Here is a 141162-nt window from a genome sequence, read left to right on the forward strand (position 1 = left end):
AGAGTCGGACACGACTGAAGCAACTTAGCATGCACGCACACAGGATAGCATCACCAACTCAGTGGACAGGAATTTGAGCAAACTCCAGGGGACAATGGAGGACAGAGGAGCCTGGCATGCTTTAGTCCATGAGGTCGCAAAGAGTCGGATGTGACTTAGTAACTGAACAATAAAGGCTAAGCTACGATGTTTCCCTTGTGGCTCAGCTGATAAAGAATCCACCTGCAATGCGGGAGACCTGGATTCCATCCCTGGGTTGGAAAAATCCCCTGGAGAAGGAAAAGGCTACCTACTCCAGTATTCTTGCCTGGAGAATTCCATGGACTATAACGTCCACGGGGTTGCAAAGAGTCGGACAAGACCGAGTGACTTTCACTTGGTAGGTTAGGTGAATTAAATACATTTTCAACGTTAATTATTTTCAACTTATGATGGATTTATTGGGACATAGCCTGATTGTAGGTCAAGAAAGATGTGTATGTACAATCACTATGTGTATGTGCACACCCTCCCTTCTCCTCACACTAATCATGTGCATGTATTTTCAGAAGGGTCACCTTAAAATGAAGGAATGCAGAGCTGACAGCCACTTTTCAGACAATGGCCAAGCAGTATGAACACTAGTTGTGTGTCTTGTGTGACTTTGTCTAGTTCAAGACACTTAACCTCTTTGTGCCTCAGCTTCCTCTTCTGTAAATGGGGAAAATTGGATCAGTTTCATAAGATGTCATGCTGCTGCTGCTGCTAAGTTGCGTCAGTCGTGTCAGACTCTGTGTGACCCCATAGACGGCAGCCCACGAGGCTCCCCCGTCGCTGGGATTCTCCAGGCAAGAACACTGGAGTGGGTTGCCATTTCCTTCTCCAATGCATGAAAGTGAAGTCGCCCAGTCGTGTCCGACTCTTCGTGACCCCATGGACTGCAGCCCACCAGGCTCCTCCATCCATGGGATTTTCCAGGCAAGAGTACTGGAGTGGGGTGCCATTGCCCTCTCCAAAGATGTCATGAGAAATAAGATAACATGGAACACACTTTCAGCAGTGGCCCAAAGTGAACCAGTTTATATGGACTAGTCGTTGCTATTGTTATTTCAGAAGCACATTTAAAAATTTTTTAATATTTATTTTTGTCGGTATAGGTTCTTATTTGCAGCATGCCGGAGCTTTTGTTGCGGCATGTGGGATCTAGTTCCCAGACCAGGAATCGAAACTGGGCTCCCTGCCTTGGGAACATGGAGTTTTAGCCACTGGACCTCCAGGGAATTCCCCAGAAGCACTTTTAGAGACGATCCAAACACTGCAGGCCTCTTCCAATGTACAGATGAGGAATTTGATGGTCCAGAGGAGGTAAGTGAGAGGGGCTTCCCTGGTGGCTCAGAGAGTAAAGAATCTTCCTGCAGTGCAGGAGACCCGGGTTCGATCCTTGGGTTGGGAAGATTCCTGGAGAAGAGAATGGCTACCCACTCCAGTGTTCTAGCCTGGATAACAGAGGAGGTAAGCGAACTTCCTGTATTTGTTTTCTCTGTTACATAACTGATTACCACAAACATAGCAGGCTGTAACCACACTCTTAATTGTCCCACGGTTTCCATGGGTCAGGAGTCCAGGCACAGCTTGGCTGGGTCGTCTACTGAAGGGCTCCCAAGGCTGTCATCAAGGTGTCAGTCAGGGCTGCAGTCTCTCGGAGGCACATGGTTGCTGGAAAAATTCATGTCCTTGAAGCTGTAGAACTCACGGCAGCTTGCTTGTTCAGGGTCAACAAGAAAGCACCACTCTCTTCAGGAAGGTTCCAGACCCTCTTTTACATAACTTCAACTGTTTTCCTTTAGCCATGGGCTTTATTGTCTGAATATTTGCAACGATTATTCTATACAAAAATTTAATTTCTTGCAAAGCTCTGTATTGCACATTGGTAGGTCACTTTGCTCTGCATTTTATGCCACATTTCCATCAAGAAGTTTTTCCCCAAATCACAATCTGCCTGATTGTGGTTCAGGTGCTACGTTGTGTCTGGCTCTTTGTGATGCCATGAACTGTAGCCTGCCAGGCTCCTCTGTCCATGAGATTTCCCAGGCAAGAATACCGGAATGGGTTGCCATTTCCTTTCCCAGGGTAATCTCCCTTTTTACCAACTCAAAAACTAATTTCGAACCTTTATTACATCTGCAGAACCCCTTCACCTGTGCTGCCCAGTGTGACCTTCCCATCCATCATTTTTGGAGATCATGCCCACACTCAAGGGGAGGGAACAGACGGGTCATATTCACTAGGGAGGTAGAAATATTGGGGGCCATCTTGGGATCCTGACCATCTCACTCTCCCAAACCATATAACAGATTATTGGCGAGGAGAAATCTGTTTGGCCTGAAGGCCTCCCTACACCCCAGAAAGGAACTTCTCCGTTTCCATCAAGAAGTATTTCCCCAAGCCACAATGTGCCTCGGAAGACTGGATCATGAACAAAACTGGCCCAATGTTGTCCAACAAGGCTTTGAATCTCCAGCCCAATTCTCAGAAATAATATACCAGTGTCTACTCGGGGTTAGCATTCCAGGTAAATTACCCGCTGTGGAGCTGACCAGCAGTGGGACTGTAAGAACCAGCCTTTCAGATGGTGTCTGAGTGGTCTTGCCTCCTGGCATTCCTACCCTCCTGCAGTCCCCTCACAGTGAACAGGGCGGACTCCTGTGGCCAATGAGATTTAGTAGAAATGACAGTGAGCTTCCGCCTGGCTCTCTTAGATGACTCTCTGGGAAAAGCCACCTGCTTTGACATGGGGATGCTCAAATCAGCCCTCTGGGGGTCATCATGGCAAGGGACTCTTATCAACAGCCAATGCCAACTTGCCAGACGTGCACGTGCACCCCCATCTTGGAAATGGATCCTCCAGCCCAGTCAAGCTTTCAGAAGACCGCCACTCTGGCCAACAATTTGACTACAATCCCACGAGACCCCAGAGCCACTTAGCTTACTCCTGATCCACGGGAACTACTTTTTGTTGTTTACTCACTCAGTTGTGTCCAACTCTTTGTGACCCCATGGACTGTAGCCTGCCAGGCTCCTCTGTCCATGGGATTTTTCAGGCAAGCATACTGGAGTGGGCTTCCATTTCCTTCTCCAGGGGCTCTTTCCCACCCAGGGCTGGGATCCACATCTCCTACATTGGCAGGCGGATTCTTTAGCACTGAGCCACCAAGGAAGCCCAATGTGGGAACTTTGTGGGATATTTATGTTGCCATAAACTCCTAAGTTTGGGGTAATTTAACACAGTGATAAAAGATACAGGGTCTCTGGAACCCATATCTAACCCAAAAGAAGTGCTGGTGATGAGAATACAGTACCACTTATAGAGCACTTCCTAGGGACCAGGTTCTGACTTACCACCCTGGAGGATGCTGGAGACCAAGGCAAAGGCTGCTGCTGCTGCTGCTGCTAAGTCGCTTCAGTCGTGTCCGACTCTGTGCGACTCCAGAGATGGCAGCCCACCAGGCTCCCCGGTCCCTGGAATTCTCCAGGCAAGAACACTGGAGTGGGTTGCCATTTCCTTCTCCAATGCATGAAAGTGAAAAGTGAAACTGAAGTTGCTCAGTCGTGTCCGACTCCTAGCGACTCCATGGACTGCAGCCTACCAGGCTCCTCCGTCCATGGGATTTTCCAGGCAAGAGTACTGGAGTGGGTTGCCATTGCCTTCTCTAAGGCAATTGCTAATGAAGCTGAAATCCAAATCCCGGGGTTCTGACCCAATCTCACACTGTCCAGCCTAGCACTGCCACACTCGACATGTTCCATATCTACTCTATCTGATAGAGTAGCTACCGCCACATGTGGCTCTTGAGCACTTGAAATGTGGCTGGTGCCACTGAGGAACTGAATTTTAATTAATTTTAACTTAAATAGTCGCATGTGACAAACGACCACTGGATTGGATAATGCAGATAAAACAGATGGGAGAGCCTTCTGCAAGATTCCAGTGGTTACGACTCTGAGCTTCCACTGCAGGAGGCATGGATTTGATCCCTGGTCAGGGAAGGTCAGCATACCATGCAGTGCAGTCAAAAAACAAATAACAGATTCCAGTTGCAAGTGCAGAGACACGCTCAAGCTTCATGGGCCTCAGGAGGGATCTGAAACCAGGCTCCCTACTTCAAAGGGAGTGTGGCTTGAAGGGGCCCTGGGTAGCATAAACTCTCAGATGGGCAGTGATGAGAAACTCCAGATCTTGACCGCAAGGGTTCAAATCCCACCTCTACTGTTGGTAAGCAGTGTCTCTTTGGGCATGTTATTTAACTTCTTAGCTACAGTTTCCCCATCTATAAGATGGGACTACTAATAGTACCTACTTTGTTGAATTATTTTGACGATTCAACGGGTACAGGGGTAAAGGACAGAATGGGTTCCCGCATGCACGTTTGTGATGTGAGGGTTTGCTTCTACTACCAATTTTTCTTTGCATCCTTTCCTTGACCCCAACGAACCAGTGGGCCATGAAGCACCAAAGGAACACCACCGAAGTTCAAGCATGACATGGACTTGGACTCGAAGTCAAGTCCCGGCATGAAGGTTTAGCTCTGCACAGGCAAGCAAAGTTTGGGTTGCCCTCTCGGTAAAAAGGATCTTACCCACCTCAGAAGGGGCTTCCCTGGTGACTCAGATGGTAAAGAATCTGCCTGCAATGCAGGAGACCTGCGTTCGACCCCTGGGTTGGGAAGATCCCCTGGAGAAGGGGATGGTAACCCACTCCAGTATTCTTGACTGGGGTTCCATGGGCAGAGGAGCCTGGCAGGCTACAGTCCATGGGGTCACAAAGAGTAGGACACAACTTAGTGACTAACACTGTAACTGTCACCCACCTCAGGGGGTTGTTATGAGGATCAAGAGAGGTGTCAATGCTATCTGTCCAGAGACCACCAGCTATGATGCCCAGAGGCCAAAGAGGTGACGTGAGTGAAGCAGATGGACAGACTGGCAAAGGAGAGAGCCTGCATTAAAGTGGGGACCCGCCTATATGCAACTCCCTATGGTTACCTGAGTTGCCAATTCTTGATTTCTTCCCCTCTCCCCGCAAAACAGGGAATCTGGATTTTTATGTGAAACATCCTCACTTCCATAGTTGGCAAGGAATCCAAGGATTTCTGTGTTTGTTTTTTAAACACGGGGCCGCCTAAACAAATCTCCGAGGTAGGCAGGCTATGGCCGCAGGCCACGGTGTGCAGGTTCTGACTTTCTTCCCTCCTTTCTGGGCCCTTTCTTGGCTTCTTATGTATCTCTGCCTTCCGGTGTCTGGCAGCAATTATCTCAGGATCCACTGAGATCAAGGGAAAGGATGACGTCTGATGAGCTTTGAAATGATGAAGGCAGGCAATCTAGAAAGTACCAGGTTTTATTATCTTTTTATCAAAAAAATCAGTAACAGACAACAATGTGAGGTGCTCACTCCCAACATGGCCAGAGGAAAAGGGACATGGGGGGAGGAAGAGGACCCAGCCAGCTGGGACCCTGGGGTCACAGAAGGGGAGGGAAGCAAGGGTAACTCCCCCCAGTACCCCCATGGGGTCAGGAGATGTGGTCTGGCCAGCCTGAGCCACTAGGCCTCTCCTCTCTGCATAGGATAAGCCCCAGAGCCAGGCCCTGATCAGCCCTCCCAGTCCCCCTTTGTCTAGAGGGACAAAGGTCATCCTAACCAGGCTGAGCCTGTGACTTATTAAACCAGTTTAGTTCTCAAGCTGTGCAGGCAACAGATGCCAGTGGGCTCTACTGGTCTGTCTAGTACACCAGCCACCGGCCCCACGTGGCCGCTGAGCACTTGAAATGTGGATTAGTATAATTGAGGAATGAACTTTAACTTCCTGTCATTTTAATTGATTTCAGAGTGGCCGGCACTTGCCATGTTAGATAGCACAGCTCTCCGATCTTCTCTTAAATTTGGAGATCGCAAATGAAGGTACCCCAGCTGGGCTCAAAGCAGAAGCTAGAGAGAAGGTTTCTAGCCCAGTCGGGAGAAGGCACCAAGAAACAGGACCAGAAAAAGGCAAAAATCCACTCAGCCCCACAAACATTCACTCACTCAACCACCCAGCCAACTTCACACAGGAATACATCACACTATTTGCTGAAAAAATATATTTATCTATTTTTCTAGAACCAAGGAAGAATAATAATATATTACATGAAACAGACACAAATATCCCACCATCCCCTACGTTATAGTTTGGGATCTGCTAAAAAAAAAACAAACAAAAAAACCCCCTATATTTCAGCAAAAGCTTCTTAGAGGAAGCAGCTTCAGAAAGGGCCAAGGTCATGAGCGGGGAAGTAGGAAGAATTAAAAAAACAAAAGCATGGGGGAAAAAAAAAAGAAAAAAGGCAAAAGAGGGAAAGAAAGGCCCTGTCTGAAGCTATAAATAGTAGTAAAAAAAATTAATAAAAATTATATCTCCAACTCTTGTCTCATTTTCGAGTAACAAAACAAAAACACCATTAAATACAAACTTAGCAGGTACTGTGGAAAGGTGCAGGAGGGCAGAGAAAGCCTTGGTTTCTGTGTACTCTTGCCCAAAGAGAGAGGCTCTGTACAAAGGAATGAACCATTAAAAAAAAAATACCCCACTAAAAATAGACTTAAGAATATTCTACAAGTCTGATTCAGGATGAACTTTCAGCTCCTCTCCCCAAATAAAAAAGGATGACTTCCAAAAGTCACTTGGAAGAGCCTAGAATGGCCCAAGGTGTACCACAGACTCCCGTAGTGTGGCTGCAGATGCCTCTGATGGACACATCTCAAGGTGCAGACAGATGGTTCTGGTTCCTTCTCCCAGCTCCTGGCCAGGGGCCAGGCTGTGGAAGCGGGGCAGGGGGGAAGGCTGGCAGGTGGGGGGCTGACCTCCAGCAGGACTCGTACAATGGCTTAGAAAGACTCTGGATCAGACCTGTTCATACAGGCTCTAAGCTGGGCCTAGATTCTAAATGGGAAGATGAAGAAACAGATCCAACCCCAGACTTGCCTTGAGAAAGGCCAAGTTTAACCCTGTTTTTCTGCTGGGACAGTGGAGGCCCAGAGAATCAAGAGGCAAGCAGGAACAGTAGAAGGTGATGTCTCTTCTGACACTGAAACTGTAATCAGAGCGGGAGATGCTGATAGATCAGGACTGGGTTGCCCTCCCCCTCCCCGAACATCCACCCTTCAAAATCCTTCAGCGTCCCTTCCCCCTAAAGTCCAAGTAGGTGCTCTGGGGGAAGCTTCAGGCGTAGAACTCATTGGTGGGGGCTTTTTTGTAGATGGGTTTCTTGCCCAGGTCGTAGCTGCCCTCATCCTTCTTCTTCATGCGGTACACCAGCAGCAGCACGAGGAAGACGGCGAACAGGATGCCCACGACACCGCCCACGACCAGAGCTGGAGAGGAGAGAGGGGGCAGCGAGGTGAGGGCTGGCGGCCCGTCAGGACCTCGGGGCGCACGGGCCGCTTCTGCTCGGTTGGTTCTCTGGCCCCCGGACACCCTCACCATCACGCCCAGGGGCATACTCTGCTGATGCCTTACTGAATTTGATCCTCACCATCTCATTCATGAGAAGGGAGTCACTCTAAAGGACTAAAAAAACCACAGAACCAGAGTGACAAAGGCATCCTTCCAACCCACATTGCTGGAGTCCAAAGCCAGGTTCTTTCCCAACACGAGGCCAACTCCCCAGCAACAGCTCAGCCCTGAGCCAGGAAGCAGAAAAATCGCAGGCTGTGGAAATCCCCCTTAGACCTACTTACCCCACAGTCCTTAGCACAGGGAGCTCTCTAGTTGACCTTGCGTGCACACATCCCTATGCAGACCTACACTTATACCCGATCGGGTGTACACACTCTGTACACATGCAGGTATATGCTACTATACACAGTTACAACATGTGTGTGTGTCCACACTCCTATGTTATAAAGAATTACACATGTGGTTTGGGACTTTCTGGTGGTCCTGTGGTTAAGACTCCGTGCTTCCAATGCAAGGGGTACAGGTTTGATCCCTGGTCAGAGAACTAAGATCCCACATGCCAGCTGGTGTGGCAAAAAAAAAAACCAAATTATATACGTGATATATGTCTGCACATATGAAGCTCAGTGCTTAAGGCTTACATTCTATTCCTGTCTCTGCCACTTACTGGCAATGGAATCTAAATAATCAAGTTTCTTCATTTCTCTCATTGTAAAATGGAAACAATAGTACCTTTCTTATAGGTTTGTCCCTAGGTTGAAATAAATCAATCCCCTTAAGAGAGCTCAGAATAATGCATAGCATATACTCAATATTCATTAATTGTGACTTTTTGTGGTTTGTATCTGTGTCCCTGCCACCCTGAATTGTTCTGGCACAACAGTGGGTGTTTAATAAATTATTCCATTGGGCTCACAGAGGAGCAATGGCCAAGAGCAGACGCGAGTTTCTCACATCGGGTAAACGTATATTCTCTGTATGACCCCAGGCACCTTGGAGGGCTCACTCCTGTTTGTTGAGGGGGCTGGGATGTCTCCTAGAATCCTTCCTGTGACAGATTGAGTTCCCTAATTCGGTCTTAGTCTAAGAAGATTAATTTTCCGCCCCTGCACACACTCCAAATCTATGCACAGAATGGGGACGCAGTGGCAGGGGAGCCAAGGAAGGTTCTCTCTTGGCTAAAACGACGAAAAAGCAGCAACACAGTGCCCCCAAGAAATACCAGAGAAAAGACACGGACCATCAGGTATCAACCCCCTTCCCATTTCTTATCGCCTCTCCCTCTGATATCTATTCTGTTAGACCGTTGGTCTGTGCTGGGAGTCCCCAGAAGATCAAGGCCCAAGGACAGTCTCAGAAGTGACTGTGGTCCTGGGTTCCAATGCCAGGTTCACCACTTGTCTGGTCTTGTGCCTTTGGATAAGAGATAAGACTTCTTGGAGCCTCATTTTCCTTATTTGTAAGAGTATAGATAACCATACGTGTCAGATTGGGGTGTTGTGGAGACTCAATGAGGGGGCGTGTGAGTCATATGGCACATGGCAAGCACTTGATAAACTCCCAGGGTCCAGGGTGGTTTTTTTTTGGGCTGTGCTGTGCAGCTTATAGGATCTTAGATCTCCCACCAAGGATAGCACCCATGCCCCCTACAGGGGAAATGCTGAGTCTTAACCGCTGGACCACCAGGGAATTCCACATTCCTGGCGCCCCCAGGTACTGTTTAAAAGCTACCGGAATTGAGGATCTCACCCCAGCTATCTCAACAATATAACTTTTTACATGGAGATCTTGCACAAGTGTCATTCTCCATTGGAAGTATTAAGAGATGACTGGTTCTCACTTGTTATGTGACCTAAAGCAAGTGGCTTGCTTTCTCTAGGCCTGAGTCTCCCATGTTTTAAGAAACAGTTACTTGGACTAGATCAGTGGTTTTTACATTTTTCTTTAAAAGCAGTAGAACCACTGTTTGGTGAAAGCAAAACCTTATGCTAATCTCACATCCACCAACTAAAAGTGAAACTCTGTGGGTGAAGAAAGATGGGCCGGGTTTTACCTCGAAAAGACTTCTACCAAATAGTTTGAAATTTATAAGACTAAAAAATCTCCAAGGGCCCTCTAGTTTCCCCACCCCACTCACATCACACAGAAAGTTCAAAGAACACTGACTCAGGGACCTGGAAGCCAGAGTCAGGGCTGAGCTGGGCCTACTGGGGGTTATACCCTGCAAGATGCAGGCAAGATCCTTTATCTGTCCCGGAGGGAGGCAGGACACAGGGCTCTTTCCTTGCACTTCCAGCCTCCTCAGAGCTGCTGGCCCAGCTGGTTGCCAGGAGACAGGAGTAAGCCAGCCTGGACCCATGGTGCCCTCCTCACTAGGCTGGTTCATCCAGACTGGCCCTTGGCCTGTAAAAACCTGGCTAGAGAGGGAGTCCCCTCTGAGAAAGTCCCCAACCCAGTTTTGGAGACCCCCAAAGCTGCTGGGGAAGAAGAGAAAGAGCCAGTTACCACCCCAGCCAAAGGCCCCATAGTCAGGCTAGACAGAGCCATCCTTGAAGTCTCACCCTGGGACACGTCTTTCTCCACATAGAACATTAGTCAGGAAGCCTGTGGCTCCCACTTGAGGCCAAATGTACTCTCTCTAAGTGTTAGTTTCTTAATCTGGCACAGGAAGTTTCCCTGCGGGCCACCTACTACTTGCTATGCTATGCTATGCCATATACTATACTATACGATATACTATGGGGCTTCCCTGATAGCTCAGTTGTTAAAGAATCCGCCTGCAATTCAGGAGACCCCAGTTTGATTCTGGGTCGAGCAGATCCACTGAAGAAGGCATAGGCTACCCACTCCAGTATTCTTGGGCTTCCTTTGTGGCTCAACTGGTAAAGAATCCGCTTGCAATGCAGAAGACCCGGATTCGATCCCTGGGTGAGGAAGGTCCCCTGGAGAAAGGAATGGCTACCCACTCCAGTATTCTGGCCTGAGAAATCCCATGAACAGAGGAGACTGGCTGGTTACGGTCCATGGGGTTGCAAAGGGTTGGATGCGACTGAAGGGCTAACACACACACCATCTACCACTGGGAACAGTGCAAACAAACGTTACAGTCCGCCAAGTTATTTTAGATTCTATTTTTCACAAAGTTATTACACCAACCCAAGGAGGTAGCATGGTGGCCGTTTGCTGACATGAAAACTGAGGCTGGAAAGCGTCTCAGCCAAGGTCACCAGGCTGCCAGGTGACAGTAGGGGGAGGGGAAGCCAGCCCAACTCAAAGGAGCCTCTGGGCTTCAAGGGGAAGTTTTCACGGGAAGTTTAACTTTTAATAATTAACATCCCAGGTGCCAAACCCAGGCTGGGAAAGTGCTTTGTAAATAGAAAAGGATTTACAGCAAGTGAACGACGCAACATCTATTATTTTTTTAGCCTCTGATATGCAGTTCTTGCTCTCGGTCTGCCAGGCTACACACATAGTCAGAGCCACTTCTAAGAGGAAGGGTCATCCTTCAAGGCCCCAGGACACCTAGTGGCTGCAAGGAAGGGGTACCAAATCGCCTAACAGGCTAGAGCAGAGGTTCCCAACCCCTGGGCTGTTACTGGTCAGTGGCCTACTAGGAACCCAGCTGCAGAGCAGGAGGCGAGCAGCAGATGAGCAAGCGAAGTTTCATCTGCTCCCATCACTCACATTACCATCTGAACCATCTCACACCCCTACCCCATCCCGTCTGTGGAGAAACCATCTTCCATGAAACTGGTCCCTGGTGCCAAAAAGGTCGGGGACCACTGGGCCAGAGGCATCCTTGCCTGCAGCACTATCCCTGCCCAAGCCCTCTCCCCTTCCGAGGTATCTTGCGGGAAGCCCGGGACTTTACCTGCCAGCACCTCTGTCCTCTCAAAGATGTTGCTGCCCTGGGCTGTGCTAGACATGGACACCTTGTTGGACACATCTTCGTCCCCATCAAAAGGGGACGACCTCTTGGGGATAACTTCATTCTCTTCTAGTTCCTTGGGTTCGGTGGGAACTCCGCTCCCTGTCTTCTCAGGGATGTGGTTATCTATCGGGACCTGGATGGTGGAAAGGAGAAGAGACCAACACTCAGTGTGGTTTGTGGGGAGGAGGATCCAAGGCAGGGGCTAGGGACATTCAGCCAGGCGGGGAATGGTTCTGCCTCTTGCCGGCCAAACCACATGGTCCCAGAGCAGACGTGAGCAACCACCCCTCAACAATCACGCTGTCAAATCCTTACCCTCAACTTTTCTTATGTGTGTTAGTTGCTCAGTTGTGTCCGACTGTTTGCGACTCCATGGACTGCAGCCCACCAGGCTCTTCTGTCCATGGAATTCTCCAGGCAAGAACACTGGAGTGGGTTGCCATTCCCTTCTCCAGGGGATCTTCCCAACCCAGGGATTGAACCTAGGTTTCCTGCATTGCAGGCAGATGCTTTACAATCTGAATCACCAGAGAAGCCCAACGTTTCCAGTAAATCTATCCCCAGTGGGGAATGAATAATGTGACCAAGGGCACAGGGAAGCAGGTGTTCTAGAGTAATATCCTGGAGGGTGGTTTGGCAAAACTGTAGAAACAGTTTGCCCTTCAACGCAGCAGTTTGCCTCTGGGACTCTGTCCTAAGGAGCTAATCAGAGATTTGTGTAAAAGATGCTTGTTAGACTGTTGTTATAGGATGTCAAAAAAATCATAAACCACTTTCCCATAGGTAAGGGCAACTGGGTGAACTCTGATTATGAAGGTTATAAAAATGAATAGGAAAAACAGTGAGTTACATGGGGAAATACTCATGATCACTGTAAGTGAAAAATGCAGTACATAGAACGGTATGTGTAACTTGATATTAATGTTGGGAAATACCTAGAAATGCACACAAAAATGAGGCTGGAAGGGCTTCCTTGGGGGTCCAGTGGTTAAGATTCCGAGCTCCCAAGGCAGGGGGCCCCGAGTGTGATCCCTGGTCAGGGAGCTAGATCCTACCTACTGCAACTAAAGATCCCGCGTGATCCCAAGTGCCACAACCGGGATCCAGCACAGTCAGATAAATAAATGAAATAACAATTAAAAAAGCAAAAGAGAGTGGAAACACATGCAAGTGTTTATCACTTAGTGATTATCCCTACAGAGAAAAAGGTCTACCTGTGACCCTTAGCTGTGCCTGTCCCAAGAGTTCAGGGCCACAGATAAAAGCCTTTTTACAGAATGAGGTCAGACTCGAATTTATTCTGCTTGTCTCAACACGTGCTGAGAAAAGGAGAGGCCAAAGTGAGGAGCTACTTACCAAGGGGTGCATTACTTCTGGGAAGATCCGGATGTCCTCTGAGTCATCTGTAAGGTCAGAAAGGCTGTGTGAATGTAAAGTCAGTCACCCCCAGGTTGATGACCCCTACAGCCATGGCTGGTGGGAGTTCTAATTCACAATTGGCCCTCAAGTGCTCAACAGGTAACAAGCATATGTCCGGCATATGTCCGGCAAGTTATCATTCCCACCCCAGCCTCAGTCATCTCCTCTGTAAAATGGAGCTCCTGAGACCTGCCTCCCTGGTTCTTTCATGTGAATGTTGAGCCGGTCACTGGGCAGGTGCTCTGTCAGCTCTAAACCCTTGCTCATTATAGATCCCAGAACCAAGAACATCACCCAGGAGGGGTTAGAAATGTAGAATTTCAGGGGCCACTAAATCAAAATCTGGATTTTAACAAGATTCCCAGGAGATTCATTTGAGAAGACTCTAGATTGCAACAGTAAATGTTAGAAATTCCAATATGAATGTATTTACTGAGAACGCGTTAAGTGCCCAGGGCTTTTAACTCAGTCTAATCACCACCACACGTACAGTCGCTTCTATTCCCACATTACAGATTAGGACACGGAGGCTCAGAGGTCCCAGAGCGGCAGTCTGAACTCAGGATTATGTGGCTCCAGAACTCAAACTTCAGATAGTTACACCACCCCACACAGAGGAGGGAGGCTTTTCAGCAGCTGGCTAGCCTGGCAGCCAGGGCCAGGAAGTGACCAAGAAAGACGTGGGCCCCTGGGCCTGCCCCAGAAGGCCCCTTCACGATTCCCAGTCCCAACCTTGCAGAAGCAGGGGTTGGTTCTCGGTTCCCACCCACAGCTCTCCCCACCCCGCCCCCAGGCTCCTGAGAGCTCCCTTTACTTTTCAAAGGAAGGAAAACAGGCCACAGTTCAGTTCTCTTCCCAACGCCCACTCCCACCCAATCCTGTCCAAAGGCGGACAGGTTTGGGCTGGTTTTCCACTACAAATGGACTCGGAGCAACAATCAGCTTGCCTGGAAAGGGTCTCAGGGGTGGGTTGATCCGGTGACTTTTGTTTCCCCCACCTTTTTTTAACGGGGAGGGACACAATAGGAAAATTCAAACCCCAAAGTGGGGTCACCCTTGTAAAAGACAAGTTCTCTGCAGCCTTGAGCCCCAGGCCGGCCCCCTACTTCCTCTGTACCTAGATCTCCAGAGCCAGACAGCTCAAAGTCATCGGATTCCTGCCCGGGCCCCCCGATGTCCTCGTCATCTGGTAAGTCTCCGGAAAAGTATCGGCTTTCTAGGAGGTCTTGAGGGTCGATGACCTCAGTTTCTCGGATCTAGGATGAAAACAGGAGACACATCAACCGGTAGCTCCCCCGCCAATGCTCTTTAGCAGCCCCCGAACTCTGCAAGGCAGTGAAGCGAGTGTTTAGAAAGGGAGTTGGGGTGCTGGAAGGGGTCAGGCTAGTGCCAAACTTGCTGTGTGACCTTAGACAAAACCCTTTCCCATTCTGGGCTAATAAAAATAATGAAGGTAGCATCATCAGAATATAAATATGCTAGGTACCCTATACTGAGCACTTGCTATAGGCCAGGACCTGCTCTTAATAACTCTAAAGAGGACCTGCTCTTAATAACTCTAAAGACCAGTCTTCACCTCTGTTTTACAACCGAGGAAACTGGGCCCTGAAGACATTAAGTCATTTTCTTTGGGTGACTCGTGGGAGCAGACGGAGTGAAGACTGACTTCAGAGCCAGCGTTCCCAGTCCACGCTCCGGGGTGCTCTGATGCTGTCACTGATGATTCACCCACGGCAGGGAGAGGGCTGCTGGCTCTGGTTTTGCCCTGACCCGGACATCTTTCCCAGCTGAGTCAGACCAGGCTGGGACAGGCAGGGCTGGCTCACTCACGTCCCAGGACAGCCTCGGGTCAGGGCGCTGCCCGGAACCCGGTGAGTCACGTGTACGTGAGCACACTCGTGTCTTCAGCCTTCCAGACATCTCCCACGGAGCCATGCTGCAGCCGTGTGGTGTGGAGCCCCGTCCCTGCTCTCATGAACTATCCACTCCAGCACTCCTAAGTACCCCTCTGCTGCCACGTATGGGGGCCCCAGCCGTCCCCAGCTAGAATCTCAGGTCCACCGCCGCTGAGAAGCTTTCACAAGGAAAGTATGAAAGATCCAGGAAGGCAGAGCTGGCCCCAGGACCTGCAGAACATCAGCCACCAAGCTCCTAGAGAGTCAAAAATACTTGGGATTCACACCACCCTCCCAGCTAGCTTCTGGGCTGAGGCTCTGTCTGCCCACAAGAACAGCAGCCCCAGGGCAAAGTTCATTCTTTCACTAATGAACTCAAACATTCAAGTGCCTACCATTTCCCAGAAAAGTCAGGGTGGCAAATTAGGTCAATACAAACCCTCTGCCCCAAACATTCTTCTTCCCCCCAACCCCCTAATTGCAGGAGGTGTGGAGGGGGGCGGGGTCTGCTCAGAACCACGGAACACCAGCTGGAGGCCAGGGAGGTCCTGCCCTCCCATTTCACAGAAAGGGAAAGAATCTAAGCCCTCCTACAGCGACTTGCCTAAGGTCACACGGTGAGTCAGCTACACACTCAGAGAAAAGAGGCCAGGCTCTGTTTCTGACTGCCCCACACTGTCCTCCACCCAGCGGAGACCTACCAGTGACACAGAGCCAGCCTGGAAAGGAACATCCGTCCCTAAGACAAGGTTACCCTCTGTGGGAGAGGCCCAGGCTTCCGGGGAGAGGTGGGTGGAAGCAGACTTTTGGGTCTCCTTCCACTCTTGTCTGTCTGTCTGTGTGGGGCAGCTGGATTCCCGGGAGGGAGGTCAGGCTGGGAGGGAGATTTCTCCCCTCCCACCACGGAAGGGAGAATCTCCGCTGAACGCCTGGTACACATGGGGGTGGGGAGCGAGAAAGGGTTAAGCCCTGGTGAGGGATGACTTCATGACTCGGGAATCAGGAGCTGGGGAGCTGCTGGCGCTGGAATTCCAGCCCCCACACAGCCCCGTGCCTGTGGCTTTAGTTTGGCAGCTCCAGAAAATGGCTCCTCTGTGGTTGCGCAAGCTGCCTGCACCTAGGGCGGGGTCCCTGGGCTCCCATCCGCACCTCCTGCTGCAAATTCCCCCAGGGGAGGCGGGAGGGGTGGGGGGCAGAATCGGAAACATCAGGATCTAGGCAGCTTACCAAACTAAGCACTTAGCTTGAAGCAGGTCCTCCTCATAGCTCTTATTTGCTGAAACACTGGGCAGGGAGAGGGTTGAAGGGATGCTCAGAAAATTGAAGTCGCTCGCTCAAGATCACCCAGGCAGAAAGTGGCCACTCTGGACCAGAACCCAGGCATAGGTCACCCGAGCTTTTAGCCACATATATATCAACACACCCATAAACACACGGGCACACGGAGTGTCCGCCTACCTCCGCCAGGACGGAGCCTTGTCAGGTGGAGGTCAAACTCAGCCCAGGAGGGAAAGAAGGTAGTTTGGCCACTTGCATATGGAGCCTAGAGACCAGTCAGAGCTCCAAGTACTCAAGACAGGGGCTGGGGTCCTGACACTGGGCTGTTTTAGGCTGGGCCCTTCCCCTACCTCCGCATCCCCAAGAGCCACGGCTGTTTATTTATGGATCCTGCCTTTCTCTTAGTGGGTGAAAGTACTGAGGGTGAAAACCACCCCTGGGATTAGCACGTTGATTGGCTGTGATTGGTAGTGGCTATCTCTGTTTTACATCAGGAAATAAAGACCAAGTCAGAACAAAACTCGGACTGAAATCTAGATCGATTCCCAGTTCAGCCACCTTGACGGTCACCGGGTCATCCCTAACTCTTCATTATTTTAAATCTATTTTTTAATCGGGGGAAAATTACTTCACAATGTTGTGCTGGTTTCTGCCATCCAACAATGCGAATCAGCCATAATTATACATATATCTCCTCCCTCTGAGGCTCCCTCCCCTCCCCAATTACAACGCTTCATTTTTATACCAGGTTCCTGGAGAGCATAAATGACTTTACTTAAGGTCATGCCAAGAATGGTTCAGATCCCGTCAGATCTCATCACACAAGGATTAGATCCCATCGGGTACCCATCCTGGCTCTGAAAGCACAGGGCTTGGGACCTCCCTGGTGGTCCAGTGCTTCCATTGCAGGGGGCAGTGGTTTGATCCTTGGTCAGGAAGAAAGATCCTGCATGCCTCGCGGCTCGCGAATAAATAAAATCAATCCTTCTCCAACTCCAGAAGTGGTCCTACTCTGCCCAAGACGCCTGACAAGAGAGAAATTCCCTAGAGTGCAGGAGCCCTAAGACTACGCCAGCAAGGTGAAACCATGCTCCCTGGGATTGTGGGCAAGCGTCCCTTTACATGTGTGTGGGTGGAGGCTATGTACCAACAGCCCTCCCTTCCCCCACCCTCTTTTCAGACTAGGCCCATTCAGTCTGGGGTGACTTTGAAGAACCAGGCCACCCAGCAGCCAGGCCCCACCCTGACCAGAGAGGGACCCCACCCTGCTCTTGGCTCACCCCATCATTACCTGGGGAGCGGGTATCCACACGTGTGTGCACGCACAGGCACCCTCTCTGGGCCCTCAGGTCTCTCTGTATCTTTGTCTTACTCGTGCACACACAACAGCAATCAAGAACTGAATAAGCAGACCCTGGCGGGCACCTGGACGCTTCCTTAGACTCTCCATAGAAAAGAGGAAGGGTAGGATTTCCCCGGTGGTCCAGTGGCTAAGACTCCGAGCTCCCAATGCAGGGGGCTCAGGTTCAACCCCTGGTCAGGGAACTTTATGTCACAACTCAGAGCTGGCATGCCACAACTAAAGATCCTGCAGGACACAGCAAAGATTGAAGATCCCACATGCCACAACTAAGAGCAGATGCAGCCAAATAAACAAAAAAAGGGTAGGTGTATTTTGTGCTATTGAGACTAACGCCTACCAACAGAAGGTAGCTGAGGCCCTAGCCCAACCATCTCATTTTATTACCCAGCAAACAGATGAAAAGATAAGCACCCTCGCCAAGGTCACTGAAGCAGAACTGGACTTAGAACCTAGGTCTCTTAAAAACAACAACATTAAAAGAACCTAGGTCTCTGGGCTCCTAGGCTAGACTTGTCTTCCTTTCCCACTTCTAGGTCTTCTCTAGAAGTCCTACTCATAGACACACAACAGAAATCAACATCTGAACAAGCAGGCCCTGGTGGGCAACTGGGGTTGGGGCTGGATGCTTTCCTGTAGAGGTTTCAGGGCATGGCAAACCACTCCAGTATTCTTGCCTGGAGAATCCCATGGACAGAGGAGCCTGGTGGGCTATAGTCCATGGGGTTGCAGAGTCTGACACAACTGAAGTGACTGATCACGCGTGCAGAGGTCTCAACAAATCCACGGGCAGCTGCGGCCACTCCAGTTGTAACCCCCATCCAGTCCTGAGGTGATGGGCATGAAGCTAGGAAAGTCACCAACCCTATTGCAAAGTCTTACAGCTTCAGTCACCCAGGAGAAGCACAGGGGCTGGGGTCCTCGACACGCTGGGCACCACGCTTGGTTTCCTCCATCAGAGCTCATTTGATTGGCACAACAGCCTGGTGAGGTGCTCTACGTGTGGCCGGAAAGTGACTTTCCCTTGAGTCACTTGTGTGAAGTCACTCAGCTAGAAAGCAACAGACCTGGGATTCAAACTGAGATCTTTCTCGAGACTGAGTCTTCGCCAGAGCCAGACTTCTCACTGCCACCCACGCTACCCCTCTCCACCTCATCGCCACCATCCACAGCACCAGCTGCCAGGCCAGGGCTCCAGGGCACCCCTTCCCTTGGCCAGGGAGTCAACAGAGGTAAAAGTGATATTGCTCAAACAAAAGAAGAGAAACTTTGGCTGGGGCATTGGGGAGAAGTTCAGGGTCAGAGCTTGCTTAACTGTGAACTGGTGGGAGGCAAAGAGAGGGGAGTCTCCCCTGCCTGTCTCTTCCCCAGAGGAGGAAGTAACCCCCAGGGGTCAGGGACACGCTTCTTCTGGGGCAGGGGGTGAGATGAGAAGGACAACTGGGCAAGTTAAATTCTGGAAGAAGTAGGAATGCTGAGGACCCTGGGCCCTAACTGCTGAACGCAGCAGAGGGGTCCTGGCAGGAGATCTCCAGAAGGGGCCACTGATAAGGCACGATGGTCCTCCCCCACCGTCCTTCAGAAAGGTTTGATGTCCCCCGGAATGAGCAAAACCTGGCTGCCTCAATCTGGACTCAGCATCCTGGCAGAAATGGAAAGATCTACCACCAGCCTGGGGACCTGTAAAAGCAGCTCCAATAGCAAACCACAGCCCTGCTGCTCCCTCACGATACGAGCCTGGGCGTTTATTTCACATCTTGAAGCCTCAGTTTCCTCTTTTTGTCAGCAAGGCTAGTAAGTACCACCTTGCAGGAGGATGAGATGAAGTGAAATGCATTAGGGGTATGCAAGGGACACGGCACATGGCCTGGTACACAGCAGGTGCTCAAGGAGTAGCAGCTATTATTAACCCCCATCTGCGTTCCTTCCAGCTCAGGGGATTAGTGCTCAAAGGGTCAGAGACTTGAGAAAAGTCATACAAGTAGTTGCATTGCTGGAAAGAGGGTGCTGCGTGGACGGGGAGGTGCTTTGCAAACTGTGAAGGGTCATGCCCTATAAAACGTATTTCTTGTGCTTCTGAGACCAGAGACTTAATCAACAGCCAATCAGGCCCCTTGAGAATGTGGAAGAGAGAAAGGTCCAGAGATGAGCAGAGATCTGTGCAAGCTCCCACAGCTTGGAGCACCTGTTCTAAGCAGAGAGGCAGAGGAGAAACCACTGTACTTTTCCAAAAGAGAAAATGGCAGTGACCAGAGACACTTGAAACTCAACTGAGCCCCTGAGTCCCCAGAGTATTTCCTGACCTGCCTTGAGGATGAACAAAGTATCTGGGAGACCAGAAGATACCACCCACCACCAATACAGGATCTGGTGTACTGGTCCAGGAAGGGTTAAAGCCAGGTCTGGGGATGGGAGTCGGGGTGGGGCGGGGTTCAAATGTCCGCCCTGCCCACTCCAAGGTTGGGTTACTCCAAACACAATCGCTCAGGAGAGAAGCCAGGCCTGGCACTGCCAGTGGCTTTTTCACCAATCCCCCCTCCCCCAACCCAGGGCAGCCCATTCCCAGAGCCAGGGCTCCAGGACGGAGGGACACCAGCTGCTGGTGGGAAGGGTTAGGGTCAGGGAAACTTCTAGAGCCTTTGGACATCTCCCTGCCAGAGGCTGATGCCGTGGCATCCTTGTCACTAACAGCCTGATGATCTTGGGAGATTCCTTCTCGGGGCCTCGGTTTCCCCACCTATACAAGACGGTTCTCAAACAGACAAGCCTTCCTCTGTCTGCAGGCCTGGTAACCAAGCTGGGCACTGTTCCGATTACCGGTGGAGACGGCCGGGGAGGGGGCTGGCTCCCTCAGGGGCCGAAGAGACAGAGGTGCATTGAAGCCGGGCTTGTAATCTAGCAGCGGATCCCAGGTCCCCGCTGGATCTGAGGCGGCCCGTAAACAAGCCTCCCGTGTTCTCTAGAGCCAAGCCGATATCTCCTGTCTCGGCCAATTAGGTCCGCCCTGGGTGCTGGCTTCCTGCCCCTTCCCAGCCTCCCCACCGCCTCTCAGGGAAGCCACTGCTCCCGATCGGGTCAGCTTGTCCCACAGACATCTCCTGGCCAGGCTTCCCCAGGGCCAGGAGTGTCCCAGCCGTTGGTCACCCCTGCCCCCACGCCCCGAGGTGGACTAGTACAGCCAGTCCCCACAGGCCAGGCTCCACCGAGTCACTCTTTCCACACATACCAGCCGATCCCTGCCTCCCCTTTCCATTACCCCAGGTGTCACCTGACTAGCAGCCCCTGCCACTGTGCCAGACAAAACTGGGGCAGCCGAGCTCTGGGCCCGAAGGAGGGGGAGGGGAGGCGCAGAGTAAGGCAGCGGGGAGGGGGCGCTGACTGCCAGGGCCTGACCCGGGGCGGGCCCACGGAAGGCTGAAGCTGGAAAGAGCTGATCAGATCGCAGAGTGATCTTCTGGGGACGCCTGGAGCCCTACGAGAGGCAGGAAAAGTTCTGAACCCTAAGAACCACAACCACTGGTTCTTATTTTTCAACCTGCACCCAGACACTGCCTCCTCAAGCCACCCAGGTTAAGAACTCTTGTCTAGCCGCTAATAATAAACTAAACTTAAGCCAGACCTTTACTCAGAAGTTTGCCAAACGCCCGTGATGGCCCGGGAGTGACACACGTGTTTGCTAAAGGACGCTGGGGCTCACACCGGCCCAGTGACTTATTAACTAACTTGTGTGTCCCGGACTGAGCCGCAGAGCTGGGTTTCTCTGACTGTGAAACGTACCCATTTTCCAGTCATCTCGCCTCCCAGGGACAGGGCCGGAGGGGATGTGCCCAAAGGTCACCCATGAGTTAATAACAAACCCGACCAAGAAGTCAGGTGTATTGAACTCAGGGTTAAATTAGGCTCCAACTGTTGACACATGCCTTCCCCAAACTCCCTAGGCATCAGGAGGTGAAAACATCTGAAAACTGGCTTTCCAGAACACTGTATCTTTTCTATCCACCATCGCACCCCCTCCCCCGCCAAACACTGGGTTTTTTTTTTTTGCAATTCCCTTGGTCTCCGGACTGGAAACAACTCCAGCCCTCCTCTTACAGGACAACGCTCAGCCAGGACCGAGCACGTCCCAAGAGGTTCCCAGCCCCCTGTCCCTTCTCCCTCCTGGCTGAAAATTGCTCAATAGGGGGGTTCCCACTGATCCCTGCAGGAGGGGTGGGGCAGTCAGGAACTGGTTCTTGTTTAAATATCAACCCATCCAGTAATTAGCAAAGGGCCCACTTCTAAGACAAACAAATAGGAGATTTGGGTTCCATCAGCCAGCCCCACCCTAGACTCCTCCCCACCCACCTTGCAGCTGTTGGGAGGAGGGGAGAGAGCTTTCCAAGGGGCCTCTGGGGGTGGGATCCTCAAAAGGAAAGGACCATCTGGCATCAGGGCGGCCTGGGCAAAGCTGGGAACCGTGGCTAAGAACGCCTCCCGTTTACCAGGCCAGATTCTAAGAGCTTCAGTTGCAGCCTTGTTATCTCCAACAAGGCTCTCTACAATCCCGTTCTTACAGACCAGAGAGCTGAGGTCCCAAGCCATGGAGCTAGTAAGAGGGGGCCTTCACAGCTCTGGAGTCAGGTCTACTTAACTCCAAATCAGTGTTCCAAAGCCCTCCGGCCAACAGCCAATCCCAAGAAGAGGGCGTCAGAGAATTCTGGGGTCAGGTCAAGTCTGGACTATACTATGCTCCATAAACTCAGACCAATTGCAACCTCAGTTTTGCTTTAAGGCTAGGGGCAGAGCACTACACTCTCTGCAGAGGTCTCTCTCTATATATATATTGTTTTAAGTAACTTTTTAAAAATTGAAGTATAGTTGATTTACAATGTATTAATTTCTGCTGTACAGAAAAGTGATTCAGTTAAACATATATATATATTTTAATATTCTTTTCCATTATGATTTATCACAGGATGTTGAATATAGTTCCCTGTGCTATACAGGAGGCTTTTATTGGTTATCCATTCTATGTATCATAGTTTGCACCTGCTAACCCCAAATTCCCAATCCATCCCTTCCCCCGCTCCCTCTTCCCACCTTGGCAACCACAAGTCTTGCAGAGGACAATTTGGAGAACTGGCTGAACTCTACCCTGTCAGAGTCCACAGCTGGGCAAGGGCCTGTGAGGGTCCGGGGCCTAGGGCTCGTATTTTCTGTGTGTCTCTTCAAGGCCCTGGACACTGGCTTGACTATCCTTAACAGCCCCTAAAGGGGGTGCCAATTCCAACATCCCCAGGAGGCTGAAAGGAAATGGGGGTGACTCAGGCAGGCCAGCTACGGCTCTCCTCCAGTGACTCACAGAGCCCTGTCCAGCCCCTTCCCCCAATTTTAAGTAGTCACTTGAAAATCACACCCACCAGTCTGGGAGGCCTCGGAGAGCTAGCAGCCAACTCCTCCCTAGAAGGAACTGGGGCGCGAAGCCCAGCCTGGCTCCCCCAGTCCCTCATTCAGGCCGGGTCAGCACTCCTAGTCCTTGGAAAAGCCTTCTGTTTCCAGGAGCTGGCGATGGCAGGAGCTGAATGTCTCCACCACCCACCTCCCCAATGTCGCTTCTCCTGTAGGCTCTTTACCAAGGAGGCTGAGAAAGCGCTCCCTGTTCCCCACTAGAAAGGACCTACAAGAGGGTTTTGGAGGCTTCTAGACTTGGGGACACTGAGACCCAGAGGGCATGGGTGCTTAAGGTCAACTAGCGATTCAGAAGGAGGGACCCAAGGCATCTGCCTTCAAAGCCAGCCAACTGCCTCATGTGCAATGTTCTCTGAGGACCTGCAAATCAGACAGCCTGTGTGACCTGTCAGACCTGGTTCAGACCTTGGCAGGCCCCTCCATTCCTCTGAGCATCACTTTCCTGTAAAAGTGAAGCTAGTAATACCTACGATACCTACCTCACAGTATCACGGGAAGCATCTGTATCAGTAATAAACAACCTCAGTGCGCCTTTTAGCGTGAAGTTACAAGAACACATTTATTTGTTCATTCATACAGACATTTCCGGGCCAAGTATTTCACTGAAAATCCACAGAGCAGAGTTCCTGTGTGCATGGGTGGAAGGGGGGTAGGGGATGAGGGCTCAGAATTTGATGGAAGATGTTAATGCTCCTTGTGAATCATAAGCCTCTTCAAGGGAGTGAATGCCTTAGATGTCTTTATGGTTCCCACTGCCCTTTCAAAGAATAGGTACTTAATTATTAATAGACTATCCAAGCTGGAAAGGGCTGTCTATTCAGTTCAAATTCCATTTTACAGATGGGGGATGTCAACCCAGAGAGAGAAAGAGACCCAATCTCACACCCTCCAAAGTAAAGCTCAAATATTTTCCTATCACAGCTCTCTGAGCTTCTAAGAATTCCAAAGGGCTCTCTTTGGCCACTTAAGGGTCCTAGGCCCCCCTGGGCTTCCGTTCCTAACCCTACTTCTGTGCAATCAAGGAGAAACCTTTCAAGAAGACCAGAAAGGTCTCTTAGCTGAAGTACACGGGGTGGTGGGGGACACTTCCAGAAGTGACTGGGCCAGGTGCCATGTCTATGCCCCTGGGCAGCAACACCGCTGGAGGGGGCGGGTGGTGGGGGTCCCGTGGCAGCTCCCAAAACAAGGCTGTCTTTAAAATTGGCCAAGGAGGGAGTGGTAGGAAGGTAGATCAGGGGAATGCTTCCAGCTGGACAGGAAGAACTGGTTTAGGCCCGCAAGCCCCGCCAAACACAGAAGAGGCTGTGGCTCAGGCTGGGTTCCCTTCCCAAAACCTGTGGCACCGAGGGGGACATGGTGGGTGGCAGGGGGCAGACCCAAAATTTGCAAAGTGGTCCCAACAGCACTATTGGAGGGGGACGACAGGACAGATTCTCACGGCCTGGGAGCTCTCTGCTACCCAAAGATGGTACCACGTTACCACCTGTAAAGTGGGCATGATATAATCCCCACATGCTAGGCCTTTCATGAGACTAAAACACACCAGGACTTGGTCTACGGAGAGCACTCCATAAATGACAGCTGTTAGCAGCCCCACCCTTCTCCCTGGCCCTCAGTTTTCTCTGCAAAAAAAGGAAAGGGCTGACCACCAGATCATCTCTGTGGTCTAATCCAACCGTGACTAGGTCTGATTTTTCCATCTACAGCCCTGGGAGGAAAGGCACTGAGAGGGGAGATAAAAGGGGAAGCCCTGTGACCCAGTTCGAGGTGGAAGACCTTGTAACATTAGCCAAGAAGGGAGTGCTGAGGTCAGGGTGGGAGAGACGGACACCTCTCTCAGGAAGCAGCTGCCCAGGGCTCACTTCTCCTGCAGCTCAGGGGTCACCACCTGCCCTCCCCCAAACCACATCCTTCTGACGGCCCCCAGGGCACAGCTGCCTGCCTCTCTCGCCACACGCCACCCCCGCCCCCCACCTGCAGGCTCGGCAACCCCTGAGCCAAGACTGACATGTGACTGCCCATGCAGTGACCTTTCAACCTCCAGGGTCTTTTCCCTTTTCCCCAGTCCACACAGGCCGGTGGGACGCGCCACGCTGTTTCTTTGGAAACCTCCATCACTGTGACACCAACACATCCTTCAGGGCCTAGGTTAGAGCGCTGCATTGGGGAGCAGCAGGCTTGGGTTCGAGTCCTGATTCAGCCATTCATCTTTTGACAAGCTTGTGCCTCTTAGTTTGGTGAGGTCATCACCTTACTTGGGGCCTCGGTTTCCTTCTCCCTCGAATTCTCGGTGGCTGGCCGGCCCCAAATCTTTATCTACTCTTTATCTACTCTAAACTAGTTTTGAGGATGGCACACAACTGCAGCCACTCAGAGTGGCATCAGACTACACATCAGGATAGGAGCAAAAGATTAAAAAAGGGATGTGGAGGCCTGGCTGCCTCATTTGCATCTGACTCAGCCCCTTATCAGCTGTGTGACCTTGGGCAGGTTGGTTAACCTCTCTAGCCTCAGGACGAGTTTAAAACAGTAAACACAAGGGCTGAACTAAACTAGTTGATAGAGCCATTACAACAGCTATCAGAAAGCTATTAGAACAGTTCCATAAGCACTGAAGGCTTGCTGTCATCACTCAGGGCTGCAACTGTTATCTGGGGGCTGGCGAGGAAGGGGGTCCTGGGGAGGGGAGGGGGAGTATAGCTCAGGGTCTCAAATGAAGCCTGCCAGGCAGAAAGGACTTATTCTAAGTCATCCCAGAGAAATGGGAGCCCGACTGAGAACTGATATTAAGATTAAATGCCACTTGCTCTTCCCAAAACAGAGGTTTAAGGGTACCAAAGAGACCAGGCTTGTTGGGAGGCAGGGTCAGACAGCCTCTCTCAGAAATTTCTGTGGCCCAGTTTCCCAGAGGAGATGGCCTCCCTCCTTCCCAACTGACCGTTGGGATGAATGGAGCTTCTGGTGGGCCCAGGGCTTTGGACACTATGACAGGGACCTGTTAAGTGGGGAGACCAGTAAAGAACCAGTAAGGAGGTTATTCAAGGCTAACAGAGACCTTCTCTTCCCCCAGTCCCCCTTCACCCCATCCAAAGGTGAGTGCTTTGGGTTTTCCCAGCAGTCAGATCAGTGGAAATAAACGCTCTTCTGGCAGAAAGCAGAGGCTCAACTCTGGCGAAGTTCTGAGCCTACACAGTCCCTCCAGTCTGCCCGGAAAGATCAGAGTCCCAACTTTGTGCTGACCCTATAGAAGCACTGCTCACCTCCCATCCCAGTCCCCCAGACGCTTTGGGACTCAGAAGAGGGCAGGGCCTTGCCCAAAGTCATAGGCCACTGGCAGGGCTGAGGCCAAACCCGAGGTCAGGGCTCAGTCCTCTATCCCTGTGCGTGAAACAAGGCCCCTCAGAATCCTGCACCCCTCCCCCTTCCGAGTACACGCAGCCCCCCTTCATGTCGAGGCCATCTCGGATTCTGGAGGGCGCGGAGGGGATCAGGGCGCGAGCCTGCCCTGGGATCACCGGGGAAGGGGCGAGACGGTGAGGGGAGGCGAGGTGACACCAGCTTAGTCACGTCCGAGCCTGGAGCCCGCGGCGGGGCTGAGGCCAGGGGGGAGGCGAGAAGCGCAACAGGCTGGGGGCGCACCGTGCGCGGAGGGGTCACCCCACTCCTCGCCCCGGAGCCTCCCTGGGACCCCAGGGCAAAGTTTCCAACAAAGTTTCCCTGGTCTAGTTGGGGACGGCACACTCCCCCGATTGCCCGCCCCTGGACCCCTCCGTAGGATCCCAGAACAAAGACGATACCGGTCCGCCACCCCGCCCCCCGACCCCTACTCGGGGATCTTCAAACACCTACCGACTCGGCGGCGGCGGCGGGGACGCCCACGAGGAGCAGCAGCAGCGCGAGCAGGCGGGCGGGGGCCATCGTACCACGGTCCGCAGAGGGCGCGCAGGCGGGTGGCCAGGGCTGGCGCGCGTCCCTTCTTATAGGCGGTGATCGGCCCCGCCCCCGGCCCCGCCCCGGCCCGCCCCCGCTGCCCGCACCCCGCCCGGAATTCCCCTGCGAAAGCTGAGCCTCCGGGGTGCTGCTCCTACCCGCCCCGTTGGAAACCCGAGGGACCCGTCCCGTGGGCGCGGGCCGCTCAGTCCATCCAGTCTCTGGCCTCCAGCAGCCCCGATCCCCGATCCCCTGCTAAGCAGGTGACCCGAGAAAGCTGTGCATAAACCCATTTTATAGTTGGGGAAACTGAGGCCCATAGACCGGAAGGACTTGCCCAGAGCCGTGAATTTAGATCAGCGCCCTTCCAGATGGGTACATTCCCCTCCGAAAATGGGCAACAGTCGCCGGCTGTTTTCAGACTGGAGTCAGCAGGCACTTTTCTGTAAAGAGCTAAATGTTTTAGGCCTGGATGGTCTCTGTCACAATTACTCAAACTCTAGCTTTGCAGCACAAAGACAACCTTAAATACTTAAAGGAAAGAGAGTGGCTGTATCCTGATTAAACTGGACTCTGAAATTTGAATTTCATATAATTTTCACGTGTCATGAGATAGGATTCTTTTGATTTTTTTTCCTTTCCTTTAAATATGTAAAAGCATTCTTAAAAAAAAAATAAAGGTTCATTTTTATTTACTTATTTGCACACGCTGGGTTTTGGTTGCAGCTCACAGGATCTTTAGTTCTGGCAAGCAAACTCTTGCCTGCACCATGTGGAATCTAGTTCTCTGACCAGGGATGGAACCCAGGCCCCCTGCATTGGGAGTTCAGAGTCTTAGTGGCTGGACCATCAGGCAGGTCCCTGTAAAAGCATTCTTAGTGGCTGAGCATAAACAAGCTAGGGGTGGGCTTGTTGGTCTTAGGGTGGCTGACCTCTGTTTTAAGGGATTTGTTTTCTTGATATTGAACTTCCTAAAAAGTTTGATCTCTTTGAGAGCTGTTTGGCAAGTTCATCTTTTTAAAAAAATATTTATTCACTTGGCTGTGCAAGGTCTTGGTTGTAGCATGCAGAATCTTTAGTTGTGGCATGTGAGCTCTTGTGTGTTACCTGCTCAGTTGTGTCCGACTCTTTGGGCTGCTATGGCCTTCATTGAGGCGTATGGGATCTGGTTCCTGACGAGGGATCAAATCCAGCATCCCTGCATTGGGAGCTTGGAGTCTTAGCCACTGGACCACCAGGAAAGTCTCTGGCAAGTTTATCCTAATTCCCAGATCCCACCTTTTGTATAAGACAGTTTCATGCTCACATTACCCTCTGCATATCCTCCTTACTTTCTGTGTGTGTGTGTGTGTGTGTGTGTGTGTGTGTGTGAGGAAGGGTTTGGTAAAATCCTCTGAGGTCCCAAGTACAAGTACTATTGGAATTATTAGGGGGAAGTATCATATGACAATCAAAGTGCCAGGGGATGTATACATACATACATATTTGTATACATACACACACACACACACACACACACATATATATATATATATGGCATATGGGACTTCCCAGGTGACGCTAGTGGTAAAGAACCTACCTGCCAATGCAGGAGACAAAAGAGACATGGATTGGATCCCTGGGTGGGGAAGAGCCCCTGGAGGAGGGCATGGCAACCCATTCCATTATTCTTGCCTGGAGAATCCCACAGGGTCGCAAAGAGTAGGACACGACTAAAGCAGCTTGGCACGCACACCAATGGCACATATTTATATCTTTACGGCATATATACATATATATATATATCCCATAAAGATATACGTACATATAAATCTATCTTTCCAAGACTGAAGCATGGCTTCAGAAGCAGAGTATTTGGCCCCTGTTGGCATATAATGAATTGATATACTTTGTGGAGAGTTGGGAATAACTTCCTCTTTTCCATCCCTTGCTGCTGCTGCTGCTAAGTTGCTTCAGTCGTGTCCGACTCTGTGCGACCCCATAGACGGCAGCCCACCAGGCTCCCCCGTCCCTGGGATTCTCCAGGCAAGAACACTGGAGTGGGTTGCCATTTCCTTCTCCAATGCATGAAAGTGAAAAATGAAAGTGAAGTCGCTCAGTGGTGTCCGAGTCTTCGCGACCCCATGGACTGCAGCCTACCAGGCTCCTCCATCCATGGGATTTTCCAGGCAAGAGTACTGGAGTGGGGTGCCATTGCCTTCTCCATCCCTTAATTATTATCAAAGGATGAAAAATCTTTTTGAAGCAGAGTCTTGACAGTAAAGTAAGCTTCCAACGGAGACCATGTTTTTCTCTACGTATTTAAAGGCCAGCAATTATTTTCAGCTCTTCTCAATATTCTTCCTTAGGATTTGGAAATAAACCAGGAAAATAAATGACTTTTATGTCAGAATAAGAAATCCTTTTGCAAGTCAGATGGGTTTTGCAATTCTTGATTTCCACAGAATGGAAGGATAAGGTCTAATCTAGTTGTCAGTAGCTAGATCATTAAAAATAATTTTTTCACTATGCAATTTCAGTTACCTGTCATCACATCGCTCTAACAAGACTCCTTTTGTTCCCACCATCTTCATTAAGTTGAAGGCTTCTCAGCACTGACTGCCAGCCCCGTGCTGGTAAACGTGTAACAATACGTCCGGGAGGGTGGGAAGTGCTAACTTGCACCATTTGCCAATTTCTATGGTGTAAATACTACTACTCCTGGGCTGATTTCAAGCAACCAAGGTGATATCACTGAGTTGGTGACAGATAAGCAGTATTTCCACCACACAAATACAATAGAGGCAGATAATATCAAGAGTGTAGATAACAGTAAAATGTAGGGAAATAATTAGTAAGTGATGAGTGTGCTGAGTACTTATTTCCTTTGTCTTTAACACAGACAATTTAATTGCAAGTTCATATAATTTAGTTTTCAGGAGTCATTTTGTGAAACAACTATTCACAAATTCCCGCAAACTGAATTAGTACAAGCTGGCTTCAGTACACCACTTTGACAAAAAAAAAAAAACAACAACCAAACATGGGAATAAAATTATTGCAAAAAATCTACCTCATTCTAGCGCAAGCAACATTCATCCAGGAAAATGTGACTCATTGGTGGGGGTGGGGGGAAGCTTCCTTTTTTATTTTTTCTGTTAAATAATTATTTGTCTAAGTTTGTAGGAGTGGTTTCATGAGTGTATACATGTGTCCAAATGTATGTTTTAAATATGTCATTTATTTTATGTCAATTATAGCACAATTAAGGGTTAAATTTTCTCCTCTGAGTTTTAAAAATGGAAATATGTGTACTTTTTTATTTCTTTTTTTTGGCTGTGCCAAGCGGCATGTGGGATCTTAGTTCCCTGTGTGTGTATACTCAGTCACTTCAGTTGTATCTGACCCTATGGATTGGAGCCCACCAGGCTCCTCTTCCCATGGGATTCTCCAGGCAAGAATACTGGAGCAGGTTGCTATGCCACCTCCAGGGGATCTTCCCAACCCAGGGATCAAACCCACATCTGGCTGCATCTCCTGCATTGCAGGTGGATTTCTTTACCCTCTGGGCCACCTGGGAAGCCCTTAGTTTCCTATCCAGAGATCAAACCCATGTCCCCAGCACCAAGTGTTAACCACTGGACTACCAGTGAAGTCATTATATTGTTTTGATCAATTACATTTATATGATAACTGTAATAATAGAAAAATTAGTGCCTAGTGTTAAAGTCACAGAAAGTAAATAATGATCCAATTTACATATAAGTAAATAAATATGTGCAGAGAGTTATGATAAAATTATCCATATGTCATTTAAACATTAAAAATACACTGTTGTAAAATATTGTGGGGGAACATGGAATAGAAATTTGAGTTCAAGTAGAAAAAGGAATGATGTAAAATTGCACTGTTAAAACAGCTTGTTCAATTTTGTTTTTAATTTGCCTGTGCTGTATCTTAGTTGTGGCACTCCGGATCTTAGATCTTTGTCGTGGCATGCAGGAGTTTTAGTTGCATCACGTGGGATCTAGTTCCTTGACAGGGATCAAACCAAGACCCCCTGCATTGGGAGCATGGAGTCTTGGCCACTGGACCACCTGGGAAGTCCCCACATATATATATAAAAACATATGTATATTTTTTTAAATATAATATTTTTAAAATATATTTAAAATATATAATATTAAAAATAATATATATATAAATATATATATATTTTTAATAGATAGTTGTGGCTATCAAATTGCTAGGGTACTTAACTCAACTGGATACATACATTTAAGAATGATATAACCATTTCTTTTTAAGGTATGAATTTACAACATGTTGGAAATTACAACCTTTTAACTATGCAAACTTTTGATGAACAAGGTTAGCTGTCAACTGAAAAATATGCCAGGAAGTACATAGCTTTTCCATTAGAAAGTAACTAGCAGAAGAGACTGAGGCATGCTAAGTTGAGACAATTAATAGAAGCTCTTCTATAAATCTATCCTAACCTTCTGAAATTAAGAAATTAATCTCTGCTTGCCGAAGTTCTGAGAATCTCTCTGAAGGCATCCAACATGTGTGAATGTAGTAATTTGTGAATTTTAAAACAGGATTTTAACTTGTGTTTCTTGGATTGGGGCTAAAAGTTTATGGATGGTCCCTACTTCTGTTGAGTATATGTCTCCGTGTAAAGTTTTCTGGGGCATGTAATTTCAGAGTTTCTCTTCAGATCCACAAAGAAGTCCTGACCCTCAAAGAGTTAAAAGCAACTTGCTCTAAGCCCCTTTAAAAAGCTCTAACAGGTTTTTTTTTTTTTCCTTGGCTCCTATAAAACCAAATGCAGTAGTTTAAAGTTTGTAGAACCAAAGTTCCCAGTTCCCTCCTCTAGACTGAGACATCAAGCCCAAGAAACTACAACCAATCTGATCCTTAATGGCCCACCTCAAATGCCTTCTCCTCCAGGAAGCCTTCTCAGATCCCTCACTCTTTTCCTTATAGCTCTCATCTCTCTTTCCCCTAAGACATCTTATACCACGTCTGTCTCTCTCCTTGAGCAGTCATCATTTTCTTGCTCATGTTATTGTTAGAAATTAAGAGTCCAGGCTTCAGGCTCAGAAAGATCTGGGCTATAATCCTGGCTGTGTGGGGTGGGGCCTTTTACCTCTCTGTGTCCCAGTTTCCTCATTTGTAACCTGGGAGTCCTTATGGTTCTTATATCATGAGTGTTGAGAGTATAGTTCTTAGCACATACCCTACACAGAGATGTTACCTGTTGTTATGATCACAGAGGTCTCCCTCTGAGAATCTCGAGTTGGAAAGTTCCCTCCCCAACAGCTCTTCACACACAGTAAATAACAGGGAGTCATGTCACTATTTTCAGACCATCTGAGAGAGTGAGCCCTGGGGCCTTCTCTCACCCAGAATGGCACCAACCTTCCCTGGTCCTCTTTGCTCCATGCAAATCTCTCTTTAGCTCCAGATAATGACGGCCTGGGGTTTCCAGAGGCTGTATGGAATGTCCAGCCACTGCCTTGCATAACCACAGAAACTGGGAACACTGGGTTCAGAAGGACCCTCCCAGTCCGTTCTATCCAACAGCATCCCCATTGTGAGACAGGTGAACCAAGGCCGGAACAGTGAGTCGGCTTCCACAGGTATTTTAAAGACTTCTCAAAACAGCCCTCCCCTCTTTCAGTCCCTCTTTCTCCTTGCCTTCCTTTATTTTTTGTCATAACACTTCCCTTACCGGACATCATACATTGATCCTTTTTCTTGTTTGTCATCCACTTCAACACCAGACATAACCTTCACGAGAGCAGGGAAGTTGTCTTGTCCACAGAGAGATCCTGAGCCCCTGTGTGGATAAAATGATGAATGCCATTTGGCTGTTTCTCTGTAGGGGCTCAGGCATAGAAATTCACTCATTTGGTCATTTATCCAATAAACATCTTCTATGTGAAAGGCCTTTTGAAAAATCAAGAGATCCCATCCCTGCTCTTAAGCAGCTCCCTGATTAATGGACAGTAGCCACCAGGTGCTAAGAACCTATTGTATGCCAAGTTCAAGGCTGGCAACTTTATATGCACCTTCTTCACGTTAGCACAATGCTTCTAAGTGCAAAGCGCAATGCTTTACTTATGACTCCTTAAGAAAAAAAAGGGCTTGGGGGTTGTCTGAAGGATATAGGTGGGCTAAAGACTAAAACCGAAAGGAAGATATCAATAGCTGAGATGACTCCAAGAGCTGGCAGACATCTCCAGCTCTTGAAACCTGCCCAGTATTTATTTGAGGGTATCTCTTCTTCCTGGAGGTATGCCGCTGTCTCTTTTACAGACTTACTGGCTCTGTCTTCTGCGCTGCATTTGGGGGACAGCCAGTCTGATTGGCTTGGCCAGTAGCTTTCATTGTCTCCTTCAGGTCAGACCACTTCTTGGATTACTAACTGGCCTAGAGGGTGAACACCATCTAGCGTCTATCATATCCTAAGCAAAGGGTATGTTTAGTTAAAAGGGAGGGTGGAACATCATCCTCACTCTGACTCTGTAAAGTAATATTACTTCTATTTTACAGAAAACAGGCCTAGAGAGGAGAAATGACAACAAAGCTGTCGCAAAGCTGCTCTGGCTGACCTGCAAATCCAGCATTGAGAAATACATGGTATCGTGGATAGCCCCTGAGATTTGGTGGTTGTTTGTTATGCAGTAACAGCTAACTAATACAGGATTGAGGTCAGGTTTCTTTGATTCCGTCTCACTGTGTTGTCCCATTGAGTTTTCAGCACTCATTTCTGTTCTCCCCATAAAATCATCTTTGAAGTATCTTGTCCTCAAAGGAGCAGAGGGGAAGACGCTGGGAAAGAGATTGGTCCCTGAGAACTTCCTGCATAATCAATTTGTGCTTTCCTTGCAGTTTCCCACTCTGACGGCTGAAGAAAAGGACAGATATTAACAATTCCAACATTCACAGAAAGCTGTGTAGTTCTTCAATGAGATCTATGGGCTTCCCTGGTAGCTCAGCTGGTAAAGAATTCACCTACAATGCAGGAGACCCTGGTTGGGAATTTCTCCTGGAGAAGGGATAGGCTACCCACTCAGCATTCTTGGGCTTCCTTGGTGGCTCAGATGATAAAGAATCCACCTGCAATGCAGGAGACCTGCGCTCGATTCCTGGGTTGGAAAGATCCCCCAGAGGAGGGTCTGGCAACCCATTGCAGTATTCTTGCCTGGAGAATTCCACGGACAGAGGACCGTGGTGGGCTATAGTCCATGGGGTCGAAAAGAGTCAGACACGGCTGAGCAGGCAAGCACAGCACAGGACAGCACAATGCATCTATAGGCTTTCCCTGGTGGCTTGGACAGTAGAGAATCTGCCTGCATTGCAGGAGACACGGGTTCAATCCCTGGGTGGGGAAGATCTACTGGAGAAGGAAATGGCAACACACTCTAGTATTCTTGCCTGAAAAACTCCATGGACAGAGGAGCCTGGTGGGCTACAGTCCATGGAGTCTCAAAGAGTTGCACACAACTGACAGCATCTGTACACCCAAACAGTCCTAGAGGGTACCCATGGCTGGTGTTATTACAATCATTTAAAATAAGAACAAAAACTCAAAGAGATGAGTTGCCCAGGTTGCAGAGCTTCATCTAAACCCAGATCCTTTGGTTTCTAGCCCTGGGCTCTTTTCCATCACACCCTATTGCTTCTGAGTCCTTGGTAGAGAGCATCCTCTGGGCACTTAGATGTAGTCGGCACAGTGCCATGTGATTCACACCCCACAGCGCCAAGGGCTGGAGTGCAGTGGAGCAGGGCACTTCCAAACTTTAGCCCATCACTTCCCTTCACCTATCATTCAGCTCAGCTTGTTCAGCTTTCCTTGTTCCCATGCAATCCTTTTCCCCAGCCTCTAGCCACATCTGGTCAAGGCAGAGATAGCACAATTATTTCCTAGATGCCACAGCAGTCAGAATCTGCTCTTTGCAAACAGCCAAAGCTGTTGGTGCGACAGAAGGTAACAGGGCAGTGAGGTAAAGAACCTCCAGTTGAAACCTGGCTTGGCCATTTGATTTATTACGTGGGCGATTTTTACATCCCATGTCTCAGGTCTGCTTTCTCCTTCAGTGAATGAGAACGAGCGTGTGATGACACGGGGTTGTAATAAATGTGCTGATGCATCCTTGTCCTGGCTGGCACCACTCATCTTTCAGGGCCACTCCTTCCATGCTACTTCCTCAAACAGACATTCCCCCCGAGGCCAAATTATGTTCCTGTCCAAATTCTTTAAGTGGCTTCCTTCATTGCATTCACTGCAGTTTATATTTATTCAATTATATCTTTTTAAAATAATTTTATTTGTGGCTGTGCTGGGTCTTGGTTGCTGTGTGGGCTTCTCTCTAGTTTCAGAGAGCAGGGGGCCTACTCTCTGATTGTTCAGTTCAGTTCAGACGCTCAGTCGTGTCCGACTCTCTGCGACTCCACGGACTGCAGCACGCCAGGCCTCCCTGTCCATCACCAACTCCCGGAGCCTACTCAGACTCATGTCCACCGAGTCGGTGATGCCAACTCTCTAGTTGTGCTGCGTGTGCTTCTTATTGCCGCAGCTTCTCTTGTTTCGGAGAATGGGCTCTAGAGCACTTGGACTTCAGTAGCTGTGGCTCCCAGGCTCTAGAACTCAATAGTTGTGGCACACAGGCTTGGTTTGCTCTGCAGCAGGCATGTGGGATCTTCCTTGATCAGGGATGGAACTCTGTTCTCCTGCACTGGCAGGCAGATTCTTTACCAACGAGCCACCAGGAAAGCCCTATTCAATTATTTCTCGATTTTCCTGCTTCATTGTGTATCTCTCCTGCTAGAAGCTCCCTGAAGAAAGGGACTGTCTATTTTAACCACTTGACCACCAGGGAAGACCCAGCTATGTCTGTTTTAAATACCTAGATACTGGGACTTCCTTGGTGGTCCAGTGGTCAAGAATTTGCACTTCCACAGCAGAAGGATGCAAGTTTAATCCCTGGTTGGGGAACTAAGATCCCACATGCCACAGCCAAAAAAAAAAACAAAACAAAAACCCAGAGGCTAGCACAGTGCCTGAAACATAGCAAGCACTCAATATTTGTGAATCTGCCCCCTGTCCCCCTTCTTCCCACCTACTTCCACCAAGCAAACCTGTTTGCCTCCTGGAGGGTTGTAAAGTGAAAATAAACTGTAAGCCGGCAATCCTTGGGTGAGGCTGATAGTGTCACCTCTGTCCCTCCCTTTGTCCACTCCAGTCCTGCTACACTGGTTTCTCTGCTCTCCTGTGAATATGCCAGTCTCATTCCTGCTTCACTGCTTTGCGCTTGAGTTCCCTCTATCTGGAATATTCTCCCCAGTTGGCTTCCTCCTTCGCTTCCATCAGATCTCTGCTTAAACGGCACCTCTTTGGAGCTGGCAGGAGCCTGGTGCGCACCACGCCAGTCGAGTTCAGCAACAGGTTCAAAGGAGTTCCTCTGTGACCAGAAGTACAGTGATCAAGACAACCTGCCAGAAAAACTTGCAGCCTTTAAAGAGAAGTACATGGAGCCTGACCTCAACAATGAGGGCGAGACTGATCATCTGATGTCTTTAAAGAGGATGGAAGCTTGGGGTCCCCAAGACCCACCTGGAAATGAAGACTATGATCTCAGAGGTGACAGGCAGGGTCGGCCACACCATCTCTTGCCGAGACTTTATGAACATGAGACTGTCATGATGTTTGAAGGAAAAGCCAATGAGAGAAGCCCCAAGCCCGCTGGCACCTCCAGAGAGAGACGTTTCCAGTCTGCCTTGAGGACCCGCCTGGACCTGCCTCCCCCTTCTTCCTCCCCTCCCCATCTCATTGCCATTCTTGACTCATTGTGATGTCTTATTCAATTTTCTTTTATTTTAAAAATAAATGCCACCTCTTCCAGGAGGGCTTTGCTGACGGCCATTTCTGAAGTGATTGTTCTCACCCTCCATCCTCGACTATCTGTCCCCTGACCCCCGTTTTTCTACTAAGTGCTTCTCACCGCTTGATGTTAAATTTTATATTGCTGGTTGATTTGCTTATTGTCTGTCTCCTCCATGAGAAAATAAAGTCTGGGAGGTCACAGATCTCTCTTTTTTTAAACGAGTAATTTAATTATTTCTTTTCACCTGTGCTGGGACTTTGTTGCTGGGTGGGCTTTTTGCGGTGCTTGGGAGCTACTCTTCAATTGCAGTGCAAGGGCTTCTCACTGCGGTGGCTTCTTTTGCAGGGCACGGGCTCTAGGGCACACGGGCTGCGGGAGTTGCAGCATGTGGGCTCAATGGCTGTGGCTCCCATGCTCTAGAGCACAGGCTCAATAGCTGTGGTGCTGCTCAGGTTTAGTCTCTCCGCAGCATGTGGGATCTTCCCGGATCAGGGATCGAACCCGTGTCTCCTGCATTGGGAGGAGAATTCTTTACCACTGGGGCACCCAGAAGCCCCCAGATCTTCTCCTTACTCATTTTGATCATTTCTATCTGTATACTCCGAGGTTTTTTTTTTTTTTTTTTGCACATAGTAAATGCTGAATGAAATTTTAATGAATAAAAACATCTTTCCTCCCTAAAGCCCTGAATCCTTCAAGGTCAGAGCAAGGAGCAATTTCTAGGGAGGGGCAGGGAATATAGTACAGGGTGGGGTCAGAAAACCTGAAGGGCTGGGGCGACTGTTTCAGAAAATTTCAATTCTCTGCAGGGTGTCTTTGACCTGGGTAATCAATCCCTGGAAAAGAGTTCTTTTAAAAAAAATTATTGATGGATTGATTTTTGGCTGTACTGGGTCTTCATTGTTGCACAGGCTTTTCTCTAGTTGTGGTGAGCGTGGGCTACTCTCTAGTTTCTCTGTATGCACTAGCTTCTCACTGTGGTAGCTTCTCCTGTTATGGCTCCAGGCCACAGTAATGGCAGCATATGGACTTAGTTGCTCTGTGGCGCGTGGGATCTTCCTGGACCAGGGATGGAAACCACGTCTCCCGCATCGGCAGGCTGATTCTTTAACACTGAGCCACCAGGGAAAGCCCTGGAGAAGAGTTCTTGATTCAAGAGAAACAACACCTTCTCTGCTTGGAGGCCCAGCTGGAATGCTTGACATGGTCCATCCTTCACAGAGATGTGATCTGTACAAAGCACTGATCGCGGAGCACAAAACACAGAAAACCAGCTCCTTGACTGCCTCTGAAGTACAGAAGTGGGAGGCTGGAGAGGAAAGATGAGCACTCCAGAGGGTTCTTTACTCTGATCATTCCAACTGACAAGACCGACCACCTCCCAGCTGTGTATACAGTTGTGTCACTTCCTTCTCCGAGCCTTGGTTTCCTCATCTGTAAAATGGAGAAAATGTGTATACCTACCTCCCCATGGCTGTTGGGATAATGAGATCAAGTAAGTGAAAGCTCTATTGGTCCAGTAGTTAAGACTCATGGTCTTTAGTGGTAAGGACTACGCACTTCCAGTGCAGGGGGCCCAGGTTCGATCCCTGGTCAGGGAACTAAGATCCCACGTGCCGTGTGGTGCGGCCATAAATACATAAATAAAAATGAAAGCTTGGTGTAAACTGCAACATTCAGTGCACTTTCTATCGTACACTGGGAACAGGTGTGCGTGGAGTCAGGCTGGCTGGGTTGGAGTTCGTGCTCTACTGTCACTGGCAGTGTGGTCTTGGGTAAACAGGGTCCTTTTTCTCAGCCTCAGGCTCTTCGTCTGTTAAGCGGGACTATTCATTGTCTCTACAGTTCACAGGCCAGTTTTGGAAATCAAATAAAGATTAAATGAGATAATATAAGTGTCTGGCACACAGTAGGTGCTCAGCAAACATCCTTCCCCAGCAACAGAGGAACACACAGCCCTTAAAACCCTGGAGGTAACAAGGGGTTCTCAATCCAGAAGAAAAAACAAGCAGGTGGTGAACGAGCCCTCTCCGGTTTCTCTCCTAAGAGAGTGACTCACTGGCCAGAGTCCAGGTTGATCACCGAGGCAGAGGACAGACAGCCAAACACTAGCCTCCCACATGGAGTTTCCAAAATATGCAAGCGCAGAGTTGCAAAACCTGAGACACTTGTCTCCCTGAAGTGTTTTCCCGCAAATCTTCCCTGAAAAAGATCACATGCTCGGGGGGCTGTAGGGCAACCTTGGGGAGGAAGAAGGGAGAAAGGGAGGGGCTTGGAGACCTCTGGGGTGGGATGGGATTAGAAAGAGAAGGTATCACATTTACTGAGCTCCTGTTGTATACCAGGCACTGGGGCTCCCTCAGGGCTCACTCTGTCTGTTATCTACTTAGATCTTTGCCATAAATCTGGGAGAACAGCTTTTACCACTCCCACATTCCAAGGGAAGAAATAATAACAATAATTAATATCGCTGATGTTTACATAACACTGACTACGTATCCGGCAGTGGGACACTGCCTGGCACACATCTGATTCTCAGGACGGCCCAGCACGTGAGCGCTATTCGGACTCCCATTTCACAGAGGAGGACGCTGAGACTCAGAGAGATAAAGTAACTTCCCCAAGGCCACCCAGCTAGACAGCAGGAGACCTAGTATTCAAAGACTACCAGAGTTCCAAGGTCCACAGACCTCTAGGAGGGCATTTCCCAAAGGATTGACAGAGGTGGAGCTGGAAAGTGGATCCCAGCAGGAGTTGTGCTTGGGTGCCCACAGTGGGAGCCCAGTGTGGGAGTGACATCAATGACCAAGTGACCAGAGGCTCTCTCTTCCTCTGGGCGCAGAGGACAGTTTGTTCCAGCATGGCTATTTGTCATTCTGCCTCTGACCTAAAAGTTTAACATTTCATTCATAAGTCTGGAAACTACAAACTTGGCACTGTGGGAAAGGTCCTTGGAGATGAGCTATTTTAGTCCATATTACAGACTCAGGGGAGGGAGGGGGGTACAAAACCTCCCCCATTGAGGCCCAAAGGGAGCCGTGGATAAGGCAAGGTCACAGCGTAATTTTCTACTAGCAGGAGAATTAGTTTGAGGTCAATGACAGATCATCTCATTGTGTAATGATCGAATGTGGGTGTACCTCTGAATCATCTGGGGAGCTCTTAGAAGTTTCTACACTCCTGGAGATTCAGACTTCAGTTGGCAACAAGGCTTGGGGATCTGACTGTATGTGTCCCTCAGGTGACTCAAATGGCACAGGGCCATTGGCTGTGTTTGGAAGTTGGAGTCCAATGCCCCACTTTGATTGGACAGTTTGCGATACTAAGACTCAACATGGGACTTGCCCAACGTCACGTGGCAAGTGAGTGGGGCCTTTGCACCGGCTTTGTGGTCTGAACCCAAAGCTCATTCTCCTTTTCCAAGCCACCTATAGTCAAATTCTCAAAATGGGCCAGGAAGCCTGGCCAAGAGTATGACTGTGGTTTTCCCCAGCACTTGGTTTCCTTCTCATACTCAAATTATGACTTGGAATGGTGCCCGTTTCCGGGGCCTTGGAGAGGGAGGGATTCAAGAGCTGAGATTCTACAGGGAAAAGAAAACTGCAAGAGGCTGTTCAGCAGGTCCACGGGGGTTTCCCAGTGGCGAGCTCCAGGATCCAGATGACTCAGACACCAACTTCATTTTCCATTTCAGGAGAAAGGGGAGGGAACGCCTTCCCTCCAAGGGAGGAGACAGAGTGGAGAAGGGCCAGTTGTCAGTTGAGGGGGCCCGACTCAGGAAGAGCCACACCATCCAGCACTCGGAAGAAAGAGGAAGCTGCCTACCAAAACCAAGTTGAATCTCTCAAGCATTTTTCTGGAAACTCTGCCTCAATCTCTTCTTAACCCCACACCCCCAGAACCACTTAAGCCTAGGGATTCACTTCTCCTTTTCCTCCTTCCCACCATCCCATCACATATTTCACTGTCTCTTTCCTTCCTCTCTTTTTATCTATTCATTTGTTTGATTTTATTTTTGTTTGCACTGGGTCTTTGGTGCTGTGCATGGGCTTTCTCTCCTTGCAGTGAGTGCGGGTTACTCTTCGTTGAGGCGCGCAAGCTTCTTTTTATGGTGGCTTCTCTTGTGAAGGCTCTAGGGCTAGCGGGCTTCAGTCTTGCGGCTCACAGGCTCACTAGTCGTGGCCAGTATTTGTGGTTCACAGGCTTAGTTGCTCTGAGAGACGGGGAATCTTCCCTGACCAGGTATCAAACCCGGGTCCCCTGCATTGGCAGGCAGTTCTTATCCACTGTGCCAATAAAAAGGAAGTCCCTTTTCTTTCTCTTTTTTAAAAGTCTGGAATGGTATCTTGGTATTCAGAGTCTGATGTCCTGGATTTGAATCCCAGCTCAACCTCTTATGAGCTCTGACCTGAGTAGAGTCATGCCCCATCTTGGAACCTCAGTTTCCTCACCTTTAAAGTGGGGGATAATATTACCTTCTCTGATTATATTATTATTGTTATTATTATTCTAGCCATTGTGGGATCTGAGTTCCCCAACTGGGATTGAGCTCAGGCCCTTGGCAGTCAAAGTGCAGAGTCGTAACCATTGGACTGCCAGGGAATTCCCATATCTTCTCTAATTATGAGGATGAAACAAGATCACATAGATACTTAATAAACAGAAGATATTTTCTCAGAAGCACTAGATCATGTGAGTCATTAATAGACCAGAGAGATTTGTTGAGCTGAAACAAGGTGCTTAAAAGAACTGTTGAGCTGGAAAGCACCTCAGAAATCTTTGAGCCTTAATGACTTCCAAACCGGAGTCCAAGGGAACTGTTTACAATATTTCCAAATGATAAGGGAAGTCACACATCTACTTTTGATATAATCTCAAGTTTCTTTACCTTTGTCTGGAATTGGATCAACTCAAGGTGATAACATGGTTATCACATGCTGTTCAGAAGTTCTGGTTGGCAAGTTATATGGGTCTTTGAAAAGTTTTTTTTTTAATGTGAAAATAATTAGCAGAGGGTAGATTAAATGATGGAAAACATTAATCTTGTCCAACTCCTCATTTCATAAACAGGGAAGCTGAGGTTTAAAGAAGGAAGTGACTTGCTAGTCACCCAGCTAGTATGGCAAGCTGTCAAAAACTTGAATTCTTTTCCTGGAACCAGTTACTTCCCTTCTTTCCATTCCAGAGGAGAACCTACGATCAAGAAAATCAAGGGGGTTTGGCTGGCTGAGGCAGGAGTAAAATGACTCATCAACTTGCTGTTGCCCTTTCTCTATTCTTGACTTATTCAGCAAATATTTACTGAATGTCCACACTGTTTGGACTCAGAAGAGGTTAGAGAGGAAAGAGTTATGGCGGCCAACAGCGTCAGGATCTGCTTCCAGGTATGACTTCAGAGCCTGGGCCTCCCCGCTACCCTCACCCATTATAAATATAAATGGATATACAGCTATAACTGAATATCTACATTATAAAACACCCACTACCGTGTCTTCTAATATAGCTAAGTTGTGTCTGAGGACAAGGACGGTCTCATTTTAACATGTACACATCTTCCTGACACTCAGTAGGGCATAAAATCAGTGCTGCGGTATTGGAAGCACCTGAATTTTAAAACAGGCTTTTTGTTTGTTTATTTTGGCCGTTTCATGTTGCATATGGGATCTTAGCTTCTGGACCAGTGACAGAACTCCTGCCCCCTGCATTGGAGGCCGGGAGTTTTAACCACTGGATGACCAGGGAAATCCCCACCTGAATTCTGTCACTAACCCTATATCTTTGAGACAGTGATGTTGCTTTCCTTCTCTGGCCCTTAGTTTTAATTATCTATAAACCAGAAACAGTGGCAAAATCAGGTGTGGACTTGCTGGCTGGTTCATTTCAAGCTATCCTAGCCTATAACTAGGAGAAAGATGTTGGGAGTTTAGGCTGAAAACGGAATGGACGTTATCATTTCGTTAACTCCCAAACATCTTTCCCTCGCCCTTTGCCACTCGTCAACCGTCTGCTCTCGCCGCCCCCCTTTTTTTTTTTCCTCAACATTCTCCTCTAGAGGGCAAGCAAGCTCTACGTTCTGTTGCCATACTTCCGTTCGCCTTCATTTTTTCTTGTGCGCATGTGCACATCTCATTTCCGGGCTGCCCTACTTTGTTTGGCACCACGCCTGCGCAATCTCAGCCCCGCCCCCTCCACCCCGGAAACGCTTCCTTCCTACGCAGCCGCTACACCCGCTGCAGCCGGTGGACCTTTGCCTCTCTAGGCCAGTAGGGCCTCTCCTCCATGGTCCTGACTGTCAGCACCGTTTCGGTAGCTAGTCGGTGCGGCTGGGCCGCGCTCGGACGCTTCGGATCCTCGAGACCGTAACCGGTGAGTGAACCCCACAGGAGCTCGAGGACGAGCGGGGCCCGAGCAAGCTGGAACGGGCAGGGTTTCCCCTCACGCTGGGAATGGGTCTGTCCGCCTCGTCCTCCCTCCCTCTCCCGGAATGGGCTCGCCGCCTCCATCCCAGTCCCTCCTCCCGGGCGGGGCGACGTTGTCATGGTGACGGCGGGCTGTCTGAGGGCAGGCGTGTGTCCTCGCAGGTGCAGGGGCGGCCCCGGGCCCATGGCGCGGCGGCGGCGCTGACCCGGGCCCGGGCGGCGACCAGGCCCCAGGGGCCGGCATGGCGGGCCAGTTCCGCAGCTACGTGTGGGACCCGTTGCTGATCCTGTCTCAGATCGTCCTGATGCAGACCGTCTATTACGGCTCGCTGGGCCTGTGGCTGGCGCTGGTGGACGGGCTGGTGCACAGCAGCCCCTCGCTGGACCAGGTGTTCGACGCCGAGGTAGGATCCCGGGCTGGCGCGGGCGGCGTTTCGGCCTCACCTGGTGGTCTGACACTACCAGGCTCCAGACCTGGCTGGACCACCTGACACTGAGGAAGTGACTTCACTTCTCTAAGCCCAAGGATGTCGGGTGCCAAATTGCGGCGGGGGGAATGGGTAAAAGAGCGTTCTTGGAGGTATAGTGGGAACTGCCTAGACTTTGGAGTCAGGCCTCTGTTTAAGTTATACGTACTAGCTGTGTAACCTGGGGCAAGTGTTGTCCTCTCTCTGAACCATCATTTTTCCTGTCTGCAAAATCTTGAGACCGCTAGCGCGGAGGCCGTGGACTGCAGTACACAGAGCCTGGCTTTGGATTCAGAATGCTTAGTGTCCAGCCCAGGCTGAAACATACCAGCTGTGGGACTTTGGGCAAGTTGCTTCATCTTTCTGAGCCTGTTTCCTCTTCCGGAATAAAATAATCGTCAGCAAATGTTATGAGACCCAGAGGGGCCTGGGAATAAGAAAGTGCTTTGTAAAAGTGTAACGGAGGGCAGAGAAGTGTTAGCTTCACAGAGGCAGATGTGGTATGTAATAATAATAACAGTTCTTGGAGCCAGGAGATTTGGGATGGAATCTTTTCTCCTGCTTATCTTCTGTGTAGCCATTGGGCAAGTTACTATCCCAAAAGAGATAATAGTAAGCAAGTTATTATCCAAAAAAGGTAACGACAACACTAAAAATAATATTATGAGGTTATTGTGAGGATACTATGGAGTAATGAATGTTAGTGTTGCATGCTGAAAGAGTGTAGGTGTTCAGTATTGATAGTACTGTAACAATAGTGATGGAAGCTGCATACCTACCAGGTGCCTAGTAGTATCCTCTTAGGAGGCTCTGTCCTCCTGAGAAGGACATGTGGAAATCTGAGGGTTTGTTGAAGAGCTATCTCATGCACACCACCTGAATTCTAGACCAGTAGTTGACAGACCTTTTTGTAAAGGGCAAGATTTTAGGTCACAGCTACTCAATTCTGCCATCATAGCACAAAAGCAGCCATGGACAATACTAAGTGAATAGGTGTGACTGTGTTTCAATAAAACTTTATTTACAAAAACAAGTGCCTGGCCCCTGGGGCCATAGTTTGCTGAATACTGTTCCAATTTTTATGCTGCTTACTTACTGTATCACTTTGGGCAAGTTACTTAACTTCTTTGGGTTTTTATTCCTTCTTTGTAAAATGAGGATAGTGATCCTTTCCTGGCTACTCTGAGGGGTCGGGTGAGATACAGTGTTGGATGTCTGTAAAAGCAGCTTAGAAATAGGCTAAGAAATAGGCCGCCATACAGACGAAGGGGCGTATTGGCTTCTTGTGGTCCCAGCAGGATGTTTGTTCCTTGGAGGGGGGTCCTGGAGCCTAGGGGCTCTGCCAATTTTCTCCTCCAACGTATTTCCATTTGTGATTTCCCCCTCAGATCCTGGGCTTTTCCACCCCTCCAGGCCGGCTCTCCACGATGTCCTTCGTCCTCAACGCCCTCACCTGGTGAGTATCACCAGTTTTCCTGTCCAGCTTTTGGGGTCTTAGCGCTGGAACTAACTTTCTGATTTGGACCTGACACAGGCTGGCACTTGTTCCTGGGTAGAGGTGGACTAACGTGGGTGGCGGAGACCAGTTCTGGGACTGGCTCCGTCTTAGGATTTCTTCCACCACTGTTTTGACTTGGCTGGAAAGCTCTTATGTCACTCTGAGCATGCTGCCCGGGGACCGCTTCCCTCTCAGATCACTTCCCTGATGTGGAATGAGGTGAGGGAAGGATTGGACTGGGAGTCAGGAGAACTGGATTCTATTCTTGGCCCATGTGCCATCAGCCAAGTTCCTTCCCTTCTCTCTGGGCGTCAGGTCCTCACTTGTACGCTGAGGACTTGGACTGAGAGGCAGTTTAAGTGAAGTGATTAAGAGCTTAGGCTCTAGAGGCTGACTCACTTGGCTTTGACTCTCAGCTCTACCACTAGTCTAGTGACTGTGGACAAGTTAATCTGTCTAAGCCCCAGTTTCTTCACCAGTAAAATGAGGCTAATAATATTACCCACCTCATAATGGTAAGGGTTTCACGAGTTCATTCACAGGAGGTACTTTGAACAGTGCCTTGCACGTTGCTATTCTTGACCTTTCACTGGAGGTTGAACATTGGTGGGGTGACTGTAACCTGGATTTGGCTCCCAGATAGGTTCTGTTTGACTTACCCAGTTGTCAACCCATGCAGGGGGTTTAAGATTTTTTTTTCCCACTTAATTGAAAATCAGGATATTTTATATTAAAAATCTAGATTTCAGGCGTCTCTTAAGAAAATGGGATGATCATCCGATTCCAGGCCAGCCTTCTAGCCTGGTGGTTTGTCTCGCTTTAGGCCCCACTTTAAATGGAACATGTCTGCTTCGTGGTGCCACAGTCCTCCCCAGTCTCTCGGAGCCCCTTGAGTGGCAGCTGCCCTGATCGTCATGCTCATACATTTTCCTCCTTACCCGCCTGACTTACTCTCAGCACTACCCGCCGGGCTCCTCTGGGCATCTGACATGTAACCCCTGCCTCCCACTTCTCTCGCTTGCTTCTGACCCCTGTGCTGTCATCCTGTGTCCCCACACTCCCCCAGATATGCTAATCGAAGGCCAGGACAACCCAGTGACAGCTCACTGCCGTCCTCTCCCCACAGTGCCCTGGGCTTGCTGTACTTCATCCGGCGAGGGAAGCAGTGTCTGGATTTCACGGTCACTGTCCATTTCTTTCACCTCCTGGGCTGCTGGCTCTACAGCTCCCGTTTCCCCTCGGCGCTGACCTGGTGGCTGGTCCAGGCCGTGTGCATTGCACTCATGGCTGTCATCGGGGAGTACCTATGCATGCGGTCGGAGCTCAAGGAGATCCCCCTCAACTCAGCCCCGAAGTCCAGTGTGTAGTGTTGGGTCCTTTGGATACCCTGCTGGGCACTTGACCACCCCTCCAACCCCTTGGGCTGCTCGGACCGCCAGATGAGGTCCAGCCCAGGCCTGAGAGGAACCCGGGAAATGTGAAGTCTTGGTTGGTGTCGGGGAGACAGTGAGGTCCCCGTCAAGAAGGTGGGTAGCGGGGCAGGATCAGAGCTGCAAGAACCACCTCTGTCCGCGGAAGCCTTGGTGTCTGGGAGGTCGGCGTGGGCACCTCTTTCAGGGTCATAGCAGAATCGGAACCATGTCACTCTTGAGCCACCATACCTGTCACCAGCCTGTTATTTTAAAAAAAAAAAAAAAAATCAAAGATACCTGATCGGAGTGAACCACTCTTCTAGCCATCTGTCTTACCTCCTGGGACAGCAGTTACATACCGTTTCCACGTTGGCCTGACTGCGGCTGTTCAGTTGGAACAACCCTTGGTTTCTGGATCCAAAGCCACAGAAAGAGATCTAGGTGCCCAGTAAGTAGCAGGCTGCTGTCAGGCAGAGAATGGCAGGTGGAGGCATCAAGCAAAAAAAAGAAAACCCAAAAAACGCACAACCTGTGTTCTGCTGCACGCATGCGCACACACCCCCCTGAACCCCGTGACTGTCTTCCGGTTCTCTCTACTGGGTCCCCACCCTGCTGCCAGCTTTCCACATAGCGGGCCAGAGGACCCAGAGAAGAATCCCAGCATTGCTGCCCATCTCGTGTTTGACCTGGAGTCACGACCTGTTCTCTAGGAATGACCAGGCACTCCAGCTCCCACAGGACCTCCGTTCTGGTGGTAGTTCCCTTTTCCTGCCTTATTTGGAATCCCACAGTGGGAGGGAACTGTGAGCGCCCCAGACCCAGGGAGCCCAGCCTTCCAGCTTGAGGTGTACTTGATTGTACCGAAGGAGATAGGAATTTGCTACCAAGGTTTTTCTTTGAGGTGGAGTGTCCTCTGTGAGGGGGCTTGCAGTTGCCCTTCCTGTGTACATAAATACAGTATTTTCCACGGTTCTGCCTGCGCTTTATTTTATAATGCCATGCTTGGGACTGGGAGGGGTCAGCACAGTCAGACATTCATTAGAGCCAGGAGCTATAAAGAATTATTAGGCCACCTTTTTTTTTTTTCCTCTTCTTGAGCCCAGGTGTTCCTCCAGTTGGTTAAAACATGGAGTGCAGGGAACTCCTGTGTCCCACCCCGACCTGCAGCCTTCTCCGCTTTGCCTTGGGCAAACTACCATGACTCAGGATGCCTTTCCCACTTGCCAGTGATTTCTGACTGTGCCCAGTGAAACACACCGGTCTAGACCCACTTCCTCATAGAAACCACTGCTGCTCCCCTCGGGCCCTCCGCAGCCTCCCTGAGCGAGTTGACGGAGTTCCTCTTTCAGAGTTAGGGCTACGCAGATGGGAACTTGTGCCGTCTCCCCTGGAAGCCTTTCCAGCCTCCTGGCTCCCAGCCCCGCGGGATAGGTAGTGGAGGCTGACAGGATGAAAGCTGAAGAGTGAACGTGCCCGGGCAGAAGCTGGGAAAAGGCTCGGGTGAGGCGCCTCAGAAACAGGGCACCCTGGCCAAGCAGGGAGGGAGCGGGTTGTTAATGGGCCGCTAATCCTGGCTGCAGAGTCCAGGAGGTGAGACCGGGCTGAGATGGCTTCCCCTGTGTCAGTGGGTTTCCTCCAGACACCAGAGACACCACAGGCAGGTGACTCCCTTTATTTTGAGGAAAGCCTCAGAGCCCTCCCGTCACGTGGCCAGCTGTGGTGGTTGCTCCAGCTGTGGTGGCGCACCTCTTTGGGACTTTCCCACAAGGGCTCGTGACACCCTGCTGCATGTCTTCTCTGATGACGGGCCTCTGCCCCCAGAGTGTCAGTTGGATCTTTTTTGGAAACTGCCAAAAGTCAGGGGAGCCAACGTGTTTTTTTTTTTTTTTTTTTTTTTAATAATATAATGACTAAGCTGCTACTTTACTGAGATGTTGGTGAATTCTAAAGTGACAAAGCAGTGTCTAGAGGCAAATTCCAGAGAGGAAGAAATAGCATCCACTGAGTACAAGAGATGTCCAACAGTAGACTAAGTGCTGTACGTCTCCTTGCTCACTTAATCTTCCCAACAGTCTTCACAAGCAGGAAGTATTGGGACTTTCCCTGGTGGTCCAGTGGTTAAGACTCCACAGTCTCAGTGCAGAGGGCACGGGTTTGATCCCTGGTTGGGGAACTAGGGTCCCATATGCTGCTTGGTGCAACCGAAAAAAAGAAGTAGGAAAACCATCTGTGTCTTACAGGTGAGGAAACTGTAAGGAACTTGCCCAAGGTTACATTAGGAGCTGGCAGGCCAGGATTTGGGTTTCAGTAATGAAATTAGTAAACTCATTTTGAAGACATTAATAGTCAAGAATGGTTACATTCTTATTGGTTAAACCATCTGTACTTTGTAATCGTACTTTCTCATCCTACTGTATTGTTGTAAATACTAAGGATGTAAAAAGCATTGTAAATATTACTTGTTTTCCAAGAAAAACTAATAGGCAGTACATTAAACATGGCCACAGATTTTCAAGTGAACATGAGGATGTCTGCAATGATTTTATTTCCAAAGGATAAAGAAGAATACCGAGATCAGAAAGTTACCTCCACCCCCGCACTGAGTTGGTGTAGCTCTTGACTTTGTAGGAGTGTGATGGCTAGACACCCTATTCTTCCCGTTCACTACTCAACTCCAGCTATTTGGAGAGAGAAGTGGGAACTAGGACATAGCTGGTACTCAGACTAATTTATGACCTGAAGGGAGGATGGTAAGGGAGAAAGGGATGTCTAACTCAGAGAATGCCTCTAACCCCTAGTTCTAGGCGGGCCTGTCCAAATCAGAGCCAAACGGGGGCCAGAATGGCACCGGGCGTGGGGGTGGTGGGAAGCTCCAGGTCCCCTTGAGTCTTATGGGAGGGACAATTAAAGCAGGTTAACTTCCCCTGGAAGGTGAGTCTTAACACTCTCTTCAGTGACTCCCCAGATCAGGGTAGCTTCCTCCTGGCATTCCCAGAGGGCAGTTAGCACTTAGCCCAGGGACCACAGAGCCTTAGGGGCCAATTTTGGGCCCGAAAGAGAGTGGCCTTGTGGAGGGGGAATTAAACGCTGCTGCCTTGGAGGACTTTCCTGGTGGTTCAGTGGCTAAGACTCCATGCTGCAAAGGCAGGGGGCACAGGTTTGGTCCTCGGTGGAGGAACTAGATCCCACATGCTGTAACAGCCCTGGCTCAGCCAAATTAAAAGCACATATGTAGTTTTTTAAAAAAGCTGCTGTCTTGTTTGAGGTTTTCTGTAGGAAAGTAGCAAAGGGTGATGAAACAGTACTGAGACAAGGGGGTATAGAGAGCTGAGAGCTTTAATCCTCATCCTGCCTACCTGGCCAAGCCAGGGACAATTCTAGGGGGCCCGATGTTAGAAGGCTCTAGAGAGCGGCCATGGAATGCCCAGTTAAGTCCTGGAGTTCCATTGCTAGCTGTGAGACCTTGGACAAGCTACTTAACCTTCCCTGGGTTGAACTTCCCTGGCTTTTTGTGAGGGTTCAGTGAGATGTCATATGTAAAGCACTGTGTCTGATATGTAAGAAGTGATTCATGAATCTAAGCAGTTAGGATTAAGACACCACGACCCCATCCCCATTTTACAGAGGAGACCCCTTTATTTGGAGCCTTGGCTGTAGACGGGGGACAGGCCTGTGCCCATAACGTAAGTACAGCAACAAAGTATTGAGCTCCTATGTGCCACGTGCTATAAAGTGACACGTTTCTAACTTAATCCAGTGACGTCGGCACCATTGTTTTCCCCATTATGCAGACAATGAAACTGAGGTTTAGGAATAAACAGCTTTCCTCAGCATCAAACAGCTGATAGGAAGCCAGGCCTGTCTGCCTCAGCAACCTCGTCCGCATTTCATATTCCAATTATGTTTAAATAGTTCATGGCCCACACTGGGAGAGGGGCAGCCTCCAGGATCCAGATGCTATTTTAGCAAAAGGTTGTGAACTTGAACATAAGGTTGGCTTTTTAAACAAGCAGCTGGTTCCCTAAAGGTGGGCAGTTAGCCAACTGCCCATAAGTGAGAAACAGGGCCAGTACTGGCCTTGGGGCTTTATTATGGAAGGAGGCATGGAAAAAAAGGCCAAACGTTCAACATCCCGCAAGCTAATTTCAGCTACATCAATCCTGATTTGCTCAGAGCCCTCTGGAATGGCTCTTAGTATCCCTCTTTTTATAAACAGATGAAATAGGCTCTGAGAGATCATGTGACTTGTTAAAAATTCAAACACTTAACATTTTCCCCTAGTTAACTGTTGGTTGGCCATTTCTCCTATAGTCAGTTTCTTTATCTTGGAGATCATCTGCAGCATCCTGCCCAAATCAGGATCTAACTGAACCCTGAAGAGGAGTCTCAGGTTGAGGTCGTTAAACAAAGGGAGAGTGGTAGTGGAGAGACCCTGGTTCTGGGATCATGGGAGGCAGATTGCCTGAGCCTAAATACCAGCAGGTAGAAGGGATAAGGCTCCAAGGAGTGAACTGCTAGGAGTTATTCACATGCACGAGCCCTGCATCCTGCCTCCCCCTGTAGCACACTGGCCACGCTGGGTCCCAACCAGCCTAGGCACATAGGCTCCTGTCTGCTCACTCGATGGCCTCCCCATGGGCTGCTCAGGCCCAGCTCTGGTTCCCAGTTGGGCAAAGCAGAAGTTGCCAATCTCCCCTAGGCTCAGGGCTTTTCATCCCCTATTTGGGGCTCCCCGGAGGAGGGTTCAAATGAAGATTAGTGCATCCCCCCTTGCCCCTGGGGTTGGCTGTATGATTTGGGAGCGAGTTGCACTGATTGCTCGCTGATAGCTCACTGGACAGAAGGTTACTTGAAGTTTGACAGAATGAAGGCACTTGGGAGGAAAGGTTGAGTAGGAGGTTGATGGGATTGATGATGCTGGGCAAGGGAGTCAAAATGGGGAGTACCCAGGAGTCAGGCTGGAGCAGGCATATAGCTTGAGGTGGGGGTTGCAGGAATGGAAGTTGTGTGGAGGGATAGGGGCGGGATGCCCGGGACGGGAACTCTGCACCTGTGACCACAGGTGGGGAACAGTGAGGTACAGAGTGGTCCCATGCCAGGCTGTCTGTGGCAGCCTGGTTTCCGCTGATGCCCACCCCAGGGATACTCAGTCACAGTGCTGGGCCCCAGTGGGGAGGAGGGATGTAAACCTGTGGATTCAGCGGGAGCCTCTCCTGTCCTTCCTCCTCCCTCCCAATCTGAGGGTCTCCATCACTGCCCTGACTCCCTGGGGGTGGGGTTGGAGGCTCTGTGCCCCTCCGTGGCCCTGCTGCTTCCCAGAGGGTGCCTGCTTGCATCCAGGGGAAGATAGAGGATGACAGTCTTCGTTCAGAGAAAGCCTGGGCCCCCTTGGTTTTCCTCTCCCTAACGGCCCTGTGGCTCCTACCAACAGCGGGGGTGACCCGACCGGATGTGGGGTTGGAGGATGGACGTTCTGTGTCTGTCACATGTGAGCAGTGAGACAAAAAACCAATTCCCGGCCTCCTGGGTCACGGTTCACATTTCCAGCTGACATCGACTGACATCAGGCGCCGTGCACGTGTTTGATGGGCTGGAGGCGGTATTGCACCTTTTCCCCTTCGGGAGGTGGAATGAGGAACAGCCAGGAGACCTGGTTTAGAGCTCTTACCGTGCCACTTCCCAGGACCATCCCATCTCGGAGCCGCAGTGGTTTCCTCCTCTCCTAGCCTCACAGGGCCATTGTGAGGCACCCGGCAGCCAGGAAGCACACAACAAACGTTCCCCTTCTGTGACTTCATGAAGTGCCCCTCTCAGGAGGCCAGCTTGCAGAGTGGGGGAGGGGAACAGCCCACTGGCTTCTTTGTTCCGGGTTCTACACTGACGTCAGGGACCTGGGGACAGACTGAAATGACCCTGAAGTAGTGATTCACGCCCCCACCCCCAGTCCTTACCTTGTTGGAGAGACTCTTTCCTCCATCCTGTCCAGCCCCAGGAAGACAGGCAGAGCCAGTGGCATATGGGAGATTTTATTTGTAGACTTAGGAATTCTCCCGCCCTTCCCTCCCGGTCCATGATCGTGCCATCTCCCGCTCGCGCTCTGCACACCTCGGGCTCCCATCCAAGGTCACACCTGCGAACGGAGACCTCAGCATCAGTCGGCAGTTAAGACCACCCCCAGGGGGCGCTGCAGGCCAGGGAGAGGGCTCGGGGACCCGGGGCGCTGTGCCACCCGGCCCATTGGAGATGCCGGCTTTGCTGATGGGGCAGCCTCGTTTCAGCTGGACCCCCAGGCCCCTCACCCTCTTCCTTTCTTGGAAACTCAGCAAAGGGGCTGAAGTATTTCTTTTGTTAAGGAACTTTTTGTTCAGAGTAAATCCTCTTTGTGGCTGGTGGTGGTGCTGGTGGTAGTTTAGTCCCTACGTGGTGTCTGACTCTTTACGACCTCATGGACCATAGCCCACCAGGCTCCTCTGTCTATGTGTGTTTCCCAGGCAAGAATACTGGAGTGGGTTGCCATTTCCTCCTCCAGGGGATCCTCCCGACCCAGGGATCGAACCCAGGTCTCCTGCATTGGCAGGGGATTCTTTACTGTCGAGCCACCAGGGAAGTCCAAGTCTTACTCAAGGCATGAGTAAATAAAATAGAGTGTAGATCGAAGAGGGGATGGGATTCAGCAGAGCCCTACTTGACCTCTCCCCTCTTCCCCCGACATTTGGAAATCCCAGGACTCATTTCCCAATGAGATTCTGAACCGCAGCAGTTTGGTCCCTCCTAGGCCTCTAGGCAATGGATGCCCTGCCTCAGGACCACGTTTCCCAGTGTCCTCATTCCCCAGAGCCCCTACTTGGGTCCTGAGAGGTCCACTGACCTGCTGCATGGCCTTGGTCAATGGCTTCTGCCTCTCTGGGCTTCCCTCTCTGGGCGGAAGGTCGGGCCTCCCAGCACCGCCAGCCATAGCCCCCAAGACTCTGGACCCTACGTCCCCTGGCTCTGGGCCCAGCTCGGGGCCCGCGTCTCACCCTGGCCTGGTGGCGGTGGTGTCACACCTTGTACAGATGGACCATCGGCGTCTCCAGGGACGCCGAGCAGAAGCGGGTGCAGCAGCGCTTGACCCAGCGCAAGGCGGAGGATCTGCACATCACCCGGGGCCCTGGGAGGTGGACTCGTGTGGGCAGCCCTTCAAACCAGACCCGCTGGTTCGCTCTTTCCGGCTGCTTCACATCCTTCATGGGAGTTCTGTCCTGGTGGGTCTTCCGGAAGACGACTCGGGGGTCCCCAGTGGGTGGCTCCTGTGCTTGGGCTCTGGGACTGGTGGTCAGGCTGTGAACCCTCGATGTCGTCGGGGCCTCAGGCTCCATCTGCTCCTCTTTCAGTGGCATAGCCTCCTGTGCCCTGGGCCCCGACTCCTCACACTCCTCAGGCTCCCCTGTGGGCTTTAATTTCTCGGAGTCCAGTTTCTGGTAGGAACACCCAGCCTCCTCCTGGAGCTCTTTGTTATTTTGTTCCACTTCATCCCAGACGTTATCGTGCCTGGCAGGGAGACGAACAGTGGTCAGCAGCATAGGACCGAGGCTCTGATCCTCCACTAGTCCCGAGACAGCTGCGCTGCCACTGGCTCAGGGGGCCAGTCAGGAAAGCCACAGAGAGCCCGGAAAGAAGCTTCTCCACCACTCAGAGACCTTGCGCCTGGGGGCAGGGGATGCGGTGACAAGCACTGGCAAAAGGGATGTGAGAGGCTAGAAAAGCTATGGCAATGGCTAGTAGTTAGGACACTAGAAACGTGTATTACCTGCATCGGCCACTAGGTTAGGGCTCTGTCTCTCTGGATTTCAGTTGACAGAGTGGACTGGTCCAGTTTTTTTTTTTCTTTTTAATTGTTTTCTTGTTCCAAGACATCTTAGAAAGTAGCTCCAATGACCCCCCTCCGCCCCGATCCCACCTCACTTCTGAAGGGGCAGCATGGCTTCCTCTCAACAACACAGTTGGGGCTTGGGGCCAGTTAGGGCTGGCTGCTTTAAAAAGGATTGGAAAACTCTGGGACTAGATGGTCCTGACCCTTTGGGCTCAGTGTTTCCTGATCTCCTGTATCGAGGAGGTCAACTTAGAGGGAGGGAACCAGAGGGGTGGAGTTTGCCAGAGGTGTTAGATTTTCCAAAAGGGTATCTGTCACAGACTGAAGTCCCCTGCAACGTGGCCACCCCGTCCTAGCTGAGCACGTGTGGGGAGGGAGAGGCCTCACGCTCAGGGTTAGACAACACTGAAGATAGTCACGGCTCCCGCTGGCCGGGGGCCACCAGGTGTCAGGCCCAGGACCCTCAGCACAGTCCTGCAAGGCCGAAGGCGGCTTGGAGAACACAGGCTTTGGGGAGACACTGGGGTTCAGGCTTGCTTCTGCCTCTTACCGTCTGTGTCATTTGGGGCAAGAAAGGTGTCCTGTCAGAGCCTTAGTTCCCTCATCTGAAAACTGAGATAATTCTGTCTACCTAATAGGGTTTTTATGGGGAAGATTAGGTGGGAAAATGCTCGGCAGGGTACCTGGCCCTTGAAGAGTGAAAGTGAAAGTCGCTCAGTCATGTCCGACTCTTTGTGACCCCATGGTCTATTCAGTCCATGGAATTCTCCAGGCCAGAATACTGGAGTGAGTAGCCTTTCCCTTCTCCAGGGGATCTTCCCAACCCAGGGATTGAACCCAGGTCTCCTGCTTGCAGGCAGATTCTTTACCAACTGAGCTATCAGGGGAGCCCTTAGCAGGTGCCTTAAAAATGTCAGCTTTCTTAGCATCGCTGTCAAGTGGGAGAGAGCTTGGCCTCAGCAGGATGACTAGTCTGTGGGTGAATCTGTGGGTGGTGATGAATTGGGAGGGGCGGGAAGGGGGCCCGCTTGCTCAGAGCCCCAGATGGTAGTTAGTCCCATGACTGGATGATTATGACCATGCTTATGACAACAGCTCTGATTTCAGCTGGGAACAGCTTCAAATCCTAGCTCTGCCACTTAGCAGTTCAGTTAATGGAACAAGTTACAGCATATCTTGAGCCCCAACTCTCCATCACTAAAATAGGGCTACTAAATGGCTCCCTTTCTCCCAGAGCCTTGTCAAAATGCGGGTTTCTAAACTCTTTAGCACAGCGCCTGTTCCTAGTAAAGACAGCTATTGGGCCCATGATGGGGGCCATGGGTGGGCCAAGCTCACCCAGAGGAGATCCCCAGGATCTTTGGAACCCTGAGCAGTGAATTCCAACACCTTCTGGCCAGGTTATACAGTTCTTGGATCCGAGGGTTTGAGCTTTTGAGCAGCTTCAAGAGTGACAAGTGTTTTAATACCTGCCAGGGATGAAGAGACAGGAAAAAAAAAAAAGGAAGCTTCAGCTTTCTTGGGATAGCCTCCCAACCCCCACCTGGAGTTTGGCTCAGCTCAGCTCATGGTGAGGCCGGTTGACTCCTTCCGGGTCACCCGTGACAGCCCCGAGCAGCACAGTGTGGGGGCTCAGGCTCTCTTTAGTGGGCACCCAAATGTGGCATCTCACCATTTTAAGTCGGTTCCGCGCGATTACTTTGCTGACAGGCTGATGTATCTTGTCCTCTGGTTCCTTAGCTTGCATCTGACAGAGAGAGGGAAGGAGCAGGGTGGGGGGAAATGCTAACACAGGATGAGCCCCCTGAACGCCCGGTAATGCCTCTCCACTGGGCTTGGGTTGATAAACCCCAGACTGTGATTTTTGTCACCTTGGTTTGGGGGTGGAAATGGGGAGTCTGTTCTAACTCTCTTGACCCCCCTTTACCTCTCTCCCTCCCCCTAGATGGAAAGACCCCCACCCTGGGCGTGGTTGGATGCTTTGTTGAGACCTCCACTAGATCCAGTCCTAAATCCAACCTTGGAAACCACCTTATTCTTGGGCCTCTTCTTTGTCGGTGGACGCACGCTGGAGCTGTGGCACATATTGGACAGATGGCGCAAGACTGGTACCTGGCCCTGCCTGCGCCCTGTCCGCCCCCACACTCAGGCTGGGCATCAGGATGCTTGTGCTGGTGCTCCCAGGGAGGGGGGCTGTGACATCACTGAAATGTGTGACAGTGGCAGGTCTCCAAGGAGTGTGCGTGTGGCAGGGGTGGAGGGTGAGAAGGTGACTCCTGCTGTGCAGGTGCCTAGGAGGCGCCAGGCAGAGACTACACTGTCACTATTTCCCTGCAAGGTAGGAAGAGTCCCCCACACACATTTTTTAATGAAAAAACCAGGGTTCAAATAAATAATTTACTCAAGGCCAACATAGCTGGAGAATGGTAGAGCTGGAAACATAAGGTCTGACAATCAGCCCATGAAACCTGGTTCCCAACTGTGCTCATCTGTTCATTCACGTCATACATGTTTGTTCGTGTGCATCTGCTGTGTGTCTGGTGTGTTCTAAGTGCTGGAATAAAAAAAAAAAATTCTGCCATCAAGGAACTTACATTCTAGTGGAGAAGAGACAGTATGTGTTCTTGTAAAGATTCAGTAATGGGCTGTCTGAAACAAAGTATGTATATGTGTGTGTGAATGTGTGTTTATCATGAATTTTACTGAAAGAAATCTAAAATAATAAAATTCTACAAATACTCTGTTGTGAATCCCGTAGGGCCGGTTTGCTCTTGCAGTATACTTTTCTCAAATTTTGCCTAACTCTTGCATCCATAGTCAACCTATGGTTGTAATTGATGAACAGGTGTCATTCCAACATGAATGTTGATGTTTTCATTCATATTAAAGAGTAAGAAGAAAGTGAAAAAGTGGGGAACAAAGATGTTGGAATTCATTTCTCAGTGATCTGATCGACTTACTTACTGTCACTGTTTTCAAATACTGGGAGTATATTTGTTCAGCATTTTTTGGGTGTGTGTGGCTATTTACAATGTATAGGCGTACCTCAGAGATACGGAGGGTTCAATTCCAGACCACTGCAATAAAGTGAATTACCAGAGTCTTTTGGTTTCCCAGTGTATATAAAAGTTACACTATACTGTAGTCTATTAAATGTGCAATAATAGCATTATGTCTAAAAAATGTGCATACCTTAATTTAAAAATACTTAATTCATAAAAAACCCTTATCATCATCTGAGCCTTCAGTGAGTTGTAAGAGTAACATCAAAGATCGCAAGTCATCATAACAAGTAGGGTAGTGAAAAGGTTTGGAATATTGCAAAAATTACCAAAATGAGACACAGAGACATGAAGTGAGCAAATGCCGTTGGAAAAATGGCGCTGACAGACTTGCTGAACACAGGGTTTCCACAAACCTTCAGTTTGTAAAAACCTCACTCTCTGTGAAGTGCAGTAAAGTGAAATAACATGAGATCTGTCTGTAACAGCTATAGACAGGACACATTTACATTATTAACATTTCCTCCATGTGCTTTGGCCACCTGATGTACAAAGTCAACTCATTGGAAATGACCCTGATGCTGGGAAAAGATTGAAGGCAGGAGGAGAAGGAGGTGACAGAGAAAGAGATGGTTGGGTGGCATCACCAACTCAGTGGACATGAGTTTGAGCAAACTCAGGGAGATAGCGAAGGACAGGGAAGCCTGGCGTGCTGCAGTCCATGGGGTCGCAAAGAGTCGGACATAACTTAGTGACTGAATGCCACCAATGAACATTTCCTTGATGGTGTTGTTAAGGCTAGACCAGAGGTTGGCAATTTCTTCTTTAAGAAGCAAGATAGTGAATACGTTAAATTTTGCAGGCCATGTAGTTGCAAGTGCTCAACTGCTCTTGGAATGTGAAAGCAGCCACAGATAAGGAAAAGAGTGGGCCTGACTGTGTTGCAGTAAAATTTATTTACAACAATAGTGGGCTGGATTTGGTCCAGGACCATCTCCTGGCCTAGACAATCAGCAGGACAATAAACCAAAGCCTGACTTGTCACATTTCCTTATTTCTGTGGTGTAAATACTTCAGCCTGCCAGCATGATGTCACTGAATGCAGATTTGAACAGAAAGGCAGTCACCTCTGTTATATATTACATATTTCTACCGTATTTCTACAGTTGTAAAGATTCCCAAGATCATAGATAGTAGCAAAAGGTAGTAAGAAATTAGGAAGTGTTGAGTTTGAGCACTTTCCACCTTTGTTTTTAATATCATTAACTCAATGAAGTTGGTATGGTTTAAGTTTTAATGATCATGTTGCATAACGACCAGCCAGTTGAGTTCCTCAAAATGTCATATGCCTCTGTTAACAGCCTGCTCCTGTTAACGTTAGATGGAAAGAAGTGTGTGGAGAGAAGTAAACAAGGTGGACGGGAAATGGAGAACAAAGGTGGAAAGTTTGCTGTATTAAAAGGGATGGGGCTTCGCTGGTGGCTCAGTGGTGAAGCATCTGCCAGCCAATGCAGGCGACATGGGTTCGATCCCTGACCTGGGAAGATCCCACGTGCCTCAGAGTATTTAAGCCCATGCAGCGCAACTACTTTGCCTGTGCTCTAGAGCCTGTGAGCCACAACTACTGAAGCCTGCGTGCCCTGGAGCCCATGCTTCCCAAGAGAAGCCACTGCAATGAGAAGCTTGCGCACCGCAAGTAGAAAACTCACCGCCACTAGAGAAATGCCGGTGCAGCAACGAAGACCCAAAGCAACGGAAAGGATGAACACTGCTGTATTTGAAATGGATGACCAACAGTGCTGCACAGCCCAGGGAACTCTGCTCAGTGTTCCGTGGCAGCCTGGATGGGAGGAAGTTCGGAGGAGAATGGGTACATGTGTATGTATGGCTGAGTCCCTTCGCTGTCCACCTGAAACTATCACAGCATTGTTAATCGTCTATACTGCAATATAAAATAAAAAGCCTTTTAAAGAAGAATGGAATAGGACCCTTTCACTGACAAGATGAGATGTGAGGAGAGACCCGGAGGAGGTGAGGGAAGTGGGGAGAGGTAGTGGCAGAAGGTGAGGACAGAGAAAGTCCTGGTGAGGGGCTGGGCCAGATCGTGGGAGATTGGAACAACTCAGGCTGCTCTGAGTAATCTGCCCACCTGGCTGTGTCTGAATAATCGGAAAAGCTTGTGACGTACAGCTTCTCCCTCACCACCCACTTAGTCGGCCAGTTTGATACCCAGCAAGTGTGGGAACCAAATCCACACCACACCCAGATGGAGGGGTGTGCATTCATGTGGGGTGCTCACCTCTGCCTTTTAGGGGAGGTGGATCAAGACCACACTACTGCACAGCTTCTTGTTTTTTTTTTTTTTGGTTGTCAAATAATCTTTTATTTTTCTTTTTCTTTGCAGTTCTTAACTAGCTGGGCACTCCACAGCACCACTGTTGATGCCATCTATGATGTCATGAGGGTGGCGGCCATCAACATTGCAGCCCACAGGCTGGGTGATCTCTTTAATGGTTCCAGAGAGTTCTCTAGCTAGAGACTGATGCTGCATCTGCTGGGCAGTGTTGACGATCTCATCAAAAGTGATGGTTCCACTGTGCTTAATGTTTTGCTGCTTCTTTCTGTCTCTTGGTGGTTCCTTGAGGGCTTTGATGATCAGGACAGAAGCAGAAGGTACCACCTTAATCTGGGCCTGTCTGTTCTGAATGGTCAGTTTCACTGTAATACTCGGACCCTTCCAATCACCAGTTGCCTTGGTGATGACATCACCGTTTTTGGAGACAGACCCAGGGAGCCAATCTTGGGGGCCAGGGCAGACACGGCACTGACTTTCCCACTGGTGCACCAGTGCAAAAGGTACACGACTTTGATCTCGTTGAGGTCAAACGTTGGCGGCATGGTGAAGGCAGCTGGTGAACCCGGATTTGGGACGATTGAAGAAAGTTGCGCCTTTGCCTCCTCTGAGCTGAAAGCTGCACAGCTTCGTATATGTCCATGCCCTTTCTCATTAGAGCGGAGATGAGTGGGTGGTAAAAACAAAAAAGGGTGCTGTGGGCCAGAAAAGACACAAGGAGGTGACTTTGGAGAGAAGGCAAGGCGAACACCCCACCTCTCCCTCTGTCTGCCTCAGTCCTCTCCCGGCTCCTCCGCCTGCTCGGGCTTCCCTCTCCCTGTCAGCATGATCTCAGCTCTTCCTGGACTCTGCTGGGCTCTGCTGGGCTGCATCAGGATCATCTGCACCTGCCACCTCGGCACAACAGCTGGGGCCCTGCTGTGCACTGTCCTCTGAGCCCGGGGTGTGGTCCCTCCAGAACATGGGCTCCTCAAGGGTAGGGATTTGGGGCTGTTCTCTATTGCTAACCCCCCAGAGCCTTAGAAGAGTGCCTGGCTGACAAGAGGTACCCACTAAGTATTTTGTGAAAAAATGAAAATAAACAGCGTTCTCTATGATAAGGGTGATGGTGAGCAGACTGCTGGAACCCTAAGGAGCAGCGTGGGGAGGGCAGGGAAGTCTTCGTAGAGATGGTGACAGATGACAAAGGAAGAATAGGGTTGCCAGGCAAAAGGCTGTGGGGCTCCTGGATTTTCAAATTACAGGTGTGGGAGAGAACTATGAAGTGGGGTATGTGCTGGAATAGAAGGTAGGAACCCAGAGTGACGGTGGCCAAACCCGGGGGAGTGAGCCAGACAGGCTCCATCACAGGCTGAGAGGCTTGGAGCTGGTCCTGAGGGTCAGGGCCTTGGGAGTGTTCCCAGGCGACGGGGCTTGAGTGGGCCCTGGCGGCTGGCCCGGCCGCCTCCGCATTCTGTTCCAGCCGGTTCTTTTCACACCGTCACTCCCTTTCCTCCCTTCAGAAGCTTGGATGCATCCCCAGGGGGGCAGGAGTTTTTCTCTGTGACCAGACGTCGTACCCCAACAACGGCTCCTAAAGCAGCAACCCCCTATTCAGTCTTGTTCATCTCTTCCATTAGCACGGTAAAAACCATTTATGGGCAGAGCGATACCCAAGGACACGCAGCTGGTCAGCCTTCTGGATCACATCCAAGGCACTTGAGTGAGAAACCACCACTCTCTTTTTTCTCTTAGTTGTGGTAAAATACACATAACATTGACCATTGATCATTTTAAGTGGGCAGTTCAGTAGTGTCCCGTACTTTCACATTATTATGCAACATCACCACCATCCGTCTCCCAAACTCTTTTCATCCTCCCAAATGGAAACTCAATACCCGTTAAACGACAGCTCCCCATTCCCCAGCCCCCTCAACCCCAGCAACCACCATTCTACTTTCTGTCTCTGTGAATTTGACTGCTCCAGGTACCTCATGTGAATGGAATCACACACTCTGTGTCTTGCTGTGATGGTTTATTGCATTCAGCACAATGTCCTCAAGGTTCAGCTTGTGCCAGAATTCCCTTCCCTTAGGGCTGGACACTGTCCTCTTGTAAGTATCGACCGTATTTTATCTGCTCACCCATTGGTGGGCACGTGGGTTGCGTCCACCTTTTCGGCTTCCGTGAATAATGCTGCTATGAACGAGTATAAACTCACAAGTAGAATTGATGGACCATATGGTAATTCTAATTTTAATTTCTTGAGGCCCCACCATACCGTTTTCTATCGTGGCTGCGCTATTTTACATTCCACCGACATTTCAGTCTCACCACATCCTCACCCACAGTTGTTATTTTTCATTCTTCCTTCCTTTTCTTCCTCCCTCCCTCCCTCCCTCTCTTTCCTTCTCTCCTCCTTTCTTTCTACAATAGCTGTACCAGTGGTTGTGGATCTCCTCTCTTTTGTGGTGGTTTTGTTTCACAATATGTGTGAGTCACTCAGTTGTATCCGACTCTTTGTGACCTCACGGACTGTAACCTGCCAGGCTCCTCTGTCCATGGAATCTTCCAGGCAAGAATACTGGAGTGGGTAGCCATTCCCTTCTCCAGGGAATCTTCCCCACCCAGATCTCCTGCATTGCAGGCAGATTCTTTACTGTCTGAGACACCAGGGAAGTACCTATATATGGTGAAATGCACCCTTTTTAGTGTGCAGTTCTATGGTAAGTGCATGTTATTGTACAAACACCACAGTCAACGTGTAGAATGGTTTCATAACCTCCCTAAGTTCTCTCGTGTAATCTATTTGTAGTTAACTCCTTGTCCCACCCACAACCCTGGAAGCAGCGGATGTATTTTCAGTCCCTATAGCTTTACCTTTTCCAGAACATTATATAAATGGAGTCCTATAGCTTATAGACTTTTGAATAGAATTCATTCACTTAACACAATGCATTTGCGATTGACACATGTTGGGTATATCAGTGCACTATCACAGCCAGGAAATTGATGTAAATGCAGTAGACAGACCTAACCCAGGCTTGCTCAGCTCTTCCTGCACTCATTTGTGTTTGTGTGTTCCATCACCGTGATCATCTCTCGTGTTATCTGCCCCTCTCCCCACAGTCCCATCCCTAATCCCTAGAAAATCACAGATCATTCTCCACTTCTGCAGTTTTATTGTTTCAAGAATGTTATGTGAGTAAGGACCCCACAGTATGTAACCTTTCAAGATGGACTTTTTTTCATTCAGGATAATGCTGTGGAGATCCATCCAAGTTGTTGCAGGTGTAACAGTTCCTTTTATAAATTAAAAATTATTACAGATTCACAGAAAATTCCAAAAAAATGTAATAGAGGTCCTGTATCTCGTTCTCTCAGTCCCTGCCCCCGAAGGGTAACATCTTGCATAACTATATTCCAATGTCAGAACCACTTGTAGATCCATGTAACCACGATCAAGATACAGAAGTGTTCCATCATCCCAGGCTCGCAAATGCTGTTTATAGCCATGCCCACACCCTCTTTCCTCTGACCCCTAACCCCTGGCAACCCATCTCCATTTATATATTTTTGTTATTTCAACAGTGTTATACTGTATAAATGGAATCATACAATATGTACCATTTCAAACCTGGTGCTTCCCCCCACTCACTCAAAAGAATGCTTTGATACCCATCCAGTTGTTGTGGGTATCAATAATTTGTTCCTTTTTGGCTGAGTATTATTCCATGGTATGGATGTGCCGTGATTTGTTTAACCATTCACCCACTGAAGAACATTTGGGTTGTTTCTCATGTAGGGCTGTTACAAATAAGGCTGGCAGGAGCACTCATGTACAGGTTTTACAGGGACATAGTTTAATGTCTCTGTAATAAATGTCAAGGAGGATGATTGCTAGATCATATGGTAAGTATGTGTTTAGTTTTTCTAAGGAACCGCCAATCTATTTTCCAGAGGGACTGTATCATTTTACATTCCCATCAGCAAGGTTTGAAGGGTCTAGCTTCTCTGCATCCTGACCTGCTTCTAGTATGGTCACTAACTTTTAATTAGCTGGCATAAAATGGATGCACGGTGCTTTTAACTTACATTTCCCTACTGGCTATTGATGAGGAGCATACTTTAATGTGTTTATTTGCCATCTCTGTATGCTCTGTGGTGAAATGTATGTTCACATCTGCTCATTTTCAACTGGATTGTTTGTTTTTTCACTGTTGAGTTTTGAGCATTCTTATACAGACTAGATGAGTCCCTTTGTAAGATGTGTGATTTGCAGATATTTTCTTCCCACATCTGTTTACCTTAAAAAAAAAAAAAAAACACCTTTTTTCCCCTTGTGATGAGAACTCTTAAGATTGATCTGCTTTCTTGTATTTATTTGACTGTGCTGGCTCTCCATTGAGGCACAGGGGGTCTTTTATTGGCCGCATGCAGGGTAAAGTGGAAGGCAGAAAATGTGCTTAATGAGCTGGGATCTGGCTAAGGATATTTCCAAATCATGTGTTAAAGGTGCAACTCGGTGTCTTCTTGCTATTTAAACACACGAGGTGGTAGGGAAATGGCAGCAGTTCTCAAGTGAGCACGTGATGTTGCCTCCTGGAGAGACCTTTGCCAATGTCTGGAGACATTTCTGGTTGTCAGACCTGGAGAGGTTGCCACTGGCATCTAGTTAGTAGGGGCTGGGGAGGCTGCTGAATGTTCTGTAATGGAAAAACCCCTCTCAACACCACCTCCTCCCTCCTGGGACTTCCCTAGTGGTACAAGGGACAAGACTGCACCACCAATGCAGGGGACATGAGTTCCATCCCTGGTCTGGGAAGATTCTGCATGAAGCAACTAAGCCCATGGACCACAACTACTGAGCCCGAATTCTAGAGCCAGGGAGCCGCAGCTACTGAGCCAGTGTGCTGCAGCTACCGAAGCCCACACGTCTAGAGTTCATGCTCCAAAACAAGAGAAGCCATGGCAAGGAGAAGCTCGTGCACTGTAACTAGAGAGTATCCCCTACTCACTGCAATTAGAGAAAGCCTGCATGAAGCAATGAAGACCCCATGCAACCAATAAATAAATAAAAAGAATTATCCTGCTTGAGATGTCAATAGTGCTGAGGTTGAGAAATCCTGAGCTAAAAGGGAGAACTGTTAAATATGAAGGAGCCAGGACTTTGTGGTTGAAAATTCTCAGCCCCTCTACCTGGCAAATGATAGTAAAGTTAAAGAGTGGTTTCCCAGCAAAGCTCAAATCTAGAGCAGCACCAGAAAAACATGGTCCAAAGGAAAGTGAGAATGTAACTATCAAATCTTTTGTGTGCATCTCAGGAAGATTTCAGACAATGCAGCAGAGTAGTCTTCAGTCAGATAAAAGACCTCAAAAGAAATGATGGGTGTGCCTCACAGATCCTCTGAATCAAGCAAGAGGAATCCCAGAAAGCTCAAGGGTGTTGACTGTTAGCCAGTTCAGCAGAAGCTTAAGAGAAAGGCTTCAGTTCAGTTCAGTTCAGTCGATCAGTCGTGTCTGACTCTTTGCGACCCCATGAATTGCACGCCAGGCCTCCCTGTCCATCACCAACTCCCAGGAGTTCACTCAAACTCATGTCCATCCAGTCGGTGATGCCATCTCATCCTCTGTTGTCCCCTTCTCCTCCTGCCCCCAATCCCTCCCAGAATCAGGGTCAGTGAGTCAACTTTTCGCATGAGGTGGCCAAAGTACTGGAGTTTCAGCTTTAGCATCATTCTTTCTGAAGAACACCCAGGGCTGATCTCCTTCAGAATGGACTGGTTGGATTTCCTTGCAGTCCAAGGGACTCTCAAGAGTCTTCTCCAACACCACAGTTCAAAAGCATCAATTCTTCAGTGCTCAGCCTTCTTCACAGTCCAACTCTCACATCCATACATGACCACAGGAGAAACCATAGCCTTGACTAGACGGACCTTTGTTGGCAAGGTAATGTCTCTGCTTTTGAATATGCTATCTAGGTTGGTCATAACTTTCCTTCCAAGGAGTAAGCGTCTTTTAATTTCATGGCTGCAATCACCATCTGCAGTGATTTTGGAGCCCCCAAAAATAAAGTCTGACACTGTTTCCACTGTTTCCCCATCTATTTCTCATGAAGTGATGGGACCAGATGCCATGATCTTCGTTTTCTGAATGTTGAGCTTTAAGCCAACTTTTTCACTCTTCTCTTTCACTTTCATCAAGAGGCTCTTTAGTTCCTCTTCACTTTCTGCCATAAGGGTGGTGTCATCTGCATATCCGAGGTTATTGATATTTCTCCCGGCAATAGCTTTTGTCTAATAGCGTGGACCTGAATAAGACTCAGAGTGACCCACAAGATCTTAAAAGGATTCTATATCCAGAAGTATTCCCACTTGGACTCACAGGGTTAAAGAGAACATAAAATAAGGATTTCTGGTTCTGAACAAGATGGAGTAGATGCATTCCTCTCTACCCCACCCCCTCATTGAGTGTGCGCATGCTGTCGTGAAACCCCATGGACTGTAGCCTGCCAGGCTCCTGTGTCCTTGGATTCTCCAGGCAAGCATCCAGGAGTGGGTTGCCATTTCCTACTCCAGGGGATCTTCCTGACCCAGGGATGGAACCCAGGTCTCCTGCATTGGCAGGTGGATTCTTTACTACTGAGCCACTAGGGAAGCCCCACCTCTCTTACTAAATGCAGTTTAAAATGCTGGGCAGGCTATATGTGAGACAGCAAAAGAGACACAGATGTAAAGAACAGTCTTTTGGACTCTGTGGGAGAAGGCGAGAGTGGGATGATTTGACAGAATAGCATTGAAACGTGTATTATCATATCTGAAACAGATCGCCAGTCCAGGTTCGATGCATGAGACAGGGTGATCAAGGCTGGTGCACTGGGATGACCCTGAGGGATGGGGTGGGGAGGGAGGTGGGAGGGGGGTTCAGGATGGAGGACACATGTACACCCATGGCTGATTTACGTCAACGTATGGCAAAAACCACGACAATATTGTAAAGTAATTAGCCTCCAATTAAAATAAATTAATTTAAAAAAATGCTGGGCAGGGACTTCCCTGATGGTCCAGTGGGTAAGACTTCGCCCTCCCAGTGCAGGAGGCCCAGGTTCGAGGCTTCTATTCACAGCTTTTTCAAAGCATTTTGAGCTTCTGGTGCACTTCCCAGTCTAGGTCAGTCCACTGCCACTCCCACACTTCAAAGTGCTGTTACACTGCAGCCTACCCACACTCAAACCCCTACACGTGCTAATTTAGCAGTTTAAAACGAGAAATGTTTACCATCTCAAAGGTTCTGGCATCAGGAATCCAGGACTGTTCCAGCTGGGTGGTTCTGCCTCAGTCACTGCTGAAGCTGCAGCCAAGCTACTGGCCAAGGTTCCAGTCATCTTAAGGCTCTACTGGGGCCAGTAAGTCAGTTTCCATGATCACTCATGGGATTGCTGGCTGGCCTCTGTTGTTCATTGGCTGTTGGCTGGAACTTCAGTTCCTTGCCATGTGGGCCTCTCTATAGGGCTGTTGAAAACATAATAGTTGGCTTCCCCCAGAGTGAGTGATCCAAACAACAGGGAGAATACACACCCGTGATGGAAGTTGTGGTCTTTTAAAATTTTTATGGACATGATGTACCATCTGCCATGTTTTATTGGTCACACAGAATAACTTTGATAGAGTGCAGAAGAAAACTATACGAAAGTATGAATAACAGAGGCAAGGAACAGTGGGAGCTTTTTTGGTGGCTGGTTGCAACATTTCAATTTTATTCAGTCAAGATATTTTTCTAATTTCCTTTTGGACTTTATCTTTGACTCGTGGGTTATTTGGAAGTCTTGTGTTTTATTTCAAGTATTGGGGTGTTTCCCAGATCTCTTTCTGTTGTTATTTATATTTTCATTCTTTTATAGTCACAAAATATGTTTTTTATGATTTAAATTCTTTTAAATTGAGGTTTGTTTTATGGCCCAGAAGATGATGTATCTTGGTGAATGTTTTTGCGCAGTTGAAAAGAATGTTTACTCTGCTGGTAAAGTGCTATAAAAATGTCAATCAGAACAGCTAGTTAATAGGGTTCTGGATTTCTGTATTCTTACTTTTTCTTTCTGTCTACTTGTTTCATTGATTACTGAGAGAGAAGCTTTGAATCCGCTAACAGTATTATGGATTTGCCTTTTTTATTTTAGGTCTATTTTTAGCTCATGTTTTTGAAGCTCTGTTACTAGATGTACACATACACATTTATGATTGCCAAGTCTTCTTGCTGAAATGAACAACCTTTTATCATTAGGAAATGTTCCTCTTCATCCCTGGTGACAATCCTTCTTTTGAAGTCTACTTTTAAGAATTGTTATTTATTTATGTACTATTTTGGGCTGTGCTGGGTTTTAGTTGCTGCAAGCGGGCTTTCTCTAGTTGCAGTGTGCAGGCTTCTCATTGCAGCGGTTTCTCTTGCTTCGGAGCACAGGCTCTAGGCACGTGGGCTTCAGTAGTTGCAACACGTGGCTCAGCAGTTCTGGCACATGGACTTAGGTGCTCTGCAGCATGCGCAATCTTCCCAGACCAGGGATCGACACTTTTAGTGTCCCCTGCATTAGCAGGTGGATTCCTACCCACTGCACCACCAGGGAAGTCCTAGCCACTGGTATTTAATATTTTTTTGGATTCTGTACATTTCTTGGCTCTGTGGTCCTTTCATTATTTTTGGAAAATTATTGACCATTATTTCTACTAATAGTGTGTGTGTGTGTGTGTGTATCTCTATCTCGGAGTCAAATTATGCAGATGTTAGCTTTGGATCTTTTAGGCTTTTAAAAATGTTTATTTGCCTGCACCAGTCTTACTTGTGGCACTCAGGATCTTTGATCTTCACTGTGGCACTCGAGATCTTTAGTTGCAGCATTCAAACTCTTAGTTGCAGCAAGTGGGGTCTAGTTCCCAGACCAGGCACTGAATCCAGGCCCCCTACATTGGGAGTGCAGGGCCTTAGCCACTGGGCCACATGGGACGTCCCTCTTGGGTTTCTTTGTTTGGTTTCACTTTTTTCTGTTTCCATTTGGGTAGTCTCCCTTGACCGATCGTAAAGTGTACTGATTCTTTCCTCAGCTGTGTTGATTTTACTGATAAGGCTGCCAAGGCATTCTTCGTCTCTCTTACATGTTTTAAAAATTTCTAGACTTTTCCATATGACTCCTTTTTATAGTCCTCTTCTCTCTGCTAACAGTCCCTTTCTGTTTTTTGTACGCTGTCCATATTTTTCAACACAGTCTTTCACATACTGTTATGGTTGTTTTAAATGTTCTGGCAGATAACTCCAGAGAGTTATCAAGTCTGGAATCTGGTTCTGTTGATTGCTTTGTCTCTTGACAAATAGGTTTTTTTTTGTTTTTGTTATGTTCCTTTTTATGTGTGTGTTGTAACTTTTTAAATTTCTGGACATAATGTGTAGAACAGTAAAGACTGAGCTCAGTAATATTTTTGCTTGGAAATCTCTCTCTCTTCTTCTTAGGCTGTTAGTGTAGAGAATTGAGTCAATCTTGTCAGGAGTTGAACAAACTTTGGTTTTGGTTTGTTTTGTTTCTGATTACTTTTAGTGTTTGTGACTCCCACGGATTCTATCCTCTCATATCCTCTCGTAGCCAGCGCCGGGCCTTTAGCAATAAAACTTGTAGCTGAACTCATCTTACCTGTTTGCATGGAGACATTGCCTTTCTCCAACTTCATGGGTGTGCCAGTGCCTATATCCTGCTTCTTGGAGGCGACTGCCCTTCTTTGGAATGCAGGTTAATCAGTTGCTGGGCAACCTCAGCTCACTGATGGGGTCAACAAAATCAACAATTTTACAAATTACTTAACAGTTAAAAAAATTGTTTTTAGTGTGGTAGGATGCTCTTCCCAGCTTTCAGCATCCTAGATGGAAGCCAGAAGTCTAAGCCATCTACTCTCTCACTGCTCCTTTCAACTCCTGCTGTCCACCCTTAGGTCTGCTGCCTGGGCCTTCCTCTCGGCTGAAACCCTTCCAGCTTCAGTTCAGTTGCTCAGTCGTGTCTGACTCTTTGCAACCCCATGAACTGCAGCATGCCAGGCCTCTTTGTCCATCACCAACTCCCAGAGTTTACTCAAACTCATGTCCATTGAGCTGGTGATGCCATCCAACCATCTCATCCTCTGTTGTCCCCTTCTCCTCCCGCCTTCAATCTTTCCCAGCATCAGGGTCTTTTCAAATGAGTCAATTCTTCACATCAGGTGGCCAAAGTATTGGAGTTTCAGCTTCAGCATCAGTCCTTCCAATGAATATTCAGGACTGATTTCCTTTGGGATGGACTGGTTGGATCTCCTTGCAGTCCAAGGGACTCTCAAGAGTCTTCTCTAACACCACAGTTCAAAAGCATCAATTCTTCGGTGCTCAGCTTTCTTTATAGTCCAACTCTCACATCCATACATGACTACTGGTAAAACCATAGCTTTGACTAGTCGGACCTGACGGACCTTTGTTGGCAAAGGCCGTTCCAGCTTAGCTCCTGAATTATTTCTAACCTGGATGTTCCCACCCTCCCCCCCACCCTTTTATGTGGCAGATACCTGACAAAGAGAAGTGACAAGAGAGGTTCCTGATCTGTTACCATGCTTCGGACAGCTCAAAATAATCCGTGCATTCCTGTTCCCAAGGATAGGCCTGAAAAGGGGGAGCTGATCTCTTAGCCACTGTACTTCAGATTGGCCTCATTCCTCTGTGCTCGAAACTGGGACCAAGTATCTACTCCATCCATTAATGAGGAATAAGAATGAAACTGACCAAAATATTTCTAGGAAGATGAAAACTGCAACAGGATAAAAGGGGAACAGACTGGGAGTTGTGGTTTTAAGCACAGGCTATGGAGCCCTGTGCTGTGCTCAGTCGTGTCTGACTCGTTGCGACCCCTTGTACTGTAGCCCACCAGGCTCCTCTGTCCATGGGATTTCCCAGGCAAGGATACTGGAGCAGGTGACCATTTCCTGCTCCATGGGATCTTCCCCCAGGGATTTAGAACTCATGTCTCTTGGGTCTCCTTCACTGCAGACGGATTCTTTACTGCTGAGCCACCCTGGCTTTAAATTCTTGCTCCATCACTTAGTTGGACAAGTCCCTTCACCTTTCTATGTCTCAGTTTCTGTACCTGTAAAATGGATGTGAAAACAGCATTTCTTCACAGGATTATTTCGAGGATTAAAAGAGTTAATACATGCAAAGCACTTAGAACAGTGACAGGCACATAATAAGCTCTATGGAAGATTAGAGCGTACTTCTATAATTTTAGAAATTTGTGGAAGAAAGCAGTTGCCTGTGTTTCTCAGGAGCAATTGCAATCTAAACAGCTAATGTTTGCTGAGCATCTCCAGAGTGCCCGAGCCCTGCACTTAGCATTTTTTATGTATTATCTCACAGGAGGTAGGGATTAATTATTCCTACCTAATAGGCAAAGAAAGCAAGGATCAGAGAAATTGTTTACACAGCTGGCTAGACACCAGAGCTAGGTTTACAACCCAAGAGGGCCTGGTTCCCAGGCCTGTGCTCCTAACTACTGCACTTGTTGCTGGCCACAAACTAGTTTCCTTGCTTGTAAAATAATGGGAAAGTTGCTTGCTGTACTTATTTCTCAGGATGGTTTGGATATCTCAGTACAATAGGAGAGGCAGAACTTTAGGTATTTGTACAGAGTGCTGGTCCCCTGACAGAGAAGCCTGAATGGGTCACAACTCTTCACAACCCCCACCACCCCCACCGCCCCACTTCTGCCTCCTGTATGCCCTTCCCCCTCTTCTCCGCCTGTTGAACTCATTTAAGACTCAGCTCAGATACCAGCACCTGCATTTCGTTCTAACAAAGGAGGGATTTAAGCTTAGATATCAGCACCGGGATTTCATTCTAACAAAGGGTGGCACAGCAGACCTGTGTGTTTCTTAAACATTTATTTATTTTAAATTGAAGGATAATTGCTTTACAATATTGTGTTGGTTTCCGTCAAACACTTTAACATGATCAGCCATAGGTATACATGTATCCCCTCCCGCTTGACTCCCCCCTCCCTCTTCCCTCCCCATTCCACCTCTCTCAGACCTGCATGTTGAAATGACCATGTGGGTCATTGATTAGCGCTCTGGACTCTACAGTGATGACTGACTGGTGTGGGGGATGGAGCGTAGCAGGACCAGAGGACCAGAAAACCAGAGAGAATGGAGCCGAGCGAGGGTCGGTGGTGGAAACGGAGACGAAAGGTGGATTGCAAAGATTATTTGGGAGAGAGAATCAACAGTTAATGGAGATGTATTTTAATGTGGGCAGCGAAGGACAGGGAGAAGGCAGGGATGACTCCTAGTTTCTGGTCTGCTCGTGGATGTTTGTTGAATGAAGGATCGAGTAACCCCACGGCAGAAGCATCTCTGACCGACGCCCCCCACCCCGCCCCGAACCGGGAGGTTTCTGGATCTACATGCCGGCGCCGGGTGGAAGGGAGGAGGAGAATGAGAATGAGCACAGAGCCTCGGTCCAGGAGGAGCTTCTGGCCCTGGTGTGAGCCAGGAGGCACCGCGAGAGGGGCAAGCCTTTCCCTTCTGGGCCCACGGTTTCCGCCTCACTCCTCCACCCGCGCCGGGCGGGACGCGCAGCGCCCCTCTCGGCACTCTGGAGGACTTGGCTCCCCGCCGGCGTCTGGGGGCGCGGCGCAGCGGCCCACCCCTCCACCCCCGACCCGCCCTGTCCCGGCGCCCACCCCGCCCAGTGCTCTGGAAAGCTGGGCGGCGGCTCTGATCGTCCCGGAGCCAGGAACCGTGGGCTGCAGGGGTGAGTCCCAGGGGCAGGGAGCCCCCGCCGCTGTGCACCTGCCTTGATGCGCGGCCGCGGGTCGCCAGACCCTTTTCCCGCGTGAGCGCCTTCTCGAGAGGTGCGCGCCTCAAAGTGCGGAGCGTGGCCGAGGGTGCCGGGGAGTCAGTCCGGGTGCCGCGCGCGGAGGTTGCGTCGGGGACTCCCGGGGGAGTCGGGGAGCAGGGGTTGTGGGGGGCCGTGTCCCCGCGGACCGGCGGGGCGCAGCAAGTGTCCGGGATCGCGCGGAGTCGGGCGGAGCATCCAGGGGGTCCGGCGGGTGGCGGGGCGGCGGGACGCGTGCCGGGAACTTTTTGTCCGCGCTGGAACTACAAGCGCCCGCGCCCGCGGGGGTTCCCGGCGGCCGCCCGGCGCCCAGCAAGGAGCGCGTGTGCCCGCCGCCGCCCTTCCCCCACTTCCGCCCGCCGGCGCTTCCTCGTTCCCGGCTCCCGGGGCCCGTCCGTCCCGGGGGAGACCCGGCGGCGCAGCCCCACCCCGGTCGGCGCGGCCCGCTCCCACGCCCCCGCCGCCGCGCCGGAGCGGACAGCCTGAGTCAGCGGGGGCGCCGGGCGCGGCAGGTAGGGGCTCCGCGGGGCGGGCGCAGGTGCCGCGAGAGGCCGGGGGGCCGGGTAGAGGGAGGCGAGCGCGAGTGCAGCCCCCGGAGCCCCCCTCCGTCTTCCCCGCTTGCTCCAGGGTCGCGGCGTGTCCCCTTTTAGGGAATTCTTTCGCTCGCACTGACTCCACTGCGGGTGGGGCAGGACCGAGAGGGAGCTCTCTGCACCACGGGCCGGGCCCCTGGCCGCCTCCGACCCCCCCCCGCAGCCCAAACCTTTTCAGCTCCCTCCACCCCTCTTCCCTGCACCTTCAGTTACGTAAACAACCCCCTTTCCTACTCCGGCGCTTAGCTCCGCTGCGCCCCGGGCGGGCAGCCCCCGCCAGTCTCCGGAGATTGAGGGGGCTAGGGGGAAACAGAGGGGGCGCCCCGGAGCCTGTGGTCCCCTCCAGCTCCCCAACCCTCTTGCTGGCCCTTCCCCGCCCTCGCCGCCCCCCACCCCCCACCCCCCACCTCGCGGGAGCAGACAGCCCCAGGGGCCCTGGGTATTTTTAGCGCTGTGACCTGGGCGGCAGCACTAAGAGCCTTTCCCAGGAATCAACGTCAGCGTCTCCCTCCTCCGCTGCCCCCTCTGGCCACATGGTCTCCCCACACTTCCTTGGCCCTGCCTGGCTCCTCTGGGGATTAGGATCGCTCGTGGCCCACCCTCAGCGCCCGGTGGACTGGCCAGGGTCTCGGATATGCCGAGTCCAGATGAGGCGGGGAAGGCAATCTGCGGAGGATGACGAACTGGTCCTCCAGCTAGATACTGCCTTGCCTCCGGTGATGGGCTCAGGAAGGGATGCGGAGCGAATCGGAGTGAAGGGGGTTCTGGAAAGCTCTCAGCACGGGGGGCCAGAGGGCCTGGGCTGAATCGCACGCTTCCAGTTGCTACTTGCTGACTAGTGGGGAGATCGGCCAGTGAGATGTGTCAAAGGAGAGGAGCTCAAATAAAGAGCTGTGGGAGGCAGAGAAGAGATGATGTCCTCTAAATAGCTCGGGGACCGCAGCCTTCCTTTTTTACAGAACACCCTCAGGAGCTGTGCCTTGTGTTTAGAGGCAGGTAGGAAGACGATGCCATTTTCAGATGCGGAGACTGAGGCTAGAAAGATGTCTTCCTTAGGGACAGAGCCAAGTCTAGAAGTCAAGTCTGTGACTTAAGAGCAGGGTTTGGAGGGGATGCCGGTGATAGTGTGTGTGTGTATAGAGAGAGAGTAGGAGGCGGGTGCTTTAGCTTTTGTCTGGGTTTTAAAGGATGGCCGGGGCGGGGACCGGAGTTGCAGCAGTGGAGGAAGGGACCTTCCTTCTGAGATCTCTATTCTGTCCTCTTCCCCCGCCTTTGGAGGAGAGGCTGGGTTCATTAAGTGGAAAAAATACCTCCCCCATTTGAGCTGAGCCAGCCTCTCCAGCCCCTCTCTGAAGGGCATGATCCTGAGATGTGGCCATTGGCTGTGTTCCCTGAATACAGAGGAGCCTCTCTTGCTGTGCCTGGAACTAACATCCCCTTTGTGGAGCTAGGGTCAGCCCTGCCTCTGCGTGAGACTTGAACTTTGTGGTAGTGGGACTTTGTTTCAGGGAAGGGAAAGAGGGAGTCGAGTCCAGGAGTGTCCAGGCTGCAGCCAGAGGCCCCACTGCTGGGATCCTGGCTGCAGGGGGGCTCCCCAAGACCAGGCCCCCAACAGTCCCCTCTCCAATTCACAGCTCTCCTTGCTCTTCCAGGAGCTGATATGGACCCAAATCCTCGGGCAGCCTTGGAGCGCCAGCAGCTCCGGCTTCGGGAGCGGCAGAAATTCTTCGAGGACATTTTACAGCCTGAGACGGAGTTTGTCTTCCCCCTGTCCCACCTGCATCCTGAGTCGCACAGACGTGAGTTCTGAGTCCTGGGAAGAGGCACTGGGGCAGGGCAGGGAGGAAGAAGTCCCATAGTCCTGGACCTTGGTCCCTCCCCGCTGGTTTTCTTGGCCCTTTAAACATCTATCTCCTTACCTGACAGATGTCTCTGACCATCCAATCAGTGCTGGCCTGGCTCCTCCCGACTTGCCCCCTTCTTGATATGCAGCCCCCATAGGTAGTATCTCATCCATGGAGGTGAATGTGGACACACTTGAGCAAGTGGAGCTTATCGACCTGGGGGATCAAGATGGAGCAGATGTGTTCTTGCCTTGTGAAGACCCTCCACCAACTCCCCAGACGTCTGGTATGTCCCTCTGCTTTGGGCCCATGGGCACTGGTCGGTCAGAGCTGGATGTCAAAGCTGGGCTGGGGAAGTCTGCACGGAGGGGCTGGGCATGAGCTTTTCCACCCACGAAGCACCTGCTTGTCCTGATTTTAGGGAAGTTGACCTTGGGGGAAGCTGGGTTACGGATTCCTAATCCAAACCTCTCAGAAGGCCCAACTGCCTTAGTCTTCTTCAATTTTTTATTTTTGAAATCAATGTAATTAGTTAACATAATAAATAATGTAAAAATATGATCTTTAGATTAGACAACTGAAGCAGTTTTAGTCATTTAATATTTATTTAGCACTTTATTAGGTTTCTAATACCATGCTTAAGAATTCTACATGTATTATCTCAATCCTTACTATGTCCTATTAGGGCAGGTGGGGTTATTCCCACCTTATAAGGAAAGACATTAGAGGGACTTCCCTGGTGATCCAGTGGTTAAGATTCTGTGTGTTCCACTGCAGGGGGAATGGGTTTGAACCCTGGTTGGGGAACTAAGATCTCGCATGTCATACTATATATATACATATATATATATGTATATAGTCACAGAGACGAAAAGTGGAAAAGCTGAATTCAAACCATGGCTGTCTTGACTCCAAAGTCCACATGCTTAACCTATAAGATATTAATGGATACTGCTGCTGCTAAGTCGCTTTAGTCGTGTCTGACTGTGTGCGACCCCATAGCCGGCAGCCCACCAGGCTCCCCCGTCCCTGGGATTCTCCAGGCAAGAACACTGGAGTGGGTTGCCATTTCCTTCTCCAATGCATGAAAGTGAGAAGTGAAAGTGAAGTCGCTCAGTCGGGTCCGACTCCTGGTGACCCCATGGACTGCAGCCCACCAGGCTCCTCCGTCCATGGGATTTTCCAGGCAAGAGTACTGGAGTGGGGTGCCATTGCCTTCTCTGATTAATGGATACTATCTTACTTTAAAAGTGCTGCTATTATTGATGGCATATTATGTGCCAGACATTTTATAAACATTCTCAGATTTTGTCTTGAGAACCCCTCTGGAATGTCAGTACCCCCTTTTTACAGAAGAGGAGCAGAGTCCTTGAGAGGGGGAGGTGACTTGCCCAAAGCTCCTCAGTAGCAAGGAAGTGAAGTGACGTAGCTAGAACTTGAACTTGCAACTTGATTGATTCGACTCTAGAGCTTAGTGAAGTGAGGGGTACTGGGAGCCAGGAGACTGGCAGGGTGACTGGCCAAGTCCCTGGGCCTCAGTGTCTCCCAGCCACATCCTCTCCAAGAGTCCTCTGAACCCCTGTGTGTGGCCATGACCGGCTCTTCTCTCTGGGCAGGGGTGGACGAGCGTCCCGAGGAGCCGAGCCTGCCAGTGCCCACGCCAGACAGGACGACGTCTCGTACTTCCTCCTTGTCCTCCAACTCCTCCACCAACCCACACAGCGCTGATGCCAGTGACGGCGGAGCAGACACGCCCCTGGCACAGTCTGACGAGGAGGAGGATGGAGGCCATGATGGCGGGGCAGAGCCCGGAGCCTGCAGCTAGCAGCGGGCCCCCACCTACAGACTGTGTGAGCTGCCTCGTCTCCACTGGAGACCCCAGGCCTGGCCAGAGCCCTTTGGAGAAGACCAGACTCTTTAGTGCAGTAGGCACCAAGGGGAGGAAAGGAGGGTGGGATGGTGTGCCTTCCTGGGAATTAACCTGCTCCTGCTTTACTGCTAACCTTCCCCTGCTGCATCCTTCTGCTATTCGTTAGAATATTTGGAATTAGCTGGGCATTTGGAATATAGTTTTGAACAAGATAGGTGCCCTGCTTTCAAGGGGGAGAAAAAATCAAGAAAATACCATGGTTTTGGCTTACTGCTGAAGTGGGGCCCACGAGTGAGGAGATGGAAGATGAGCTAGGACGAGACGCCACTGCTTTTCTTAGCGCGCTTCCCTCCTCCAGACTTCCTGAGTCTCCTAAACTCCTTAACCCTCCCAGGGAGATGGCCCTGCAGCCATCCTGCTTCCTTCCGTCCTTTCTGGAACAGGGCACGGCGTGAATAATAAACAGATAACGACATACCAATCATTCCCATTCATCTTTCACATCGGACAGATACCAAACCAATATATTTCTTTAGCTCTCTGGTAGTGGTGTAGTCGCTAAGTCTTGTCTGACTCTTTGTGACCCCATGGACTGTAGCCCACCAGGCTCCCCTGTCCATGGGACTTTCCAGGCCAGAATACAGGAGTGGGTTGCCATTCCCTTCTCCAGAGGACCTTCCCCACCCAGGGATTGAACTGGGTCCCCTGCACTGGCAGGCAGATTCTTTACCGACTGAGCCACCAGGGAAGCCCATATTCCCATCATTCACTTGCTTTGTTTATTCCAGGAGTTATTTGGAATTAGCTGGACATTTGGAATACAGTTTCGAACACGATAGGCTTCCTGCCTTCAGGGAGGAGAAAATCAAGAAAATACCACAGTTCTGAGCGTAATGAGTAGCATGATGAGGAGCTCTTCTGTTACCAGAAAAGAGGGGCATCTTAGTCTAGCTCATGTGGTCACTGGAGAGCTGGTTTTCAGGCTGGGATCCAAAGGATAAGAAGGAGTTAGCTGGAGGGGGGGTGTGTGGTGCGGGGGCGGGGGGGGGGGCGCTGTACTCCAGGCAGAAAGAGCAGCTTGGAAGAACTTTAAATGGAGAGAAATAGTCTTGAGGAACTGAAAACCATTCAGCATAGCTGAATTGTTGAATTTGAGCAGGAGATTAGGGAGGATTAAGATCGACAAAGGTCCGATGAGGAAATACTTTAAAGCCTGTATCAAGCTTCAGTTTAATTGCTTGTAAAATATCAGTGACTTAAGATATAAATTTTGTTTCCTCACATAAAAGAAGTCCAAAGTTCTACAGTTATTGGACACCAAGATCCTTTTTGGCTCTTTTTACTCAGCCATCTAAGGCGCATGGCTGGAATTCTCACTGATACCTCCTGTCTAGAATGGCTGTTGAGTCTCTGGTCCTTGAAACTGGTGGAGAGCAGGAGAAGGAATTAGGAATGGGCAAAAGAGGCATGGGTCGCTGTCTGTTCCCACTTTGAGAACCTTTTTTGGAAGTTCTAACCAGTAGTGTCCATTTTCATCTCATTGGCAGAACTTGGTAACATGAGTAATATTTCATTTACAGGTATTTTATAGGGACACAGCATTAGAAGAAAGGAAATCCTGGCCTTTGGAAAGATAATAACCCTTCAAGTTTTAATTACCAATGTGTCTGATTTCTGTCCTTCCTGTCAAACCTCTCAGAAGCCCCCTTTAGTAGGGCCCTCTGCTGTCTTCATAAAATCAGGGTTATGTTACTAAGAAACAAGAGGACTACAGTCATTGGGTAGATAACTAGTAGTTTACACGTTACAAATTTGAACTTTACTGGGAGTAATGAAGGATTACAAATGATTGAAATTTCCTGTTAAAAAGATAATTCTGGCTGCAGTGTAGAAAACACACTGGAAGAGGGTGTGCTCCAGACAGACAGACAGACATAACACAATAATCCATGCAAGCGATAACAGTGGCCCAAAAGATAGTGGTAATGATTAGTTTCACTGGGTTGAGGCTGAGTATAAACAAGTGACATTCATTCAATAAGTATTAAATGTCAGCGTTTAACATGTGTAAGACACAGAGTTTGGTCTTGGGGGTGCGGTAGTAGCACACACAGACACACACACAAAAGACCCAGTCTTGCTCTTAGGGAGTTCGGGCTCTCCTGGGGCCCAAAGGTAAGACTGCAACTAGGACTTGAGGAAGGAGTTAATATCCTGTTAAGAAAGGTCACAAGGTATTTGCCTGGAGGAAGTGGTTCTGAGCTGAGATCTGAAGGCGGAGTAGGAGTAGTTTAGGGGAAGAATGGCTGGAAGGACTCCTTGTAGAGATGCATTGATTGGAGGGGACTGGAGTGGATGTCTGGAAACCAGGAGATGGTTGCAACTATCCAGATAAAAATGGGATAGGGTGGAGGTGGGGGGTGTAGAAAAGTGGAAGGAATGAAGAGATGTTGGGGAGGCAAAATTCAAAATATTTATAGATAGGCGGGTGTGAGAGAAGACTGGCTGAAAGGCGTCACCATTGCTTCTGCCTTGTGCAGCAGGATGCTTCGGAGGGTTCTTCATCCACATGGAGAATTTAGGAGAGGGCCAGATTTGGGAAGTTGGTCATAAATTGGGTTTTGGACATGTTGAGTTTGAGGTGCTTTGAAGACCAAGAGGACATTTTGAGTAAGCATTTGGACCTGTGAGTGTGGGATTTAGAAGAAACGATTAGATTGGAAGATCAGTACATGAGTTATCAGTGTATAGGTGATGAGCATGCTATGGGTGCCAGGGAACTTACCCAGGGAAAGATGGATGAAAGGAGGGTTATAGGACCTAGCCTTAAGGAACATTAAGTCATTTTTCATATTAGGAAAAATAAATCATCCCACCTCCCTTCATACATCAAACCACCCATGGGATCAGTGACCTTCAGCCTAAATCTCAAAGCTCTCTGTGCAGTTCAGGCTGAGTGACAGGGCTGCAGGCTTCCCAATAGCTCCATTTTGCTTCCATCCCTGCAGGGGGCCGTTGTAAGTGACAGTTCTTAAGTGCTTTTCCTAGCACTGCTGAAAAACTGGTGGGAGTTCTGTGCCTCTTTTGTCTAAAAGTCTGTGTCCAAGTTGAGATCATCCACTAAGCTGGGCCAGGGCCGAGCCTCATGTTAAATTTTGTGGTTTTTCTGTGTTGCCAATGACTTCACTGTACACAGAAGACACGGTCTTCTCAACCTCCTGACTTCAGCGGCTGAGCCTTCTCCTGGGCTGTACTGCATGATATCTGCAGCTCAGCTCTGCAGGGTTTTCAGTTCCTGGGATCCCCCAACTCCCCATCCAGGGTGAATGGTGGGAAGCTAGCCTGGCCTGTTTGCTGTCAACATGTCAACAACCCTGGGCATACGGTGCTAATGGGGGCAGGGAGCCTGGCTGGGGAGAGAGAGCTACAGCATTCTGGAGAGGTGGAATTGTTAGTGAGCCTACGGGGAGCCTTCGGTTCAGCTGCTATGAGCCCCAGCCCTGCCTGGGAAAATCTAGGGTCAGCTGAGACCCCAGGACCACTTCCTGTTTGGACAATGATCTCTTCTTCTGCCAAACCACAGGGCCTTGGCTGGCCCTCAGAGCCAGCATCTCCAGCCGACTGTTTTTTTGTGGCCACAGAAGGCCCTTAGAGATGGGGGTGATGACTTGGTGCCAACTCCGAGGCAAGCAGCCCAGCTTTCAGCCTCTAAACCACAGTGTGGCATCTTCTGTCTGTGGCACAGGCTTGTCATAGACCCTGAAGCAGAGGGAAGAAGACAGCCTCCTCCTATAGAATCCTGTGCTGTGGAGGGGCCACATCTCAGTGGAAGATTCCCTGGACGGCTCACACTGCAGCCGTCCCCAGGAGTGCACAAGACTTGATACTGTGAACAGCACAGCAGTATGGGGACAACGTGGAATGATGTTATGATGTTGTCAAGTTTGTTTGTTCATCTGGACATTACTGAGCCCCTACTCTGTGCTAGCTTCCTTGCTTAGGCGACAGAAATACTAATGTGGCCAAGAGTTCTTCCAGGAAGGGACAATGTCACAGATAATGGAAATATAAAGCACCAGAGGGAGAAGGTAAGCCTTCTCTGGGGGTGGCTGGATCTTGAGTGATGGGGACAGGCAATTTCAAAAGAAAACAAAGCATAGAAGTACAAAGTAATCATTATCATAATTGCAACTACCTTAACATTTTCTTTGAAGTTGGTGGTGTGGACTCGAGTTCTGATTCATTGTGATCTTAGGCAGTTATCTCGGTTTATGTACCTCAGTTTACTCATCTGTAACATGGAGATAATAGTACCTTCTTCATAGAGTGGGCTTCCTCGGTAGCTCAGGGGTAGAGAATCTGCCTACAATGCAGGAACTGCAGGAGATGCAGGTTCAGTCCCTGGGTCAGGAAGATCCCCTGGAGGAGGGCATGGCAACCCACTCCAGTGTTTTTGCCTGGAGAATCCCATGGACAGAGGAGCCTGGCAGGTTATAGTCCATAGGGTTGCAAAGAGTCAGACATGACTGAAGTGACTTAGCACGCACTCAGAGGTATGCACCTCATAGAGTTTCTTTGAGTAAAGGTTTGCAGAAGTTACTAAGCACTTACTCCATTCCAGATTCTACATGCACCTAATTTCTGATCCTTACAATAACCCTGAAAGTAGGTTCATCCATTTACAGAGCAGGAAGTGTGGCACTCAGATTGCTCATGCTCATATGGACTAAAGGCTGGGGGTGGGGATTTGAACCCATGTCTGTACCACATCTAAGCTCAAAGTCTTCCTTCTGTTCCATGTCTAGTGGGTCAGGAGCACTGGATGTAGGTAGAATGAGGGTATACTGAGATGAAGACATCTTTTTGACTCTTCCTCTCTGGTTGCTCAAGGGTATATCTAGACCTGGTGGACACCAAATTTGGCTCTTCAGATCCAAAATGGTTGTGAGTTTTACCAAGAGACTACAAAGCCCATCATGAATGTGCACCTGATTAGGCAGGTGGAAAAACCAAAGCAAGAATTGTTTGGAACTCCTCCAACTTAAGCCAGCACAGAAGGGGAGAGGTAGAAAAAGATTTTAACAGATCCTTTGCAAAAGAAAATATACAAATGACCAACAAATACATGAAAAGATGTTCAACATTACTAAGTACTAAGGAAATGCAAATTAAAACCACAGTGAGATACCACTACACACACACCTTCGTGGTAAAAACTAAAAAGACCCCCAAGTTAAATGTTCACTGGGATGTGGAGCAATAGGAATTCTCATACATTGTTGATACAAGTATGAAATGATACCTTCTGGAGAAAGATCTAGCAGTTTCTTATAAAATTAAACATATGTTCTCTTTCACCATTCGTAAATATTTATCCAAAAGAAATGTTAAGCTTATTTCTACAAAGTAACGTGTATAGCAGCCTAGCTCATAAGAACTAAAAACTTGAAAGAGCTCAGGTGTACATGGACAGAACAGATAAACTATGGTATATTCAGTCAATGTATGAATGATATACAGCAATGAAAGAAACAAACTGCTGATACATGCAAGACTATGAATGATTCGACAGAACATTATTCCCATGAAAGAAGTCTTTTACAAAAAACTGTACATAGTATATGATGATTTCATTTATACAGAGCTCTAGAACAGATTAATCCATTTTGTGGAGAAAAATCAAAACAGTGGTTGCACCTGGAAGTCAGGGGCACAGGGGTCGACTAGCAAGGGGCATTAGCCAACTTTCAGGGGTTTTACGAGCGTATCTGGATAGGATATGTGTATCCATTGGATTCAATGGATGTGCACTTCGGAGTTGAACATTCGTGTTTGTAAATTTTACATCAAAAGAAAAATGTTAACAGGTATTGAACTCTAGTTAATCATGTGCATGCTAAACTATTTAAAGAGAAGTGTCCTTATGTCTGAAATCTCTTTGAAATGCATCAAAACATAGGATGAATTGTGGGAGTTAGACTGATAATAAGAGAAGTATAGTAAAATGATAATGGTGGCTTCTAGGTGATGGGGAAACAGGTGTTCATTGTTAACAGGTATTCATCCTTTCATCTTTGTTGTGTGTTTGAAATTTTTCATAATAAACGGGAGGGTTATTTGAGGGTTTTGCGGGGAAGTTTTGCACCATAAGGGCTGGCTAGGCTTAGGACCGAGCAAATAGAGACAAGAAGCTACTGGAGGCAGGGGCCCGGCTGTGGGACCTCGCAGAAGAAATAACCATTTTCAGTCTGCTTCTTCAACTCTCACGGAGGCACAATAGCAGCCGTGGCTAAGCACTTTATCGTAGGGAAAGGGGTCCACAATCCAGACCCCAATCGGTTGTGCCCCGTCAGCTCCGCTTTACACACACACTGTCTTGAAGGGCATATCCAGGTTGTCGTTGTGATAGCTGCACCCCGACTTCCGGGATAGCACCGGAAGTCACTTATCTTCCGCTCTTCCTATTGGAGGCCGCCCTTTCGCAGGGGTGGGGCCACTGGGAGGTGGAAGCAGCCGCAGGCATGGCGGCGCCCGTGAGGATTTTCCTGCTGGTGCTGCTGCTTCTGGGACCGGGCGGCTGGGGCCGGGCGGAGCCCCCACGCGACAGCCTGCGAGAGGAGCTAGTCATCACCCCGCTGCCTTCAGGGGACGTAGCCGCCACATTCCAGTTCCGCACGCGCTGGGATTCGGAGCTGCAGCGGGAAGGAGGTGAGGAGAGGATACTGACGGTAGAACCCTGTGGCACCTGCTGGGAGTGGGGTGGAGGCCAGCCTTGGGGCCAGGCACTGACCCCACGGTGAAGTTCTGATCCCGGGGCGTGGGTCCTTGGTGGAAGGGTGGGGCAGTTTTTGAGGAATCACATTGTACCAGTGATGAAACTGGGGCCCCGGGAGGGCTGACTTTGCGGTGGTCTCTCCGCAGCGCCATGCTACCGCTCTAAACCTTTAGTTAGCACCTTCCGTGGACAGCATTGATAAGGATGCTGTTGACAATTACCGTTTATCCTGCGTGCTGGGCATGGTGCTGAGTTGAGTGAACGGTTACAGGGAAGAAATTGGAGATATAGAGAGATAAAGGCACCGGTCCAAGATCACATTGCTTAGTCAGTGACTGACTGGTCAGGAATTTAGATTCCTCTGACCCCAGAGCTGGGGTGTATTTATTGTTTCTTTGGGGTGGCTGAGAGCCCTCCCTCCAGGATCGTCACTCACCTGCTGTCTCTTCTCCAGTGTCTCACTATAGGCTCTTCCCCAAAGCCTTGGGGCAGTTGATCTCCAAGTATTCTCTCCGGGAACTACACCTGTCCTTAACCCAAGGCTTCTGGAGGACTCGATACTGGGGGACACCCTTCTTGCAGGCCCCATCAGGGGCAGAGCTGTGGGCTTGGTTCCAAGACACCGTCACCGAGTGAGTGCCCACCTTGAGGCCTGTGGCAGGCTGTGGCGGGAACGTGGCATGGCAAGTGTTGTCATCTTACCACTGCCCTTTGGGGGAAGCAGTTCCATGGGGGTAAAGCTGCACTGGAAGTAAGAAGTATTATGGCCTAGTGGCATTCTTCACTTTGCTTAATATGTTTCCTTCCCCTGATACATCCAGACCTGTGGTTGCATGTATCTACGGAGATAGATAACAGTTATCTGCAGCCTACTTGGATGTAAGGCACTGGAAAGCTGTGGCAAACCAGACAACCTTTTAAAGACATTCATTCACATAATGATAAAATGCCACAAGAGCCAAATAAAATATATGTGGGCTAGAATTGGCCTGCAAGACATCATATCTCTGTATTCGAGAAATTACTGTTTTTTAGGAGAAGGCAATGGCACCCCACTCCAGTACTCTTGCCTGAAAAATCCCATGGACGGAGGAGCCTGGTAGGCTGCAGTCCATGGGGTCTCGAAGAGTTGGACACGACTGAGCGACTTCACTTTCACTTTTCACTTTCATGCATTGGAGAAGGAAATGGCAACCCACTCCAGTGTTCTTGCCTGGAGAATCCCAGGGACAGGGAGCCTGGTGGGCTGCCGTCTATGGGGTCACACAGAGTCAGACACGACTGAAGTGACTTAGCAGCAGCAGCAGCAGCAGCAGCAGCAGGGGATGGACGGGTTAGGTACTGTGACTGGACCAGGTGCCTGTGTGCTCAGTCACTCAGTTGTATCGGACTCTTTGCAACCCCATGGACTGTAGCCTGCCAGGCTCCTCTGCCCAAGGGATTTTCCAGGCAAGAATACTGGAATGGGTTATCATTTCCTACTGCAGGAGATCTTCCTGACCCAGGGATGGAACCTGCATCTCTTGCATCTCCTGAATTGGCAGGTGGATTCTTTACCATTGCCCCACCTGGGAAGCCCAAATTCTCTTAATCTCACTATGGGAAATCAGCACGTATGTATAATTTAAAAAATTTGGGGGGGACTTCCCTGGTGGTCCAGTGGGTAAGACTTCATCTTCCAATGCAAGGGGTATGGGTTCCATCCCTAGTCGGGGAGCTAAGAACCCACATGCCTCATGGCTAAAAAAAACCAAAACATAAAAGAGAAGCAATACTGTAACAAATTCAATAAAGACTTTAAAAGTGGTCCATATTAAAAAAAAACAAACAAAACTTAAAAAAAAAATTTAGGGCCTTACCTGAGAGTGGTGGGGACTGTGGCAGGCTGGAGAGCTTGGGAGGACAGCTGCCACTCAGCCTCGATGGATTGTTGTCATGTGGGAACAGAGACTTACTGTTGTCAAATACTCTCATTTTTTCCAGAAATCTGGATTTTAATGTGAAAATTGGTAAGCTTAAGTATCAGCAAGTGACTTAAAAATTTAAGAAATGCCTATGGGTTAATGTTGTGCACAGCAAATGGAACATGGCTATGGTTTGCATAGCATTTTCAGGCTTCCAGTTTGCAGTCTTTATTTGAGGCATAAGGATTGGAGCAGTTGGAAAGCTCTGAATCCAGGACTGTTGAAAAACCCCAGGCTAGCTCTACAGTGGTATCAAATGAAGAGCAAACCCCTACACTGGCCAGGGCTTCCTCTCTTGCCTGAACTCAGGCTTCCTTGCCTTTTATCCCAACTGCTCTGCTGTCACTGTCTCCCCTCATAATTGCCTGTAGTGTGGAGGTGATGTTCACAAATCTACTTTTATTCTATTATTTCTATAAAGAGCAAATCTGTTTTGCTGTTTCTTTAAAGAAAAAAAAAACACCTAATTTAATTCGATGTTTCTCTGGGGTCCTAGGATGCTTATTTTCTCTTGTTCCATGAGCCTTTGTAGATGTAAGACTTCCCATCCTGAGGGTAGAACCAGGACTCACCAGGGTGTTCACAGGAAAGTAGGTTGTTTTGCCCAGTGGAGCACAACTCAGGGTGGATCAGTGAGCTGATCTCGGCCCCCGGGGTGTGGGGCACTTTGTATAGCGTGGGGTGTACGTGGGTGACCCAGCCTTGCTCCCTGCCCTCAGGTTGCTCTCAGCCTAGTCGAGGAGAAAAGATGCTTACGACAAGGTTCTGTTGCCACCCAGCCATTTCCCTGAAGGGCCCGTGAAAGGCAGGGACGGTCAGAATGGCAACAGTGCGGCAGGAAGCTGTGGTTGAGGAGGGCGGGAACGCTGCCTGGAGGAGGGAACACCCTGGAAGGGGAGCATAAGGCACTACGAGGTGCGAAGAGGAGCCACCTAAGCAGGGGCCGGCGGGGATGCAGGGATGTTCAGAGGAGAGGGAGGAGGAAGGGGCTGATAGGGGAGACCTGGGCTGCAGGCCCAGCGGGGGCGGTTGCGGCTCCAGCAGCTGGCCGGCCTCACGGTTTGGCAGCCAGCTGCAGGCTCTGAGCGAGGGGGCAGGCGCAGCCCCGGGACAGTGAGCGGGTTTGTGTCTCCATCCAGTGTGGATGAGTCCTGGAAGGAGCTCAGTAACGTCCTATCGGGGATCTTCTGCGCCTCTCTCAACTTCATCGACTCCACCAACACGGTCACGCCCACCGCCTCCTTCAAACCCCTGGGGCTGGCCAATGGTGAGACTGCCCCACGGCCCCCTCCTTCTTCCTGTGCCCTCTCACTCCTTTGCCTCCTTTCCTCTCTGCTTGCTCCTCCCTCTGCGGGGCCAGGTCATAAATCTCCAGGGTGGGCAGGCCCTCCCCCCACCCCCCAGGAAGACGTCTCTGCGTTGCTTTCTCCCGAAGGGACAAGGGACGAAGGGACGAGGCTGTTCCACACTCCTCCCCCAGCATAGACTGTGAGAGCGGTGGTGCTGGAGAGTGTGTGCAGGTCCTGAGGAGCAGGGCCCCAAGGCTCCCCCCAGCCAGGCTCCTGTCTCCCTCAGGCACGGACCACTCCTTCCTGCGCTACGCGGTGCTGCCACGAGAGGTCGTCTGCACCGAGAACCTCACCCCATGGAAGAAGCTCTTGCCCTGCAGCTCCAAGGTGAGGCCCAAGGGACCTGAATGTGGGTGGGAGCCCCAGAGAGTGGATGGCGTGGGCTGATGCCCCCTCCCTGCTCGACAGATAACCTCGGCCCCACACCCAGGCGCATCACTGTGCAGGGCACTGACCTTTCCTCTCACGCCACCTCTTCCAGGCAGGCCTCTCGGTGCTGCTGAAGGCTGATCGCCTGTTCCACACGAGCTACCACTCCCAGGCAGTGCATATCCGCCCTGTTTGCAGAGTAAGTCTTGGGGAACAGGAGACAGGGGCCATCCCGGGGCTGTGAGAGAAGGTGCAGGTAAAGCACATCGCCCAGTGTCTGTCGAGGGCTGAGCCAGTGGTCAGTGGGAGATGTGATGATGACAGTCCAGGGATTTGGTCACACACCGAGGAAACCTAGTGGTTGCCTGTCAAGCTGTCACTTAATCTTTGTCGTGGAGCCTGGTGGTTATGAGCCATAGCTGTGTGGGTACATCTGCTAGCTCAGCCACTTTCTAGCTGACTTGACCTTGAGTGGGTCACTTTATCTCCCTGGTTTTCTCATCCGTTAAATGAGAATAATTGTAGTATCAGTTCATCCAGTTGTTGGCAACGGTTCATCCCACTGATGCGCAGGATGCTGCTGGCACAGGGTCAAGTGCTCAGTATGGAGTGGTAGCAAATTGATGGACAGGGAGATACGGAATAGAGGAGGGATTGCGTCCAGGTTGCAGTCCCTGGAGCTGTGAGGTTGGCGGGGAGGTAGGTCGTCACTGCTGCTGTCTGGCCCTTGTAGAATGCACGCTGTACCAGCGTCTCCTGGGAGCTGAGGCAGACCCTTTCTGTTGTATTTGATGCCTTCGTCACTGGACAGGGGAAGAAGGGTAAGCTCCCTTGCTCTGGCATCTCCACCCACCCATCGCCAGCCCCGCCCCGTCTGTGTGGAGCAGGCCTAGTCCTGCCCCAGCTCATCCCCACCCTCTCCTCCCCAGACTGGTCCCTCTTCCGGATGTTCTCCCGAACTCTCACCGAGCCCTGCCCCTTGGCTTCGGAGAGCCGAGTCTATGTGGACGTTACCAGCTACGGCCAGGTACTGAGGTCTCCAGCCACACATGTCAGCCCCTTCCCTCCAAGGCCAGCCTGCCCCTCTGCTCGCTTCTCAGCCCTGTCCTTGTGTCCCCAGGACAACGAGACATTGGAGGTGTACCCGCCCCCCCTTACCACATACCAAGACGTCATCCTGGGCACCCGGAAGACCTATGCGGTCTACGACCTGCTGGATGCAGCTGTGGTCAGCAACTCACGCAGCCTCAACATCCAGCTGAAGTGGAAGAGGCCCCCAGAGAATGGTGGGTGGAGGGTGGGCTGCCACGGCCACCACGGGCTACAGCAGGTTCATCTTGTAGGGAAGACTCACAGCCCCATCTCTTCAGGAGACAACAGGCTTGTGTTTAGATCCAGATAACTGGAGTCAGACGTCCTGGTTCTAACACCATCTCTTCTAAGCTCTATGACCTTGAACGTTCCTAACTTCACTGTCTCATGCTGAAAACAGGGATAGTACACCTAACAGGTTAGATGAGATAATTAACAGAAAACATGGAAGTCATTCGTGCATTTGTTCATTTAATTAACAAAAATTTTTTTTTGAAGACACAAATACCCCGATTTCGAGAAACATTAACATACAATAGTTGAAGCAGGCCTCAAACAATTAGTTACAATCATGTTCAGTGTTACCAAGGAAAAGTGTGAAATATTGTGAGAGCACTTGGTTTGGGTTGGAACTGGCAGAAAGCTCAGGCCTTGTTAGTACTCACTAAATAACAGTAGTTCTGTTGTCATTGCTGTGAGTTGGGGAAGACAGGGATGGTTCCAGAATGCAGATTTCCCAGTTCTGGCAAAGCATCTCCACATCGCCTTCTGGCTTTGAGACTCTGAACCTGGCCCAGGGAGTGGATTTGGGAGTGACCCCTCCCCCCTTTTTGTTTTTCTTTAAAGGAGTGGTTAACTGTTGGCTTTTCTCAGCAGAGGCCCCCCCGGTGCCCTTCCTGTACGCCCAGCGGTATGTGAGCGGCTACGGGCTGCAGAGCGGGCAGCTGAGCACGCTGCTGTACAACACCCACCCATACCGGGCCTTCCCTGTGCTGCTGCTGGACACTGTGCCCTGGTACCTGCGGCTGTACGTGCACACGCTCACCATCACGTCCAAGGGCAAGGAGAACAAACCAAGTGAGCACCGAGTCCCCAGCCAGCCCCTCCCCCCACCCCTCCCCCTCTCCCTCCACATCCTCTAACCCCTCAGTTCTCAGGATAATTCCAGAAATACCTTGCAGTCTGCACAGGCATCAGGAGTAGTTTGAGACATAGAGTGACCTCAACAATGCCAGATCTGCAAGTGTTTATAAAGTCAAAGCAGTTAAACCACATAATCCTGGTGACTCTTCCTAGGACGTGATCAAGGCAGGAATTTCCTTATCTTTCTCACTTGCTTCCTCCTCTTTCCTGGAGCTCTATTTTGTTTCGGATGATTCATAGACTCAGGTGGAGAAAGGGCTAGCCAGAAAAACTGAGTATTGGATACAAAGAAGGTGCTGGAGTAGGTGTTTTTGCTTCCTTAGGTGGGTAAAGAGGTGCAGTTTTAAAAATTTGTTTGTTTTTTCTATTATTTTTCTGAGGAGGAGTTAATATTTTCTGAGTGCTTTCTATGAGATGCCAGGCATAGCACAAAAGCACTTGTTTTCCTTCGGAGTGGAGGGAGACTAAGGAACACAGGAGACTCCTTAGGAAGACGTTACAGCACAACCCCAACAGGTAGACTTACAATCTTCTCTAAAGCTCTTTGTGGTTTCCCATATTTTCTAGCCTATGGTTACTAGTTTTACTTATTTTCAGCCCCACTATCTGTACCCCCTTGAAAATCTCTATTTCAAACCTCCCACCTGTATATTTCATGGTGTTTTTGTTTTGTTTTTTATTTATTTTTATTTTTGGCTGCACTGAGTCATCGTTGCTGAGCCCAGGCTTTCTTTAGTGTGGTGAACGGGGGCTCATCTTGAGGTGCTCGGGCTCCGTGTTGTGGCTTCCCTGGCGCAGAGCACAAGCGCTAGGCGCGAGGGCTCAGTGGTTGCAGCGTGTGGGCTTCAGCGGCTGTGGGGCATGGGCTCTCGAGCGCTCAGGCTAAGTAGTTCTGGCACACAGGCTTAGTTGTTCTGTAGCATGTGGGATCTTCCCAGGCCAGATTGAACCTGTGTCCCCTATATTGCCAGGTGGATTCTTAACCACTGGACCACCAGGGAAGTTCCTGTTTTATCTTTGCTTTGGCAGATTTGAAATACATACCCAAATGGAACAGAGTAATGAACTCCCGTGTATGCATTACCCAGCCTCAGCAGTCTCCAGCTTCATATTCCGTTTTTTGTTTGTTGTTGATTTTTTTTCTAGTTTCGTTGAGATACAATTGACATACAGCACAAGATAAGTTCAAGGTGTTCAGCATGCTCATTTGACTTACATCTATCATGAAATGACTGCAGTAAGTTTAATGAACATCCATCATCTCATACAGATACAAAGTTAAAGAAATAGTAAAAAGTTTTTTCCCTTGTGATGAGAACTCTTAAGGATTTACTCTCTTAACAGCTTTCATGTGTAATGTACAACATTAACATATTTATCATGTTCTACATTACATTTCCGAATCTTGTCTTAGAATTGGAAGATTGTACCTTTTGACTGCCTTCATCCAATTCCCTTTCCCCTACCCCTTACCTCTAGTAACAACAAATGTGATCTCTTTTTCTAAGAGTTTGTTTATTTTTGAAGTATAATTGACCTGTAACACTATGCTAGTTCCTGGTAATAGCAAAGTGATTCAGTGTTTCTGTACTTTCCAAAATGATCATCATGATAAGTCTAGTTACCATCTGTCACCATGCAAATATAAGGCATAGCTGTTGACTGTATTCCCCACACTGTACATTTCGTACCTGTGACTCATTTATTTTGCAACTGAAAGTTTGTTCCTCTTGCCCTCCCTCATCTATTTCTCTCCTCCTTCCACCCCTCTCTCCTCGGGCAGTCACCTGCTTATTCTTTATGTCTATGACTACTTCTGTTTGGTTATGTTCATTCTTTTTTTTTTTTTTTTGATTCCCAGTATAAGTGATATCATACAGTATTTGTCTTTGACTTATCTCAGTTAGCCTAATATTTTCTAGCTCATCCATGTTGTTGCAGATGTCAAAATTTCCTTCTTTTTTGTAGCTGAGTGATATTCCACGTCTTCTTTATCTGCTCATCCATCGATGGGCGCTTAGGTCGTTTTCTTAGCTGTTGTAAACAATGCTTCAGTGAACATTGGGGTGCCAGTATCTTTTCAAATTAATGTTTTTGTTTTCTTTGAATAAATACCCAGGAGTGGAATTGCTGGATTGAATGGTAGTTCTGCTTTTAAATTCTGAGGAATCTCCCTGCAGGTGTTGATAGTGGCTGCGCCAATTTACACTCCCAACGCAGTGCACAAGGGCTCCCTTCTCTCCATGTACTCACCAACACTTGTTATTTGTTGTCTTTTTGATGATCCCGAGACGTGTGAGGTGATATCTTATTGTGGTTTTGATTTGCCTTTGTGACGATTAGTGATGTTGAACTATTTTTTCATCTGCCTGTTGGCCAATCTGTATGTCTTCTCTAGAAAAATGTCTATTCAGATCCTCTGCCCATTTTTTTAAACAATTCTTTCTTTTTTGACATTGAGTTGTATAAATATTATGTATATTTTGCGTATTAACCCCTTATTGATATCATTTGCAAGTACCTTCTCCCTTTCAGTAGTCTGTCTTTTCATTTTTCTGGTCGTTTCTTTCACTGTGCAAAAGCTTTTTAGTTTGATGTAACCCCATTTGTTTATTTTTACTTTTGTTTTTCTTGCCTGAGGAGACATATGCAACAAAACATTGCTAGGTCAAAAGGCACACTGCCTGTATTTTCTCCTGGAAGTTTCATCATTTCAGGTTTTACATTTAAGTCTTTAATCCGTTTTGAGTTTATTTTTGTATTTGGTATAAGAAAATAATCCAATTTGATTCTTTTGCATATAGCTGTCTTGTAACACCATTTATTGAAAGGGCTCTCTTTTCCTCATTGTGTATTCTTGTCTCCTTTGATATAGATTAATTGCCCATATAAGTATGGGTTCATTTCTAGGCTCTGTTCTATTCCACAGCTTCCCATCATTTTTGTTTCATCTTTCCCTTTATTTATTTGGTTTGGTTACTTTTTTTGCTGGAGTATCTTAAAACAAATCCTACATATCATATCGATTCACCTTTAAACATCTCTAACAGGTAAGGGGCTTAAAAATATGTATAACCTATTCTTATCACTCCTATTTCCCCCAGTGGTCTTGAAAATAACTTTATAATTGATTTGAATTGGGTAAAAATAAGGTGCTCACATTATATTTGCTTGATAAGCTCCTAAATTTCTCTCTTTCTCTTTTTAGATTAATAGACTTACTTTTTAAAGAGCAGTTTTAAGTTTACAGAAAAGTTGAGCAGAAAGTACGGGGTTCCCATATACACTTCCCTTCACCCCCATTTCCCGTTATTCCCGCCTTGATTGGTGTGGTCCTCTTACATCTCTTTTAATCTGTAAAACAGTTCCCAGTGGTTTTTTAAAAATTGACTTGTTGGCAAAACTGGGTCATTTGTTGGATAGGATGTTCTACATTCTGGTTGGCCCATGTTTAACATGTTCCTCGATCCTCTGTGTATTCTTGAGTATCAGTGGTTAGTTTTAGAAACTTGATTAGATTCAGGTCTCATATTTTTGGCAAGAAACCTTCCCAGGTGGTTCTGTGGACTCTCTGTTGCATCATGGGAGGCACTGGACGTCTGGTGGCCCAGTTTTCATGATGTGAAGATGGAAGAGGTTGAGCATATCCTGGAACAGCTGCCCTGGAAACACCTTTTCCCTTCCCTGCCCTCCTCCTCCCTTCCGGGGGCCTGGCTGACTTTGTGATCCAGATTCCCCCTCCTCGGCTCCCCAGTCCCAGCCCCAAGGCCTGGACAGGTAGGGACAAGTGGTGCAGGCGGGCTGAGCCCTGGAGAGAGCTCTGGGTGCCCTGTCGGTCCCCAGGTTACATCCACTATCAGCCTGCCCAGGACCGGATGCAGCCCCACCTCCTGGAGATGCTGATTCAGCTGCCGGCCAGCTCCATCACCAAGGTCTCCATCCAGTTTGAGCGGGCACTGCTTAAGTGGACCGAGTACACCCCAGACCCCAACCATGGCTTCTATGTCAGGTGGGCTCCCCTCACCTGCCGCCCCCGCCCTCCTGGCCCACCCTTTCCACCACTCTCCCTGGTGGAGGAGTGTGAGGAACACAGCTCACGGAGTATCTGTCTGCTTCTCTGCAGCCCATCTGTCCTCAGCGCCCTCGTGCCCAGTGTGGTGGCAGCCAAACCCGGGGACTGGGAAGAGAGCCCCCTCTTCAACAGCCTGTAAGTGTGAGCCCGGCCGCTGGCGTCCAGGTGGCACCTGCACAGGGTTCAGGCTCCTGCGGGCTGGCCTGGGGCTAGAGGTTGTGTTTGCAAAGTAATAAGTAGATTGGCCCTGTCCTAATTCAAACCCCAGTGGTCTGTACTGTTAGTATAGTCTTTATGAAATGATCCTAGAGAGCTGCTAGGAGATCAGAAGGTGAGAAGTGCAGGACGTTTACTCATCGGTTCTCTTACAAATATGGAACTGAGCACTTATCAGATGCTGGGTACTTCAGAGAGCTCCACGTGGACAGCACTGGACAAAATGGACTTGCCCCTCCCTGCTCATGGGCACAGTCTAGAGAGGAACTGCTGGGGAGTAATGTGTTGGGTAATCCAGGAAGGCTGCCTGGGGGAGATGACCTGTAGGCCGAGACCAGATGGCTCAGGAAGAGGCAGCCCAGTGAAGGCAGGGTCCCTTTCCTCTCCCTCATCGTAGCTCTCCTTTGATCAGATAATCTGTATTGAGCTTTAAAAGGCTATGAGGCTAAGAAAGCTTTGAAAATGCTTCGCACTGACGTTGGCCCAAGTGGCCAGAGAGAGGGGATGGGTTGGGTGGGGTGAGACGTGGGGAAGCAGCCAGCCCTGCCTCACTGCTCGCTCCCGACCCCCAGCTTCCCAGTCTCTGACAGCTCTAGCTACTTTGTGCGGCTCTACACGGAGCCACTGCTGGTGAGCCTCCCCACGCCGGACTTCAGTATGCCCTACAACGTCGTCTGCCTCACGTGCACCGTGGTGGCCGTGTGCTACGGCTCCTTCTACAACCTCCTCACCCGCACCTTCCAGATCGAGGAGCCCAGGAAGGGCGGCCTGGTGAAGCGGCTGGCCAACCTCATCCGGCGTGCCCGAGGTGTCCCCCCACTCTGAGGCGAGTCCCGCTCACAGTTGGGCTGCAGTTTCTCTTGAGAGGGGTGTGGTGGCTGACCCCCCCCCTCCCCATGCCCCCAAGGCTCTTCCTGCCACTTGCCCTCCCCCGAGGAGGCTTTTGAACCAAACTGTCTCTTGGATTGGGCCAGGGCCTAGAGCTTCAATGTTTAGGACAGTAGCCATGAGTTAAATGTGGCTTTTGAATTTAATTTAAATTGAAAATGCATTTCCTTATCCATACTGAGTGCATTTCAAGTGCTCAGTAACCAGAGGTGATTAGTGGCTGCTGTACCGGACATCATGGGGACAAATGTTCCCGCCACTGCAGAAAGTTCTGTTGGATGGTGCCCGCCTGGATAATAGGATGTGCTCAAATATTCGTACCACTGTGTGGTAGGTGGAGATTACTGGTTGTGGAATAAAAAGTGTCTGGTTCCTTGGTTGGTTATCTCCTGTCCTTGAGGCCTGGGGACAGCTGGGGCCAGAGAGTGTTTGGCAGGTACCGGAACTGGATCTCCTGTCCGATCCCCTCCCCAGCCAAAAAAACAACCAACCAACCAACCAACCAAAGGCCCCTGCCTCCTCCCACCCCTGCCAGAAATTCCTTCTCATCTCCTGCTTCCCTCCGCCCCTGGCATCCTCTTCTGACTGGTTCCCAGAACTCCCTGGGTTTGACGGGGAGTGTTTATGTCAGCATCTCCACAGCCATGAAAGTGAATCATCCTGTGCCTTTTAGGAGCCCTGAGAGCCAGCCCCCTACCACCAGGGATCGCGCTGGAGAGCCGCTGGAGACACAGAAGAGCTTTGGGTGCCCATTTTCCAACCAGACTGTGTGTTGCAGCCACTTGGGGCTCTTGTGAAATAATGCAGGTTCCTGGGATCCAGACCCGTGAATTCAGTCAGTTTGGGTGGAGCCCAGCCTTTCAGTTTTTATCTGGCTCCTCAGGAGTTTGTGTTCTGGGTGGTCCTCAGACCACCCACAGGCTTTGAAGCCCTTGGGTTGAAGCCTGCCCCTGCCCACGTCCTGGCTGTGTAACCCCAGATTCCTGTGAAACAAGTCCTCTGGCAAGTGTCTGCCCTGCCCCCACCTTCGTTCTCTTCCTCTGACGCATTTGTCAAGTGTATACATTACTGGTCTGCCCCTCCCTCTCCCAGTTCTCCCATCCGTCTTTTGGTCGATTGCCCGTCAAACAGAATACCCTGCTCTGCTAACCACTGTGTCCCCCTCAATTGCCAGGTTCACTCTGACAAAACCAGGTGAGATGTTGTTTCCTCCAGGAAGTCTTCCCTGACACACTGAGCTGCTGTGGGTGCCCTCCCTGGACAGCTTTCATATTCCTTATCTCCCTGGTTGTTACTGTCCTTTAACTTCCAGTAGACTAGGAGCTTAGAGGCACAGGGCTGTCCTCCACTTGAATGCGTCTGCACTCAGGACAAGTTGTCAGTGCTCAGTCGACAAACGGGATTGTATGAATGGGTGTGGGCTACTGTGGCTTGGGGTCTGGAGGCTAGAGGTAGGGATGGGTAAGGTGAGGGGCTCTCTAGAAACCCCACCAGTGTGAGTGCAGGGTCTTTAATGTAGTACATGTGACAGGTGTACAGCTAACAGAGACGGGGCTGTTTAGGTTCCCTCTGAAGGTTTTCCCAGAGCTTCTAGAATGTATAAGCAATGTGTCTGCGTGTGTAGGACAAGAGGTGGCGTGAATGAGCTAGTCCAGACCATGGGCAAAAGCAACTGGGTCAAGATGCTTTTACTCAAGTTTACTTCAAGCAGTAAACACACCGGGTGTGACATAAGAGTGCAGCTGAGTATGGGATTTCCCTGGTGGTCCAGTGGCTAAGACTCCAGGCTCTCAATGCAGGGGGCTCAGATACGATCCCTGGTTAGGCAACTAGACCCCGCATGCTGGAACCAGCGGTCCTGCAGGCTGCAGTGAAGAATGACGATCCCATGTACTGCACCTAAGGCCTTGTGCAGTCAAATAAATAAAAATAAATATTAAAAAAAGGTGGGTAGCTTATCTGAAGCTAAGTGGTCCTGGCAGCCTGCATGTAGTGGGGTGTTTGCCAAGTCAGAACAGTAGAGTTTATACCTGCAGCCAAGTCAGCACCTAGAATGCCGTCTACGGCCGTGTCTTGTATAATTTACATAAAGATGACACCCCATATCTTAGGTCTCCTCCTCCCTGAATTCCATAGTCATTTACCCAGCTGCATACTTGCCATCTCCACTTTGATGTTAAAGGCATCTCAAATTCAGTTATCTCCCAAACTTCTGATCATCTCCACCCTGACCCTAAACATACTCACCCATCATCAGCTCATCTCTGCAAATGACGGCTCTCATCTCCCCAGCTGCCCAGGCCCAAAACCTTGGACTCAATTTTGATCCTTCTCCTTATTCTCTAGTATGTTCTGTCAGAAAAGCTGTTTGTTCTACCTTCAACCTAACTGAAGAATCCAACTCTTCTTCACCACCTTCACCATCAAGTTATCAAGAGGTCTCCCTGGCTACCCTGGTTATAAATTGCTTCTCCAGCTTCCAGCTCACCACTTGCCTGCCTTGTTTTTCTTGGTAGCCCTCACCACCATGTAATGTACTGTGTAGCTTCCATATCCTGCTCATTAATAATTAAGATCCATATGGACCAGAATTTTGTAGCTGCAGTGTCTGGAACAGTGCCCGGTTAAGGCGACCCTCACTGTCTTCCAGAGCTCAGTCTCCGAGTAGCTGTTCAGAACACGAAAGGGAGTAGAGACTTCCCCGCTGTGTGGTTAAGACTCTGTGATTCCCCTGCAGGGGGCGCAGGTTCCATTCCATGCCATGTGGTGGGCCAAAAAAAAAAAAGAAAAAAATGCTCTTTCTCTCAAACACATACTTATTCATGTATGATGAAGCATTTTTGGCCTTGGATAAAGCCCAAGGGTCCATTCGGCTTTGGGTCCCCACCTGGAGCCTCAGGCCAGGCTGGCTTCCCAGTGTGTCCTTGCTGATGTGATATCACACGGCCTAGGTTGGCTCCCAGGCAATAGGACATGTGAAAGGGGTGGGGTGGGAAGGGCACACCATTGTCCCCATGACATCGCCAGGACAGGGACCTGGTTTGGGAACCCCAGGTTCTGGCTTCTAGTATTGCTGCTTGACTTTGGGCCAGCAGTTTCCCTTCCAGCAAGAGGAAGTGGTTAGATCAGATGCAGGACATGAGGAGAGAGTTATTGGGAGTGGCAGGCAGGTGTATTATTTAGTCTTTAAAAGGAAGGAGATTTTGGGACTTCCCTGGTGGTCCAGTGGCTAGGACCCCGAGCTTCCTTTGCACGGGGGCACAGGTTTGATCCCTGGTCAGGGAACTAAGATCCCAGAGCAGCCAAAACAAACAAACAAAACGGATGGAAATACAGGCTACAACATGGATAAACCTTGAGGACGTGGCACTAAGTGAAACAAACCAGTTATGAAAGGAAAAATACTGTATGATTCTACTCTTATGAGGTTCCTGAAGTAGTTAAATTCTTAGAGACAGAAGTTAGAGTAGTGGTGCCCAGGGCAGGGAGAAAAAGGAGTTAATTTTTAATGGTACAAAGTTTCAGTTTGGGAAGATGGAAAAGTTCAGGAGGTGGGAGGTGATCATGCTGTATGTATACATACAACAACGTATGTATATGTAATACCACTAAATAGCACATTTAGAAATGGTTAAAATGGTAAATTGCATGTTGTATATATTTTACCACAATTAAAAAAATTTGTAAAAATCTTTTTCCAGTATTCCTCCTGGTGGAGAGAGAGGGCAGTCACCCTAGTTGGCCAAGATTCCCTGAATTTCTACCCCCTTCATACTCCTCCAGGCCATGGTTCCTGCTGGACAGGAAGAACATTCTGGCTCATCATGCAGCCCTGGGTAAGAAAGAGCAGCAGGCCAGGATCCAGGGACAGACATCCAAGGTCCCCAAATTTCCATTCAGTCTGGCTTCCTTGAGGACTCCCTGGTGAAAGGGGAACTTTTGTCCTTTGTCCTGTCTTCATTCTGGGAACACAGGACAGTGAGGGCCAGGACGGCTGGGCGTGGGGCGATGCAGGTTTGATCACTCCTGTGACTGTGAGCAATTTTTGAGGACAAGCCCAGGGCCCTTGTAGGAAGGCTTCAGGCCACGTCAACTTTGAACACTTTATTGACCCAGTCCTGGAGGGATACAGGATGGGCTCAGAACAGGGCCTCCAAGCGGGAAGGGCAGCCGAGGTAGCTTTTGGTCAGAGCCTGGGAACGTGCAGGTGTCACTGTCAGCTCTTGTCCTCGGTCTCTGTGATGGAGATGACGGTCAGCTCCCTCCTTGGCTGGCCCGTTGGCACCCTAGAGCCAGAGCCATCAAACTGGACTCCTTACCCAACCCCTTCAGCATCCACCAGCCCGGGGACCTCCTCATATCTACCACCTCCCACCAAGATCACTGCCACAACCGCGTTCCTCAGCTCTGTCAGCAGGATCACCCTGCAAGGTCACAGTGCTGTCTTCACCTCTGCCAGCGCTACCGTGTGCTTTATTTATTTATTTGACGGCACTGGATCTTAGGTGTGCCCCAGGAGAGCTTTCACTTGTGGCATGTGGGATCTAGTTCCCTGACCAGGGATCACACTCCAGGCCCCTGAATTGGGAGGGTGGAGTCTTAGCCACTGGACCACCAGGGAAGACACCTCGCCCCCTGCAACCATCAGGTATTTTACAAGGGCTTGCTACAGTGATCAGCCCACCTTTCATCTTTATTATCAGTGCCACCATCCACCGCTGCCTTGCTGTCTACACTGCCAGTGCCCTCATTGCCGCCCCTCCCAGGCATCAGTGACCAGGTATCTCATTCCCCTTATTCTCATCATCACTAACTTCCATATTAACATCGTCACCTGCATCACCGCCAGCATCCTCACCAACACCCTGTCCCTTCACACCCAGCATCCTGTCACCTCCGTTCCTCTTCCTGGGTCTATCAGAGGACTCACCAGGGGGTTGGCAGATCCTCAAACACATCTCTGTGGTTTCAAAATTGTTGTCATTGCCCTGACAACCGCCATAGGTAAAGGGCTCACAAGCATTGGATGTAGAGTTATAGAAGTATCGGAGCAAAGCAGCTTTGCAGGGGCCCCTTGCTTGGGGGAGCTGGCACAGGTCAGGGGGCGTTTGGAACAAGTCCTGGGAAGCCTCTTGTTTGAGATTGTCTGCAAAGGAAGAAAGAACAGAATGGTCACTGATGTGTCCTCTTAATGAACTGATTTTTTCCCAGCACCTCTCTACACCAAGCGCCCTCCTAGGTGTTCACTGTTCTTGCCGTTACTTAAATCAATCAAATGGGAAGAGTGTAACTGTGCCCACTTCACAAATGGAGAAACTGAGGCTTGGAGAAGAGTGCTAATTTTCTCAAAATCTTAAAGCCTGTAAGTTGAGAGAGGCTTGGGATTTAAACCCAAATCCAATTTCAAATCCCAAGTGCTGAATCTTACAGCCTCTCATAACTTGACATGAAGATGTTGGCTGGAGCTTTGTTTATGAAGGCAAAAAAGTATAATTTGGAAAAAATGTAAACGTTCATCAGCAGGGGGTCAGTGGGCCAACACTACAGCAGAGTGTTGATGATATATATCAACATGAAGAGAGGCTCATAACTTGTGCTGAATATAAAATGAAATTCCAAAATAGGAGGTCTGGTGTGATTCTGTGGATATTATATATACATATAAGCCCATAGAATGATGACATGAAGGTTATTCTTCCGTATGTTTGAGCAGTTATCTCTGGGTGGTGGAATTTCAGGTGATTTTTTTCCTGAAAATCCTTTTTAGTATCATTTGAGTGCCAATGAACAAGTATCATATTTTTTATATCTAGGAAAAAGATATTTAGATATTTACATTGAGTAATGTTTAATATCCATGGGTAATCAGCAAATAAAGAAACTGGCCTCTTTTACTGAAACACTTGTTATTTTACCTCCTTTCGCATCTGGCTCTGGATATCACACAAAATAATTTATCAAACATGCACACACACACACTCACACACACACACCCTCCCTCAGCCGTTTGCCTCGGACATTCAGGACCTCAGTGTCTCTTTTTATGGGATGTAGCACTTTGAGACCTACTCCATTGTTCTTGCCTGGAGAATCCCAGGGACGGGGGAGCCTGGTGGCCTGCCGTCTCGGGTCGCACAGAGCCGGACACGACTGAAGCGACTTAGCAGCAGCAGCAGCACTTTGAGAATGACACTTTCCCTAATAAGGACAGCATCCCTCAAACAAATAAGCACATGAGTCAACTCAGCTCCACGGAACCCTTATGTAAATCCTCAATGTGTGTGACCTTGACTGTTGGATTTACTGGGAGAAGCTTAAACCGAGAATAGGAAAGAGGCCATTCTAGGAAGAAATTTGAGACCTTCTATTTGGGCAGCAAATTCTCAATCTTGGTTAGAATATTAGAACCTCTTGGGGAACTTAGAAAAAAAAAAAGTCCCGATGCCCAGGCTTCGTCCCAGATCCATTAAATCAGAATTTCTGAGTGTGAGAACCAGAGTGACCTCAGGAATTCCGTGTGCAGCCAAGTTTGAAAATCTGGCCTCCTGTTCAAAGTACTGTCAACGTTTCTTTTCTTAAGAATTCTAGGCAGTAGGAATCTGGAGAGCAGGATTATTGGGGCTGTGTGAAATAGGGGGCCAGTTTTTTAAACTTCACAGGTTTACATATAGTTTGTCTTTTTAAAACAAATATATGTATTACTTTTTAAGAAAAATTAAAATTTGATGACGATATCAAAGAGACACTTGGGAGTTCTGGCCCCAGATTTTCCTGAGCCTGGATGCTTACCACAGGGAACCTCTTCCTGTGCCTAGGTCCTTGTTTCCTCCTGAGGTGGAAGTGACCAGATGGCGTGCTGGATCCATCATCCCCCCTCCCCATAGGTGACGATCTCAGGGCCCCTGTTCCCAGCCCCTGAGCTCACCTGAGGTCTCTCCTGAGCTCGCCAAGCCCACCAGGCAGGGGGTGAGGCAGAGGGCAAGTAGGCAGCTGAGCTTCATGGTGTGAGGAGCTGTGAGTTCTGAGCTGAGGTCGGGAGGCTGGAACTTACAGCTGCACCTGAGGGAGAAGGGGTCCTATTCCCCAGGGCTGAAGGAAGTATCCTGATTCTCGTTACTTGGAATAGGAAGCACCTTGGGCCAGGGGTGTGGGCTGCAAGAACTGGAGGCCCTGCCAATTGGCCTTGGATGAGTTCTTCAAGGCCTTTGGGCAAGTCCCCTAAGATGGTGCTTCTCTAGCTTCTGGATTGTAGTCTCAGCCCCAACTACTGCAGACTTGAGTTCCTGTGACCTTGGACTGAGAAGGAACCTCTGGGGACCTCCATTTCCCTATCTGTAAAACAGGTGGGCTGGACCATGTGGTCTCTGAAAGCCCAGCACAGCTCTTCTCCATTCTATTATTATTGGTTCCCATCCAGAGCCTCCCAGCTAGTGTCTCAGCATTCCAGGAGAGAGAACACAGCTCTTTGTTCATTAGCTCTTTTATTGAGTTTTGGGATAATGAGTTTATTGTTTCATATAAATCATCATACTTCTTTTTAAAGATCAAGCTATAGTTAATAGCATAAACAAAAGGCAAAATCACTTCCCCCAAATTCTACCCTAGTGTTATGAAGTAGAAATATAATGCAAACCACAAAGAGACTTTAAAAATTTTCTAGTAATTGCATTTTTTTTTTTTTTTTGCTATGGGGCACATGAAATCTTAGTTCCTCATCCAGTGATGGAAACTGGGTCCCTCCTAGCAGTGAAAGCACCAAGAGTCTTAATCATTGGACTGCCAGGAAATTCCCAGAATTTTTTTTTTTTTTTTAGTAGCAGCATTTTTTGAAGAGGAAAAAGAAAGAAGTAAAACTAGTTTTATTAATAGTTTATTTAACTCAATAGATCCAAAATAGTATAATTTCAACATATAATCAACAGGTAGTAAAGAGTAATATGATAGTTTACTTTTCTTCGTACTGTCTTTGGGATCTCACTTAAGGCAGAGTCGTACTTCCTGTGCTCGGTAGTCGGACGTGGCTGATGGCTAGCGTAGTGGACACTGAAATTCCACCATGTGAAGTAAATGTCTTTACAAGGTATCCTCATAAACATTTTGTTGGATAGATAATTCTACAAAAATAAGGGGCTTACACGTTTTATTTCCCTGGAGTTCTTGCGTATTGCCTTTAACTTCAAGGACAATTTCATGGGATAAAAAACTCTGGATCAGACTTTCTCTCCCAAGAACAACTGTAGAGCTGGTTCCACGGAATTCTGCCATGGAGTGTCCCCGTTTAAGTGTCCTGAATGTTTTCCTGCCTTAGAGATGACTTTACTTCCTACCTGAAAGCCTGAAGACCTCTTTGTTTATCCTTTAGATGGAACATGAAATGCTTTTTAATTTACATATTTTTAAAGGGAAATTTTCTTGAAGTGGATTGGCCTGAAAGTTTGTTCGGCTTTCTCCATAACATAATGTGGAAAAACCCGAATGAACTTTCTGGCCAATCCAATATTATGATGAAATAAATTTTCTTTTCCATTTGTTGAGTTTTCTGTGGGAGACATCAGTGGTGTTAGATTATCTTTACTTGTGCTTCAGTAGTTGTTAAAAGCCTCATCACTGGAGATAGAGGAATTTAAATTCCAGCTTACTGGAGAAGGAAATGGCAACCCACTCCTGTACCCTTGCCTGGAAAATCCCATGGATGGAGGAGCCTTGTATGCTACAGTCCATGGGGTTGCAGAGTTGGACACGACTGAGTGACTTCACTTTCCTTTTGCTATTCCCTATCTGTGTGACCTCAGACAAGTTATCTACCTTCTGTGGATGTACTTTCTACTTGGGGATAATAATATAGATACTGTTGCTGAAAACCCGGCTTCTGTTCACCTGTACCAAACAGAAAATGCAGAGCTTTGCAAGAGTAGAAAGGAGTGGCTTTATTACCTTGCCAGGCAAAGGGTACCACAGTAGGTTAACGCTTGCAAGATTGTGCCTCACTTCCTGGAAGTTAGGAAGGGGTCATACAGTTTCAGGCTAGAAAATGGGGCTGTAGATAAGGATGGAGCTGAGGTAGTCTTGCGTTCTTCCTCCCTCCTGGAGACATGGAGATTGTTAAGGCTGGCCTCAGGTGGTTCTGAAACAGGTTCTGGTTGTGCTCAAGGTTATCACTCTGAGACCTTCTTTCTGGATGGAGAATGCTCACAAAGGGGAGGAGTGCTAGGGGGTGTTGTCCTGGAGAAGTAAACATCAGGTGCCTAGTATAACCTTAGCTAGAAGGCAGTCATTTTCAGCATGCAATTAAGCAAGAAAGAGAGGGCGGGAGGTAAAAGCCATCTGTAGGAGCCCTGTTGAATGAGTGGAAGGAGTAACGACTGAATAGGGGCTAACACAACGTGGGGACGTCGATTAGTTTCTGCTGCAGCACAGCTACTTGTGTTTGGAGTCCTGAAGGCCACACTGTAGGCTTAAAAAATATTCACAGTCTAAGAGTTGAGAGTTAAGTTCTTCAGTGGGAATTTTTAGGACTCAATCCCAAGGCAGCCTCTCAAGTAACCCTGAGATAACTGCTGCGAGGAGGCAAGGGCGCAGCCAGGTTGTATAGAAGTATAATTTTCCTGCAACAAAGGGCAGGTAGTATGAACGTTGGGCTTCCCTGGTGGCTCAGTGGTAAAGAATCTGCCTGCAGTGCAGGAGACCTGGGTGTGATCCTTGGGTTGAGAAGATCCCCTGGAGTAGGGCATGGCAACCCACTCCAGGATTTTTGCCCGGAGAATCCCTTGAACAGAAGAGCCTGGTGGGCTGTATAGTCCATAGGGTTGCAAAGAGATGGACACGACTGAAGCAACTGAGCACGCATGCATACATGCATGCAGTCTGAATGTCAAAAGATTATTGTTAATTAAAGAAAGTCAGATATGGCGGATTCATGTTAATATATGATAAAAATCAACACAATATTGTAAAGCAATCACCCTCCAATTAAAAATTAAAAAAATAGAAACATTCAAGAGGCCTGTGACAATGATCCCTTGTTGCTGCTGCTGCTGCTAAGTCGCTTCAGTCATGTGCGACCCTAGAGACGGCAGCCCACCAGGCTCCACCGTTCTTGGGATTCTCCAGGCAACAACACTGGAGTGGGTTGCCATTTCCTTCTCCAATCCATGAAGGTAAAAAGTGAAAGTGAAGTCACTCAGTTGTGTCCAACTCCTAGCGACCCCATGGACTGCAGCCTACCAGGCTCCTCCGTCCATGGGATTTTCCAGGCAAGAGTGCTGGAGTGGGGTGCCATTGCCTTCTCCGAATGATCCCTTAGAGGAGCATATTCAAAAATTCTGGTTTAGTGGTGGGCCTGTCATTCTCTGAAGTTGACAGAGAAACAGGGTCAAGCAACTAATCACTCTACCCTCATTTTTATCCACTTATTGAGATACAGTTGCTGTCAACATTGTATTAGTTTAAGGTGTACGTAATGATTTGACATAGGTATGTATTATAAAATGATTATACCACCCCTCATTTTTTATGAGCATCTCAGGATCATGGTGAGGAGTTATTCAATTATTGTTTCAAGCAGTACACAGGAAAAAAAAGATATTTCTTAAAATATAAAGGTTTTATGAATTAAAAAAAAAGAAAGCCAGATATTCCAAGTTAAAGAGTTGAGTACTTTTCTATGTATGAGAAGATGCAAAGTTTGGGTTCTGAAACCTTTTGACATCTTTCGTATCAAATAGTGAGTTTTATATTGAGATATCTAATTCATGACTACGTTTAGAAAATGAAGCTAGATCTCTTGTCATGTCTGAGTATATGTACGTCTCAGTTTGTGTCTTTCTCTGTCTTTGGATAGTATTGCTGAGGTTAGCTTATAAATGAGCTCTAATTTAGTTGGCCTAAACAAAAGCAACGGAGAAGGCAGTCGCACCCCACTCCAGGACTCTTGCCTGGAAAATCCCATGGACAGGAGCCTGGTAGGCTGCAGTCCATGGGGTCGCTAAGAGTCGGACACGACTGAGCGACTTCACTTTCACTTTTCACTTTCATGGATTGGAGAAGGAAATGGCAACCCACTCCAGTGTTCTTGCCTGGAGAATCCCAGGGATGGGGGGGCCTGGTGGGCTGCCGTCTATGGGGTCACACAGAGTCGGACATGACTGAAGTGACTTAGCAGCAAACAAAAGCAAGCACTTACAAACCAAACAACTCCAAATATGAGACACTAAACTAGATGGATTTCAAGTTCATATGAATTGGGAAATATTCAATATTAAATTAATACCTGGTATTAATGTTTAAATTTGTCGATCTAATTAATATAGATATGTCTTAGAGTCATCAGTAGAACAATCAGTATAATGCTTTCTTTGTGCCTAGGTTTCAGTTCAGTTTAGTCGCTCAGTCATGTCCGACTCTTTGCAACCCCATGAATTGCGCAGCATGCCAGGCCTCCCTGTCCATCACCAACTCCCAGAGTTCACTCAAACTCATGTCCATCGAGTCGGTGATGCCATCCAGTCATCTCATCCTCTGTTGTCCCCTTCTCCTCCTGCTCCCAATCCCTCCCAGCATCAGGGTCTTAGCCAATGAGTCAGCTCTTCACATGAGGTGGCCAAAGTATTGGAGCTTCAGCTTTAGCATCAGTCCTTCCAAAGAACACCCAGGACCCATCTCCTTTAGGATGAATTGGTTGGATCTCCTTGCAGTCCAAGGGACTCTCAAGAGTCTTCTCCAACACCACAGTTCAAAAGCATCAATTCTTCAGTGCTCAGCTTTCTTCACAGTCCAACTCTCACATCCATACATGACTACTGGAAAAACCATAGCCTTGACTAGACGGACCTATGTTGGCAAGGTAATATCTCTGCTTTTTAATATGCTATCTAGGTTGGTCATAACTTTCCTTCCAAGGAGTAAGCGTCTTTTAATTTCATGGCTGCAATCATCATCTGCAGTAATTTAGGAGCCCAAAAAAATAAAGTCTGACACTGTTTCCACTGTTTCCCCATCTATTTCTCATGAAGTGATGGGCCCAGATACCATGATCTTCGTTTTCTGAATGTTGAGCTTTAAGCCAACTTTTTCACTCTCCTCTTTCACTTTCATCAAGAGGCTTTTTAGTTCCTCTTCACTTTCTGCCATAAGGGTGGTGTCATCTGCATATCTGAGGTTATTGATATTTCTCCCGGCAATCTTGATTCCAGCTTGTGCTTCTTCTAGCCCAGCGTTTCTCATGATGTACTCTGCATAAAAGTTAAATAAGCAGGGTGACAATATACAGCCTTGACATACTCCTTTTCCTGTTTGGAACCAGTCTGTTGTTCCATGTCCAGTTCTAACTGTTGCTTCCTGACCTGCATGTTTCTCAAGAGGCAGGTCAGGTGGTCTGGTATTCCCATCTCTTTCAGAATTTTAAGATCTTATTATATCTGTTGTGGATTTTTCAGCAAGGAAAGTGACTCAATGTGAAGAAGCTTTTAAGGAGAGAAAATTTAAGTGAGATAAGAACTTTAGATAAACTCTTTTAAGAATGATTATGCTTTGGAAATGTCTATTTTAGTCTCTCTAGATTTTGGTGAATTGAATTTCTAGGGTGGTGCTAAATTAAATGATTTAAGTTTATTGAACAGCTAGCTAGGTCACTCTCAAATAAAATCAAACACTGAAACATTAATTATGGAACACTGGCTTCCTCTTACAGAGAAACTCATGATATTTTGGACTACTAATGAGTATGTTTGGTGCCATCCTGAGATGTTCTCTGTGAGAAAGGAAATGTTTTTAGAAATTATCCCTGGTATTTATGCTCACCAATCTACAGATTGCTAATATAAAAGTCGATTCATGGTTGCTTAAGGAAAGTAGGGTGTGTGTATTCAGTAAAGAAAGCATGAGGAATGGAATTGAACTTATTAACAAAAAGTGGGGCTTCTTTGGTGGCTCAGTGGTAAAGAATCCACCTTCCAGTGCAGGAGACATGGGTTCTGTCCCTGATCTGGGAAGATCCCACTTGCTGAGGAGCGGCTAAGCTCACGGGCCACAACCATTCAGCCTGTGCTCTAGAGCCCAGAAACCGCACCTACTGAGGCCTGCGTGCCCTACGGCCGTGCTCCACAAGAGAAGCCGCCACAGTGAGAAACCTGTGCACCGCAGCTGGAGAGCCGCCGCCGCGGCCACAACTAGAGAAAAGCTGGCGCAGCAGTGAAGACCCAGCAGAACAAAAAATAAATAAATATAAATAATAAAAAAAAAAGAAAAAGTAGGTCTTGACTTACAGGTAACTCTTTTTGGATGGGCAAATGAAGTGATGGCTACAGAAAGCTTTGTGGGAAACAGGCCTTGAGGAAAGAATTCTGTGCATTGTACAGGTTTTTTTAAAATGTTGAACTGCCTTTGATAACAGATTTTGAGTTCTTTACTTTTAAGTGATCTGCTCTGTATTTGCCTTTGAAATCTTTTATTTTCCCCCAAATTATTTATTTTTCAATTGAAGGATAATTGCTTTACAGACTTTTGTTGTTTTCTGTCAAACCTTAACATGAGTCAGCCATAGGTATGCATATTTCCCCTCCCTTTTGAATTCTTTTATGGTTATTTTGGTTAAGTGAATAACTATTGTTTCACAGTGATCTATGATCCTATCTGAGTGTTCTAAACCCTTTTGATATTCTTTGACAAAACTTCCTAAATGAAATTCTAAGGAAGTCCTTTTGACCTTTATCTATTTGGGATGCTTCAAAGGGCCCCTGAAACATCACTAATATTAAACTAATTAGGTTCATTTTGTATGTTAAAGTACATGGGAAGTATTGTCAAATGAGTAATTAATCTTTTCAGGTTATACTGTATGATAATTATTACTAATATAGACATTCTAAAATTTATATGGAGTTCCTAAAATTCTGACATGTCCCAGTCAAATGTTGTCAGTTGTAATTATAGTTATTATCTGCAAGTATTGTATGTCACAGCATAGCCAAGTTACTTTATCAATTGGATTATCAGATTTTAAACGTGACTTCTTTTGTCATTATAAACAGTTACGGTTTTCTTCTGATGACTTTGCAAAAATGCTTCCTCTTCAAAAAGATTAACAGAAAGAACTTTTGTATAAATATGTTTCTGACTTTCAGGTCATTAATGCTAAGCTGGGTAAGAAATGAAAGAATCCTAATGAGAAACCTAGGGGCTTTCCCGGTGGATCAGTGGCAAAGAATCCACCTGCAATGCAGGGAGGGGATGCAGGAGTTGTGGATTCGATCCCTGGGTCAGGAAGATCCCCTGGAGGAGGGCATGGCAACCCACTGCAATATTCTTGCCTGGAGAATCCATGGACAGAGGAGCCTAGTAGGCTCCAGTCCATGGGGTCATAAAGAGTTGGACACGACTGAAGCAACTGAGCAAGCACACAGTGAGAAAACTGATGGCTTCATACACTGTTAACAAAAGAATTAATTAACAAAAAGACTGAGTAAACTGGTTAAAATGGTTATAATTTTTATGGTTTCTGTCTGAAAAGTTACTGGTTGGATCTATGTTTTACAGGTGTAAAACACAGATTCTCAATCTAATTATGATTTACAGTAATTTGGTAAATGATACTTTTGTATAAATCTTCCTTGAGAGATTGTGAACTCTTAGGTTTTCAGAAGCTTTATCAGATACATTAGGAAAGCAACCTCACCAGCAGGTACAGAAATTTCAAGGTATTTTGGGGACTTTGTAAAGGGAGAAATTCACCTAGATCTGTAAGTGAAACATGTGATAAGCCCTTGGTGTGACCTTTCTAATCCTGAGAGTTTTTCTTTTCTCTTTTTTAACGTTCAGTCTGAGACTTCTTATAAAAAATTTCAGAAAAGCAAAAGCCTATATGATCAATTATTGTTATATAAATTACCAGACCAGGGTTTTTTTGAGACCAGACATGTTTTGCAACAAATTAGTCTTAATTTGGATACATTTGGTAGAAATGAGGGAAATTTTGGAGAGAAAAAGAATATGTTGATTCACAGTTATGTTAATGGAGGTCTGTATTTACCGTGTTAGTCGCTCAGTTGTGTCCGACTCTTTGTGAACCCATGGACTGTAGCCCGCCAGGCTCCTCTCTCCATGGAATTCTCCATGACTCACTTCCCAGATAGTTCCTTGCTGTTATGCTATATTAAAGTTAATTGAATTATTAAAAGAACACTCTAAGTTTTGTTTCTGAACCTTATCTCAGTAATCTTTGGATGAAGATCAGATGCCCCATGACCTGAAAATGGTATTATGTGTATTGGAAAAGACATAGTTTAAAGGGCTATCTCCAGTCTGGATGGAAGGACTTTTTATCAGGTACTCTTAATTAGCTCATGCACAGTGAAGGAAAATTAGCTCTTGGATTAATTCCCACTTCTAAAGGCCCCTCTGCTGGACTGGTCTATAGAGAAGACTGCTGACCTCAAACTCACCTTGAAATGATGATCAAACAGAGGAAACTACACCCCACCAGGATGAGAAGAAGATGATATAAGTAGACAGCGTATCCAAGATGCTGGACCTGATTCATATGACCACTTACAATGTTTTCTTGACTTATTAGACCTTTGCAATTAAATCAATTGTTTTTCTATCATGGACATGAACCTATGCTAGTTTTAAAAATCAATCCAGTTGGGTTGTGGTAATTATCTGTGTCAAGTACTTCTAGATTGCCTTGGTGGATTTCTCTACTTCAAGGCTCTAATTGGGTGATCTTTAAATAGTTTTATTTTAGAAGAAAGAAAGTTCAGTCCTGTCCAGGTTACACTTGACATTACTAGGTGGAATCTTCTCACCTGACCAATTAATAATACCTCTGACCGTGGCCATAATATGAATTTTCCTCTAAACTACTCAAGCTCAATCAGAGCAACAAGCAAAAATTCAACCAAGCAATAAGACCTCTCACATGGATTATGGGTTATATGGTTAACACCAGACTATGGTCATTTAAGATTTAAGGCCCCCCTTTATCTTGGGAACATTAAGTTATACTAAGGATAACCAGCCTAGTAACACTAGGAAATTGGGCTGGGAGCCTTTACGGCAGTGCCAATATATAATTTTTCTCCCACCCCAACAATAAAGATTGGTATAGAATAGACTAAGTCAGACAGCCTAAGAATATACAGGGCTATACCTAACAGAAGTTCTTGGCTTAATTCTTACTTATGACTTTAATAATGCTACTAGTTATGTTATTGGTACTTTGTTTTACAAGATTGCTGTTTCTTGCATTACCAAATGTGTGACTGAATCTCCAATGAAAATGATGATTAGGGGACTTGAATCAGTTGAGCAAATATATAATTCTCTTTGTGGTCAATGATTATAATAGTATAACTCTAGATATGGGAAGATACAACAAGAGGGAATTTTTCCTGGACTATAATAGTTTAAGTAAGACAGGTTAGTCCAGAGTCCTTTCAATGTTGATAAGACCTAGTCCAGTAATAGCACACTGAGTGGCCTATCAGAAATCTTCACGAGAACTAGGAATGAGCCTTTCTAGCAATGTGGGACAAAATGGTCATGAAATGGCTCCCAAATTATGGCTGAACTTATGATCATCATGAGATGAAATTAAAAGATGCTTGCTCCTTGGAAGAAAAGCTATGACAAACCTAGTGTAAGTGTTAGTTGCACAGTCTTGCCCAGCTCTTTGCAACCCCATGGACTGCAGCCCACCAGGCTCCTCTGTCCATGAGATTTTCCAGGCAAGGATACTGGAGTGGGTTGCCATTTCCTTTTCCAGGGGATCTTCCTGATCCAGGGATCAAACCCCGGTTTCCTGCACTGCAGGCAGATTCTTTACAGACTGAGCTATAGGGGAAGCCCCAACAAAATATTAAAAAGCAGAGATATCACTTTGCCGACAAAGGTCGATATAGTCAAAGCTATGGTTTTTCCAGTAGTCTGGTATGGATGTGAGAGTTGGACCATAAAAAAAGCTGAATGCTGAAGAACTGATGATTTTGGATTGTGGTGCTTGAGAAGACTCTCGAGAGTCCCTTGGACTGCAAGGAGTTCAAACCAGTCAATCCCAAAGAAAATCAGTCCTGAATGTCCATTGGAAGGACTGATGCTGAAGCTGAAGCTCCAACATTTTGGCCACCTGATGCGAAGAGCTGACTCATTGGGAAAGACCCTGACGCTGGGAAAGATTGAGGGCAGGAAGAGAAGGGGGCGACAGAGGATGAGATGGTTGGATGGCATCACTGACTCAATGGACATGAGTTTGAGCCAACTCCAGGAGACGGGGAAGGACAGGGAAGCCTGGTGTGCTGCAGTCCACAGGGTCACAGAGTCAGATGTCACTTAACCACTGAACAGCATGACCGTGAGGGGGCGTTGTCAGCTACAAATTGGCAGTTGCCATGGGGGCTTGCGAACTACCTCTATAAGGATTAAATCATGTGCTGTGGTAGCTGCTGACTTTCAACATTCCCTGAAGGAGTTCATTGAATGTTCAGTGAATGGAGAGCAGAAATGAGGCACTCTGTGCTCAGGAAAAAGGTGGCAGAGCAGGTATCCAGGTTAGATATTTCAGGAGCTGATTTTATGAGTCCAATTCTGTATCTCCTCATATCTAGAAAAGCATTAAAACCTTCATGGTGACAACTGTTTCTCAAGACTAGCAGAAGCTTCATGAGACTAGAAGAAACTTTCTACAAAAAATATGTGCTTGATTGCATGTGCTCTCCCTTTACCAAAATCACATATATACTGTCCTGCCCTATGTCTTTGGAGGAGTTCCTCAGAGTTATGCGAGATGCGTCTTCTGGGCTGTGATCCTCATTTTGCCCCCAGTAAAACTTAACTGGCAGCGCTCACATTGTGTGTTGTTTTTAAGTCAGCAGCTTGCTGAAATCATTCCTATGATATGCACCTCAGCTGTCTGGGACCAGTGTCCTGTATTTTCACACCTGAGTTCCCTTGGGGCTCATCGTGGGGAGTGGCTGCAGTCTGAAGGCTGCTAGATAACAGGTGTTCTTTCCTATCTGAGTTCCCTCAGGGCTCACCAGCTTACATTCCATGGTGGCTGCAATTGTGACTGTCCTATCTGTTTTTAACTGATATGGCAGAAAATATTCCATTACTCAACATTCAGGTTTAATTCATAAAAGGACTCATGGGACACAAAGTTATACTTAAGTTTATAGCAAATACATGCAGAGTAGAACCAACAGAGGGAGGAAATGCATGTGGTCAAGCTGGAGAAACACAGGCACAAGCCTCTGCTTGGTTCCCTCAACCCAACATGTCCAGGGTGTTGCCAACTAGGGAAGCTCACCCCTGTCTGGGAGTCTTGGGTTTTTACTGTGGTCAGGCACGTGGGCATATACTTTCTGCACTGCTGACCTCAGTTAGAGATGCCTTAGACCCCAGAGGTAAAGAGGCAATACCCACATTAAAAATGACTAAAGATGACAATTTAGGGGACACAAACTTTACTTAACACTCCATGAAGTGGGCAGTGTCCACCCCCAAGGCTCCAAAGGACTGTGGACCATTTATAAGAACACAGAATAAAGTTTAAGGTTGCTAACACAGTCCCCCAGACATCTTGGGTCTGGATATGTATTTCAACACAGGCCTGGGATCTGATCCAGACATTCTTACTGGGAGTTGGGTGTCACACTGATGATTTTAAGAGGAGCCCTGAAATCTTGGAGCATTTACCACCCAGGGGCACAGAGCTGAGCATTCTCTCTTCATTGGTCACATGTGTTCACAGCATCCTGAATAAATGAGGTTGATTTTTATAAACAGTCTCACTTTACAGATGAAGGCACTGAGGCCCCGGAACACTAAGTAATTTGCAAACCCAGGTCCTCCTACTGTTGTAGGGGAGGAAATATTTCCCTATTTCCCTTCTAGATTCCTTGGCTGATTTGGTAATAAAATCAACATAAGACAGATAAACAGGAGAAAAACAAGTTTCATCTGTACAGCGTCACCAAAGACATGAGACCTGGAAACTGTCTGGCAATTGAGGCTTATATGCCATCCTGAGTGAAGGAGAAGAGAATGGGGGTCTCATCAGTCATTTCATCCTTGAGGGATGGAAGAAGACCCTTTATTTTTGCAAAGGAAGTTCAGTGACTTGTACTTGTGATATGCACTTATCATATAGCATGTGACCATTCCAAAGAAGTAAGGTAAAGGTGGAGAATTAGGAAGAGGTGCAAGTTAGTGGAAGAGAATGTGGGGTTTCCTGAGTCAGCTCTTCCTGATCTTGGCTCCTCTTTCACTTTCCCAAGGTGTGTGGGGGAGGCAGCTTTTCTCTGCCTTAGACCCCAGAGGTGAAGAGGCAATACCCACATTAAAAGTGATTACAGATGACGGTTTCTCCTCCAGCCCAGTGAGGGCTCCTCCAGGCTTGCTTTCAAAGCATGGTTTTATGGATCATTTAATAGGAGAGGAAATGGACTGGGACACACCTGTAACAGGGAGTCTGTTAGGAATGTTGCTTCTCAGGCCTCACCCAGACCTGGGGAGTCAGAATGTGTTTTTATTTCCACAAGACCGACAGGCGGAGTCAAGTTTGAGAAGTGCTGTTACTGGGCATTTTCCCCAGCGGACATAAGCAGGAATTCTGGTTGTGTGGGAAGATTTCCCACTGGACAAGCCTGACCCCAGATCCTCCCCTTCCTTACTCCCATCCCTGTCACCTGTACCCACCTCTCAGTAGGGGTGTGAGAAGCTCTGTCAGCCCCCCGCATCTGCAGAAGCCCTCCTGCGACCACAGGGATGAACCAGCTCTGCCTTTCTGCAGCCCTTCTCGTTGTCATCATGGGTACCCCAGTGGCCCACACCCAAGGGGGTGCAACCAGCAACCAGGCCCAGGATAAGTCCCAGTTCACCTCTCCTCTACAGGCAGGGGCGGGGGGGGGTGTTGGTGGGTGGGGGAAATGAAGGGATCACTTGTCTGCTGGGGAAAAAAAGATGCAACCTCGAAGTTGAGACTTGTTTCATTTGGCGGAAATTTTTAGGACTTCAAGCCTGGGAGACACCATCTCAGTTAACCCCGAGAGAACTGCTCTGAGGAGGCAAGTGGGTTGGGGAGAGGGAGCCAGGTTATACAGAAGTTTGGCAACAAATGGCAGGTAATCAATGTCAAAAGATTATTGAAAATTGAAGAAAACCAGATAACCTAAATGAAAGAATTTAGCACTTTTCTATTTATGGGGAGATGGTAGAGTCTGGGCTCATTGAAATCATTCCTGTGGTATGCACCTCAGCTGTCTGGGCCGTTTTCACATTCTGAGTTTCCTCAGGGCTCACCAGCTCACATTACCTGATGGCTCCAATTGCTGATGACTGCGATACCCTTTGTTTACTGATCTGGCTGGAAATAGTCCATGATACTGGGAAAGAGTGAAGGCAGGAGGAGACGGGAGACAGAGGATGAGATGGTTGGATGGCATCACCGACTTGATGGACATGCGTTTGAGTAAACTCTGGGAGTTGGTGATAGACAGGGAATCCTGGCATGCTGCAGTCCATGGGGTCGCAGAGTCAGACACAACTGAGAGACTGAATTGATTCCATTTCTCATCATGGAAGGGACTGGGGAGCAGGGATGGGTTGGGTGCTGCTAACTATCTCTGGATTTTTTGGATAGTTGGGCAGTTTTAACTCAGGGATGTTTCTTAACTCTCAAAAGGAATCATTATATGTTTGCTGCCTGCCTGCCAAGTCGCTTCAGTCGTGTCCGACTCTGTGCGACCCCATGGACTGCAGCCTACCAGGCTTCTCTGTCCATGGGATTCTCCAGGCAAGAACACTGGAGTGGGTCATTATGTGTTTAGACAATACAATATTGTAATTAGCCTCCAATTAAAATAAATAAATTTATATTAAAAAAAAATCCCATCTCCTTCTACCAGACCAGGGATCCCGTTTCTGAGACTGTTCTTGGTCACTGCCTTATTCCTGAACTGCAGTGTAGTGGAATCAAAACATCAGTTTTTGACTGTTGTCCTGATTCATGGAACAGCTTCTGGAAGCTCTTGAAATTTACTTTTATATGGCAATGAGATGACTATAAGAGAAGTCTGTACATAGCTTCAGGATCACACTGAAATCAGTTGATTATAAGTTTAGACTATTCAACTCTGCCGACCTCTGGGGAGAGGGAAAGGCGCTGAGATGGAATTCAGTCACTAGTGACTGATAATTCAATTTCAGGACCCAGTGAAACCTCAATGCTGCTGCTGCTGCTGCTAAGTCGCTTCAGTCGTGTCCAACTCTATGCGACCCCATAGACGGCAGCCCACCAGGCTCCCCCGTCCCTGGGATTCTCCAGGCAAGAACACTGGAGTGGGTTGCCATTTCCTTCTCCAATGAATGAAAGTGAAAGTGAAGTCGCTCAGTAGTGTCTGACTCTTAGCGACCCCATGGACTGCAGCCCACCAGGCTCCTCCGTCCATGGGATTTTCCAGGCAAGAGTACTGGAGTGGGGTGCCATCGCCAACAAAAGCCCCTAAATACTGGGGTTTTGGAGAGCTTCCGGGGAAGTGAACACATCGAGGTGCTGTAAGGGTGGCATTTCCTGAGAGGGGATGGTACTCTGTACCCCGAAAAGCCCCTCACTCTACACATCTCCTCCATTGTTAGTCGCTCAGCTGTGTCTCACTCTTTGAGACCCCTTGGTCTGTCCATGGAATTCTCTAGGCAAGAATACTGGAGTGGATTGCCATTTCCTTCTCCAGGGGATCTTCCCAATCCAGGCTTTGAATCCAGGTCTCTTGCATTGGCAGGGGGATTCTTTACAGTCTGAGCTACTAGGGAAGCCCTCATTCTATCTGTGATCAGCGTTTCCTAAACGTGTGAATGGATGAATCAATGTCTCCTCAACATCTTCCCATAAATGCTCTCCAGGCACCTTGGACTCAACTTTGACCAAACTGAACTCATCCTCCCTTCCCTGGGACTTGCTTTTCCGCCCTTCTCCCGTGAAGCTGTCTGTGCATGTCTTGGTCTCTGGCTGTAGCTCCGTTAGGCAGAGCAGAAGCTCTGCTCAGCTGTTCCAGGACTTTCTGATTAACTTTAATGATGTAGAAATAACATCAGTCTTTGACAGACAAATATTTTTACTAGGAGAATGATTGTTACAGGGTAGAATAGAACCCCTGACTACATGCTGGGTCTGTTTCTTTTACTTTCACCCTTGTTTCTCATTGCTTCTGTTCACTAAAAGGATACTGTCTGTACATAATGGCCTGCCTTGGGGAACCCTGCCCCTCTGTCTGAACGTTAAACCAAAGTGCCTTTGTTTGGGGCACTGAACACCTGACCCTGTCCACCTATGAATAGCCCCAAGAAAAAAGTAATGAACACATTCCCTCCCTGAGGCTGGTCACTCCAGGAGATACTTGTAAGACTTACGGTCTTTTTACTTTACTTCCTTACCACCTCCCATTCTCCTTTGTAATAAAGATCCTGGCATCCAGATGCCATAAGATGGTTAATTTGAGACAATAGCCTGCCGTCTTCTTCTTGGTCTGCCCGATTTCTCCACACCTCATCTTCTGATTTATTGACCTGTTGTGCAGCGAATAGAGCGAGCTTAGACTTGGTAACAAAGATGGCAATGGCACCCCACTCCAGTACTCTTGCCTGGAAAATCCCATGGGCGGAGGAGCCTGGTAGGCTGCAGTCTATGGGGTCATGAAGAGTTCGGACACAACTGAGCTACTTCACTTTCACTTTCATGCATTGGAGAAGGAAATGGCAACCCACTCCAGTGTTCTTGCCTGGAGAATCCCGGGGACATGGGAGCCTGGTGGGCTGCCGTCTATGGGGTCACACAGAGTCAAACAAGACTGAAGTGACTTAGCAGCAGCAGCAGCAGACTTGGTAACAATATCTTGGTGGAAACGGATATCTTGGCCATAAAATGTGTAAATAAACTCTTTCTATGATGATAGGTAATCCCTTCCCAGAACCTGCATGGTAGACGTCACCTGTTTCCACACGGGAAAACTGCAGATTAGTGAGTGGCCCTCAGTCACTTAGTAGTGAGTGGTAAGTTCAAGTTAAGATATTATTCTGTCAAAATCCACTGGATAGAGTGCCTGACATCTGCAAGAACTGTTTAAATGCAGATATTGGGTAATAGTTTCTGGATGCACGGCCCCACACTCATCACTCTCCTGTTCCTAAGCCTCATCTCAGCCACTGAAGCCCAGAGATGAGTGGCCCTGGGTTTTTCCCAGACACCAAATTCTTGGTGTTCCTACCAACACCAGCCAATTCTCCGACACCAACTGGCCATCTCCCAGTCAGTTCCATTCTGACAAAATCTCCAGAGTTAGAGCAGACCTCACAGGTGGAAGATGAGGTCCCACAAGACTGCCCCACTTCAAAGGCCGGCCACCAACCCTCCCTGTCCTCTCAGCTCATCTCCCTGCTCTGAGCCTGCCTGACATTTGTCTGGGCATGTTCTTGGAGCTTCTAGACAGTGAGCCTGGCTTCCTTCTCCTTGACCCTGAAAGTGGAGCATGGTGTGTGAGTGTGTGTGTGTGTGTGTGTGTGTGTGTGTGTAATTGCCTAGAAGATTGGGCTCTATCTTTGTTTTATTTTTACCGTGGTCTTGTTTTTACTGCTGATCAGCAGTTTGGTGTTGGGTGATGCCTTCACCTCTCTGTGCTTCATTTTTTCTGCCTCTGTGATAGGTGGCAAGGTGGAAATATCCCCTAGAGAGGAGAGATTTGATGTGAGCATTAAAGGGGATAAAGTTTTCCACAAAGGGAATTGTGTAACATCTTGGCACTGGTCGCTGTTAGTGTGTATGTGTGTGTCAGTGGGAAGATGCTTGTCTGTGTGTGGATGAGTAAGCGTGTATGGGAGAGCCTTGTTGCACACAGCTATAATGGGGAGTGAATAGATGGGAGGAGTGGAGGGGGAGGGTGTGTAAACCCTCACCTGTGCACCACACTTCATTCCTTACAAAGCAGCAGAGTGCATGGTGCACAGACTGGATGCAGCCAGTTTCTTGGGTTCAAATCCTGTCTACCCAGTATGACCTTAGTCAAATGACAAATTTCTTATTGCCTCAAATTTCTCATCTGTATTGTTAGAAAATATGAAGATTTCCTCACTGTTTCTTTTAGGATTATCCTGAGGATTAGATGAGATAATGTACATCAAATGCATAGAATGATGACTGCACACAGAAGGAGCTAAATGTTAATTGCTGTCATTACTCATTATAGTTATTATTACAAAGGACTTTGACTTTTCTGGGAGAAGGAATGTCTGTCTGTTGCCCCCATTGCTTCCACAGCAACCTCGTGATGAGGGCATGACTCTTCTGACACCTGAAGACACGGGGCTCTGGGAGATTTCTGGCCCCAGGTCACAAAGTAAGAAGGAGGCAGAGCCAGGATTCAGACTGAGGTGCTCTGATTGCAAAACCACTGAGGAGAGAGTAGAGAGAAGAGATGGCTGCAGGCAGTCTTCCAAGCCCCCCACAAATCCACTCCAGCCTGTCCTGAGGTCCACTCAGACAGACAGATTTCCTGTGGCTAAAACCAGGTGAGGGATGGCAGGTGATCATGCTGCAGAGACATGTTCGGCTCCCTCTTCCCCTCTGCCCCCCCTTACTCTTTTCTGTCCCCAGAAAATGAGGATCTTTGCCCCCCGCACCAGGCCCCCTAGGAAAACATTGCCTTCCCCCAGCTCAGCTACTGCCTGGGCCTCTGCAGGTAAACTGCAATTTCCATTAGCTTGAGATGTTACCACAATGGTTGCAGGAAGGTGCCTTTGTCACAGCTGCCTCCTGAGGTAGGTGAGGTGGGAGGGCGGGGGAAGGGCATTGATGCCCAGATGTGATAACACCTGCAGCAGGCTGAAATGGAGGACTGGAGCTCACACACTGCTGATCACTTATCTGTCCTTTGATTGGCTCTCATCCACTCACAGACATCCATCAATGCCAGGCACTGCTCTAGGTGCTGGGGTGCTTCTTGAGTGACCATATTGGACACAGTTCCACCTGTCTGATCACAATCCTTGTTTCCATGAGACCCACAGGTATCATCATGTCTGAGAAGTGCTGTTGTTGGGCATTTGGCCCCTGCATGCAGAAATGGGAACCCTGGTTAGGTGGGGAGATTAAGCAATAAACAGGACTGACCCAACTCCTCCCCTTGCCCACTTCCCTTCCTCATCACCTGATCCCACCCCTCAGCCAGGATATAGAAAGCCCAGTCCATCCCCAGCATCCTCAGGAGCCCTCCTGAAGGCCACGAAGATGAGCCGGCTCTGCCTCTCTGCAGCCCTTCTCCTTCTCCTGGGCACCCTGATGACCAGCATCCCAGTGGTGACACCAGCTGCAAGGACAATGGTAAGTCCTGGCTCACCTCTCCTCTACAGATTGGGAGTGGGATGATAAGGGGAGTCCATGAAAGGGGCTGGGGAACAGGGGTGGGGTGGACACTGCCAACCCTCTCCGGATTTCTCCTGAGAAATTGGGCAGTTTTAACTCCAGGGATGTTTGCTGACTCTCAGAAAGAAATCATCATGTTTCCAGCAAGTATTTGCTGTCAGGGACATAACCCAGACTTGCTCTTCCCTGTGATTGGATGACTGTGGCTCAGGAGCCAGGGGTGTAATTAGTGTGGGTCTGTGCTCCCAGCAGTGATTATCAATTATCTACTTTATAAGAATTCCTCAGCAGAATCAGGTCCTCTATCAAATGGGATGTGACATGATTATATTGTAGTGACTTTAGTAGTTACATGCTGTGTGTCCCGGGGCAAGTCATCTCCGGTTTCCTCACTTGAATGAGGGGCGGGATTACCTGTTACACAGGTTCTTTTAAGGGATGACCAGTCATGAATATTGAGAGTTTAATCACATTTCATGGGCTTTCCAAGTAGTGTGAGTGGTAAAGAACCCACCTGCCAATCCAGGAAACATTGGAGATGTGGGTTTGATCCCTGGGTTAGGAAGATCCCTTGGAGGAGGGTACAGCAACCCACTCCAGTATTCTTGTCTGGAGAAACCTATGGACAGAGGAGCCTGCCAGGCTACAGTCCATGGGTTTGTCAAGAGTCGGACATGACTGAAGCGACTTAGCACGCACAATTACATTTCATAACCAGTGAGGTACATTTTCCATCAACATGTCTTCATCTGGAAGATCTGGAAGACTTACTCTGCCTACCTTTCCCTTCCCTGCTCCAAATATCTTGGTATCAAATAATGATTATTTCTATATCATTAAAATTAATTAGAAAGGCAGGGGTGGAGGCAGGCAGCTGAGTTTCTGCTCTGCCTGAGACAACTGCAGGGAGAGCCAGGTTCGCTCGTGGGGCCAAGGCTATTTTTTCCAGACTGGAGCAATGTTAGTCAAAACTCAAGGCCCTTCCTTTTGTCCCCTATGTCTATTATTTTATTATCTTCTCAAGATATAGAATGGTAGTGCTGGATTCATAGTTATGTTGACTTGCCTCATCATCAAACAGCGATTGAATGATATCCATTCTATTCAACAGCTGTGTTCTTGGCTTGAACATGGAGTGGGAAGTTGATTCCTTTAATAAATACCTCTTAAGTCCCTAAAAGCATTGTTCTTGATGTAGGGAAACAGCTGTACACAAAATAGCAAAATAACTTCCCTTCTTGAAAGTGAAAGTTGCTCAGTCATGTCAGACTATTTGTAACCCCATGGACTATACAGTCCATGGAATTCTCCAGGCCAGAATACTGGAATGGGTACCTTTTCCCTTCTCCAGGGCATCTTCCCAACCCAGGTCTCCTGCATTGCAGGCAGATTCTTTACCAGCTAAGCCACAAGGGAAGCCCAACTTGCCTCCTTGGAGGGAGACAGATCATAGAGAAAGGGAAAAGTCCTCTGCCAGGTGGCAATGAGTGATGTGAAGAAAAAGAGTGAAGGGGATAAAGGAGGCTGTACTAATTCTATAGAGGGTCAGGGAAGCCCTCTGTTATAAGGAGGCAGAGGCTGCCAAAAATGAGCTTGGTGTGTTTGCGCAGCAGCCAGGACCAGGGTGACTGGAGCTGAGGGGGTGAGGGGAGGGGAGTGGAAGGGGATGAGGCAGAGAGGCCACGGGGGCAGGTCGTGAGGAGCCTTGTAGGACTTTATAAGAATCCAAATTTGACTCTGAAAGAGCTGAGGAGTCACTGAGGGATTGGTCATGGGAGCCATGCAATAGGACTCAAGTTTTAAGAGGATCCCTGAGGCTGCAGAGCAGAGAGTGCCTCTAGGAGATGAAGGGCAGAGACAGAGGTCTGGGGAGCAAGATGCTGTAGTGGCCCAGGTGAGCAGTGATGGAGCAGGTACCTGTATTGTTTGCTGGGTCCATCTCAGTTCTCTCGAAGGACATGAATGACTTGCTCTGTTGAGGGTTTGATGGAAGCTTCATTACCTAGTCATGATGCATTGAATCATTAGCCATTGGAGATTGTTCAACAGACAGCTCCTCTCCCCTCCCTAAGCTGGGCCGGGGGAGGTCAAGGAGGAGGGGAGCAATGAAAGTTCAACCCTCTCTTTGGTCAGGCAGTACCCAATCCTGGGTCACCTAGGGGTTCTCCAGTAGTTACTCCCCTTCCCATAACAAAAGACAGCTTTAGAATTTCAGGGTTTTAGGAGCTCTTTGCCAGGAATGGCACAAAGAACAAATATTTCTTTATCATAAACTGCAATGCCAATATTCCATTATTCCAGTCTCTAGGAGGTGATCCCTGTTAATACACTGGTTTATTTTCTTCCATGATTTCGCAGCATGATTCCTTCACACCTTCTTCTTCTTTTTTTGGTTACTTCTGCATTATTTCTTTCCATTTATTTTTTCTTTTTAATTTATTTATTTTTTAGTTGAAGGATAATTGCTGTGCATAATTTTGTTGTTTTCTGTCAAACCTCAACATGAATCAGCCATAGGGATACAAATATCCCCTCCCTCTTGAACCTCCATCCCATTTTCCTCCCCATCCCACCCCTCTGGGTTGAATCAGAGCCCCTGTTTGAGTTTCCTGAGCCATAGAGCAAATTCCCGTTGGCTATCTATTTTACATATGGTAATGTAAGTTTCCATGTTACTCTTTCCGTACATCTCACCCTCTCCTCCCCTCTCCCCGTGTCCATAAGTCTAGTCTCTATGTCTGTTTCTCCACTGCTGCCCTGCAAATAAATTCTTCAGTACCATTTTTATAGATTCCATATATATGTTTAGTACATGATATTTATCTTTCTCTTTTTGACTTACTTCACTCTGTATAATAGGCTCTAGGTTCATCTCCCTCATTAGAACAGACTCAAATGCATTCCTTTTTATGGCTGAGTAATATTCCATTGTGTATCTGTACCACAACTTCTTCATCCATGCGTCTGTCAATGGACGTCTAGGTTGCTTCCATGTTCTAGCTACTGTAAATAGTGCTGCAATGAGCAATGGGATACATGCATCTTTTCCAGTTTTGGTTTTCTCAGAGTATATGCCTAGGAGTGGGATTGCTGGGTCATATGGTTTTATTCTTCGTTTTTTAAGGAATCTGGATATTGTCCTCTGTAGTGGCTGTATCAATTCACATCCCCACCAACGGTGCAAGAGCATTCCCTTCTCTCCACATCTCCTCCAGCATTTATTGTTTGTAGACTTTTTGATGATGGCCATTCTGACTGGTGCCTTCACACCTTCTTTTTTGGCTGCACACACAGAGATGTACAAGTACAAATACATGACACATACATGCTTTTGTGAGTGTGTGTGTGTATGTGTGTGATTTTAGTTCCCCAATCAGGGATTGAACCTGTGCCCCCCTAACCAGGGGGCCATCAGGGAAGCCCCTTCACACATTTTTTTTTTAACAGTGGAAACTTTCAACCTTTCACTTAAGTACAGAGAATAGTATTATAAAATCCATTTGTTCATCATTCAGCTTAAACAGTTACTGACATGAGGAGAATATTATTGATGTAGGTCCTCTTATTTTTCATGAATTGTTTTGAAACTAATCTGAGGCATCATGCCCATCGATCCATATATACTTCATGAAGGAGATATAATTTTTTACAGATTACCATATCACGGTCACGACACAACATTAACAGTAACGTGAATGGCCTTTTAATTCTTTACCACCCACGCCCCACCACTGTACTGCAGACAAGCTGATTGTTGCAGTTGACCTTGTATTCAAGCTATAATGAGTATCTGCATAATGGACCCGGGGCCCGTGCCATCCTTGCAGTCCTGCAGCCTCACTTCGGCCTGGAGCCTCCATACAGGGGTCCCTGCAAGAGTGTGAACGTCAGGTACTTCTTCAACGCCAGCTCCACGTTCTGGGAGCCCTTTGTATATGGTGGGTGTGACGCCAAAGAGAACAACCTCCTGAGGGCAGCGGACCTCAGGAGGACCTGCGGTGGCTCTCTTGGCCACTGAGGTAAGACAGGGGCAGGCAGGGGGAGGGAAGGGCTGGGGTAAGGGCTCGGGGGCGAACACAGAACCTCAGAACCTCACAGTGACTTTTTCCCTCGCCGCCACCCAGGAGAAGTGGCTGCAGTGTCTGGTGAAACCGTATACTGAGCACGACTTCCAGGGGCCAGCTTGGCAGAGGGTCACTGCTACAAACCCCATCATGATAATCTGAGCCTACTCACATGCTCCCCTTTCTCAGATAGGAACACTGAGTCAGCACCTCATGGAGCAGGTCTGCAGTGCTAGGCTTTTCCAGCTAGGCTTGGAAAACTCACTTTCTTCTTGTTGGTCACCCCGGTCCTAGGGATTGCTCATCTCTGGGGTGGTCGAGGACATGTCGGGATGAACGGTGTCCAGGTCTGGGGCTTCAGAATTGTCAATCAGCAAGTTCCTTTCTTTTTTGCAGAGAACCTGTGAACTGTGCTCTGCTGAGATGCTGACGTCCAAGGAGGACCCACACAGGGCTGGGTTCTGGCTGCTTCTGAAGCAATTCGGCCTTCTCCTCTTCCTTCTCAACCCTGCCCTCCTCAGCAGAAATCCATCTCTTTGCTTCCTCCCATAGCTCTACTTGCTTTGGTTCTGTCTCCTCCAGCAGCTCTAAGGACCAGGAGAGCTAGTCTTCATTGTGTGCCTAGCACTTAGCATAGTTCCTGGCACGAAGCAGGCAGTCCATCAATATCTGAGGCACGAAAGAGAAATGCTGATGAGATAGAAGCAAGTATCTACTCCTACCCCTCATCCTCACTGCATCCTTACCTTCACCCTCCTCCCCACCATAACTTTCCTTCTTGTGGGTGTTGGGATACTTTTGGGAATTTTCAGTTCAGTTGCTCAGTTGTGTCTGACTCTTTGCTATCCATAGACTGCAGCATGCCAGGCTTCCCTGTCCATCACCAACTCCCGGAGTTTACTCAAACTCATGTCCATTGAGTTGGTGATGCCATCCAACCATCTCTTCCTCTGTCATCCCCTTCTTCTCCTGCCCCCAATCCCTCCCAGCATCAAGGTCTTTTCCAGTGAGTCAGTTCTTCACATTAGGTGGCCAAAGTATTGGAGTTTCAGCTTCAGCATCAGTCCTTCCAATGAATATCCAGGACTGATTTCCTTTAGGATGAACTGGTTAGATCTCCTTGCTGTCCAAGGGATTCTCAAGAGTCTTCTCCAACACCACAGTTCAAAAGCATCACTTCTTTGGCGCTCAGCTTTCTTTATAGTCCAACTCTCACATTCATATGTGACTACTTGAAAAATCATAGCTTTCACTAAATGGACCTTTGTTGGCAAAGTAATGTCTCTATTACTTTGACTATTTTTTACTATTTTAATATGCTGTCTAGGTTGGTCATAGCTTTTCTTTCAAGGAGCAAATGTCTCTTAACTTCATGGCTGCAGTCATCATCTGCAGTGATTTTGGAGGCCCCCAAAATAAAGTCTGTCACTGTTTCCATATCTATTTCCCATGAAGTGATGGGACCAGATGCCATCATCTTCATTTTCTGAATGTTGAGCTTTAAGCCAGTTTTTCACTCTCCTCTTTCATTTTCATCAAGAGGTTCTTTAGTTCTTCTTCACTTTCTGCCATAAGGGTGGTGTGATCTGCATATCTGAGGTTATTGATATTTCTCCCGGCAATCTTGATTCCAGTTTGTACTTCATCCAGCCCAGCATTTCACATGAGGTACTCTGCATATAAGTTAAATAAGCAGGGTGACAATATATAGCCTTGACTTATTCCTTTCCCAATTTGGAACCAGTCTGTTGTTCCATGTCCAGTTCTAACTGTTGCTTCTTGACCTGCATACAGATCTCTAAAGAGGCAGGTGAGGTGCTCTGGTATTCCCATCTCTTTCAGAATTTTCCAGTCTGTTGTGATCCACACAGTCAAAGGATTTGGCATAGTCAATAAAGCAGAAATAGATGTTTTTCTGGAGCTCTCTTGATTTTTTGATGATCCAACAGATGTTAGCAATTTGATCTCTGGTTTCTCTGCCTTTTTAAAATCCAACTTGAACATCTGGAAGTTCACAGTTCATGTACTGTTGAAGTCTATGATTTTGAGCATTACTTTGCTAGCATGTGAGATGAGTGCAATTGTGTGGTAGTTTGAACATTCTTTTGTATTACCTTTCTTTTGTATTGGAATGAAAACTGACCTTTTCCAGTCCTGCGGCCACTGCTGAGTTTTCCAAATTTGCTGGCATATTGCGTGCAGCACTTTAACAGCATCACCATTTAGGATTTGAAATAGCTCAACTAGAATTCCATCACCTCCACTAGCTTTGTTCATAGTGATGCTTCCTAAGGCCCACTTGACTTCACACTCCAGAATGTCTGGCTCTAGGTGAGTGATCACCCCATTATTGTAATCTGGGTCATGAAGATCTTTTTTGTACAGTTCTTCTGTATATTCTTGCCACCTCTTCTTAATATCTTCTGCTTCTGTCAGGTTAATACCATTTCTGTCCTTTATTGTGCCCATCTTTGCATGAAATGTTCCCTTGGTATCTCTAATTTTCTTGAAGAGACCTCTAGTCTTTTCCATTCTATTGTTTTCCTCTATTTCTTTGCATTGATCACTGAGGAAGGCTTTCTTATCTCTCTTTGCTATTCTTTGAAACCCTGCATTCAAATGATTATAGCTTTCCTTTTCTCCTTTGCCTTTAGCTTCTCTTCTTTTCTCAGCTATTTGTAAGGTCTCCTCAGACAACCATTTTGCCTTTTTGCATTTCTTTTTCTTGGGGATGGTCTTGATCACTGCCTCCTGTATAATATCACAAACCTCTGTCCATATTTCTTCAGGTACTCTATCAGATCTAATCCCTTGAATCTATTTGCATTTATTGTGTTTATTTAATCCCTTAATCTATTTGCATTTATTAAATCCCTGCAAAACAGTGTTCTCAGTAGCCAAAATATGGCAAAAATCTCGCCTTCTTTGAGGGAGACAGATAATAGCAAAGAAGGGCGGAAACCCTATGGTAAGTTATGAGTTTTTTTAAGGTAGAGAGTGATGGGGAGAAAGGATGTTGTGCTCTTTCTGTAAGGGTCAGAGAAACTCTTTGTGATAAGGAGAGGTTTGAGTAGAGGCTTTGGTCCAAGTGCCTGGTGTGTTTGAATAGCAGCCAGGATCATGGCTGTTGAAGCTGAGTGAGTGGAATGGAGGGGAGTGGAAGGGAATGAGGCAGAGAGGCCATGGTAATAAGTTATGCTTGTGAGACTTTATGAGTCAGAATTTGACTCAGAACGATGGGGATTCATGAGGATTTGGTAAAGGGAGCCATGGGATACAACTGGGATCTTCGAGACTGGAGTTCAGAGACTGCCCTCTAGAGGGCGAAGGAGAGAGACAGACGTCCAGTGAGCAGGCTGCTGTGGTCCAGGTGAGTTGTGATGGAGCCTGACCCTATGTTGTTTTCTGGATCGATGTCAGTTCTTTGGAGACATGAATGTCTTCTCTTTGAGGTTTTTATGGAAGTGTCTTTACCCACTAACGATGCATTCAATCATTAGCTATTGGTGATTGTTCAATCTACAGAGTCAAAAGGTTTCATTAGCAAGATGAAAATTTTATTGTGCTGTGTACTTTTATTTTTTAAATATCTCACTATTGGGATTTTACCAGAAAAAAAATATGTATATGAAAGAAGTACCAAGGTTTAGGAACTCTTCCAGGAAAAGGATGAAAAACAAATACAGTATTTCTTATTATAAATCACAGTATCAATATAGTGTACCCAGCTGAATAACTACTGACACATGGTGAATGTTTTTTACCTGTGTCGTATTGTGTGTTTTTAGGCAGAGTGTTTTGAAACTAATCAAAGGAATCATACCAATTAATCTTAAAATACTTCGTGAAGGAGATGTAAATTTGTACATGATTGCCATATCATGGTCACAACTAGCAATATGAAAATAAGGTCCCAGGAGGCAGATTGTCAAGTGGCTTTTTAATTTGACCAGCCCCACCACCCTAACATTCTCTACTGCAAACCAACTGGTGGTTTCAGTTGACCTTGTAGACCGAGATGTGATGACCATCCTCCTATCTGACCCACTGCCTCTGCCATTCCAGAGGCTTCTCGGGTGGTCTTCTGTCACGAGTCCCTGCAAGGACTGGAAGATTGGGTATTTCTGCAATGCCAAGGCTGGACACTGGAGACCTTTATATATGGTGGCTGTTTGGGGAATCAGAACAACTTCCACACATCACAGGACTGTGTGAAGTCCCGCTGACATGTGTCCGGGTCCCAGAGGTGAGGGAAACGACAGGGCAGTTTGAGGGGAAGGGCTGGGGAAGCAGGCGGAGCTCAGGGCACCACACACCATTCACACCTACATGGTGTCTTTCCTCCTTGCTGTGTCCCAGGAGAAGTGGCTGAATTGTCCTGTGAAACCACACACTGAGCGTGTCCTTCAGGGGCCAGCCTGGCAGAAGGTTATCCGCTGGACTGTCCATCATGATAACTGGAGCCTTCTCACATGCTCCCCCTTTCTAAGATGGGAACACTGAGTCAGCTACTCTAGGAAGCCTGTCTGTAGTGCTTCTGTGCACCCAACCTAGGCTTGGAAAACTCACTTCCTTCTTGTTGGTCATCCCGGCCCCAGGAAGACTGCACATGCACATTTCCGGGAAAGTTTAGGATCGGTCACGATGACAGGTGTCCAGGTCTGGGGCTTCAGTGGTGTCCATCAACAAGTTCCATTCTTTTGGCAGAGGACGTGTGATCTGTGCTCTCTCTGACAAGGATCCATGCAGAGCTGGACTGTGGCTGCTTCTGAAACAGTCAGTCTCCTCCAAGTCTAACGAACTCAAGGCTACACTCCTCAGCAGAACTTTGCCTCTTTCCTTCCACCTGTGGGACTATATACCTTGGTTCTTTCTCATTCACTTTGCTCCAAGCTCCATGAGAGCCAGTCTTCACTTTATCCTAGCCCTTAGCACAGTTCCTGGCACAAAGAAGACTGTTCATAATTATTTGAGGAAGGAAGGGATGAATGCAGGAACACATCATTCAAACCTGAGAACTGTAGAGCCTACGGTTTTTGCCAGGATTTTTGTCTTTACCCCCATTCTCACTCCATCCTCACCTCATCCCCCTCCCCACCGTCACTTCTCTCCCTGTGGATGGCCAGGGTAGAATCTCTGGTATCTGGTTCTTGGCATAAGTGTTGGGATAGACCTTTTCAGAAAAGAAGCCATCATCCCCCACAATGATGTTGCATTTTCTTTTCTGTATTTTCAAACTAACATATTTTAATAAATTCATATGCAAATTAAACTAACTGGAGTGGAGTCTGGTTGTTTGCAACCAAAAACCGTAACCAACAGGTTCCATGGAAATGGTGGTCCTTCTCACTGTTCTGCAGAGCAGCGCGCACCTCCCCCGTTTTCTTGTCCTCAGGCGAGACCCTGCCAGGTACAGAAAGGCAATCCATCATAGCACCATGCACACTACACAAAAACTCGGGAGACAGACAAATCTACATGAAGGCTTTCATTCTTCACTTCTTGGGCTAGGTCACATTTGGGTGCAAGGTGTCCTCCTGGACTCTCAGAAGGAGTAAAGACATGAGGCTCAGTTGTCCACTTTTCTGAGGACTCCCTCTCCAGAGGGCATGCGTGGGGATGGGGATTCTTACTTCAGGTAAAGAAAGGCAATTACCTTTTTTGTGTCCCAGGCTCTGCCCTAGCATTTTGCCTGCATTATTGTTTTCATCATCCTAGGAATCCTTCAAGGGAGGAAATGGAGGCAGGGAGATGGCTCTTAGCTGCTGTATTTGCTTCCTAACATCGCCAGTCTCCACTGCCCCAAGCAGAGGGACTTTGATGATGCTTTTTGCTCCTGCCTCTGGGAAGATGTAGGATGGAGACAACTTTGGAGGTCAGAGAGTATCTGTTTCATGACAGATGAGTAAAGTGAGGCCTGGGGACCACAGCAAGCACAGTATTTCAATAGACAAGAGCACTGATGATGCCGGTACTGGTACTCACTTCCTTGTAGACTTGGGCAAATTTCTCAACATCTCAGAGCATTAATTTCTTTAGTTATAAAGTAAGGACAATGCTTCTGCTTGTTAATGTTTCTAGCCAGAGACCACTAGAACCACTTCTATTCCTAGTTGAACTAGTTGGGTTTATTATTCACAGCAGGAAGGAACAGGAGTCATCTTGGAAAGCAATATGATCTCTCATTAAGAGAATGTTAGAACTTACAGGATGTGGGCTTGTGTTAGGTGATTTTGGGGAGAGTTCCCGGAAGCTAGCTCTGCTCTGGATGGATGGTGTTAGGAACAGGGCAGTTCTCTGATTGGGTATCTTAATCTTAAGAAGGGAAGACTAGATGGAGTTTAGAGTTGTACTTGGTAAGTCAGCATCTGTCATTCACATGGAGCAGGAGAGGGGGACTTTTGGTCATTTTTGGTGGCTTTTATAATTTAGCCATTTGTGTTTAAACATGAGTGTAGAGTACCCTATTTTTGTCACGACATATCATGATCACAGAATACCCTTATTTGATGTTGATGTTTTGTGAAATATTTACATTCAGCAGGAGAACTAAAGGCCAGCGGTGGTGCCAGGGCTGCTCCTGGAATCAGAGGTTGCGTTTCTCTTTCTCTGTGAAACTCAGAGCATTATCATGAGAAGTAAGAGGATATGATGATATTTGTAAAATGCTTTGCACAAGTGTTGAAACTAAGCCCTCAATGAAAGACTGGTCTGATAACATTGCTGCTAAGTCACTTCAGTTGTGTCCGACTCTGTGTGACCCCATAGACGGCAGCCCACCAGGCTCCTGTCCCTGGGATTCTTCAGGCAACAATACTGGAGTGGGTTGCCATTTTCTTCTCCAGTGCATGAAAGTGAAAGTGAAGTCGCTCAGTCGTATCCGACTCTTAGCAACCCCATGGACTGTAGCCTACCAGGCTCCTCCGTCCATGGGATTTCCCAGGCAAGAGTACTGGAGTGGGGTGCCATTGCCTTCTCCATGGATAACAATCGGAGCAAATAAAGTACAAATTATTACTAATAATTTGTTTAATTAATTAATATGTAATAATTAAAAATACTAACTATTATTTATAACAGTTTAATGTTACAGATTCATTACTAATTAGAAGAGTTTGGCTTTCAGTAGGTTTGGATGTTGCTGTGTGATCTTGGGCAAGTCCTTTCACCTCTCTGAGCCAAAGTTTCTTTTTTTGCAAAATAAGGTGCTGGTATCTGTTTTAAGAAAAACAAGGACTCTGCTCTTTTGAGAGTTACATTGATTTTGGTGTAAAGTTCTTCGAACTCCTCAGACCAACACACTTTTAAAAGAACATGGAGTATTAGTTTCCTTCGTTCCCAGTTTTTTAAATGTGTGGTCCAATGCATTTTAAAAAGGGACAAATAAGCATTTTGGGGGGGATGTCATGTTTCATATCCCCTTCAGAAAGTTCCCCGCGATCCAAAGTGTCACTGTTTCATGAAATGGTCCCTTTCTTCCTCAGAGGTAACCTAAAGCACCTTTCCTTCCGTGACAGGCCTCAGTTTGAGTCCCTTGCCCACTCCATGCTGCCCTTTATTTGATCTGCTGGTGTCTCAAAAATGTAGGTGGGTTTGGGGATTTCTCTTGGTTCTCTTTGGGATCAAGTCGCCTGTTCCTTGGGGCTTTCAATGTGGCTCAGTTGTAATGAATCCGTGTGCCAGTGCACGAGATGCAGATTAGGGTCAATTCCTGGGTCGGGAAGATCCCCTGGAGAAGAAAATGACAACCCACTCCAGTATTCTTGCCTAGAGAATCCCACGGACAGAGGAGCCTGGAGGGCTATAGTCTATAGGGGTGGCAGAGTCCGACACGACTGAACACGAACACCCAAACCTGTTCCTCAGCCGTCAGAAACCGCTCTATACGGCCCTCTGGTGGCCGCCTGAGGAAGTGCGATCTCCGCCTGAAGCTGCGCACACTTCCTCCCTGTTCGGCCGGAGCACTGAAGTCTTTTGGTAGCTGTCTTTAAAGTTTGTAGTTGTTGTTGTGTTCGGCCGGAGCATTGAAGTCTTTTGGTAGCTGTCTTTAAAGTTTGTAGTTGTTGTTGCTAGCTTCTGGCTTGGGGGCTGTCTGTGTGCCAGAAGAAAGCTGTGAACTGCAGTGCACGAGGCTGAAGGTTCAGTTGGCAGCTGGGTTGCTGTTGTTGAGTCGCTCAGTCGTGTCGGACTCTTTGCGACCCCATGGAGTGCAGCCAGGTTTCCCTGTCCATCACCAGCTCCCGGAGCTTGCTCAAACTCATATCCATAGAGTCGGTGATGTCATCCAACCATCTCTTCCTCTGTCGTCCTCTTTTCCTCCTGCCTTCAGTCTTTCCCAGCATCAGGGTCTTTTCCAGTGAGTTGGCTCTTTGCATCAAATGGCCAAAGTATTGGAACTTCAGCTTTAGTATCAGTCCTTCCAATGAATATTCAGGGTTGATTTCCTTTAGGATTGACTGATTTGATCTCCTTGCTGTCCAAGGGCCTCTCAAGAACCCTCTCCAACACCACAGTCTGAAAGCATCAATTTGTTGGCACCCAGCCTTCTTTACCGTCCAACTCTCACATCCATACATGACTACTGGAAAAACCATAGCTTTCACTAGCTGGACCTTTGTTGGCAAAGTAATGTCTCTGCTTTTTAACGTGATGTCTAGGTTTGTTGTAGTTTTTCTTCTAAGGAGCAAGTGTTTTTCAGTTTCATGGCTGCAGTCACCATCTGCAGTGATTTTGAAGCCCAAGAAAATAAAGTCTGTCACTGTTTCCATTGTTTCCCCATCTATTTGCCATGAAGTGATGGGACTGGATGCGATGATCTTCGTTTTCTGAATGTTGAGTTTTAAACCAACTTTTTCACTCTCCTCTTTCACTTTTATCAAGAGGCTCCTTAGTTCCTCTTCACTTTCTGCCATAAGTGTGGTGTCATCTGCATATCTGAGGTATTGATATTTCTTCCAACAATCTTGATTCCAGCTTGAGCTCCATCCAGCCCAGCATTTCTCATGATGAACTCTGCATATAAGTTAAATAAGCAGAGTGACAATATACAGCCTTGACGTATTCCTTTCCCAATTCAGAACCAGTCTGTTGTTCCATGTCTGCTTCTAACTGTTGCTTCTTGACCTCCATATAGGTTTTGCAGGAGGCAGGTCAGGTGGTCTGGTATTCCCATCTCTTTAAGAATTTTCCAGTTTGTTGTAATCCACATAGTCAAAGGGTTTAGTGTAATCAATGGAGCAGAAGTAAATGTTTCTCTGGAATTCTCTTGCTTTTTCTATGATCCAGTGAATGTTAGCAATTTGATCCCTGGTTCCTCTGCCTTTCTAAATCCAGCTTGAACATCTGGAAGTTCTCGGTTCATGTACTGTTGAAGCCTGGCTTGAAGGATTTTGAGCATTAGCTTGCTAGTATGTGAAATGAATGAAGTTGGCTGCAAAGTTTGAATGTTCTTTGGTATTGCCCTTCTTTGGGACTGGAATGAAAACTGACCTTTTCCAGTCCTATGGCCACTGCTGAAATTTGGAATTTTCCAAATTTGTGGAACATATTGAGTGCAACACTTTAACAGCATCATCTTTTAGGATTTGAAAAAGCTCACCTGGAATTCCATTACCTCCACTAGCTTTGTTCGTAGTGATGCTTCCTAAGGGCCAATACTGACTTCACGCTCCAGGATATCTGGCTCTAGGTGAGTGATCACACTATCGTGATTATCTGATCATTAATATCTTTTTTTGTATAGTTCTTCTGTGTATTCTTGCCACCTCTTCTTAATATCTTCTGCTTCTGTTAGGTCCATACCATTTCTGTCCTTTATTGTACCCATCGTTGCATGAAATATTTCCTTGGTATCTCTAACTTAATACTGCCATAAGTTAATAATTATTGATAGAAGTTAAAGAACTTTTATATTTGCAGTATTACTATTACTCTTATCTATCTAACATTCATTAAAAGGTTACTCTGTCAGTACTTGGACAGACCAAGCATTTAACGAATACAACTCTTTTATTCTCATCATGACTCTATGAGATTGATAGAGAAAAAGAAAAGCAACTTCTGAGTTCCAAGACCTGAGCTGGTACACAATGGTCCTTCTGTTTTTCTGCTCAACATAAACATTTTACAGAACTTCAACATCAAATGAGGCCATTCTGTGTTTGTGAAAGATCTAGAAAAAAATAATACACTGGATAATTATATTTGAGCATTGACAAAAGGAGCTAAATTACAGAAAGCACCAATATGATCAAAGCACCTTCCTATCTTGAATGGCTGCTACTTCTTGACCAAGTACTGCTCTCAGAGCCTCGATCAAGCCTTCCCTTCTTAGATTTAAGATTACGATACTCAATCAGAAAACTACCCCACTGCTTCACAGCCTTCATCCAGAGCAAAGGCAGCTTCCTGAAACCCTCCACCAAATCACCTAATACCACCCACATCCTATAAATTCTTTCTAACATTTTCTTAATAAGACAGCATATTGTTTTCCAAGATGATTCCCATTCCTTGCTCCAGTGAGCAATAAACCCAATGAGTTCAACTAGGAATGGAAGTTCATCTAGGAACAGGGGTGTTTCTACTGGTCTCTGGCTAGAAGTATTAACAAGTAAGATTGTTATCCTTATTTTATAACTGAATAAAGGAAAACTCAGAGATGCTGAGAAATTTGTCCAAGACTCTGAGGAAGTGAGTAACAGCACCAGCACCATCTGTGTTCTCATTTATTTCATTACGGTGCTTGCTGTGGTCCCCATGCCTCACTTTACTGATCCATCGTGAAACAGATACTCTGTTTTCCCAAAGTGCCTCCATTCTACATCTTAGAGGCAGAGCTGGAAAACACCGTCAAAGTGGATCTACTTGGGAGGCTGGGAAGTTGCTGTGTTAGGAAATGAATGCAGCAGCCAAGTGTCATCTCCATGCCTCCATTTCCTCCCTTGAAGGATTCTTAGGAAGATTATAGAAAAATGCAGGGAAAATGCTAACACAGAGCCTGAGGCACTAAAAGGTAGTTGTCTTTCTGTAACTGAACTAAGAAGCCCCCTCCCCACATGCGACATCAGGGAATCGGATTTCTTAGAAAAGTGGACAACTGAGCCTCATGCCCATTCTCCTTCTGCGAGTTCAGGAGGACAACCTGCTCCCAAACTTGACTGAACTTAGAAGCATGAAATAAAAGCTGTCATGTTGAGGTGTGTGTCTAGCACGCTTCTGTGTAGCTTGGTGTGGCTACTAAGAGGTCAGTGAGGCTATAACAGGTTTGCTTCTTGTACCTGGTAGGGCACAGTCTCTGGACAGGGAATTTGGAGGTGCCCACTGCTCTGCAGAACAGTGAGGAGGACCACTATTTCCATGGACCTTATTGGTTAAGGTTTGTAGTTGCAAACAACAGGCTCCACTCCAGTCAGTTTAATTTTAATATGCATTTATTTAAATATAACCCACAGTGTTTGAAGTTACAGAAAGGAAAATGCAGCATCATTCTGGGGTTTAGGGGCTTCTTTATCCCAAACTCTTCTCTCAGTATGGATGCTGAGAACTGGATGCTGGAAATACCACCTTGGCCACCCACGAGGAGAGCAGTGATGGTGGGCAGGGGGATGAAGGTGAGGATGCCGTGAGGATGGGGGTGAAAATGAAAATCCTGTGATAAAGCGCAGGCTCTGCAGTCACTCTGGTCATGGGGAGTGTGCTCCTACATCCCTTCCTTCCTTCCTCAAGTAGAACTGTCTCTTTGGTGTCAGGAACTGTGCTAAGTGTTTGGGATAAAGGGAGGACATGTTCTCATGGTGCTGAGAGCTAACTGGATGAGACAGAAAAGGCATGTAGACCGTGGAAGAGAGGAAATAGGCTGGCTCTGCTGTGGAGGGTAGGGGAGAGAAGAACTGCGAGGAGACCTAATGGTTTAGAAGCAGCCATGGCCTAGCTCTGCAGGGGTCCTCCTCGGACTTCACATTTTCTGGGAGACACTCTTCGCGTGTCCTCTGCAAAAAGAAAGGAACTTGCTAAGTGCCATCATTTGCAGCCCCAGACCTGGACACTGGTCATCTTGACAGATCCTAGATTTTCCAAAAATATAGAAGCAGAGTCCTCATGACCCAAATGGCCTACAAGAAAGAAGTGAACTTTCCAAGCCTAGGTGGGGCACTCAGGAGCACTGCAGACCTGCCCTGGAGGGTGGCTGAAGCAGTGTTCCCATCTAAGAAAGAAGAGCATGTGATCAGGCTGAGATGACCACAAAGAGGCCTCCGGGGTTGACCTCCTGCCATCCTCTCCCTGGAGAACTCGCTCAGTGTGGTTTCACAGGACTCTGCAGCCTCTCCTCCTGGCAGCAGCGAGGAGGAAGACACTGTGCAGGGTGAATGGTGTGTGGCCCCCTGAGCTCCGCCCCTTTCCCCAGCCCTTCCCTCCCCCTGTGCCCTGGCCCCTGTCTTACCACAGGGAACCAGCCCCTTGACCACAGGTCTCCATGCAGTCCTCTAATGTTAGGAAGTTGTTTTTGTTCCCTCCGAGGCTGCCATATGTGAACGGCTCACAGTGACCGGTCTTGGCATTGTAGAAGTACCTGGGCATCTTAGTAGTGCCGTGACCTACCACTTTGGGCTCCAGGCAGAAGGCAGGCCTAGAATCTGCTGGAATGAGAGGGCAGTTGTCAGTTATGTGGACGGTCATCACTGCTCCGTACAAGGCCAACAACTAGAACCATCAGTTTGTTTGGAATAGAGAATATTAGGGTTGTGGAGGTCAAATTGAAAAGCCTATTTGAAAACCTCCTTTTTTGGATGAATTATGAATGTTACTGGGGGTGACATGATGTAGTAATCATGTGCAAACATATGTGTCTTCATGAAGCCTTTTAAGAAAATCTGGCATAATGCCTTTGAAAAGCCTTAAAACTTCTGTAGGACTTCCCTGGTGATCCCGTGGTTAAGACTCTACCGTGCAATGCCTGAGGCCAAGGTTCAATCCCTTGTCAGGGAACTAAAGTCCCAAATGCTGTAGACACTAAGTCGACAGACTATAACTACTGAGCCTGGGACCCGCAACTAATAACCAGCCCACCCAAATAAATACATAAATGCTCAAAAAAGAAAAACAAAAAAACAAAAACCTCCACAAGTGTACAACAACAACAGGACAAAGGTAAAAAATATTCCCTATATGTCAATAATTACTGGGTCTGGATACCTGAGTTTTATAATACTATTAATATCCTCTGTGTTATGTGTGTGGTAAAAGCTTTCCATCATTAATAAAAATTGTGAAGGAATTGTGCTATAATGGAAAAAGGCATGAAGAAAACATAACACTGTGTTTGCTTCAGTTATTTCATGGGGATTCTATGAATGAATATTGATACTATATATTGTGTATATAAGGAGAAATATACATATTTGTTTTTTCATTGTTTTCCTGATGCTGATCCTAAAAATCTTGGTATTTCTTTTGTGATGAGAGCAATAACAGTGTCCTTTGATATGTGAAGTGGTTGAGTTTGGAAAGACTCTAATGAGCCCAGAATGGGCTCTGATTGCACAGGAAAGGTCTGCCTACCGGGGGGGGTGGGCACTTTCATTCCACCCTTCCCCTGGTCTTCTATCCACTGCTCCTCTCCTTCGCTCAACCTCAGGGAGGGTAATGGAGCTGTCTGTTGAATGACCTCCAATGGCTAATGATTTAATGCATCATGACTAGGTAATGACGCCTCCATAGAAACTTCAACAGAGCAAGACATTCATGTTATTCAAGAGACCTGGGATCCACTCAGGGAATAACACTGCTCACTGGGGCTTTGTCTCTGCTCTTTACCCCCTCGAGGCCACTCTCTGAACTGCAGCCTGAAGGATTCTGTTATTATTCTGTCCTTCCGCATGGCTCCATCACGACCAATCCCTCAGTGAGTCCCTTTTTCTCTGAGAGTCAAATTCTGATTCTTAAAAAGTCCTACAAGCGTTCTCTCTACCTGCTCCCATGGCCTCGATGCCTCATCCCCTTCTACTCGTTTCCCCTCATATAAACCCTCTCATATCCAGCTACCCTGGTCCCTTCTGTTGCTCAGACACAACCAGGCACGTTATTTCTGCAGCTCTGCTCAGTGCCTCCTTATCACAAAGGGTTTCCTTGACCCTGTAGAGAAAAAGGACAGCATTGTTTCTCTGCCTTGCTCTCTATCTTCAAGAAACTGATAACCTACCATAGGATTTCTCCCCTTTGCTATTTTTATGTCATCCTCCAAGAAGGCAAATTACTTTGCCATGTTTTTTTGATAGCTGTGTCCCCATCCCCAAGAACAGTGCTTTAAAGGGACTTACTCACTCCCATTTTCATTCTCTCCACAAGTGCAAGGTCATCAAATAGAATGGGTATAATTGATTTCCTTTTAGTACAAAATCACCTTGATAATGGGGCACATCAACACAAAGGTCAATCTCCCTCTAACATTCAGTCTCCTGAGAGGATAATAAAAGAGTCTGTCCTGGTAATCGTTAACCCTGAAGCCTCTGAACCCAGATATTTATGGATTTTTAAGGAGGTTTTCAATAGAGAGCCACTTTGATTAAATTAGTGGCCATTGCTCATTGATCTCGATCTCAGAGCCTGCCCCTCTCCCCAGAGGGGCTGGCAAGAAATTGGTGAAATTTCCAACCTCTGAATGGGTGTTTGAGTTTTTTGGCAGACAACCCAGAACCTGAAGTTTCCTGGGTTGCTTTCCCTGAGTGGTCTCATGGTCTATCAAAGAAAGTAAGTTCCAAGAGTTTCAGGATGCCTGGACCATGAACCAGGACAAGGATCAAATATAGATCAAATATATGAACAATAAAATAATAGTCAAAAGAGGACAAATGAAAGGGCCTGGAGACTTTACTCATATTTTCTCAGCCTAGGTCCCACGAGACAAACTACACAAGGGCTGTGTTTTTGCGCTCTTGAAGTTGATCTGCTCAGTGGTCCCACTCTTTCTGCTTATTTTTAATAATAGAGGTATAATCATTATTTGAGCCCTCAGGATGTTTTCTTGCAAGGATAAACTTCTTCAGATTAACGCGTTGGTGGAAAATGGGCAAAATTGGTCATGAAATGTGAACAGATTCTTTATATTCACGACTGGTAAACTGTTCAGAGAACTCATGTAACATTTTCCCCTGTTGAGGAAACTGCAGATGACTTGCCCCAGGACACAAGCATGTGGGTGGTAGGGTCAGGACAGGTAACTTATGATGTCACAACCCATCGATTACAATACCTGATTCCACCAGGAGTTCGGAAAATACAGCTTACTTGTAAGAGTTTCTGGATGCAGTGTCCTACTTTTATTACTTCCCCATCCCAAGCTTCATCTAAGCCCCCACCTCACAGGGCAGAGTGAGCTTGGGTTAAACCCTGACAGCGAATATGTGGCGTCTCTACCAACATCAACCAATTCCCCAGATACCTGCTGGGCATCCCCCAGTCAACTGACGCCTGATGTGAAATCTGTGCAGTTAATGCAGATCTCACGGGACGAGGGCTCAAGACTGTCCTCACTTTATAGAGCCAGTCACGTGTTCCCTTGTTACTTACACTTGTGACCAAACGGTTAAAATGTGGAGGTTCCATGACATCACTTCCAAGTTTAACAACTGAATGGAACTGATGATAAAACTTAGGAAAACCCTTACTGTTCTCAGATGAATATACATGAAAAGTTCACAAATAGTGAAATGGAGGGGACGTGTAGAGCAAAGGGGGAGTGGAGGTGTGTGGAGCCTCCATGTCTCAGTGAACACAGCACCCTCACATCACGTACTTGTGTTCACCACCCAGGAAACTCTCTGAACTTTAATATTTTTACATTTTTTTGAGGTTTCAAGAAGTAGGCTTATTGATTGAATCATTGGCCACTGGCCATTGGCCGGTGGTGACTGATCTCAGTCTCAGTGCCCTTTCCTCTCCCCAGAGGCACAGAAAGTACAAACCTTTATTCTTCTCACTGAGTATTAATTGCTGAGTATTGAATGTTGGGGACTCCTCTACTGTGTGGTTCTTGAGTTGTGCTCCGGAAGTCTTCACATGACCTATGAAGGAAAGTAAATTTCAAGAGTTTCAGGAGGCCTGGTCCATGAAACAGGATAAGGATCAAACATGGATAAGATAATAACAGTCAAAAAAAAAGACAAGGGAAAGGGCCTGGAGACTTTAACAACCATATCAGCATTGGTCCCACAGCCTACCACACAAGGGCTGTTACTTGCTCTCCCTGCCTTTGCTCTCCTCTGTGGTTCCACATCTTTTGATTAGTTTTAATAATAGAGGAATAACCATTATTTGATAAAGAAATATTTTTACTTGTCCAAAGCAAGTAGGCAGAGAATTTTTTTTCAGATTTAATACACCATAGTGGAAAATGGACAAATCTGGCCATGAAATGTGAATAAACTATTTATTTACATGATTTGTCATCTGTTCAAAGAACTCATGTAACGTGTTTCCCCTGTTCAGATGAGGAAACTGCAGATGGCTTGCCCCAGGACACAATCATGTGGGTAGTAGGGTCAGGAAAAGATACCGTGAGGTCGCAACCCATCGATACACTACCTGATCCTGCTAGGAGCTTGAAAATACCGATAACTGGTAAGTGTTTCTGGGAGCCGGGTCCTACTTTCCCTACTCACCTCTCCCCAAGCCTCATGTGAGCCCTCAAATCACAAGGGAAGGTGAGTCCGTGTTTTTTCCTGAAGCGAAATACGTGGTTTCTGCACTAACACCATCCGGTTCCCAAGACCCGATGGGAGAACCAGTTAATTGACTTCTGACACAAAATCTGTGGAGTTTGGGCCGATGCCACAGGTTGGGGGATCTAGATTGTCCTCTCTTCAGAAGCCAGCCATGTGGTCTCAAGTCACTCATGCTTCTGACCAAATGACTAAAAATGAGAGTTTCTGTGACCCCACCTCCACGCACAATAATCAGGGGAACTGGTGACTGATCTCGGGAATACTCTTACTGTTCTCAATCAATGTACAGGGTAAAACTCAGAAAGAATGAAAT

The 141162-nt window shown here is 47.9% G+C and overlaps 5 protein-coding genes and 1 pseudogene across 12 annotated transcripts; 3 read left to right on the forward strand and 3 right to left on the reverse strand.

Moving 5' to 3' along the window:
* Positions 1 to 5361: 5361 nt before the first annotated feature.
* Positions 5362 to 26784, reverse strand: SDC4 (syndecan 4). Its single transcript, XM_070381785.1, has 5 exons — positions 26653 to 26784; positions 13940 to 14078; positions 12760 to 12806; positions 11344 to 11536; positions 5362 to 7387 (listed from the first exon to the last, which is right to left on the reverse strand). Exons 1-5 carry the CDS (start codon positions 26719 to 26721, stop codon positions 7236 to 7238), a joined length of 600 nt encoding a protein of 199 aa, XP_070237886.1. The 5' UTR covers positions 26722 to 26784; the 3' UTR covers positions 5362 to 7235.
* Positions 26785 to 42801: 16017 nt separating this feature from the next.
* Positions 42802 to 59850, forward strand: SYS1 (SYS1 golgi trafficking protein). Of its 4 annotated transcripts, XR_011466606.1 has the most exons (5): positions 42802 to 42974; positions 43190 to 43431; positions 44883 to 44950; positions 58620 to 59289; positions 59663 to 59850. XR_011466606.1 is itself a non-coding variant. In XM_070381789.1 (4 exons), exons 2-4 carry the CDS (start codon positions 43270 to 43272, stop codon positions 59667 to 59669), a joined length of 237 nt encoding a protein of 78 aa, XP_070237890.1. In that variant the 5' UTR covers positions 42810 to 42974; positions 43190 to 43269; the 3' UTR covers positions 59670 to 59801. The 4 variants fall into 4 exon arrangements, 3 of the variants coding, with proteins under 3 accessions (XP_070237890.1, XP_070237891.1, XP_070237889.1); XM_070381789.1 differs by lacking the exon at positions 58620 to 59289 and having other exon boundaries at positions 42810 to 42974; positions 59663 to 59801; XM_070381790.1 differs by lacking the exons at positions 58620 to 59289; positions 59663 to 59850 and adding an exon at positions 56202 to 58611 and having other exon boundaries at positions 42811 to 42974.
* TP53TG5 (TP53 target 5) lies at positions 53445 to 56003 on the reverse strand. Its single transcript, XM_005893629.2, has 3 exons — positions 55929 to 56003; positions 55595 to 55725; positions 53445 to 53934 (listed from the first exon to the last, which is right to left on the reverse strand). Exons 1-3 carry the CDS (start codon positions 56001 to 56003, stop codon positions 53445 to 53447), a joined length of 696 nt encoding a protein of 231 aa, XP_005893691.2.
* Positions 59666 to 60171, reverse strand: LOC102285904 (large ribosomal subunit protein uL11-like; annotated as a pseudogene).
* A 12096-nt stretch (positions 60172 to 72267) lies between these two features.
* Positions 72268 to 77272, forward strand: DBNDD2 (dysbindin domain containing 2). 4 transcript variants are annotated; one of them, XM_070381791.1, is made up of 4 exons: positions 72268 to 72400; positions 74730 to 74876; positions 75070 to 75207; positions 76538 to 77272. In XM_070381791.1, exons 2-4 carry the CDS (start codon positions 74738 to 74740, stop codon positions 76744 to 76746), a joined length of 486 nt encoding a protein of 161 aa, XP_070237892.1. In that variant the 5' UTR covers positions 72268 to 72400; positions 74730 to 74737; the 3' UTR covers positions 76747 to 77272. The 4 variants fall into 4 exon arrangements, with proteins under 4 accessions (XP_070237892.1, XP_070237893.1, XP_070237894.1 ...); XM_070381792.1 differs by having other exon boundaries at positions 72368 to 72500; XM_070381793.1 differs by lacking the exon at positions 72268 to 72400 and adding an exon at positions 72730 to 72996.
* Positions 77273 to 83267: 5995 nt separating this feature from the next.
* Positions 83268 to 95036, forward strand: PIGT (phosphatidylinositol glycan anchor biosynthesis class T). 2 transcript variants are annotated; one of them, XM_070381794.1, is made up of 12 exons: positions 83268 to 83499; positions 84021 to 84198; positions 86670 to 86797; positions 87106 to 87206; positions 87361 to 87447; positions 87982 to 88069; positions 88178 to 88275; positions 88369 to 88534; positions 89214 to 89417; positions 93327 to 93492; positions 93607 to 93690; positions 94344 to 95036. In XM_070381794.1, the coding sequence occupies exons 1-12, from the start codon at positions 83313 to 83315 to the stop codon at positions 94594 to 94596; spliced, it is 1740 nt and encodes a 579-aa protein (XP_070237895.1). In that variant the 5' UTR covers positions 83268 to 83312; the 3' UTR covers positions 94597 to 95036. The 2 variants fall into 2 exon arrangements, with proteins under 2 accessions (XP_070237895.1, XP_005893684.1); XM_005893622.3 differs by having other exon boundaries at positions 89217 to 89417.
* The last annotated feature ends 46126 nt before the right edge of the window (positions 95037 to 141162 follow it).

The sequence above is a fragment of the Bos mutus genome, chromosome 13 (assembly GCF_027580195.1).
Source record: "Bos mutus isolate GX-2022 chromosome 13, NWIPB_WYAK_1.1, whole genome shotgun sequence".
In the NCBI taxonomy this organism is placed as follows: domain Eukaryota; kingdom Metazoa; phylum Chordata; class Mammalia; order Artiodactyla; family Bovidae; genus Bos; species Bos mutus.

Coding starts and splice junctions, on each gene's coding strand:
- PIGT (XM_070381794.1), top strand. CDS start 83,313: ATGGCGGCGCCCGTGAGGATTTTCCTGCTGGTGCTGCTGCTTCTGGGA. Junction 87,207..87,360: donor TCTTGCCCTGCAGCTCCAAG/GTGAGGCCCAAG, acceptor CACCTCTTCCAG/GCAGGCCTCTCGGTGCTGCT. Junction 88,535..89,213: donor GAAGAGGCCCCCAGAGAATG/GTGGGTGGAGGG, acceptor GGCTTTTCTCAG/CAGAGGCCCCCCCGGTGCCC.
- SDC4 (XM_070381785.1), bottom strand. CDS start 26,721: ATGGCCCCCGCCCGCCTGCTCGCGCTGCTGCTGCTCCTCGTGGGCGTC. Junction 12,807..13,939: donor GTCTGGCTCTGGAGATCTAG/GTACAGAGGAAG, acceptor CTGACCTTACAG/ATGACTCAGAGGACATCCGG. Junction 7,388..11,343: donor GAGGACAGAGGTGCTGGCAG/GTAAAGTCCCGG, acceptor TCTCCTCTCCAG/CTCTGGTCGTGGGCGGTGTC.
- TP53TG5 (XM_005893629.2), bottom strand. CDS start 56,003: ATGCAAGCTAAGGAACCAGAGGACAAGATACATCAGCCTGTCAGCAAA. Junction 55,726..55,928: donor CGCGGAACCGACTTAAAATG/GTGAGATGCCAC, acceptor CATCCCTGGCAG/GTATTAAAACACTTGTCACT. Junction 53,935..55,594: donor ATCCTGGGGATCTCCTCTGG/GTGAGCTTGGCC, acceptor TCTCCCTGCCAG/GCACGATAACGTCTGGGATG.
- SYS1 (XM_070381788.1), top strand. CDS start 43,270: ATGGCGGGCCAGTTCCGCAGCTACGTGTGGGACCCGTTGCTGATCCTG. Junction 43,432..44,882: donor ACCAGGTGTTCGACGCCGAG/GTAGGATCCCGG, acceptor TTTCCCCCTCAG/ATCCTGGGCTTTTCCACCCC. Junction 44,951..46,118: donor GTCCTCAACGCCCTCACCTG/GTGAGTATCACC, acceptor CTCTCCCCACAG/TGCCCTGGGCTTGCTGTACT.
- DBNDD2 (XM_070381791.1), top strand. CDS start 74,738: ATGGACCCAAATCCTCGGGCAGCCTTGGAGCGCCAGCAGCTCCGGCTT. Junction 74,877..75,069: donor GCATCCTGAGTCGCACAGAC/GTGAGTTCTGAG, acceptor CTTGATATGCAG/CCCCCATAGGTAGTATCTCA. Junction 75,208..76,537: donor ACCAACTCCCCAGACGTCTG/GTATGTCCCTCT, acceptor CTCTCTGGGCAG/GGGTGGACGAGCGTCCCGAG.